At 43.0% G+C, this 144,179-nt stretch overlaps 4 protein-coding genes, 1 long non-coding RNA gene and 2 pseudogenes across 5 annotated transcripts; 4 read left to right on the forward strand and 3 right to left on the reverse strand.

Moving 5' to 3' along the window:
- Positions 1-20,092: 20,092 nt before the first annotated feature.
- Positions 20,093-22,810, reverse strand: LOC145862641 (cytokine-like protein 1). Its single transcript, XM_082967656.1, has 5 exons — positions 22,581-22,810; positions 21,859-21,967; positions 21,725-21,769; positions 21,204-21,350; positions 20,093-20,888 (listed from the first exon to the last, which is right to left on the reverse strand). The coding sequence occupies exons 2-5, from the start codon at positions 21,895-21,897 to the stop codon at positions 20,784-20,786; spliced, it is 336 nt and encodes a 111-aa protein (XP_082823782.1). The 5' UTR covers positions 21,898-21,967; positions 22,581-22,810; the 3' UTR covers positions 20,093-20,783.
- Positions 22,811-28,515: 5,705 nt separating this feature from the next.
- Positions 28,516-33,425, forward strand: LOC106583592 (uncharacterized). The gene is made up of 5 exons (XR_001323564.3): positions 28,516-30,982; positions 31,111-31,199; positions 32,513-32,639; positions 32,942-33,018; positions 33,163-33,425. It is a non-coding gene; the product is annotated as an uncharacterized LOC106583592 (long non-coding RNA).
- Positions 33,426-66,375: 32,950 nt separating this feature from the next.
- Positions 66,376-74,205, reverse strand: LOC106583583 (limbin). The gene is made up of 8 exons (XM_082967508.1): positions 74,199-74,205; positions 73,797-73,990; positions 73,546-73,602; positions 73,083-73,310; positions 70,077-70,142; positions 67,866-68,005; positions 66,839-67,172; positions 66,376-66,444 (listed from the first exon to the last, which is right to left on the reverse strand). Exons 1-8 carry the CDS (start codon positions 74,203-74,205, stop codon positions 66,376-66,378), a joined length of 1,095 nt encoding a protein of 364 aa, XP_082823634.1.
- Positions 74,206-75,046: 841 nt separating this feature from the next.
- Positions 75,047-92,149, forward strand: LOC106583582 (uncharacterized; annotated as a pseudogene).
- A 5,083-nt stretch (positions 92,150-97,232) lies between these two features.
- Positions 97,233-103,040, reverse strand: LOC123729656 (stonustoxin subunit beta-like; annotated as a pseudogene).
- Positions 103,041-109,761: 6,721 nt separating this feature from the next.
- Positions 109,762-116,171, forward strand: LOC106583588 (major intrinsically disordered Notch2-binding receptor 1). The gene is made up of 4 exons (XM_082967800.1): positions 109,762-111,903; positions 112,226-112,234; positions 113,477-113,683; positions 114,085-116,171. Exons 1-4 carry the CDS (start codon positions 109,771-109,773, stop codon positions 114,277-114,279), a joined length of 2,544 nt encoding a protein of 847 aa, XP_082823926.1. The 5' UTR covers positions 109,762-109,770; the 3' UTR covers positions 114,280-116,171.
- Positions 116,172-120,014: 3,843 nt separating this feature from the next.
- LOC106583587 (rac GTPase-activating protein 1) lies at positions 120,015-134,237 on the forward strand. The gene is made up of 17 exons (XM_014167949.3): positions 120,015-120,191; positions 120,547-120,634; positions 121,128-121,330; positions 121,580-121,740; positions 121,976-122,045; positions 122,231-122,284; positions 122,468-122,545; positions 123,187-123,307; positions 123,455-123,600; positions 124,008-124,175; positions 124,385-124,483; positions 124,675-124,873; positions 124,969-125,074; positions 125,360-125,495; positions 127,185-127,308; positions 127,675-127,780; positions 132,543-134,237. Exons 2-17 carry the CDS (start codon positions 120,550-120,552, stop codon positions 132,616-132,618), a joined length of 1,932 nt encoding a protein of 643 aa, XP_014023424.1. The 5' UTR covers positions 120,015-120,191; positions 120,547-120,549; the 3' UTR covers positions 132,619-134,237.
- The last annotated feature ends 9,942 nt before the right edge of the window (positions 134,238-144,179 follow it).

Genomic DNA, 144,179 nt, shown 5'->3' on the forward strand with positions numbered 1-144,179 from the left:
TGATTTAACAAATCACCTAATCACCTATAGCCCTTGATTAGTTGAATCAGGTTAGTTTTGGCCTGTGTAAGTGGAACAAAAGTGCGCAGGCCCATGAGTCCCCCACGAGAGTCCTATAGACATGCATCATTTATGGCATGATTTTAGGGACACAACTTGCATTTTACAAAGGTTGTTAATGTAAACGTCAATAGTCCTGTTCAGGCCACTTCACAGAATTCATGTAATGTGCATGTTCACCGACGTAGCCCTATGTGTAGTGCGTATGCCCATTGGGAAAGATAAATAATATTGTTCAATAGATATATAATTTAGTCATGATTTAAATAGTAACATAACGTGGTATTTTTATTCTTTACGCAAATATAATCAAACAAGACAATACGTTAAATATAAGGACAATAAGCCTACATACAATTGTTTGCGCATTTTAAAGCACGGTATGCTCTTGTTACCTGTGTGAAGTCTGTGCAAACCAACGCCATTTTTCCGGGCATAGGATTTTCAAGTAAACTTTTTTCAATTGTGTTTACACCTCCCGTTAAGTTGAGTTTATTTGAACATCTTTAAAATGTTATTGTAGCCTAACCTTGTAGTAAAATGTATGGATTGTGTACACTGTACCTGCATAATTAGGCCTACTATGTAAATATAGTCTACAAGGTAATACCTACTACTACATTACATTGCATTTCATTTTCATTGTTGAGAAAAATGAATCAACTGGTAGCAAATTAAGGCTGATCCTTAGAAATAGATGGCGAATTCGGACGTTTGAACGGGTCTCCAGAACGCATATATATGCCTTCCTCGGAAAGCATGGAGAAGTAAACATTTGCAGCAGTAACTTCTTGTGTATTTTATTACTATTTTCTTATTATTCATATTTCTTATTTTTAACTCTGCATCGTTGGGAAGGGCTCGTAGTCTACACCTGTTGAATTCGGTGCATTTGACAAATACAATTTGATTTGAATTGAATAGTAATAAAGAAAGGCCACATGCATTATGTCTGGTGCGCAGAACTCAGACTGAATACACCTTCAAGACACTTCCCGATGTGCAGTCAAAATACTTTAGCCATAAAGTAATGGAATTTGAAAATTAAATTCCCTCCATTTATATAAAAAAAAACATCTTAAAAAGAAGTGGGCATTATTTTAAAACTGTGATATAGGTTACAGTTATTAGAGTTGTAACCTATATTTGACTGTAACCTTAGATAGCGAAGTTTGCCCATTTCTTGTAATGAACCTTCAGTCAAGATCACGCCTAGATATGCACTATCAGACATTATGCATCAGACAAAAGTATCTTCAGATGAAAGAGAAAAAAATAACACTCGGGTGAGAAGAGGTTCAGATTGATGGTGTTTTCTAAGGCAGCATTAGTGTGCTTGTTGCACCCTCGACAACTACTATGATTATTATTATTTGACCATGCTGGTCATTTATGAACATTTTAACATCTTGACCATGTTCTGTTATAATATCCACCCTGCACAGCCAGAAGAGGACTGGCCACCCCTCATAGCCTGGTTCCTCTCTAGGTTTCTTCCTAGGTTTTTGGCCTTTCTAGGGAGTTTTTCCTAGGGAGTTTTTCCTAGCCACCGTGCTTCTTTCACATGCTTTGCTTGCTGTTTGGGGTTTTAGGCTGGGTTTCTGTACAGCACTTTGAGAATATCAGCTGATGTACGAAGGGCTATATAAAAATAAATTTGCTTTGAAATTTGATACTAGATTACTAGATTAGAGTAGTGCCTACTTTACTTTCTGTTTTGTTGGTATATGACTTCTGGTATCCACTAGAGGTCAGGAGTGTCCTTTGTGTCATGACTTCTGGCATCCACTAGGTGTCAGGAGTTTCCTCTGTGTTATGACTGGGATGAATGGAAGGAGAATAAATGAGGACAGATGTTGCATAATCTTCTACTAAACCAAATTATGAAACTCAAATAAACCAAATGATGATGCTCTCTAAAACACGGAAATGTCCTTCAAGTAATTCTAAAGCAGTCTCTATAAGACATACTAACATAATGTTCCATGAATGCTATAGCATTCATAAAGCATTACACACTGGTGGTAATATGCATTGTAAAACATGCCAGAAGTATTTATAATAGCTCATGGCTCCTTATGAACCTATATAAATATTTATAATAGCTCATGGCTCCTTATGAACCTATATAAATGTATAAATGGCAATAATGCATTCATAAGGCGTTACAAAATGTCTCATAGAAACAGTTACCCTAACATTCTCTAAATTCTCTGAAAATGTTGAATAATATATTTTCATGCATAGGTGCACAACTCAGGCCCTGCGTCCTGCTGGTTTTAATTGATCTCACCCAGTGAACAGTCTACTGTTCAACCCTGACCAACTTCCACCTACTCTGATTAACTGACCAAATCTGATCAACCCTGACATACTCTGAATTACTCTGACCAACTCTGAATTACTCTGACCAACTCTGATTAACTCTGATCAACTGACCAACTCTGATTAACTCTGACAAAATCTGATCAACTCTGGCATACTCTGAATTACTCTGACCAACTCTGATTAACTCTGACCAAATCTGATAAACTCTGACCTACTTTGAATTACTCTGATCAACTCTGACCAACACTGACCTACTCTGATCAACTCTGATCCCATACACATAACCCAACAGACTATTTTTTTATCAAGTGTCAACTCTCACCATCCTGGACATTCTTCTGTGCAGATCAAATGTACTTGTGCTGACAGGAAATCCACTATTGCAGGACTGATGGGCCCATATCCACAAAGCTTCTCAGAGAAGAAAATTGGTCCTAAGTTCTAAGAGATTCCAACTCTTATAGATAAAAATAAAACCTATGCATGAAGCCTCATTAGTCATAAGAGTCGCACCAAGTTGACAGGTATGTATTTAGGACACCTCATGAGCTGTCCTAACCAGTTAAGGGTTACCAGCAGGTGTCTTGATAATAGAAAAATGCAGCAAGTCAGGGGTTCTTGCCAGAGTGCGAATTACACCATGACATTCGTGGGTCTCTATTGATTTTTTTTATGGGCCTAATTATAAAGACGTCATTTAAACTGTAAAAATGAATTAACTTTAAATGTGCTATGAATTCAACCAGTCAAGATATTTTCATCTCACTTCAAAAAGAAAGCTACCTGTGCATGTTCGTTTTTGTATGGATGCCAATGAGTGTTGAATTTGGTCAACCAAGAAATTAATGGCTTATTTGCTACGTGACATTTATTTGACTGATTTTAAGTTTCGTAATGCCTAAATTGTAAGTGTACTGATAAAAGTAGGACACGTGACATCCCGGCAACTTTGAGAAAAAACACTTTATATCGGAGTTTTTTCGAGATGGCTATGCATATTCATGGCATGAGGCTAGTAGCATAGCCATTGAATACAGGGGGTTGACGTCAACAACCTTCATCGAATATTAAAAAAGGATTACAATAATTAAATGTATCCAGCAATCCAACGAAAGGATAGGTTGGAGCTAGACAGCCCACCTGTCACGTATTCTCTTAGGAGCAGGAAAGGAGCAGAGTCAGATGCAGGAGACTGAGGTCCGGTAGATCAAAAGTTTATTTCCACCGTAGACAATAAGGCGTCCGAAAAAAGCACAGGGTGCGCATAACACCCAAAATAGGAGAATCGTACGGAAACGTTTAACGCACGGGGCGCAGCCCGGCAAACACCGTACAGAACAGTAACACGCTTAATATTAATGCCAGCGCTAACTAACACCCGTCCTCTAGCGACAGATAGACAATCCCGCACAAGAATCCCAACTGAAAATGCACACTAAATAACCCCCCACTAATTACAGACACAAAACAGGTGCGGGATAGACAGACAAAACCAAAAGACACAGAAACAATGATCGGTGGCAGCTAATAGGCCGGCGATGACGACCGCCGGGCGCCGCCCGACCGAGGAGGGGCGCCACCTTCGTTAGATACTGTGACACCACCATGCCGCTTTGTGGACAAAGACTCCCATTGATATGGTGCATTCAAGACAACTGGGAACTCTGAAGAATACAAAATAAAATATTAATGTCAGTGATCTTCAAGTCGGGAAGTCGGAGCTCTAGAAAGAGGCCCGAGTTCCTGAGTTGTATTTCCGAGTTGGATGACTGTTCAAAAAAGAAATTCCCCAGTCGAAGCTCGTTTTTTCCCCAAGTTCCCAGTGGTTTTGAACATGGCATTAGGACGGAGAGACATGTATCTTGTCAGTATATCCATAATCTTTGTGTGCAGTCACATTTACTCTGGTTGTCTAAACTTTAGACAAAATGTAATCATCAACAGTTTATAATATTGGGTTGCGACTCAATTGTCATTGTCAAATTTGGGTCCCCAGGTAAAACTAGTTGAGAACCACTAGTCTATGCTATATAGTTCACAGCTGGCGATGCCTCATTGTGATTGCCATTGTTGCAAATTGGGGAATAACCAATGAGCTTCATCACTATCTTTCCTTTGGATTACCTCAAACTGTCGTGATTACCAGCTGAGATAAACTTTTAGTTTGTCTGGGCAGTGTCTTGTCATCCTAAAACCTACTCTGAGATGAGAGGTTTTTGTTGTCTTAAAACAGGATTCCTAACACCTTTTCTGAGGTGCTTTGTGGATATGGGACCAGGCCACCAATCAGTGCGCCCAATGTTCTAACATCCAACCTTGATATATAAATGGAAAAACAAGGCCTGTAACAATAAGGTTAAATCATGATAATCACACTGAATAAATAAAGTAAGTTGATTAAAGCTGAAACTAGGCTGCAAGGTCAGATAGTATACATGCTTCAGTTGTTATCAAGCGGTTAGAACTGTCAGTTCTTTAGTTTTTTGATAAAGAGCACAACCTTGCCCATGTAAAGTTAGGTTATGTAAAGTATGCAGTTAGAGAATTTGTCCACAAGCCAATACAATGCTATAACTGTAAAGGATTTGGAAATGTTGCAAATGTTTGCAGATGGAACGAGTGTATTGAAAATCGAAGTGAAGGTCAGTGTTGCAACTGTGGTGGGGAATACGATCCAGACTTATTTTATTTTTATTGAACTAGGCAAGTCAGTTATGAACAAATTCTTATTTTACAATGATGGCCTACCCCCAGCCAAACCCTCCCCGAACCCGGACAACGCTGGGCCAATTGTGCACTGCCCTATGGGACTCCCAATCACGGCCGGTTGTGATACAGCCCGGGATCAAACCAGGGTCTGTAGTGACGCCTCAAGCACTGAGATGCACACAATGCAAATAGTCCGGGTAGCCATTTGATTACCTGTTCAGGAGTCTTATGGCTTGGGGGTAAAAACTGTTGAGAAGGAGTTTTGTCCTAGACTTGGTACTCCGGTACCGCTTGCCATGCGGTAGTAGAGAGAACAGTCTATGACTGGGGTGCTGGGGTCTTTGACAATTTTTAGGGCCTTCCTCTGACACCGCCTGGTGTAGAGGTCCTGGATGGCAGGCAGCTTAGCCCCAGTGATGTACTGGGCCGTACGCACTACCCTCTGTAATGCCTTGCGGTCAGAGGCCAGCAATTGCTGTACCAGGCAGTGATGCAACCAGTCAGGATGCTCTCGATGTTGCAGCTGTAGAACCTTTTGAGGATCTCAGGACCCATGCCAAATCTTTTTAGTTTCCTGAGGGGGAATAGGCTTTGTTGTGCCCTCTTCACGACTGTGTTGGTGTGTTTGGATCATTCTAGTTTGTTGATGATGTGGACACCTGCTCCACTACAGCCCCGTCGATGAGAATGGATGCGTGCTCGGTCCTCCTTTTCCTGTAGTCCACAATCATCTTCTTAGTCTTGGTTACGTTGAGGGATGGGTTGTTGTTCTGGCACCACCCGGCCAGGTCTCTGACCTCCTCCTTATAGGCTGTCTCGTCGTTGTCGGTGATCAGGCCCACCACTGTTGTGTTGTCTGCAAACTTAATGATGGTGTTGGAGTCGTGCCTGGCTATCCAGTCGTGGGTGAAAAGGCAGTACAGGAGGGGACTGAGCACGCACCCCTGGGGAGCTCCAGTGTTGAGGATCAGCGTGGCAGATGTGTTGCTACCTACCCTACCACCTGGGGGCGGCCCGTTAGGAAGTCCAGGATCCAGTTGCATAGGGAGGTGTTTAGTCAAAGGATCCTTAGCTTAGTGATGAGCTTTGAGGGTACTATGGTGTTGAACGCTGAGCTGTAGTCAATGAATAGCATTCTCACATAAGTGTTCCTTTTGTCCAGGTGGGAAAGGGCAGTGTGGAGTGCAATAGAGATTGCATCATCTGTGGATCTGTTTGGGCGGTATGCAAATTGGAGTGGGTCTAGGGTTTCTGGAATAATGGTGTTGATGTGAGCCATCACCAACCTTTCAAAGCACTTCATGGCTACGACGTGAGTGCTACGGGTCTGTAGTAATTTAGGCAGATTGCCTTTGTGTTCTTGGGCATAGGGACTATGGTGGTCTGCTTGAAACATGTTGGTATTACAGACTCAATCAGGGACAGGTTGAAAATGTCAGTGAAGACACCTGCCAGTTGGTCAGCACATGCCCGGAGCACACGTCCTGGTAATCCGTCTGGCCCCACAGGCTTGTGTATGTTGACCTGTTTAAAGGTCTTACTCACATCGGCTACAGAGAGCGTGATCACACAGTCGTCCGGAACAGCTGATGCTCTCATGCATGCCTCAGTGTCGCTTGCCTCGAAGCGAGCATAGAAGTGATTTAGCTCGTCTGGTAGGCTTGTGTCACTGGGCAGCTCGCGGCTGTGCTTCCCTTTGTAGTCTGTAATCATTTGCAAGCCCTGCCACATAAGACGAGCGTCGGAGCCGGTGTAGTATGATTCAATCTTAGCCCTGTATTGACGCTTTGCCTGTTTGATGGTTCGTCGCAGGGCATAGCAGGATTTCTTGTAAGCTTCCGGGTTAGAGTCCCACACCTTGAAAGCGGCAGCTCTACCCTTTAGCTCAGTGCGAATGTTGCCTGTAATCCATGGCTTCTGGTTGGGGTATGTACGTATAGTCACTGTGGGGACGACGTCCTCGATGCACTTATTGATAAAGCCAGTGACTGATGTGGTGCACTCCTCAATGCCATCGGAAGAATCCCGGAACATGTTCCAGTCTGTAATAGCAAAACAGTCCTGTAGTTTAGCATCTGCTTCATCTGACCACTTTTTTATAGACCGAGTCACTGGTCCTTCCTGCTTTAATTTTTGCTTGTAAGCAGGAATCAGGAGGATAGAGTTGTGGTTAGATTTACCAAATGGAGGGTGAGGGAGAGCTTTGTACGTGTCTCTGTGTGTGGAGAACAGGTGATCTAGATTTTTTTCCCTCTGGTTGCACATTTAACATGTTGATAGAAATTTGGTAGAACTGATTTAAGTTTCCCTGCATTAAAGTCTCCGGCCACTAGGGGGTGCCACCTCTGCGTGAGTGGTTTCCTGTTTGCTTATTTCCTTATACAGCTGACTGAGTGCGGTCTTAGTGCCAGCATCTGTCTGTGGTGGTAAATAAACAGCCATCAATAGTATAGCTGAAAACTCTTTAGGCAAGTAGTGTGGCCTGCAATTTATCACAATATACTCTACTTCAGGCGAGCAAAATCTAGAGACTTCTTTAGATTTCGTGCACCAGCTGTTGTTTACAAATATGCACAGATCCCCCCCCCCCCCCCCCCCCCTTGTCTTACCGGAGTGCGCTGTTCTATCTTGCCGGTGCAGCGTATATTCCGCTAGCTAAATATCCATGTCGTCATTCAGCCACGATTCCGTGAAACATAGGATATTACAGTTTTTGATGTCCCGTTGGTAGGATATTCGTGATCGTACCTCATCTAGTTTATTGTCCAATGATTGCACATTGGTAAGTAGTATTGACGGTAACGGCAGCTTTCCCACTCGCCTTCTCCGGGTCCTAACGAGGCATCCGGCTCTTTGTCCTCTGTACCTGCATCGCTTCCTCTTGCAAATAACGGGGATGTCGGCCCTGTTGGGTGTTTGGAGAACGTCCTGTGCGTCCTCCTTGTTGTAGAAAAAATCTTTGTCTAATCCAAGGTGAGTGATTGCTGTCCTGATATCCAGATGCTCTTTTTTTGCCGTAAGATACGGTTGCAGAAACATTATGTACAAAATAAGTTATAAATAACGCAAAAAACACATAATAGCACAATTGGTTGGGCGCCCATAAAACTGCTGCCATTTCTTCCTGCGCCATTTCTCCTGTGTTGCAAAAGTAAGGGTGGGTCATAGGATCTCCCACGTGGAGACAAGCTAAATAATTGTAAAAGTTGTGAAAAAGGTGGATATGTTAAAAAAAAGTGGATATTGTGGATTGTATTGCAACGGTTATTAATTATACTGCTCAAGTGTCAAAGAAATCCCCAAAATTGGAAATCATTGTGGCTGCGGCAGTAAAGTTTTTGGGCCTGAAAGAATTCACAGCGGGAGACCTGCAGGGGGTGCTAGGCTCATGAGCCTGTGTAGGGAGCACATTGGACTTTTGGTTAGTGTTTTTTGTTTTTGGTAGTTAGAATGAATTCATTCACCCAAAATATGTTTTGTTTTGGGGTTATTTTACTACCCCGTACAGTAGGTGGCGGCAATACACTTTATCAGTGTAGTCTGCCAATAAACCTCAAAGGAGAAGTGGTTAGAACCCCTTGCCTTTTGGCAGATCCATTTGTGGTTTCAGGGTGGGTGAGAAAGGAGTTGGGTGTAGTTGAATCTGTGAAGGTAACCTGTAGTGGACTTGTGATATTTGTTTGTGTTACTTCTGACCAGAGGGAGAAGGTGTGACACGCAACTTGGGTCAAGATCTGTTTCTTTCTTTGCTCTTAGGAACAGGGCACCATTGAAAGGAGTGATTTCTAGAGTAGCGTTAGGTGTGGTGGTGGAGCAATTGAAGTAGAAAATTCCTGGTGTTTGTGATGCCCGGCGTTTAGTGTGACGGAGACCCAGTGGGGAGCGGGGTGAAACAGAGGAGTCATTGTCAGTCCTTTTGAGTCACTCTCCACCAGACAAAGTCATGTTAGGATGTATCAGTTATCCTGTTAGAGGTTTTGTGGAGAATCCACTACGCTGTTTCAGGTGCAACATTTATGGTCATGTTACAGCAATGTGTAGGAGAGAGATTCCAAGATGTGGGAAGTGTGCAGGAGGGCATGGGACAGAGAATTGTGTAGTTTCAGTGGATAAAGTTGTGTGTCAATTGTAAGGGTGCTCATGTTGCTGGGGATCTGAAGTGTCCAGTCCGAGAGAGGCAGATTGAAGTGGCCAGAGTCAGAGTAGTTAAGAGGGTGTCGTATGCTGAGGCAGTGAAGAAAGTGGCGGAGGAGGGGTCAAGGGTGAGGGATCCTGAGAGGAAACCAGTGAGTAGTAGATTTGTGCCAATACAGAGGGATAGGGTAACGAGTGAGTTATGCTTCAGTAAGGTTGGCTTCTTAGCATTCATAGCAATGGTTGTCAACTTGTACCACAGAAATGGAAAGTAAATAGATGTTGTGGTGGCGGCTGCAGAGAAGTATTTGGGTATATGAGATTTGACTTCAGAAGAGTTCCAGGGTGTGTTGAGGGGTGATGTCCCATCCTCCCACCCTCCCAGGCCGTTGGCATGGTGCAGGAGCAGATAGGGTCAAAGTACCTGGATGTATGAGATTTTACTACAGAAGAGTTAATTGGGTAGTATTTATATTTTTTATGAAATAGTGGTATATAGGAGTAGGGCTAGTTGGTGGTGCAACTGTTTATTTTAGAATCAGGAATATTGAAGAGAATTTAATGTAGGTAGGCTGTGCCTGGCTTCACACTTTAGTACAGTAGGTTGTGTATACACCTTTAAGTTGGATGCAATCCACCAAACCAATCCCGAAGAAGAAGAATAAGAACAGTTTAGTGGTTAGAACAGTGTAGTTCTGACTGATTCCACATCATCCATCCCCCATTTGGAATAGTGAAAAGAATGGGCACCTCCTCTAATGGCCTTTTGTTAAATAATTGTTTTAACTTGTGTTAAAAGCTGCATAAAAATGTTGCAAAGTGCGCAAACTACGTAATACCAATGACAAGAGGGGCAAAGCCTTTATCAGACATGGAATGTAATTAGGAGTTCTGCTCAACTCGAAGAGGGTGGAATACAATGAAACACAAATCTATTTGTGGCCAAATTTGTCAGAGGTATAATTACGATTGCTTGCCAGTCAGTTAGAACATTTAAAGGGAAATATTTTCTTACGTGAACTAATGAGGCAGTATTTGTTTTAAGACACTAACGTTGTAAATGTGATGGAAAATTGCCTGAAACCCTCATAAATAAAAGCATTAAAACGCACATAAATACTGCTTCAGCAAGCCCTTAATATAAACAACAAGTGTCTGATCTTTCTTTTACAGGCCAATTTAATTCAGCAAACCAGAGAATGGTTTCTGCCACCCTTTGGCAAAATTACTGAGCTTTACAACGTGGCACATGCATTGTTTTAGTGCAATGTCACAGAACATAATCTGACCCCCTGACCCCCCAATGCGTGAGTGTTTGTTTGCTTTTTTGCATAATGACACGCAATAAACGTTGGATAAGGCAAATATGTTACCCTGTAATGATTATCAATCAGCATTGCAATTATGCTATATTAATAGGAGGGGATTGGACCTCCAAACAAGCCACATGCTGACGGTTAAAGAGGAATTATCTTTTTAACAAGGTTGCATGTTTCCCTAATGAAACTTAATTTCATTCTATTACGATGAATATTACAAACCTAACATTTTCAGCCAATGCCTCTCCAAACACAAACCATCTGAAATAACTGGAATAACTGGAAACAAAAGGGCATTACTGTAGTGGCATACAAAAACATTTGCAAACATTGTTGTCAAACATAAACAGTGATAACCAAACTCAACACATTTCTTCTCAAACAGCATGGTCAGAAAAGGGTTGCCCTCCTACGCTTGTGCAGCAACAGAGCATACACTACACAGGACAATTAGACTCAGCTGAATAGGTCAGGGGGTGATTCTATACATTTATACCTATCCCACCCTGATTAGGGTTCCTTGAGAAACATTGGCCAACAATTTGGTTCCCACCCTGTCACATAGATGAAACAGAACGTCATAGTGAACGAGAGGCAGATGATGTACAAATGATAAGAGGAAAAGGTAGGAAACGTGTACTTTTGTATTTTTCGTCTTTGTTTTGTATATATTTCCATTTATTTTCAATCTGTTTTCCATTTGAAATTAAATATACTTTCCGGTAACCCACCTCACTCAATGTGACACGCATCCGCTATTTTTTAGACCTTATAGCCAGATCCTCCATCAGAAGCTAGCCAGCTAATTAGCTACTAGCCACTTAACCATTGTTAGCCACTGCTAGCGGCCTTTCTTTCTGCATAGACACCAGACGTTTTTTTTAGCCTGGATAATACTTGCCAGCATTGGACTGTTTTCTCTGCTACAACGCCGGATTCCTGCTGTCTGGACCATTTGTCGACACGGCGCCCCGCCGTACCACCACTCCATCTGCTGTGCCCTCAACCGGCCTTTGCCGGACGTTGGAGCAGACTCTTCTACTTACCCCGGACTGCTACTTTAAACGCTGTGTCTCACGTATGCTAGCGTAGTAACGACAATCCCGCGGCTTCCCTGTTACATCTATTGCTGTTCACTGGACCCTATGATCACTTGGCTACATAGCTGATGCCTGCTGGACTGTTCTTTAATCACGGTACTCCATTTTGTTTATTTTTTGTTTATCTGTCAGCCCCAACTCAGGCCCTGTCTGTAGTTAACCGACCCTCTCTGCCCATTCATCGACATTTTACCTGTTGTCTTAGCTGATTAGCTGTTGTTGTCTTACCCGTTGTTGTCTTAGCTAGCTCTCCCAATCAACACCTGTGATTGCTTTATGCCTCGCTTTATGTCTCTCTCAAATGTCAATATGCCTTGCACACTGTTGTTTAGGATAGTTATTATTGTCTTAGTTTACTGCGGAGCCCCTAGTCCCACTCAACATGCCTCAGATACCTCCTTTGTCCCACCTCCCACACGTGATGACCTCACCCAGCATAACTAGCCCTCCAGAGATGCAACCTCTCTTATCATCACTCGGTGCCTGGGTTTACCTCCACTGTACCCGTACCCCACTATTCCCCTATCTGTACATTATGCCCTGAATCTATTCTACCAAGCCCAGAAATCTGATCGTTTTATTCTCTGTGCCCATCGCACTAGACGACCAGTTATGATAGCCATCCTACTCCTCCTCTGTTCCTCGGGTGATGTGGAGGTGAACCCAGGCCCTGCGTGTCCCCAGGCTCTCTCATGTAGAGGTCGACCGATTATGATTTTTCAACGCCGATACCAATGCCGATTATTGGAGGACCAAAAAAGCCGGTACCGATTAATCGGCTGATTTTTTTTTTTTTTTTTTTGCTTGTATTTATTTATTTGTAATAATGACAATTACAACAATACTGAATGAACACTTATTTTAACTTAATATAATACATCAATAAAATCAATTTAGCCTCAAATAAATCATGAAACATGTTCAATTTGGTTTAAATAATGCAAAAACAAAGTGTTGGAGAAGAAAGTAAAAGTGCAATATGTGCCATGTAAAAAAGCTAACGTTTAAGTTCCTTGCTCAGAACATGAGAACATATGAAAGCTGGTGGTTCCTTTTAACACGAGTCTTCAATATTCCCAGTTAAGAAGTTTTAGGTTGTAGTTATTATAGGACTATTTCTCTCTATACGATTTGTACTTCATATACCTTTGACTATTGGATGTTCTTATAGGCACTTTAGTATTGCCAGTGTAGCAATATAGCTTCCGTCCCTCTCCTCGCTCCTACCTGGGCTCGAACCAGGAACACATCGACAACAGCCACCCTCGAAGCAGCGTTACCCATGTAGAGGAAGGGAAAAAACTACTCCAAGTCTCAGAGCGAGTGATGTTTGAAACGCTATTAGCTCGCACCTGGCCAACTAGCTAGCCATTTCATATCAGTTACACCAGCCTAATCTTGGGAGCTGACAGGCTTGAAGTCATAAACAGCGCAATGCATAGCGAAGGGCTGCTGGCAAAACGCACGAAAGTGCTATTTTTAATGAATGCTTACGAGCCTGCTGGTGCCTACCATCGCTCAGTCAGACTGCTCTATCAAATCATAGACTTAATTATAACACACAGAAACACGAGCCTTAGGTCATTAATATGGTCGAATCTGGAAACTATCATCTCGAAAATGTTATTCCTGCTACATTGCACAACCTTCAGTGTTATGTCATAATTACATAGAATTCTGGCAAATAAGTTCGCAACGAGTCAGGCGGCCCAAACTGTTGCATATACCCTGACTGCGTGCAATGAACGTAAAATGACACAATTTCACCTGGTTAATATTACCTGCTAACCTGGATTTCTTTTAGCTAAATATACAGGTTTAAAAATATATACTTCTGTGTATTGATTTTAAGAAAGGCATTGATGTTTATGGTTAGGTACAGTTGTGCAACGATTGTGCTTTTTTCGCAAATGCGCTTTTGTTAAATCATCCCCATTTGGCGAAGTCGGCTGTCTTTGTTAGGAAGAAATAGTCTTCACAGTTCGCAACGAGCCAGGCGGCCCAAACTGCTGCATATACCGTGACTCTGTTTGCAAGAGAAGTGACACATTTTCCCTAGTTAAAAGAAATTCATGTTAGCAGGCAATATTAACTAAATATGCAGGTTTAAAAATATATACTTGTGTATTGATTTTAAGAAAGGCATTGATGTTTATGGTTGGAGCAACGTGTACCTAGGCGATTATATGCAATGCAGGACAGGCTAGATAAACTAGTAATATCATCAACCATGTGTAGTTAACTACAGTTACATATTTACATTTTAGTCATTTAGCAGACACTCTTATCCAGAGCGACTTACAGTAGTGAATGCATACATTTCATATATTTTATTTTTTCGTACTGGCCCCCCGTGGGATCGAACTACAGGGAAGGCCAAATGACTGCCTCGCCTGGTTTCTCAAATGACTGCCTCGCCTGGTTCACCAACAACTTCTCAGACAGTTCACTGTGTCAAATCGGATGGCCTGTTGTCCGGACCTCTGGCAGTCTCTGTGGGGGTACCACAGGGTTCAATTCTCAGTGATTATGATTGATAGATTTTTTTTATAAGATAAGTTTAATGCTAGCTAGCAACTTACCTTAGCTTCTTACTGCATTTGCGTAACCTCATGGAGTGCAATGTAAAGCAGGTGGTTAGAGCATTGGACTACTTAACCGTAAGGTTGCAAGATTGAATCCATGAGCTGACAAGGTAAAAATCTGTCGTTCTGCACCTGAACAAGGTAGTTAACCCACCGTTCCTTGGCCGTCATTGAAAATAAGAATGTGTTCTTAACTGACTTGCCTAGTTAAATAAAGGTCCAAAAAATAAAAAAATAAAATAAAAAATCGGCCAAATCGGCGTCCAAAAATACCGATTTCCGATTGTTATGAAAACTTGAAATCGGCCCTAATTAATCGGCCATTCCGATTAATCGGTTGACCTCTACTCTCATGTGTTGACTTCTGTAACCGAAAAAGCCTTTGTTTCATGCATGTTAACATCAGAAGCCTCCTCCCTAAGTCTGTTTTACTCACTGCTTTAGCACACTCCGCCAACCCTGATGTCCTTGCCATATCTGAATCCTGGCTAAGGAAGGCCACCAAAATTTTGGAGATTTCCATCCCCAACTACAACATTTTCCGTCAAGATAGAACTGCCAAAATGGGGAGGAGTTGCAATTTACTGCAGAGATAGCCTGCAAAGTTCTGTCATACTTTCCTGGTCTATGCCCAAACAGTTTGAGCTTCTAATTTTAAAAATGAATCTCTCCAGAAATAAGTCTCTCACTGCCACCTGTTATAGACCCCCCTCAGCTCCCAGCTGTGCCCTGGACACCATATATGAATTGATTGCACCCCATCTATCTTCAGAGTTCGTCCTGCTAGGTGACCTAAACTGGGATATGCTTAACACCCCGGAAGTCCTACAATCTAAGCTAGATGCCCTCAATCTCACACAAATTATCAAGGAACCCACCAGGTACAACCCTAAATCCGTAAACATGGGCACCCTTATAGATATTATCCTGACCAACTTGCCCTCCAAATACACCTCTGCTGTTTTCAATCAGGATCTCAGCGATCACTGCCTCATTGCCTGCATCCGCTATGGGTCCGCGGTCAAAAGACCACCCCTCATCACTGTCAAATGCTCCCTAAAACACTTCAGCAAGCAGGTCTTTCTAATCAACCTGGCTCGGGTATCCTGGAAGGATATTGACCTCATCCCGTCAGTTGAGGATGCCTGGTCGTTCTTTAAAAGTAATTTCCTCACCATCTTAAATAAGCATGCCCCTTTCAAAAAATGTAGAACTAAGAACAGATATAGCCCTTGGTTCACTCCAGACCTGACTGCCCTCGACCAGCACAAAAACATCCTGTGGCGTACTGCACTAGCATCGAATAGTCCACGCGATATGCAACTTTTCAGGGAAATCAGGAACCAATACACGCAGTCAGTCTGGAAAGCAAATGCTAGCTCTTCAAACAGATATTTGCATCCTGTAGCTCTAACTCCAAAAAGTTTTGGGACACTGTAAAGTCCATGGAGAATAAGAGCACCTCCTCCCAGCTGCCCACTGCACTGAGGCTAGGTAACAATATCACCGCTGATAAATCCACGATAATTTATCATTTCAATAAGCATTTCTCTATGGCTGGCCATGCTTTCCTCCTGGCTACCCCAACCCCGGCCAACAGTTCCGCTCCCCCCGCAGCTACTTGCCCAAGTCTCCCCAGCTTCTCCTTCACCCAAATCCAGATAGCAAATGTTCTGAAAGAGCTGCAAAACCTGGACCCGTACAAATCAGCTGGGCTAGACAATCTGGACCCTCTCTTTCTAAAATGATCCGCCATTGTTGCAACCCCTATTACCAGTCTGTTCAACCTCTCTTTCGTATCATCCGAGATCCCTAAAGATTGGAAAGCTGCCGCAGTCATCCCACTCTTCAAAGGGGGTGACACTCTAGACCCAAACTGTTATAGACCTATATCCATCCTGCCCTGCCTTTCTAAAGTCTTCGAAAGCCAAGTTAATAAACAGATCACAGACCATTTCGAATCCCACCGTACCTTCTCCTCTGTGCAATCTGGTTTCCGAGCTGGTCACGGGTGCACCTCAGCCACGCTCAAGGTAGTAAATGATATCATAACTGCCATCGATAAAAGACAGTACTGTGCAGCCATCTTTATCGACCTGGCCAAGGCTTTCGACTCTGTCAATCACCATATCCTCATCGGCAGACTCAACAACCTTGGTTTCTCAAATGACTGCCTCGCCTGGTTCACCAACAACTTCTCAGACAGAGTTCAGTGTGTCAAATCGGAGGGCCTGTTGTCCGGACCTCTGGCAGTCTCTGTGGGGGTACCACAGGGTTCAATTCTCAGGCCAACTCTTTTCTCTGTATATATCAACGATGTCGCTCTTGCTGCAGGGGATTTCCTGATCCACCTCTACGCAAACGACATCATTCTGTATACATCTGGCCCTTCTTTGGACACTGTGTTAACTAACCTCCAAACAAGCTTCAATGCCATACAACACTCCTTCTGTGGCCTCCAACTGCTCTAAAACGCTAGTAAAACCAAATACATGCTTTTCAACCGTTCGCTGACCGCACCCGCCCGCCCGACTAGCATCACTACTCTGGACGGTTCTGTTCTAACTTAGAATATGTGGACAAGTACAAATACCGAGGTGTCTGGCTAGACTGTAAACTCTCCTTCCAGACTCATATTAAACATCTCCAATCCAAAATTAAATCTAGAATTGTCTTCCTATTTCGTAACAAAGCCTGCTTCACTCATGCCGCCAAACATACCCTTGTAAAACTGACTATCCTACCGATCCTCGACTTCGTTGATGTCATTTACAAAATAGCTTCCAACACTCTACTCAGCAAACTGGATGCAGTCTATCACAGTGCCATCCGTTTTGTCACCAAAGCCCCATATACCACCCACCACTGCGACTTGTATGCTCTAGTCGGCTGGCCCTCGCTACATATTCGTCACCAGACCCACTGACGCACTGGCTCCAGGTCATTTATAAGTCTATGCTAGGTAAAGCTCCGCCATATCTCCGCTCACTGGTCACGATAACAACACCCACCAGTAGCATGCACTCCACCAGGTATATCTCACTGGTCATCCCCAAAGCCAATACCTCCTTTGGCCGCCTTTCCTTCCAGTTCTCTGCTGCCAATGACTGGAACGAATTGCTGAAGCTGGAGACTTATATTTCCCTCACTAACTTTAAACAGCAGCTATCTGAGCAGCTAACCGATCGCTGCAGCTGTACATAGCCCATCTGTAAATAGCCCACCCAATCTACCTACCTACCTACCTACCTACCTCATCCCCATATTGTTTTTATTTACTTTTCTGCTCTTTTGCACACCAGTATTTCTACTTGCACATCATCTATCACTCCAGTGTTAATTTGCTAAACTGTAATTACTTCATTATTAGGGCCTATTTATTGCCACCTCACACCATTTGCACACAATATATAGACTTTCTTTTTTTCTCTATTGTGTTATTGACTGTATGCTTGTTTATTCTATGTGTCATTCTGTGTTTTTTTTTGTCATTTAGCAGACACTCTTATCCAAAGCAACTTACAGTAGTGAATGCATACTTTTTTTTTTCTCCCCCCCGTGGGAATCGAACCCACAACCCTGGCATTGCAAACACCATGCTCTACCAACTGAGCCACACGGGACTGTGTTGTTGTTTGTGCCGCTTTGCTTTGCTTTATCTTGGCCAGGTCGCAGTTGTAAATGAGAACTTGTTCTCAACAAGCTTACCTGGTTAAATAAATTTTTTTTTTTTTTTTTTTTTTTATAAAATAAAAAAACTTTCAAATATTCTAAGCCAGACCAGATAAACAAAACAGCCATCTATCTTGCCACAACCTAGTCCAACCATCTTATCCCAAGACCCAACTTTGGGTCCCCATCACTAGGCAAACAGTAATTTTAGCAAATACCTAATCTGCAAAGGGATTTGTGGTTAGACTTTACTTAAGTTTTTTTCTGTAAAGTACAAGTAACACTGTAATTACTTTGTCAAATACTGTAATACTTCAGCTTCCCAACAGAGAGCGGCACTTAATCAAATATTTTGTATATCTTGGAAAGTCATTGCAGTTGTAAAACAGTGGGTGTCTTGTATTTGAAGTATGTATTTCTCTATGTGTGGATTATAATAATATCTATAGTTCCCCATCTTCTCTTTTAACAGTGCAGCTTGATTCTTCCTATATACTTATTTTACTCCCTCTCACCCAGCAAACACCAAATAGATAATTAAAGGTAGACTCAGCTATATGAGATAGATGCAGAAAGTAAATTGGGGCAATTTCGGCCAGGCTCAACTTCTCCGCTATGTTGGTGCCGTCTACCTTGCAGCGCGATGAGCATATGCACATGCGCAGATACTGTGTGAGAGCGAAGTCCTGCATCTCACTCATGTCAATATCTTCTCGTGGCAACGTTATTTCGCTGAGTCTACCTATAATGCTTTCCGATTTCTACAGCTGCACTAGATGGAGGATCCTTGACACATACTGTATCTTAGGGGAGGCCTCCTGCCAAATCCCGAGAAAAGATATCTAGTGGATTCAAAACCTTGTGATGAGTAAGATTGATATCTTGTAAAGTATCAATTAAGTCGAAAAGTATTATACATTTTTCCCAGTTTGCCTTTGGAACACATGTAATATAAAATTGGTCCAGAATATACAGCGGAAATTGGAAACAGCTGACAAGCAATATCAGTTCACTCTCATAGTGGTTATAATAAGTACCATCTAACAGTTTGTTCCTACACTAAACCTATTCATGTGTGTTACCCATTTATCTAAAAATGTATTGGTATTAGATTTTTAGTAAGGACACTGTGAGAAAGTCATTTATATGTTTAAAATGTTACTTAATTGACCTTTCTCACCTGTGTCAGACATATGTAAGGCACAATCCATTCTGAGGGACTCCCAGCATCCCTTGTTTGATGAATATACAGTATATTGCTTCCCTTAGAGTGAAGATACAGGCTCCCCAAGTTCAAAACAAATAGGTCTAAACTCTCCTTCATGCCAGCTGCTATCAGCTTTCTCAATAAACTGTATTAATACGGTTAGCTGTGTACATATTGTTGCATGTGTTGTTTTGGTGTATATTTATTGTCATGTACTCTGTGCTAAATTAATAGCCCCCTGGGGATAACAAAGAGTACTCTACAACAGATCTCAAAGGGGTGTGGAAACACAATCACCTAGATTAACAGGCTAGCAAGACAGAGGATGAGCAAGAGAATATGGTTTGTATGTTACAAAGAAAGTAGAAAAATATTGCACCAATATTTCAGTAAAGCAGTATAATAGCTTATAAGATAGAGTTCATCATTTGGTGGTTTCTGTTCAACAAATGTTGTGTGTTTAAGCAGATAGTATCACAACACCACCAACGTTTATTGGTGAAGTGTTCATCTCATGGTCTTGGCACACAATGTCTAGTCTGGGACATCATTTCGATAAACAGGGTAAGGGTCTTGGAACACAATGTCTCGGTCTGGGCCTTGGTCATGGACAAGAGCATGGTTTTTGTAGTCAAGATTCACCACTGAGTACCATCTCTTATCAGAGTATTTTAACTAACTAGGAGTGACAACTCAGAAGTGCAGGAAACTACATTTTTCCATATGGAAGCCAGGTGTGTTTTCCCCCCCATTTTAACTGTCTTGGTCTGATTATACAGTATGGGTCTCTAGAGTCTTGACTTCATCTCTGCGAGAAACATTACGTTTGTCTGAATCCTAACAGTCTGAGAAACATTGTCCGATTGGCAAAACAACCAATATTTACAGGCAAGCACAACAGGTAAAGTTGAGACATGCTAGCGAATGGTTGCAATCAATTGAAATTGCGCTTGCTACTCACACAACACATTTGAAAGCTCACGAGCATAAAAAAAGTTGTTTTATTACATGCATATAACTAATACACATATGTATAGCCTACTGCACCAATTACAAGAAAATGCAATCATGATTAAGTATAGCCTACATCTGAACAAGATACATTACTAGAGTTTAGGTTAAAGACTAGGCCTAGTCATACAATCAGCATGAGGTAATCAATCTTTTCTCAGGGAAGTACGAGTTGGGACCTCAGTATGTATGAAGAGTTATGGAAACATACAAGATATTTGGATAAATAAGGCATGCCTTTCGAACGTGGTAGGTGGTAGGTAAGCAGCAGTAAGTGAGGCACACAAACATTTTGGTTTATTCTGGTAAAAGGTTTTCATCAGAATAGCTGGTATTCAGCTAATTTCCTGTGGAAAGTTCTCCATTTGAAATGTAACCACAGTCACATGCCATCTAACATGAGACCTCACTTGGACAAAAAACTCAAATCTTCAGGCTTACAGGTTAGAAATTAAACTATGTCGGCATGTTTTTTTAGCTACAGTTGTGTGTGATGCTATGTATGTATGTATGTATGTATGTATGTATGTATGTATGTATGTATGTGTGTGTGTGTGTGTGTGTGTGTGTGAAACAGAGTTTAAATGCCCTCACAATTATATTCCTGCGTGTGTGTAAGTGTGTGTGTGTGTGTGTTTGTCTCTGTCTCAGGATGGGCTCATCTCTTCTCTTCCACCAGCAGCTGGAGCCTGTCCTCTCTGTAGTGAGGGGTACTCTGGCCAGTCTCAATGGCCTCACAGTCATCTGTAAAATACACTAGGTCCTGTGGGGAGGTCAAACAGTCACACTAAGGCATACACGACATCTCCAACTGCAGAATGCGATTGCACGGCTGACTGAAATGTCGACAGATAATAAACTACAGAAGCAATTATCAGAAATGCTCCAACTCACATGGTCATTGTCGTTATATAACGGTTGGCAAGACAGCACAAACAGACCTGGAACCAGGCTAGTTATTCCCTGCACCACATCCAGAGTAGGCTATGACAGACCTATTTTTTTTTCTTAAAAAATTAATTATTCTGGCTATGAGAGACAGCATGGTTCATTCCTCTGCAGAGCTGAGCAGACATACCCGATAACAGATTCTGTTGATGATTCTGTACAGGTTGGTGACTTTCAGCTTCAACAACACGATCCTGGGTCGCTCTCTGCAGTACTGCGTAGGAAGGTTCTCCATGACATAGAGGAAGTCACGGAGCTTTGTATTGATGCACGAATTCTATAGGGAAATAATAATGGTATTGTAAATCCTATAGCTCAATGGATATTATACTATTTTGAATGAAAAGGTTTCACATAAACAGGTTCAGTTACTGGGGTACAACAATGTTTTTATATGAATTTAAATCAATTGTCAAGATATGTTTTTAAGCTTTATATTGGCATCCAACAACATTATGGAATGTATGCATCTTCTAGTCTACGTCAAACGTAGGTATTGCATCACCAACTCATTACAGCTGCTGCAACATAACCCAATGAGACATCAAATCAGATGCAGGTTCACTCTGTCAACTTTATGTTAAATACTGACGTTTGAGAATCAACCTTTTGTTCACATCAATAGGATGGTGTTGTACTATAACAACTCACTTGCACATCCAGAAACATCTTGGGCAGAATCTCAACGCACGTTTTCTGCAACAGAAAAAGTTAAAATTAGAAAACATTTGGTTACGTTAGAAAACGGTTTAATCAAATCAATAATGTAATTTGGAATAGCTCACCGTGCGATGATAATTGTATAGTTTTTCCAAAAGGCCCATTATTTCCTTGCTCAAGCCGAGCACTCGGGAATAGCATGTCGGTGGTGCACAGTCAGCCAACCAAATAAAACTGAAGAAACACAACAAAAGTGTGAGTCTCATCTTTCAGCCGTTGTTGCGTCGGTCAAAACAGGCTTATTATGTTTAGGCAACTAGGCAAGAGCTTTACAACACGAGTGTGCTTCGCCCAGCACCATTGCAGATTATAGTTGGACCGAAAAAAAAAAAGTGATGATGACGTCGAAGAAAAATATTTCACTCTCCTATGCATTTTGGAAACAAGTATGGAATATGATACGCCGTTTGGGTCTTTGCGTGTCAAAAAAGATACACGTCAAATAACACTATTTGATGCGCAACAAAGTGCATCATCCCATTTTGTAACAATCTACAAGTCACAATCAAAATGTATTAATGCATATTTTGTTAACCATCGCCCGCAAAATGATTTTGTTCACCCACACCAGAAGCGATTAGGACATGTAGGTTGAAATATCAATACAAAATGAACCAATTATATTAATTTGGAGACAGGTCGAAAAAGCATTAAACATGTATGGTAATTTAGCTAGCTACTTTGCTGTTGCAAGCTAATTTGTCCTGTGATATAACCATTGGGTTGTTATTTACAAGGTCCTCTACTCCGACAATTAATCCACAGATGAGAAAGGAATTCGGTTTACCGTTTTATCGATCTCTCTCCTTCCTCAGGTTTCTTCTTATTTTGGATTTAATATAGCTGTTGGCAACCAACTTTATAGCATTGCTACAACCTACCTAACGCCATACCGGACTCGCGAAAATGTATTTTGTCCTCCAACACCACACTCGATCACGGCATGAAGGTTGAAATATCAAACCGAGGTAAAAACAGTTTCAGGTTGGATATTCGCCTGTAGTTTTCCTTGTAACACGGAACCCATACCGGCTGAACGCATGCGCCATCGTGCATACATTTATTTTGTCTCCCACACCAAACGCGATCACGACACGCAGGTTAAAATATCAAAACAAACTCTGAACCAATTATATTGATTTGGGGACAGGTCGAAAAGCAGTAAACATTTATGGCAATTTAGCTAGCTAGCTTGCACTTGCTAGCTAATTTGTCCTATTTAGCTAGCTTGCTGTTGTTGAAAGTTGCCAATCGCAATATAAAGTCAAGAGAAGAAAAAGCCTGGAAGGAAGAGAGATTTGTATTTATTTATTTCTTTATTTTTATATCACCTTTATTTAACCAGGTAGGCAAGTTGAGAACAAGTTCTAATTTACAACAGAGAGAACTGGAAGGAGAGGCGGCCAAAGGAGGAATTGGCTTTGGGGGTGACAAGTGAGATATACCTGCTGGAACGCGTGCTACGGGTGGGTGCAGCTATGGTGACCAGCGAGCAGAGATAAGGCGGGACTTTACCTAGCAGGTGTAACAGTGTAGGTTCCGTCCCTCTCTTCGCCTCAACCCGGGCTCGAACCAGGGACCCTTGCACACATCAACAACTGACACCCCACGAAGCATCGTTACCCATCGCGCCACAAAAGCCGCGGCCCTTGCAACACAAGGGGAAACCCTACTTCAGGTCTCAGAGCGAGTGACGTCACTGATTGAAATGCTATTAGCGCGCACCAACGCTAACTAACTAGCCATTTCACATCGGTTACACTCACCCCCCCTTTGACCTCCTCCTTTTCCGCAGCAACCAATGATCCGGGTCAACAGCATCAATGTAACAGTGTAGGTTCCGTCCCTCTCTTCGCCCCAACCTGGGCTCGAACCAGGGACCCTTGCACACATCAACAACTGACACCCCACGAAGCATCGTTACCCATCGCGCCACAAAAGCCGCGGCCCTTGCAACGCAAGGGGAAACCCTACTTCAGGTCTCAGAGCGAGTGACGTCACTGATTGAAATGCTATTAGCGCGCACCACCGCTAACTAACTAGCCATTTCACATCGGTTACACAGGGTCTTGTAGATGACCTGGAGCCAGTAGGTTTGGCGACGAGTATGAAGCGAGGGCCAGCCAACGAGAGCGTACAGGTCGCAGTGGTGGGTAGTATATGGGGCTTTGGTGACAAAATGGATGGCACTGTGATAGACTGCATCCAATTTGTTGAGTAGGGTGTTGGAGGCTATTTTGTAAATGACATCGCCAAAGTCTAGATGACTAGAAACGATTCAGTTGACCGTTTTATGTGTGGATTAATTGGCGGAGTAGAGGACCTTGTGCATTTCAGGTAAATAACAACTCAATGTTTATATCCCAGGACAAATTAGCTAGCAACAGCAAGCTAGCTAAATAGGACAAATTAGCAAGCAAGTGCAAGCTAACTAGCTAAATTGCCATAAATGTTTAATGCTTTTCGAAATTAATATAATTGGTTCATTTTGTATTGATATTTCAACCTGCATGTCCTAATCGCTTCTGGTGTGGGTGAACAAAATCATTTTGCGGGCGATGGTTAATAAAATATGCATTAATACATTTTGATTGTGACGTGTGGATTGTTACAAAATGGGATGATGCACTTTGTTGCGCATCAAATAGTGTTATTTGACGTGTATCTTTTTTGACACGCAAAGACCCAAACGGCGTATCATATTCCATACACTTGTTTCCAAAATGCATAGGAGAGTGAAATATTTTTCTTCGACGTCATCATCACTTTTTTTTTTTCGGTCCAACTATAATCTGCAATGGTGCTGGGCGAAGCACACTCGTGTTGTAAAGCTCTTGCCTAGTTGCCTAAACATAATAAGCCTGTTTTGACCGACGCAACAACGGCTGAAAGATGAGACTCACACTTTTGTTGTGTTTCTTCAGTTTTATTTGGTTGGCTGACTGTGCACCACCGACATGCTATTCCCGAGTGCTCGGCTTGAGCAAGGAAATAATGGGCCTTTTGGAAAAACTATACAATTATCATCGCACGGTGAGCTATTCCAAATTACATTATTGATTTGATTAAACCGTTTTCTAATGTAACCAAATGTTTTCTAATTTTAACTTTTTCTGTTGCAGAAAACGTGCGTTGAGTTTCTGTTTGTTTTGATATTTAACCTGCGTGTCGTGATCGCGTTTGGTGTGGTGGGACAAAATAAATCTATACACGATGGCACAGCCGATTTGGGTTCCGTGTTAGGTGCATTACTGCCACTGACCTCGTTCGCCTTTCAGTCACCCACATGGGAATAACCAATGAGGAGATGGCACGTGGGTACCTGCTTCTATAAACCAATGAGGAGGTGGGAGAGGCACGACTTGCAGTGCGATTTGCGTCACAAATAGAACTGACTTCTATTTTAGCTCTTGGCAACCAGATGCTCGTTGACGCACACAAGCAGTGTGGGTGCAATAATTGAATAATATAGATTTCAAAATGTATTTTGCAACGCGACACGAGCGATGTTGTCAGCCTGTTACGTCCACCAACAGCAGTTAGGGACCGTCAACATAGTGACAAATCTGATTCTTCCAATTTCTCTTTAACCATTACTCCTAAAACTTTCAAAACGGGTTGTAGCTAACCCGATGGCATAGACACACATTGCACACACTTTTTTATTTTTGTCGATTTACATTTCACACTAATTTAAATTATTTATTTACATTTTTGAATTTCAATAGCTCTTTGGTCATATGACCTACTGACTTCAAACAAGGTTCAGAATGTCCGCTGACTACCCTTCTATATTGCACAATCAATCAATTCAATTTATTTATAAAGCCCTTCTTACATCAGCTGATGTCACAAAGTGCTGTACAGAAACCCATTCTAAAACCCCAAACAGCAAGCAATGCAGGTGTAGAAGCACGGTAAAACTCCCTAGAAAGGCCGGAACCTAGGAAGAAACCTAGAGAGGAACCAGGCTATGAGGGGTGGCCAGTCCTCTTCTGGCTGTGCCGGGTGGAGATTATAACAGAACATGGCCAAGATGTTCAAAAGTTCATAGATGACCAGCAGGGTCAAATAATAATAATCACAGTGGTTGTCGAGGGTGCAACTTGTCAGCACCTCAGGAGTAAATGTCAGTTGGCTTTTCATAGCCGATCATTCAGAGTATCTCTACCGCTCCTGCAGTCTCTAGAGAGTTGAAAACAGCAGGTCTGGGACAGGTAGCACGTCCGGTGAACAGGTCAGGGTTCCATAGCCGCAGGCAGAACAGTTGAAACTGGAGCAGGAGCACGGCCAGGTGGACTGGGGACAGCAAGGAGTCATGAGGCCAGGTAGTCCTGAGGCATGGTCCTAGGGCTCAGGTCCTCCGAGAGAGATAAAGAAAGAAAGAAAGAAAGAAAGAGAAGAAAGAAAGAAAGAAAGAAAGAAAGAAAGAAAGAAAGAAAGAAAGAAAGAAAGAAAGAAAGAAAGAGAGAGAATTAGAGAGAGCATACTTAAATTCACACAGGACACCGGATAAGACAGGATAAATACTCCAGATATAACAGACTGACCCTAGCCCCCTGACACATAAAATATTGCAGCATAAATACTGGAGACTGAGACAAGAGGGGTCGGGAGACACTGTGGCCCCGTCCGACGAAACCCCCGGACAGGGACAAACAGGCAGGATATAACCTCACCCACTTCGCCAAAGCTCAGCCCCCACACCACTAGAGGGATATCTTCAACCACCAACTTACCATCCTGAGACAAGGCCGAGTATAGCCCACAAAGATCTCCGCCACGGCACGGGCGGGGGCAAAACGGACTGGAAGATCACATCAGTGACTCAACCCACTCAAGTGAATCACCCCTCCTAGGGACAGCATGGAATAGTACCAGTAAGCCAGTGACTCAGCCCCTGTAATAGGTTTAGAGTCAGAGAATCCCAGTGGAGAGAGGGGAACTGGCCAGGCAGAGACAGCAATGGCAGTTCTTTGCTCCAGTACCTTTTCGTTCACCTTCACACTCCTGGGCCAGACTACACTCAATCATAGGACCTACTGAAGAGATGAGTCTTCAATAAAGACTTAAAGGTTGTGACCGAGTCTGCGTCTCTCACATGGGTAGGTAGGCCATTCCATAAAAATGGAGCTCTATAGGAGAAAGCCCTGCCTCCAGCTGTTTGCTTAGAAATTCTAGGGACAGTAAGGAGGCCTGCGTCTTGTGACCGTAGCGTACGTGCACACCCTTTAGTTTGTCCATTTTCATCTGAAATTATTTTACATACATTTTTTGAACTTTCAAATTTCAATAGCTCCTTGGTCATGTGACCAACTGACTTCAAACAAGGTTCAGAATGTCCACTCAGTGGGCCTACACATTGCACAACCTTTAGTTTGTCCATTTTCATCTCAGAAGATTTTAAATTAAGTTTTCAAACTTTCAAATTTGAATAGCTCCTTGGTCAAAAATTCATACAGTATGAAGGATGAACATAGAAGTACATTAGATGTGCACTTAACCAAGTCTAAGGACATGTAATATCATTTTGTAGTTAAAACCTGTTGGGGCTAGGGGGCAGTATTTTCACGGCCGGATAAAAAAATGTACCCGATTTAAACTGGTTACTACTCTTGCCCAGAAACGAGAATATGCATATAATTAATATATTTGGATAAAAAACACTCTAAAGTTTCTAAAACTGTTTGAATGGTGTCTGTGAGTGTAACAGAACTCATATGGCAGGCCAAAACCTGAGAAGATTCCATACAGGAAGTGCCCTGTCTGACAATTTGTTGTCCTTCTGTTGCATCTCTATCAAAAATACAGCATCTGTGCTGTAAAGTGACACTTTCTAAGGCTTCCATTGGCTCTCTAAAGCCGCCAGAAAGTGGAATGGGGTGTCTGCTGTCTCTGGGCAAAGAACAGCAGCAGAGTTTGTGAGTGGTCAGCCTGCGGACAGTGAGACTGAGATGCGCATTCACGAGACTACTCAATTTTTTTCTTTCTGCCTTTGAATGAATACAACGTTGCCCGGTTGGAATATTATCGCTATTTTACGAGAAAAATAGCATAAATATTGATTTTAAACAGCGTTTGACATGCTTCTAAGTACGGTAATGGAATATTTTGACATTTTTTGCCACGAAATGCGCTCGCGCGTTACCCTTCAGATAGTGACCTGAATGCACGAACAAAACGGCGGTATTTGGATATAACTATGGATTATTTGGAACCAAACCAACATTTGTTATTGAAGTAGAAGTCCTGGGAGTGCATTCTGACGAAGAACAGCAAAGGTAATCAAACTTTTCTAATAGTAAATCGGAGTTTGGTGAGTACCACACTTGGTGGGTGTCAAAATAGCTAGCCTGTGATGGCCGGGCTATCTACACAGAATATTGCAAAATGTGCTTTCACCGAAAACCTATTTTAAAATCGGACATAGCGAGTGCATAAAGGAGTTCTGTATCTATAATTCTTAAAATAATTGTTATGTTTTTTGTGAATGTTTATCGTGAGTAATTTAGTAAATTCACCGGAAGTGTTCGGTGGGAATGCTAGTCACATGCTAGTCACATGCTAATGTAAAAAGCTGTTTTTTGATATAAATATGAACTTGATTGAACAAAACATGCATGTATTGTATAACATAATGTCCTAGGATTGTCATCTGATGAAGATCATCAAAGGTTAGTGCTGCATTTAGCTGTGCTTTGGGTTTATGTGACATTATATGCTAGCTTGAAAAATGGGTGTCTGATTATTTCTGGTTGGGTACTCTGCTGACATAATCTAATGTTTTGCTTTCGTTGTAAAGCCTTTTTGAAATCGGACAGTGTGGTTAGATTAACGAGAGTCTCGTCTTTAAAATGGTGTAAAATAGTCATATGTTTGAGAAATTGAAGTAATAGCATTTCTAAGGTATTTGAATATCGCGCCACGGGATTACACTGGCTGTTGAGTAGGTGGGACGCAAGCGTCCTACTGCCCCAGAGAGGTTAAGGAGAAGTGTATCTTTAAAATGGTGTAAAATAGTCGTGTGTTTGAGAAATTGAAATTATGATATTTTTGCTGTTTTGTATTTCGCGCCATGCTATTTCACTGGCTGTTGAATAGTGTGGGACGGTCACGTCCCACCTAGGCCAGAGAATTTAACAAACTATAGTTTTGGCAAGTCGGTTAGGACATCTACTTTGGTCATGACAGAAGTAATATTTCCAAAAAGTTGTTTACAGACAGTTTATTTCACTTATCACAATTCCAGTGTGTCAGAAGTTTACATACACTAAGTTGACTGTGCCTTTAAACAGCTTGGAAAATTCCAGAAAATGATGTAATGGCTTTACAAGCTTCTGATAGGCTAATTGACATAATTTGAGTCAATTGGAGGTGTACCTGTGGATGTATTTCAAGGCCTACCTTCAAACTCACTGCCTCTTTGCTTGACATCATGGGAAAATCAAAAGAAATCAGCCAAGACCTCAGAAGAAAAATTGTAGACCTCCACAAATCTGGTTCATCCTTGAGAGCAATTTCCAAATGTCTAAAGGTACCACGTTCATCTGTACAAACAAGTATAAACACCATGGGACCACGCAACCGTCATACCGCTCAGGAAGGAGACACGTTCTGTCTCCTAGAGATGAACGTACTTTCGTGTGAAAAGTGCAATCAATCCCAGAACAACAGCAAAGGACCTTGTGAAGATGCTGGAGGAAAGAGGTACAAAAGTATCTATATCCACAGTAAAACAAGTCCTATATTGACATAACCTGAAAGGCCGCTCAGCAAGGAAGAAGCCACTGCTTCAACCGCCATAAAAAAGCCAGACTACGGTTTGCAACTGCACATGGGGACAGAGATCGTACTTTTTGGAGAAATGTCCTTTGGTCTGATGAAACAAAAATAGAACTGTTTGGCCATAATGACCATCGTTATGTTTGTAGGAAAAAGGGGGAGGCTTGCAAGCTGAAGAACACCATCCCAACCGTGAAGCACAGGGTGGCAGCATTGTTGTGGGGGTGCTTTGCTGCTAGAGGGACTGGTGCACTTCACAAAATAGATGGCATCATGAGGTAGGAAAATGATGTGGTTATATTGAAGCAACATCTCAAGAAATCAGTCAGGAAGTTAAAGCTTGGTCGCAAACTGGTCTTCCAAATGGACAATGACCACAAGCATACTTCCAAAGTTGTGGCAAAATGGCTTAAGGACAACAAAGTCAAGGTATTGGAGAGGCCATCACAAAGCCCTCACCTCAATCCCGTATAACATTTGTGGGCAGAACTGAAAAAGCGTGTGCGAGCAAGGAAGCCTACAAACCTGACTTAGTTACACCAGCTCTGTCAGGAGGAATGGGCCAAAATTCACCCAACTTATTGTGGGAAGCTTGTGGAAGGCTACCCAAAACATTTGACCCAAGTTAAACAATTTAAAGGCAATGCTACCAAATTCTAATTGAGTGCATGTAAACTGCTGACCCACTGGGAATGTGATGAAAGAAATAAAAGCTGAAATAAATAATTCTCTCTACTATTATTCTGACATTTCACATTCTTAAAGTAAAGTGGTGATCCTAACAGACCTAAGACAGGGAATTTTTACTCGTATGAAATGTCAGGAATTGAGAAAAACTGAGTTTAAATGTATTTGGCTAAGGTGTATGTAAACTTCCGACTTCAACTGTATGTGACAATTACCCATTAAATTGCATGTAGCCAGAATATATTAGACAAATAAAAACAAAGGCAAAATGTAATTACGTTTGTTTTAAGTCTTGATAAACAATCCTTCTAACTAACCAATATTCTCTGAAATGTCTATGTATTTTAGTTTATGCTAATTATTTGTATAATGTTCTTCACATTCAAAGCATTTGTGGTTTTACTTTCTTTCCTTATACAGACAATCAAATGGTACTTTCAAGCAACCACAAAAAGCTGTGGTCACGGGACAAAGATTTACATCCTAAATCATTACTCAGCCCAAGTCATTCTAAATGGAGAAAGAAGTTAAGTGTGCAAGCAATGTCTGCCCACAGTACTAGTACAATCTGTTAGTGTAATTTTAAAGGATTAACTATTCATACATTTTTGGGGGGCTTAGTGGCAAGCATGTAAAATTATTTATTTCAGGTGAACTTCAGCAACTACAATGCTGTCATGAGTTTCTTGAATGTGAACCAGAACCACATCCAGGTTCATTGTGAGTAAAATCCTTTTTCCAAAATTGATTTAGGTACATTTTTGTGAAGAGGTATGAGGGTTGTGATATGGGTCGTTTAATAGTAAAATCATTTAAGGGATCAATACATTTCTATATTGTTTCCCCAGTATCTGCATGAACCATCAGGCCAAGTGTTTTTGGTTGACCCTGCTGGACAGAAAGAGGAGGAATCGGAACACGCTGCATTCAAATTCAGGTCTTAGTTATTCTATTGTGCTGGATCTAATACATATTAGCATTTTACATACATTCATAAGTGTAATACTTTTTTATGACATACTGTGAAAAACTCTCTTGGCTGCTGGCTCTGTCACTTTCAGACATGTGCAGAGCAGACTGAAAGGTGAAGGGAAGCTCTTGACTTGAACCACAGGGGTTCTCTGTAAAGAGAGAGTAATCCAAAAGGCACAGACACACCCCTTGACTTTCAATTGGCACCCTTGACCTGTATGTATTCTCTCCTGATTGGCTCTGTGGTGCTTAGTCAATGGGAACTTCGTTGCCGGCCCCATCATAAAGTTTTTACACTGTCTGGCAGTCTGACTAAAGTATCAGAGGTATGAGGAGATACATCCTCCTTTGTATTTATGGGAACAAATATTTCCTAACACTTTGGATCCTATTCTTGGACAGTTAGAAGACACAATGCGTCAATGCACATTTTTTTTTTTTTACTAATTACTGTCCATGAGTAACCTCAACCTGTGAGTGTTTTGGCCAATAAAGTGCCAACTCAATTCTACCACTGACTAGTCTCTCATGCCCCTATGAACGGGGACACAGGGCAATAGTTTTTCATCTAAACCAGCCCTTTTTTACTGGAGTACACTAACCCCTAATTGGGGCTCTTTTCTTGACACACAGTAGCAGTTTACCAGATAAGAAGTCAAGAAGATCAAAAAGTTGATTGTTGTAAGGGTGTATTACGTCCTCTGCTTGCCCCATTGTCATATCCATTCTGGATTCTGAGTGGTAAAATCATAGCTGAAAAATACCTCTATGTATGTGTATGCTGTATGTGGGAATGTCTTTTGTCCGTCCTGCATGTAGTGTTGGTACATGGAATATTCCTCAACTACATATACCATAAATTGCTATTGCAAATAGAAGTATTATGTTCAACAACTGACATTTTCAGATATTATTTTGATAAACATACTTTGGTGCTTACAATTATTTCTCTATTGTCTTAGACTTGGTGGGCACTGTCATCTGTGATCTTTGTGATATGACTTTAAGCACGTACTGATGAAACTGTCACGTAATTTTTCTTCAAGTCTACAAACGCTCTACATTTATTCACTCTGTGCTAGGGTTGAATCCTATATGCTACTTTTATTATTGTCCTGTAAATGGTTCAGTGCCTATAATTTAGGCTGTTTGTAGAATGGGACATAAAGGAAATTACCGCTATTAGATTATAGTGATAAGGAAAACAGCATACAATTTTGGCCTTTGTATTCATTTGCCTATAACTAATCAGAATTCCATTATGTTTATATAAAAAAGAGAATACTTCAAAATGAGAAGATCCTGCCATGGAAAAGACAACTGGGTGGACATAAAGTGGAAAGGAGGGGAAATAACTCACACCATGCAGCAGGACACCTTCAGCTGCGTGGTCTTTGTAATGCAGGTTTGATAGTTATATTTTCAATAATGAATCGTTTGCTGTTATGTGACAATTAGGTCAAAGACTCTATTTGATTTTTTGGTGTAGATGGCCAAGGAAGTTGCACAGAACTTCCACAACATCCCCTCCCAAATTGATATAGAATCTTCACAAAAACATACAGAGCAACTGCGAAAAGAAATGGCTGAGGATATACTAAAAATGTCTGATGTGTAATGACATTTAATTCAAAGTAAATGTAAATTCTTTATTTTTATGTAGTTGTGTGGGACAGCCATATGTTCAGTTCATGCCTATGATTTCAGAGTTCAACAAAGCCAACAACTGCTTCATGTGTGCTGATAAAGATAAAGAACCTGGATGTGGCCCAAAGACTGAATGGGTTAGTAACTTTATTTAACATGTTTATAATCTTTTGACAACAGTGACGGCATGTAAGACAATTTATGATATAACACAATGGATGGCTAATTCGACATACTGCATTGATATTATTTATAACGTGTTACGCTTTGTTTTGTTTTAGATTGAATGTTTTGCATGCCAACGGTGGTTCCATGTGCTGTGCCTAAGAATGAAGACAAAAGAGTTCAACAGAGTAAAGAACACAAACTGGAAGTGCAGTCTTTGTTGTTGAAAATGTATGCTATACCCCATCCACACTGAAGAGGTTCTGACATGTACATCAACCAGGAATAAAGAGAAAGTTAACACTGTGAAATGTTTCATACTTATTTGAAGTAAAGTGTCACTTGACATGTTGGAAAAGATTAAAGGTCTACAATTTCTGTTTAATTTGTCAATATTCAATTTTTATTCATTGATTTTCTGGCCATCATTACTGTGGTTACATGTTCAGTATATGTATTAACCAGCAAACCCACTGCAGCCTACCTTACTAGCTCACTCTCCATCCCTGCTTTGGACAATTAATAACACGACTCTCGTACTTTGCCCTTTTCCTTTAAGGTTGATATTAATGATAAAAATAGATATTATCTGTCTCTCTCCTATTGTGTACCGCTGTTAAATACTGTAGAAAAATAAAAAACAAGGAAAATAAGTACTTATAACTACCAATTATTATAGATAAATATTAAAGAAAAGGGTAAACAACACTGGACTGAACCCCCTAATTGTCAAACTAATAAACTCAGCAAAAAAGAAACACCCTTTCACTGTCAACTGCGTTTATTTTCAGCAAACTTAACATGTGTAAATATTTGTATGAACATAAGATTCAACAACTGAGACATAAACTGAACAAGTTCCACAGACATGTGACTAACAGAAATGAAATAATGTGTCCCTGAACAAAGGGGGGGGGTCAAAATCAAAAGTAACAGTCGGTATCTGGTGTGGTCACCAGCTGCATTAAGTACTGCAGTGCATCTCCTCCTCACCAGATTTGCCAGTTCTTGCTGTGAGATGTTACCCCACTCTTCCACCAAGGCACCTGCAAGTTCCCGGACATTTCTGGGGGGAATGGGCCTAGCCCTCACCCTCCGATCCAACAGGTCCCAGACGTGCTCAATGGGATTGAGATCCGGGCTCTTCGCTGGCCATGGTAGAACACTGACATTCCTGTCTTGCAGGAAATCACACACAGAACGAGCAGTATGGCTGGTAGCATTGTCATGCTGGAGGGTCATGTCAGAATGAGCCTGCAGGAAGAGTACCACATGAGGGAGGAGGATGTCTTCCCTGTAACGCACAGCGTTGAGATTGCCTGCAATGACAACAAGCTCAGTCCGATGATGCTGTGATACACCGCCCCAGACCATGACGGACCACCTCCAAATCGATTCAGCTCCAAAGTACAGGCCTCTGTGTAACGCTCATTCCTTTGACGATAAACGCGAATCCGACCATCACCCCTGGTGAGACAAAACCACGACTCGTCAGTGAAGAGCACTTTTTTCCAGTCCTGTCTGGTCAAGTGACAGTGGGTTTGTGCCCATAGGCGACGTTGTTGCCAGTGATGTCTGGTGAGGACCTGCCTTACAACAGGCCTACAAGCCCTCAGCCAGCTTCTCTCAGCCTATTGCGGACAGTCTGAGCACTGATGGAGGGATTGTGCGTTCCGGGTGTAACTCGGGCAGTTGTTGCCATCCTTTACCTGTCCCACAGTTGTGATGTACCGATCCTGTGCAGGTGTTGTTACACGTGGTCTGCCACTGCGAGGACGATCAGCTGTCCGTCCTGTCTCCCTGTAGCGCTGTCTTAGGTGTCTCACAGTACGGACATTGCAATTTATTGCCCTGGCCACATCTGCAGTTCTCATGCCTCCTTGCAGCATGCCTTAAGCACGTTCACGCAGATAAGCAGGGACCCTGGGCGTCTTTCTTTTGGTGTTTTTCAGAGACAGTAGAAAGGCCTATTTAGTGTGCTAAGTTTTCATATCTGTGACCTTAATTGCCTACCGTCTGTAAGCTGTTAGTGTCTTTACGACACAGGTGCATGTTCATGAATTGTTTATGGTTCATTGAACAAGCATGGGAAACAGTGTTCAAACCCTTTACAATGAAGATCTGTGAAGTTACTTGGATTTTTGCTAACTATCTTTGAAAGATAGGGTCCTGAAAAAGGGACATTTCTTTTTTTGCTGAGTTTATTAATGTACAACAATATAGAAGATACATGACTAGATGTTATGCAATATGTGTGTATATCCACTGCACGCTTCTTAGGTGTGTAATTGACATGACCAAGGAGCTATTGAAAGTTAAAACTATGAAAAATGTACGTTACACCGTGTGATTTTACAGTACACAAATAAGAGTTGCACACTCTATATAAAGCTAGTCTGTGGACATTCTACATTTTGTTTGAGTCCAGTAGGTCATATGACCAAGGAGCTATTGAAGTTTTACATTTAGAAAAATGTATGTAAAAACGTGGGAGATGAAAATGGACAAACTGAAGGTTGTGCAATATAGAAGGTTAGTCAATGGATATTATGCACCTTGTTTGAAGTCAGTAGGTCACATGACCAATGAGCTTTTGAAATTAGAAACTTTGAAAAACGTATGTAAAATCGAGTGAGATGAAAATGGACAAACCAAAGGGTGTGCAATATAGAAGGGTAGTCAGTGGACATTCTGAACCTTGTTTGAGTCAAGTAGGTCACATGACCAAGGAGCTATTGAAATGTAAAATCGAATGTAAAAAAAGTTTGTACTTTGTTTACGCTCCCTAATTAATTCAACTAGGAATACAAAAAGCGCTCACATTTCCACATGTTTATTTGCTTTGGAAGCGAATTCATGTCCAAATCGTGAAAATAAAACATGTGCAATGTTGTGCGCAATTTTTCCAACACTTATTTGTAGTCTGTGGCTCAAGTGGTTTGAAAGCTATTGTTGTTTGAAGGCACGAATATCCAACTTGAAACTGTCTTTACCTCGTTAAATATCAAACTCTGAACCAATTATATTAATTTGGGGACAGGTCGAAAAGCATTAAACATTTATGGCAATTTAGCTAGCTAGCTTGCAGTTGCTAGTTAATTTGTCATATTTAGCTAACTAGCTAGCTGTCGCTAGCTAATTTGGCCAGGGATATAAACATTGAGTTGTTATTTCACCTGAAATGCAGAAGGTCCTCTACTCCTACAATTAATCCACACATAAAACGGTCAACCGAATCGTTTCAAGTAATTTCTCCTTCTTCCACGCTTCTTTATCTTCTTTGGACTTTATATGACGATTGGCAACTAACTTTCATAATAAGGTGCATTACCATAAGTGACCTCAGTTCATCTTTCAATCACCCACATGGGTATATGCTTCTAAAAACCAATGAGGAGATGGGAGAGGCAGGACATGCTCTTGACAACGCAGACGCTCGTTGGCGCTCGCGAACAGTGTGGGTACAATGATTGAATAACATGTATGTGTAAATTTATTTTGCAACACTCGTGCACGCGACGCGTCTGGTTTGGGCATGGTGTTATGCTAAGGACACACCGACAGTCATTGCATTACATATCCAGATGATGCTGCGAACAATTTTGCACAATGATGCTGTCGATATGTTCGAAGCGTAACATGCTGACCACACCACTTGCGCAGTGAGCGTTGCAAAATACATTTACACATACTTGTTATTCAATCATTGCACCCACATTGCTTGCGAGCGTCTGTGTGGCCAGGCACTAAAATAGAAATTGGTTCTATGTGAAGTTCTCCCATCTCCTCATTGGTTTTTAGGAGCATATTCCCACCTGGGTGATTGAAAGATGAACTTAGGTCCACACTCTGTTCGGTTACAGTAATGCTGTAAAGTTGGTTGCCAACAGCCATATCAAGTCCAAAGAAGTAAAATAAGCCTGAAGGAAGGAGAGATGACGAGAAACGAATTCGGTTTACCGTTTCAGGACCTTGTGCATTTCAGGTAAAATAACAACCCAATGTTTATATTACAAAGACAAATTAGCTAGCAACAGCAAGCTAGCTAGCTTAATTGCCATAAATGGTTCATGCTTTTTGACCTGTCCCCAAATTAATCTAATTGGTTCAGAGTTTGTTTTGATATTTCAACCTGCGTTTTTGGATCGCTTCTGGTGTAGGAGAACAAAATCAACTAGCGCGCGATGCGCATGCGGACGCACGTGTGCATGTGGTTTGGTCAGCATGTAAGGCACTGCATCTCAGTGCTGGAGGCGTCACTACAGACCCTGGTTCGATTGCAGGCTGTATCACTGAGTCCCATAGGGCGGCGTACAATTGGCCCTGCGTTGTTAGGGTTTGCGCCATTTTAAACAAGAATTTGTTCTTAACTGACTTGCCTAGTTAAATAAAGGTTAAATATATATATATATTTTAAATGTATTGATAGTTATAACACATTGGTTGAAATGTGTTAAAAAAATATATTTTGGAACTGGCCAAAAACGGAGCTATAAGATGACTGCACTGTTGCAGATGTTTAACATACAATTGACAAGAACACAAAAATAATGTTTTTGATAAAAATGTTATTAATTTATCATAATTGCATTCATAAAATGTGTTAAAATATTGATAATGGTGAATACATAAGTATTTAACAAGAAGTGCAACTCATTTGTTCTAATAAAAACTACCTGCCTAAAGACAAAGCCTGCAACTATCTGGCTATTTTACATTACTTGCTGACTATTTCAACCAAATTATTATAAATCATTCTGTTCATTTTTATCATACCATCAGTGAGTAACATACTGGTGGGACATTTAAAACCACATAGCAGAATCTAACAGGGCCCCCCCCACCCAGGTCCCAGATCTGTTTATGCTGTTTTAGCCATTGTCATCTGTAATGACTTATTTGTTTCTTGTCACACCAAACAGATCTGGGACCAGGCTTGGGATACAGTTTAGGACCAGTAGGAATCTTCTGTACCCAGAATTGATCCTATGACCAATTTTTAGAAGACCAACCCGGACCAGAAACTCAGGGTTGGTCACCTAAAACCACCAACAAACTCAGGGTTGGTCCGTGGGGGCCACCGACCCATTCTTCAGATTAAGGAAGTACCTCTTCTTCGTCTTCCTGTTGGTGGCTCCTGTGGTGCTCTGGGGCTTCAGCGGGGTGCGGAACACAAACACCCTCTCCCCCGTAGTGGGGATGTCCAGTACTACTGCATCGTTCCCCAGGCCAGAGGGAGGGTTCTGCTGCAGTAGTAGAGTCAAACAGTTTCACTGTCCACCTCTACTCCTCCTCCCACTGAAATGAGAACAGAGTCTTGGAGCTGTTCCGAGGTTGTGGTTTGGCTCATTCCAGTCGCAACTGGTTTGGGAGTGGGTTGTTGTGGAGTGGGTCGAAGAACTCCCTCCCTCCCCTTTTCCTGGACCAACACTTGAATGACGTCCCTGGGAGCCTTAGCTCTGGGTTTGAGGAACAGCCTCTCCAGCAGGCTCTGCCGCTTCTCCTGAAACCTGGAAAATGAAGATCATGACATTTCCTTAGGATTTCTGAAGCACCTACAGTGCATTCAGAAAGTATTCAGACCCCTTCACTTTTTCCACAATTTGTTACATTACAGCCTTATTCTAAAATGGATTAAATAACAAATTTTACTCCTCAATCTACACACAATACCCCATAATTACAAAACTAAAACAGGTTTTTAGAAATGTTTGCAAACTTATATAAAAAAACTGAAATACCTTATTTACATAAGTATTCAGAACCTTTGCTATGAGACTCGAAATTGAGCTCAGGTGCATCCTGTTTCCATTGACCATCCTTGAGATGTTTCTACAACTACAACTTGATTGGAGTCCACCTGTGGTAAATTCAATTGATTGGACATGATTTGGAAAGGTCCCACAGTTGGCAGTGCATGTCAGAGCAAAAACCAAGCCATGAGGTCAAAGGAATTGACCGTAGAGCTCTGAGACAGGATTATGTCGAGGCACAGATCTGGGGAGGTTACCAAAGCATTTCTGCAGTATTGAAGGTCCCCAAGAACACAGTGGCCTCCATCATTCTTAAATGGAAGAAGTTTGGAACCACCAAGACCCTTCCTAGAGCTGGCCGCCCAGCTAAACTGCACAATCAGGGGAGAAGGGCCTTCGTCAGCGAGGTGACCAAGAACCCGATGGTCACTGACAGAGCTCCAGAGTTCCTCTGTGGAGATGGGAGAACCTTCCAGAAAGACAACCATCTCTGCAGCACTCCACCAATCATGCCTTTATGGTAGAGTGGCCAGATGGAAGCCACTCCTCAGTAAAAGGCACATGATAGCTCGCCAGGAGTTTGCCAAAAGGCACCTAAAGGACTTTCAGACCAGGAGTGGCTTCAGGACAAGTCTCTGAATGTCCTTGAGTGGCCCAGCCAGAGCCTGGACTTTAACCCGATCCAACATCTCTGGAGAGACCTGAAAATAGCTGTGCAGCGACGCTCCCCATCCAAGCTGAATGAACTTGGAATCTGCAGAGAAAAATAGGAGAAACTCCCCAAATACAGGTGTGCCAAGGTTGTAGTGTCATAACCAAGAAGACTCAAGGCTGTAATCACTACCAAAGTTATTTCAACAAAGTACTGAGTAAAGGGTCTGAATACTTATGTAAATGTATTATTTTGCAAGAATTAAAAACAAAACTGTTTTGATTTGTCATTATGAGGTATTGTGTGTAGATTGATAAGAAAACCCCCCAATTTATTCAATTTTAGAATGAGGCTGTAATGTAACAAAATGTGGAAAAAGTCAAGGGGTCTGAATACTTTGTGAATGCACTGTAATTAGCACACATACCCATAGGTTCTAATTGTCTCTACCAAGTTATTTCCTAGTAATTAGCACACTTAGGGTTCCAAAATTGGGTTCACAAAGGCTTTTGTTCTTTTTTAGTGGGACCAAAATGGATGTACCACTATGTTGCTATGCTTTATTTATTTAAATTCACACAGACCCACCTGTCCTCATTAAGATTGCATTGATAAGTTTAAGAGGGAGATAGAGAGAGAGACACAGCTGCATGTGAGCTCCTGCATTTTTCAGCATGTTTTTACAAAAATATAGATTTGGAGTTAGATAAATTTGGATTTTTTAGCAGGGACATATACATGATGCTACCCTCCATAGCATAACCTTCACTCCAGATCAAAACTACAAATTGATTTTGGACAAAATTACCTGGAAGGTTTCCTACTACCAAGGATTCCTTTTTCCAAGCTATACAGCGAGTGCTCTGGCAAACAAACAGCAGAGACCTGAGGACACCATCCAACCTGGAACTGAGTGAGTAATGTTTGGTCTGATGCTATTTTTAAAGCCAAGAAAAAAATCTAATAAATACATTACAATGATATATTTTATTTTATGGGGACTGAATGCTAAAGCTGCAAAGCTTGCTAGGACAGAACAGATACAACTTCAATTAGCACAGAGGTGTGAAGTAAGAGGTGTCAAAGCCTTTGAGCCCAACAATTGCAGGAGTCAAGGCCTTTTGAAGCCACCTTCCGCTGTTCAGAGACCATCCACTGGTATTTTCTACAAGAAATCTGCCTCCAGAAAAAAGCTTCTCCCAAGTGGGTGTGACACCTACTCCTGTTGCCTGCTGCACTGCTGCTTGGATTCCACCTGGCGAGCTGTTCACCGTCTGCCCTGGCCTGTCTCCCCCTGTCTGGTACAGGTACCCTTGCCACAGTCCACCCTCTCTCCCGAGCTTTCGCTTACCTCCAGCACACACGCACTGTTGGGGCGAGTGACTCTGAACTTACAATGGCTAGCCCAAAGTCGTTATATTTTCTTGTAACTTATGCTATTTGCCTCTTGACTCCTGCATGCTTTGTTGACTATGAACTTTCTTGTTCACCCAACCGTGGGACAGACTGTTTGTTCTCACACTTGGGTCTCTGACTCTCTATTGGTTACACGGGCTCTTGGCCTCCCATCCTATTCTAACCACCTCTCGGCAGCTTTGTATTCATGTTACCTGATGAAATTGCTGTAGAATATGATCTTGTTGCTATCTAATGCACATTCAATGTCATAAATCAACACTGCAGAGCTCTCCCTGTCATATGCAGTGCAATGATTGTATTACTTCTGATGATATCTGGAAATGTGCATGTACACTCTGGCCCATCTACTGTTGCTAGCCCCAATTCTGACTTGTGCTCTGATATCTGCTTCACTGATTTCTGCTCTCTTAAAAGCCTGGGTATTCTGCACGTTAACACTAGAAGCGTATTACCTAAAATGTATCAATTGAAAGTGTGGGTTCACAGCTCCAATCCAGATGTTTTGGTCATTACTGAGACGTGGTTAAGGAAGAGTGTTATGAATACTGATGTTAACCTTTCTGGTTATAACCTTTTTCGGCATAACAGATATTCCAAAGGGGGTGGAATGGCTCGGTTGTCTTCACCAAGTCTGTCCCCAAACAATTTGATTTGCTGGTTTTAAGCAGTAAACCTTCAAATAGCTCTTTGTTGACTGTTGCTGGGTGTTACTGTCCTTCATTAGCACTGGCCTGTACCCTACCTGCCCTAAGCTCTCTCCTGGCCCCTTACACTAAGTCTCAAATTGTCCTGCTAGGTGACCTAAACTGGGACATGCTTAAACCACATGACCAAGTTTTAAAGCAATGGAACTCCCTAAATCTTTCTCAGATTATTACCAATCCCACAAGGTTTGACTCCAAACACCCAGAAAAGGCTACTCTCCTCGATGTTATCCTCACAAATAATCCTGATAGGTATGAGTCTGGTGTTTCCTGTAATGACCTTAGTGATCACTGTTTTACAGCCTGTGTTCGTAATGACTGCTCAGTGAAACGATCTGTCCTGATTTGTCATAGACGCTTGCTAAAAAACTTTAATGAGCAAGCCTTCCTTCATGACCTGGCCTCTGTAAATTGATATAGAATCAGCTTGATCCCCTCTGTCGAAGATGCTTGGACCTTCTTTTTTGATATTTTCAGTGGTATTGTTAACAAACATGCCCACATTAGGAATAGAGAATTAGAAACAGGTTCAAACCCTGGTTCGACCGTAATCTTGCAGAGTTACTCCACCTCAAGAATTACATTTGGCGAAAGGCTTGGCACACGCATACTCAGGCTGACTGGCTCTCATTCAGGCAAATGAGAAATAAGTGCACTCAGGCTATCCGGAAGGCCAAAGTTTAAGAGAGGGTCTCTCTCTATGGGTCTAACCCCAAGAAGTTCTGGAAAACGGTTAAAGACCTGGAGAAGGAACCCTCTTCCTCACAGCTGCCCATGTCCCTTAATGTTGATGATGTGGTTGTTACTGACAAGGAGCACATGGCTGAGCACTTTAATCACCACTTCATTAAGTCAAGATTCCTATTTGACTCAGCCATGCCTCCTTGCCCGTCCAACATTTCCTCATTTCCCTCCCCTTCTAATGCGACTAGCCCCGATGCTCCTCCCCCTCTTTTTCCCCTGCCCCGCTACAAAGTTTCTCCCCAAAAAAAACATATGGGTCAGATGGTTTAGAGAATATCTCTGACCTTTTTAACTTGTCGCTCCTCTCTGGGAAGGCAGCCACGGTTCATCCTTTATTTAAAGGGGGAGATCAAGCTGATCCTAACTGTATAGGCCAATTTCTATTTTGCCCTGTTTATCAAAAGTGTTGGAAAAACTTCAATAATCAACTGACTGGCTTTCTTGATGTCTATAGGATTCTCTCTGGTATGCAATCTGGTTTTTGCTCAGGTTATGGATGTGTCACTGCAACCTTAAAGGTCCTCAATGATGTCACCATTGCCCTTGATTCTAAGCAATGTTGTGCTGCTATTTTTATTGATTTTGCCAAAGATTTGATATGGTAGACCATTCCATTCTTGTGGGCCGGCTAAGGAGTATTGGTGACTCTGGCCTGGTTTGCTAACTACCTCTCTCAAAGAGTGCAGTATATAATGACAGAACATCTGCTGTTTCAGCCACTGCCTGTCACCAAGGGAGTACCCCAAGGCTCGATCCTAGGCCCCAAGCTCTTTTCAATTTACATCAACAACATAGCTCAGGCAGTAGTACGCTCTCTTATCCATTTATATGCAGATGATACAGTCTTATACTCAGCTGGCCCCTCCCCGGATTTTGTGTTAAACGCTCCACAACAAAGCTTTCTTCGTGTACAACAAGCTTTCTCTGCCCTTAACCTTGTTCTAAACACCTCCAAAACAAAGGTCATGTGGTTTGGTAAGAATAATGCCTCTTTCCCCACAGGTGTGATTACTACCGCTGAGGGTTTAGAACTTGATGTAGTCACCTCATACAAGTACTAGACAGTACACTGTCCTTCTCTTAGCACATATCAAAGCTGCAGACTAAAGTTAAATCTATACTTGTTTTCCTCTATTGTAATCGCTCCTCTTTCACCCCAGCTGCCAAACTAACCCTGATTCAGATGATCATCCTACCCATGCTAGATTACGGAGACATAATTTATAGATTGGCAGGTAAGGGACCTCTCGAGCGGCTAGAAGTTCTTTACCATTCGGCCATCAGATTTGCCACCAATGCTCCTTATAGGACACATCACTGCACTCTATACTCCTCTGTAAACTGGTCATCTCTGTATACCCTTTCACAAGACCCACTGGTTGAAGCTTATTTAAAAAATCTTCTTAGGCCTCACTCCTCCCTACCTATCAGCCCTCATCCTCCACATACAACACCTGTTCAGCCAGTCACATTCTGTTAAAGGTCCCCAAAGCACACACATCCCTGGTTCGCTCATCTTTTCAGTTTACTGCAGCTAGTGACTGGAAAGAGCTGGGAAAAAACACTCAAACTGGGCAGTTTTATCTCAATCTCTTCATTCAAAGACGCAATCATGGACACTCTTACTGACAGCTGTGGCTGCTTCATGTGATGTATTGCTGTCTCTACCTTCTTGCTCTTTGTGCTGTTGTCTGCACCCAACAATGTTTGTACCATATTTTATGCTGCTACCATATTGTGTTAGTACCATATTGTTGTCATGCTGTGTTGCTACCATGGTGTGCTGTCCTGTGTTGCTGCCATGCTGCGTTTTTGTCTTAGGTTTCTCTTTATGTAGTGTTGTGGTGTCTCTTTTGTTGTGATGTGTGTTTTGTCCTATATCTTACTTTTTTTTAAATCCCAGCCCCCGTCCCAGCAGGAGGCCTTTTGCCTTTTGGTAGGCCGTCATTGTAAATAAGAATTTGTTCTTAACTGACATGACTAGTTAAATAAAGGTTAAATAAAAAATCTAAATGGTCAATATTCTGAGATTATGAGAATTTAATTGGGGCCTTAGATAAAGTGTATCCACACTGGAAATAAAAGCTCCAGAAGAAAATTGAGAGGATCTTTGTCTTGCACTCACTGGTTTCAGTCCTGGTCCGTTGCGTGGGCTGAAAAATTCCTCCCCACCATATCCTCCCTCAGTCTGACAAGCAGAGATTTACCTGCTCCCCCTGGCCACCTGAGAAAACAGCCCAGAATGGAGAAGGAAATTAACTCTCTAGCTATATCAAGAATACATCTACAATGCATCACATTTCCATTGATGCATGTTGTATGAGGGCCAGGGTAACTAAGCAGATGGAGATGGATATTATGCTACTTAAGTTAACCTTCTCATGAACTTCCCTGAATAGACAGGCCAAGTCCCAGGCCAGGCATCCTCAAACAAAGAGCATTATTCACATAAACAACAGAGTCCAAACAGAATGTTGGCCAGGCCAGACAGGACGTTGACAAAAGTGTTCCATGCTCCTAGCCAATGTATCATAGGCAGATGGGAACGTATGATGCACAGAAGTAGTATTCTTTCCTCCTCAGTGAGATCCCATTGATTGGTTTCACTACTTCGACAGTGCTGTAAAATTGGGAGAATAACCAAACTTTTGCAGATAGGTCTTTTCGCTGGTTCAGTCAAACGTTCTCATGTGTACAGAAATGCTAGCACCCCCCTGTATGATCAATAAAGTCTTAGCTTGCTACTAGATCCCTAAATGAATACTGAAATGTTGAACCATTTCTTTGTAGTTTCTTTGAAATACTAGTCTTTGTGGCAGGCAATTTTTTGACAGGTAGCTAGTTACAATGGCAAAAAGGGGCCATATTAAAATTCCGTTGATAGGAGCCAAAATACATGATTCAACTGACATGATGAATGTGTCTTATAAGCCTTGAAGATGTGAAACAATCTGCATTCAGCGTTTACTGACAAGTAACACATTGTGCTGGTGTGATTCACTGACAGACACAAGCCTAAACATATGGTGCACGGTCATAAACTGCTCCAAGAGTTCTATTCTCTAGTGCAGTGGTTCCCAAACTTTTTATTGTCCCGTACCCCTTCAAACATTCAACCTCCAGCTTTGTACTCCCTCTAGCACCAGGGTCAGCGCACTCTCAAATATTGTTTTTGCCATCATTGTAAGCCTGCCACACACACACATTATTCAATACATTTATTAAACATAAGAATGAGTGTGAGTTTTGTCACAGTGACAAAGAGCTCTTATAGGACCAGGGAACAAATAATAATATAATAATAATCAACAATTCTGCTCTTTATTTAGCCATCTTACATATAAAACCTTATTTGTTAAGGAGAAGTTTATCTAAAGTCCCATGCATAACACTTGTATTTTCATCAACATTTATGATGAGTATTTCTATAAATTGATGTGGCTCTCTGCAAAATCACTGGAAGTTTTGGAGGCAAAACATTACTAAATGCGCCAATGTAAACTGAGATTTTTGGATATAAATATGAACTTTATCGAACAAAACATACATGTATTGTGTAACATGAAGTCCTATGAGTGTCATCTGATGAAGATCATCAAAGGTTAGTGATTCATTTTATCTCTATTTCTGCTTTTTGTGACTCCTCTCTTTGGCTGGAAAAATGGCTGTGTTTTTCTGTGACTAGTTGCTGACCTAACATAATCGTTTGGTGTGCTTTCGTAGTAAAGCCTTTTTGAAATCGGACACTGTGGTGGGATTATCAACAAGTTTATCTTTAAAATGGTGTAAAATACTTGTATGTTTGAGGAATTTTAATTATGAGATTTCTGTTGTTTGAATTTGGCACCCTGCACTTTCACTGGCTGTTGTCATATCGAGCCCGTTACCAGGATTCCAGCCATAAGAAGTTAACTTCTTATGGCTGGATGGCAGTATTGAGTGGCTTGGATGAATAAGGTGCCCAGAGTAAACTGCCTGCAACTCAGGCCCAGAAGCTAAGATATGCATATTATTAGTAGATTTGGATAGAAAACTCTGAAGTTTCTAAAACTGTCTGAATGATGTCTGTGAGTATAACAGAACTCATATGGCAGGCAAAAACCTGAGAAAAATCCAACCAGGAAGTGGGAAATCTGAGGTTTGTAGTTATTCAAGTCTTGGCCTATCCAATATACAGTGTCTGTGGGGTCATATTGCACTTCCCAAGGCTTCCACTAGATGTCAACAGTCTTTAGAACCTTGTTTGAGGCTTCTACTGTGAAGTGGGGGAGAATAAGAGCTGATTGAGTGAGGGGTCTGCCAGCAGGGCATGAGCTTCAGTCATGCGCGCACCCGCGAGAGGTAGCTGAGTTCCATTACATTTCTAAAGACAAAAGAATTCTCCGGTTGAAACCTTACTGAAGATTTATGATAAAAACATCCTAAAGATTGATTCTATACATCGTTTGACGTTTCTACGAACTGTAATGGAATTTTTTGAGTTTTCGTCTGGCCTGCGCGTCGTGAATTTGGATTTGTGAAATGAAGCCGCGAACAAAAAGGTGGTATTTGGACATTTGGATGGACTTTATCGAACAAAACAAACATTTATTGTGGAACTGGGATTCCTGGGAGTGCATTCTGATGAAGATCATCAAAGGTAAGTGAATATTTATAATGCTATTTCTGACTTCTGTTGACTCCAACATGGCAGATATATGTATGGCTTGTTTTTGTGTCTGAGCGCCGTACTCAAATTATTGCATGATGTGCTTTTTCGGTAAAGCTTTTTTGAAATCATGGGCTCCTCGTGATTGAAGGAACCAGATCCATCTACTAGGTTTGGAGGCATGTATTTGTCATCCCACTGGTCGGAGCTCGGAATCGGTCCGTACCTCACCATTTGTTGCGTCATCGATCTCTCTAGAGTCCTGGTGATTAGACCTCTCACACACGGAATCAAACAGCAACCACACATCAACACACTCATACAGGTGAAAGCGGCCCACAACACGGTGATCATAACATTTTTCCATTTTCCAAGCATACTATCAAACCACCCAGTCAGTGAGGTATCCACCCCAGAGTTCTCCGCTAGCTCGTTAGCCAATGTGGTTAAACCGGCCAGGGCCTTGGTCACTGATCCATCTGGAGCTGTATTATTAGGAATAAACGTACAACAATGAACCCCTATCATTCTACATACCCCGCCCTTTTCTGCAAATAACATATTGAGAGCCAGCCTATTTTGCCAGGTCATGAGGGAGGTGGCGGATAATTGGTCAGAGATCCCCTTTACTGAATCCCCGGTTTCATTCATGAATCTCTGTTGATTTATAATAGATGTAATTAATCCAATCGACATTTTATTTATTATCAACCACCAAAAGAACGTAGTGGTAAAGCCTTCACCTATTTGATTCATAGCTTTGTATTCATCTGGAACTCCCCTCCTGGCCTACTCCCATCCTGGTCAAAACTCCTCCTGTGCCTACTTTGGCCTCCTATAACGGGCCTCTGATGACTAACTCGAACTGGTTGGACCAATAACACCGGGGCGCAAGTTCCTAACCACCCTTTTGGTAGTGTCTGTCTTATGCGTCCTTTGCTGGTACAAGCACACCATACATCAGTTATAGGTGCTGTGAGGTTAAGAATTTTCTCATGTGCTTCCAAACCTAAGTCAGTCACATTAACTATTGCCTTACAGCCATTAAAATCACCTAAGTTCTTGGTGCCATTCTTGTATCTATAACACTGGTACTCACCAGGAGTTAAAGTGAACCGAGGTGGGTTGGCCGAGTACTTCAATGTGGCCAACCCAATCCCTGTACAGTTGTCTGTTTTCCTAGGGAATTGTTTAATGTTTACCTTAAATCCTACAACTTGACCTTCTTTGACTCCTATTCTATAAGTCACTCGTCCTTGATGGTCAGTGTGTTATATAGTGTATCTTTTACTTCTTATCAATGACAACAGCGTCGTATAATTAGTACCGGAAGGTGGTGGATCTGAATGTATGTCACAATTGTTGTCTTCGTCTTCTGACGATAATGCGAAATCGTCATCAGAAAATGTGGACCAATACGCAGCAGGTACGTGAATGCTCATCTTGATTTTTAATTCATCTCAAAAATGAACATACAAAATAACAAAACACAAAAAACGAACACTCGACAAATAAACAGTCTGGTAAGGCACAAGGCTATACACAGAATAATCACCCACCAATCACACATACAAACACACCCTAATATATGGGACTCTCAATCAAAGGCAGATAGACAACACCTGCCTTCAACTGAGAGTCCCAACCCCAATCAACCAAACATAGAAACACACAACCTAGACTAACCATAGAATTAACTAAACATAAACCAAAACCCGGAAATACTAAATCAAACACCCTTTACACAAACACACCACCCCGAACCACATAAAACAAATACCCCCTGCCACGCCCTGACCAAACTACAAAACAATTAACCTTATATACTGGCCAGGACGTGACAGTACCCCCCCCCTTAAAGGTGCTACCCCAGAAGCACCTTAACAAAAAATAACCCCAAGCAACACCAACAAAAAGTCCCCTTTTCTAAAGGGAGGGAAGGGAGGGTGGCTGCCGTCAACGACGGCACTGTGCTACACCCCCCCTCCCCAACCCACCTATTTCTGGAGGTGGCTCTGGTTCCGGCCGTTCCAGGCTGTCGGGCCACTCTGGCATCGCCGAGGGGCAGTCGGGCCAGTCTGGCATCGCCGGGGGGCAGTCTGGGCAGTCTGGCAATTCGGGACAGTCTGGGCAGTCTGGCAATTCGGGACAGTCTGGGCAGTCTGGCAATTCGGGACAGTCTGGGCAGTCTGGCAATTCGGGACAGTCTGGGCAGTCTGGCAATTCGGGACAGTCTGGGCAGTCTGGCAATTCGGGACAGTCTGGGCAGTCTGGCAATTCGGGACAGTCTGGGCAGTCTGGCAATTCGGGACAGTCTGGCCACTCCGGCAGTTCAGGGCAGTCTGGCCACTCCGGCAGTTCAGGGCAGTCTGGCCACTCCGGCAGTTCAGGGCAGTCTGGCCACTCCGGCAGTTCAGGGCAGTCTGGCCACTCCGGCAGTTCAGGGCAGTCTGGCCACTCCGGCAGTTCAGGGCAGTCTGGCCACTCCGGCAGTTCAGGGCAGTCTGGCCACTCCGGCAGTTCAGCGCAGTCTGGCCACTCCGGCAGTTCAGCGCAGTCTGGCCACTCCGGCAGTTCAGCGCAGTCTGGCCACTCCGGCAGTTCAGCGCAGTCTGGCCACTCCGGCAGTTCAGCGCAGTCTGGCCACTCCGGCAGTTCAGCGCAGTCTGGCCACTCCGGCAGTTCAGCGCAGTCTGACCACTCCGGCAGTTCAGCGCAGTCTGACCACTCCGGCAGTTCAGCGCAGTCTGACCACTCTGGCGACTGTTGACTGGCGGGCAGCTCTGACGACTGTTGACTGGCGGGCAGCTCTGACGACTGTTGACTGGCGGGCAGCTCTGACGACTGTTGACTGGCGGGCAGCTCTGACGACTGTTGACTGGCGGGCAGCTCTGACGACTGTTGACTGGCGGGCAGCTCTGACGATGACTGTTGACTGGCGGGCAGCTCTGACGATGACTGTTGACTGGCGGGCAGCTCTGACGATGACTGTTGACTGGCGGGCAGCTCTGACGATGACTGTTGACTGGCGGGCAGCTCTGACGATGACTGTTGACTGGCGGGCAGCTCTGATGATGACTGTTGACTGGCGGGCAGCTCTGACGATGACTGTTGACTGGCGGGCAGCTCTGATGATGACTGTTGACTGGCGGGCAGCTCTGATGATGACTGTTGACCTGCGGGCAGCTCTGATGAAGACTGTTGACTGGCGGGCAGCTCTGATGAAGACTGTTGACTGGCGAGGCTGGGTTGACGCACTTGTAGCCTGGTGCGTGGTGCTGGTACTGGGCTTACCAGATTATGTACACGCACCTCCAGGCTAGTGCGGGGAGCGGGAACAGGACGAGTCGGACTGGGTTGACGCACTTCCGGGTCCGCACGAGAGACAGGAGCTGGAAACCCAGGGCTATGGAGGCGCACAGCCGGTCTAAATCTTACCTCCTGCACAACCCGCCTTGGCTGGATGGAACTAGTAGCCCTGTACGAGCGGGGTGCTCGTACAGTGCAGACTGGGCTGTGCAGGGGCCTGATGGTAGCCGTGCGTAGAGCGGGAGTTGGGTAGCCTGGTCCTCGGAGGCGTACCGGCGACCAGATGCGCTGCGCAGGCATCCTCCTACCAGGCTGGATGCCCGCTCTAGCACGGCACCTGCGAGGGGCTGGAATAACGCGCACCGGACTGTGCGTGCGTATGGGTGAGATAGTGCTCTCCTCAGCGAAACATAGCGCTCTCCACCCCATACGCTCCTCCATATAACCACGAGTAGCTGGCTTCCGGCTCTTCTTACGCCTAGCCAAACTACCCGTGTGCCCCCCCAAAAAAATTTCTTGGGGGTGCCTCTCGTGCTTCTCCTTCAGCGCGTACTTGGCCTCGTACCACCGCCTCTCTGCCTTGGCTGCCTCAATTTCCCACTGCGGGCGTCGATAATCCCCAGCCTGGTGCCAAGGTCCGGCCCCGTCCAGAACTTCCTCCCAAGTCCACTTCTCCCGCCAGTCCAACTCGAACTCCGTCTGCTCCTTCCTCTGCTGCTTGGTCCTTTGGTGGTGGGTGATTCTGTCACAATTGTTGTCTTCGTCTTCTGACGATAATGCGAAATCGTCATCAGAAAATGTGGACCAATACGCAGCAGGTACGTGAATGCTCATCTTGATTTTTAATTCATCTCAAAAATGAACATACAAAATAACAAAACACAAAAAACGAACACTCGACAAATAAACAGTCTGGTAAGGCACAAGGCTATACACAGAATAATCACCCACCAATCACACATACAAACACACCCTAATATATGGGACTCTCAATCAAAGGCAGATAGACAACACCTGCCTTCAACTGAGAGTCCCAACCCCAATCAACCAAACATAGAAACACACAACCTAGACTAACCATAGAATTAACTAAACATAAACCAAAACCCGGAAATACTAAATCAAACACCCTTTACACAAACACACCACCCCGAACCACATAAAACAAATACCCCCTGCCACGCCCTGACCAAACTACAAAACAATTAACCTTATATACTGGCCAGGACGTGACAATGTATCAGAAAGATTACCTAGACTATGATGCAGCTCAGAGTCCCTAATATTCCCAAAAACCACCAACCCTCTCCTGCCCTTAGTCAGTTTGCTAGGTACCACCCCATACTCACACTTCTAGGAGCACACACAGTGATGAAAGGTCGGGATAGAGGATCTTCGTTAAGGAGGTAACCCCCGAACCCTGTTGGTACTCAGTTCTTCTCCTAACTCTGTGTATGATCAGCAGTGCTTGTATGTGTTCCTACCTTTTTGCAGTGGGTAACGTAGACCCAGGTAGCTCTCTCAGCTATTCTAACGGCAAAGACGGTGGTTAACAGAACCTGGTATGGGCCTTCCCAACGGGGCTGCTTCCAGCCTTTTCTCCTCAGGGACTGGATCCACACCCAGTCTCCTGGTTGGATTGAGTGAATCACCTTCTTCTGTAATTCACCTGTTGGACACAAAATCTTGGACATACGGGTATGGTTAACAAACAATCTTCTCATGTGTTCTGCTAGTATATCTTCAACTTCTATGTCTGCCTGTTCTGGTCTCCCTAACTCTGGCATTCTATATGGTCTACCTGATTAGCTAAAACTTAATCCATTATTTAAAGAAATAGATCCTAGTAAACCAACTCTAGGGATAATATCTGGACCTAATACACTGCTCAAAAAAATAAAGGGAACACTTAAACAACACAATGTAACTCCAAGTCAATCACACTTCTGTGAAATCAAACTGTCCACTTAGGAAGCAACACTGATTGACAATACATTTCACATGCTGTTGTGCAAAAGGAATAGACAACAGGTGGAAATTATAGGCAATTAGCAAGACACCCCCAATAAAGGAGTGGTTCTGCAGGTGGGGACCACAGACCACTTCTCAGTTCCTATGCTTCCTGGCTGATGTTTTGGTCACTTTTGAATGCTGGTGGTGCTTTCACTCTAGTGGTAGCATGAGACGGAGTCTACAACCCACACAAGTGGCTCAGGTAGTGCAGCTCATCCAGGATGGCACATCAATGCGAGCTGTGGCAAGAAGGTTTGCTGTGTCGTCAGCGTAGTGTCCAGAGCATGGAGGCGCTACTAGGAGACAGGCCAGTACATCAGGAGACGTGAAGGAGGCCATAGGAGGGCAACAACCCAGCAGCAGTACCGCTACCTCCACCTTTGTGCAAGGAGGAGCAGGAGGAGCACTGCCAGAGCCCTGCAAAATGACCTCCAGCAGGCCACAAATGTGCATGTGTCTGCTCAAACGGTCAGAAACAGACTCCATGAGGGTGGTATGAGGGCCCGACGTCCACAGGTGGGGGTATGCTTACAGCCCAACACCGTGCAGGACGTTTGGCATTTGCCAGAGAACACCAAGATTGGCAAATTCGCCACTGGCGCCCTGTGCTCTTCACAGATGAAAGCAGGTTCACACTGAGCACGTGAGAGACGTGACAGAGTCTGGAGATGCCGTGGAGAACGTTCTGCTGCCTGCAACATCCTCCAGCATGACCGGTTTGGCGCTGGGTCAGTCATGGTGTGGGGTGGCATTTCTTTGGGGGGCCGCACAGCCCTCCATGTGCTCGCCAGAGGTAGCCTGACTGCCATTAGGTACCGAGATGAGATCCTCAGACCCCTTGTGAGACCATATGCTGGTGCGGTTGGCCCTGGGTTCCTCCTAATGCAAGACAATGCTAGACCTCATGTGGCTGGAGTGTGTCAGCAGTTCCTGCAAGAGGAAGGCATTGATGCTGTGGACTGGCCCGCCCGTTCCCCAGACCTGAATCCAATTGAGCACATCTGGGACATCATGTCTCGCTCCATCCACCAACACCACGTTGCACCACAGACTGTCCAGGAGTTGGCGGATGCTTTAGTCCAGGCCTGGGAGGAGATCCCTCAGGAGACCATCCGCCACCTCATCAGGAGCATGCCCAGGCGTTGTAGGGAGGTCATACAGGCATGTGGAGGCCACACACACTACTGAGCCTCATTTTGACTTGTTTTAAGGACATTACATCAAAGTTGGATCAGCCTGTAGTGTGGTTTTCCACTTTAATTTTGAATGTGACTCCAAATCCAGACCTCCATGGGTTGATAAATTGGATTTCCATTGATTATTTGTGTGATTTTGTTGTCAGCACATTCAACTATGTAAAGAAAAAGTATTTAATAAGATTATTTCTTTCATTCAGATCTAGGATGTGTTGTTTAAGTGTTCCCTTTATTTTTTTGAGCAGTATATTTTAGCTACCATAATCGTGTCTGCCAAGTAAGTTGGGAATGCTTCCACCCATTTTAATATATTTATCTATTATTGTTAAACACCACTTCTTTCCCTCACTTCGGGATAGTTCAATGAAGTCCATTTCCAATTGTTGGAATGGATATTCTACCTTGGGGGTATTCCCACAGTGGTGCTTTCTGTTTATCTTGATGATTATTATGTGCACAAATAACACATCTGGAACATTAAAAAAAAAGTTATTTGTAATCACGTATGCTACGAAGTGCTTCTTAAGTTTCCCTGCATTAAAGTCACCGGCCACCAGGAGTGCCGCCTCTGGGTGAGCATTTTCCTGTTTGCTTATGGTGGAATACAGCTCATTGAGTGCGGTTTTAGTGCCAACTTCGGTCTGTGGTGGTATGTAGACCGCTATGAAAAATACAGATGAAAACTCTCTAGGTAGATAATGTGGTCTACAGCTTATCATGAGATACTCTAACTCAGGCGAGCAAAACTTTGAGACTTCCTTAGATATCGTGCACCAGCTGTTGTTTACTTAAATGCATAGGCCCCCGCCCCGCGTCTTACCAGAGGCTGCTGTTCTGTCTTGCCTATAGAGTGTATAACACGTCAGCTGTATGTTCTTAATGTCGTTCTGCAAAGACTCGGTGAAACTCGGTGAATCTGACACTATTTTGTATTCTTCTGGCCCTTCTTTGGACACTGTGTTAACTAACCTCCAGACGAGCTTCAATGCCATAAAACTCTCCTTCCGTGGCCTCCAATTGCTCTTAAATGCAAGTAAAACTAAATGCATGCTCTTCAATCGATCGCTGCCCTCACCTACCCGCCCCTGCCCGCCTCTCCTCTTTTGCAACAAAGCATCCTTCACTCATGCTGCCAAACATACCCTCGTAATAGTGACTATCCTACCCATCCTTGACTTCGGCGATGTCATTTACAAAATAGCCTACAACACTCTACTCAGCAAATTGGATGCAGTCTATCACAATGCCATTTTGTCACCAAAGCCCCATATACTACCCACCACTGCAACCTGTATGCTCTCGTTGGTTGGCCCTCGCTTCATATTCGTTGGCTGGCCCCTGCCTTTTCTCAGCTCACTGGTCACCATAGCAGCACGCACCCGTAGCACGCGCTCCAGCAGGTATATCTCACTGGTCACCCCCAAAGCCAATTCCTCCTTTGGCCTCCTTTCCTTCCTGTTCTCTGCTACCAATGACTGGAACGAACTGCAAAAATCACTGAAGCTGGAGACTCATATCTCACTAACTTTAAGTACCAGCTGTCAGAGGAGCTCACAGATCACTGCACCTGTACATTGCCCATCTGTAAATAGCCCATCCAACTACCTCATCCCCCATACTGTTATTTATTTCATTTATTTTGCTGCTTTGCACCCCAGTATCTCTACCTGCACACTCATCTTCTGCACATCTATCACTCCAATGTTTAATTGCTATATTGTAATTATTTCGCCACTATGGCCTATTTATTGCCTTACCTCCCTTATCCTACCTCATTTGCACACACTGTATATAGACTTTTTCTATTGTATTATTGACTGCATGTTTATTTATTCCATGTGTAACTCTTTTCGGTCATAAGAGACGGTAGCAGCAACATTATGTACAAAACAAGTTCAGAACGAGAAAAAACAAACAAAATATCATGATATAGAGTGTTGGTTGAGCATGATATAGAGTGTTGGTTGAGAACCGATAAGACGGCAGCCCTACCCTCCGGCGCCATCATACATGATTTCATAATTGAAATGCATTCCATTTTGTTCTGGATTTGGGCACTGTGAAAAAAAACCTGGTGGCATGTTTGGTGGGGTAAGTGTGTGTTTCAGAGCTGTGTGTAAGTTGACTATGCAAATAATTTGGAATTTAACACAACAATATTTCTTATAAAAATAAGAAGTGACACAGTCAGTCTCTCCTCAACTCTTAGCCAAGAGAGACTGGAATGCATAGTATTTATATCAACCCTCTGATTTAAAATGAAGAGCAAGATGTGCCACTCTGTTCTGGGCCAGCTGCAGCTTAATTAGGTCTTTCCTTGCAGCACTCGACCACGCTACTGGACAATAATCAAGATAAGACTAAACTAGAGCTGGCAGGATTTACTTTTTGGAGTGTGGTGTCAGAAAGCAGAGGGAGCAGCGTTCCCTCTAAGCTGCACATGGAACTGCCGCACAGAAGTATTATCAGCCCACACAGAGAAGCACGAGATTGAACTTCACTCAACTTTCTAGAGTTAACACGATCAACGTTTCCCTTTACTGTAGGAATTGTGGTCGAATCAACACAATATTAGCCACTTTCAATGTAACATACCGAAACAAAGTGATCTATGCATGACTTACTATGCAAAACTAGCTATGCACGTCAGGCTATGCACGCCAGCAGGAGCCTGGGGGTAGCCCCATGCAAAAGATTTTGTTGTAGGCAGAAGGCATCGGAGTATGATTCTATTGCATTGACATGCATGACTCAGCCCGTACTCTACACAGACCGGTGCAGCATCACCAATCAGAGCTGCAGTAGACCTATATGCAAATAGACAATTGACATATATGGATCTGTGCCATTCCCTTTGAACTGGACTGTTTTACAGCATGAGTAGATGCACTTCTTTTGAGATCAAAACGAGAGCTACATGTAGCCATGTATGCACATTTGTTCATATCCTTTGCTAGTTAGTGAGTTAATAGCCCAGTTATAGATCATTTGTAGTCAGAAATGGGGGAGCGATTGCACATTTACACGAAAGTAAGATTAAGCACACATGGTGTTGAGTATAGAGTGGTCTCAGTTGAGTAACTGTGGCCTAATCACTTAACCTAACTAACTAATTTCCTAACTTTAGCTAAACCCCTTCATTCTCTGACGTCTCCAACATCTCTCTCTAGGTCCTGGAGGAGATGCGTAGTGAGCGGGAGGTAGAGCTCCAGAACCAGACAGACGGCCTGGCCGTGCAGATGGCCGCCCTCCACTATCAGAAGGCTGAGAGGAGGACCAGGGTCCTGGAGACCTCCAGAGCTCTGCTTAGCGTCCAGAGCATGCTTACTGAGGAGCTACACGCCAGCAGGAGCCTGGGGGTAGCCCCATAGCCCAGTGCATCCAGAACCACTGTCTGGTAGGTAGGACACTGCTGGGGCATGTAGGATGCTTTGGCATGCACTGTCCTTCCCTGTGGCCTTCCCTGTGGCTCAGTTGGTAGAGCATGATGTTTGCAACGCCAGCATGGTGTGTGCAACGCCAGGGTTGTGGGTTTGATTCCCACGGGGGGCCAGTACAAAAAAAATGCATGAAATGAAATTAAATGTATGCATTCACTACTGTAAGTCGCTCTGGATAAGAGCGTCTGCCAAATGACTAAAATGTAAATGTAAAATGTCTGTAGGCCGATTCACACTTTAGTGATGAAAGATTACATCAATGGCTAAATTTGATCAAACCCGCCAGAACAATTTGGTCACACGACACACACACACACAGGATACATAAGATATCCTCAATGAATTAAGTTGTTATGAATCCATTGACCCATTTGGCTGTGACTACAGGGTTTGGAAGAAGCTGAGCTCCAACTCCAGAGAGAACATGCAGAGTTGGCGAGTCTGGTCTGGACCAACCAGACCGACCCAACACAGACCACCCAAAGACCGAGACCACTCTGATCATGAAGAGGAGGAGGAAGAGGAAGGGAGGTTGTTTCACATAGAGCGTCACAGTCGCAAGGCCACTATCCTTCACGAGGCGCTATAGAAGTGTGATCAGGTCACCGGTTAGCAGGCAGAGAGGTGGGCTTTACTCACTGTGGACCAAGGACGTATCCAAAATAACACCCTGTTCCGTATATAATAACACCCTGTTCCCTACATAGTATCCTACGAGGCGCCGAACAAAAATGGTGCACTATATAGAGTGCCATTACAGATGCAGACCAAGTATGCCTTACGTCTGATCTGAACATAGGGCTTTACAAAGGCTTGATCACTTTGTTTGCATTAAAATGTGGCTCTACTGTAATAGTAACACAAGACAGTAGCTTTTTCTATTTACATTTTGTTATTATGTTATTTTGACCTGGTGCTTTGACAGGCTCTAAGCTGTCAACAATGCACATCTCAAAAAGGAGTGTGCAGTTATCCATATAGCAACTTCTCTCCCACTCCTATCCTCCATCCTTTCATCCATCCATCCCTCCATCCCATCTCTTCCAGGCTACAAGAGGCCAACGCCAGGAGTCAGGCTATGGAGGATCTCAAGGAGCTGCTGTAGCTGAAGAGACTCTACACAAACTGTGACCAGGTGATATAGCCATCATAAAATTGTGATTCTCCGATTGCTTTTTAGTCCAGGAGCAAGCTTAATCTGGGTCTGAGACACCCACTCTATTTGTTGGCAGTTGTAAAGAGCAGGTCTTTTCCCTTCATCCCTCTTTTCTCTCCATTCCCCCCAGGATCTGGAGTTTGCGGCCAGGCTAGTGAGGCAGAGCCAGGTCTCCACTGAGGTTCTCCTAAAGGCTCTCCACCTTCTCCTCCCAACCCTCCCTGAGTCAAAGCTGCTCTCCCTCATCGATGTCCTCTGCCCCAAGCAACTTGTCCTTCCCGCTTCCGCAGAGGAGGAGAGCACAGGGTAAGAACTAGCAATAGTTGTAGTCTTATTGGTCATGGATTGGAATGTTTTTGTTTAAAGGCAGAGTGTGCAATATTACATCATCAACAGAGCAGGGCGACTCACTGCTTACAGACATCAACAGACTTCAAGACTGCTCCTATTGCCTCTTCCCAATTTACGCCCTCCCTGATGAACCGCTAATATTGCCATTGGAAGATTTGAACTTTGTTGTTGTTGATGTCTGTAATCAGAAATTTGCCCTACTTTGTATGATTAGTAAGATAGTGCCGACATATATGGCAGCTCTGCTTCTAGCTCCAAAGCAACTTTGCAGTATTTTTTTGTGTGTTATTTCTTACATTATTAGGCCAGAATTTTTTTTGTGTTATTACATACAGCCAGAAATAACTTTTGGATATCAGAGCGGCGGTAATTCACCAGAATTACGACCAGGAATACAACTTTCCCGAATTGGATCCTTTGTTCGTACCCCCCAGGGAAATTGATCTTATTCCAGTGGCTGCTTCAAAACACTGCCGGCGGAGAAGAGGTGGACTTCTAGTCCGACTCAGGAGGTGTGCACACCATCCACTGCTTCCGAGTATATTACTCGCTTATGTTCAAATAATAAAGTAGACGATCTCAGGGCGAGGATCTCCTTCCAGAGTGACATCAGGGATTGTAACATACTCTGTTTCACCGAAACATGGCTCTCTCGGGATATACTGTCCCTGTCCATATAGCCAGCTGAGTTCTCAGTACACCGCTTAGACAGGAATAAAGAACTCTCTGGGAATAAGACAGGCAACAGCGCCTCTTCAACCTCAGGAGCCTGAAGAAATGTGGCTTGGCCCCTAAAACCCTCAAACTTTTACAGATGCACAATTGAGAGCATCCTGTCGGGCTGTATCACCGCCTGGTACGGCAACTGCACTGCCCACATCCGCAGGGCTCTCCAGAGGGTGGTGCGGTCTGCCCAACGCATCACAGGGGGTAAACTACCTGCCCTCCAGGACACCTACAGCACACGATGTCACAGGAAGGCCAAAAAGATCATCAAGGACAACAATCACCCGAGCCACGGCCTGTTCACCCCGCTATCATCCAGAAGGCGAGGTCAGTACATGTTAATCAAAGCTCGGACTGAGAGACTGAAAAACAGCTTCTGTCTCAAGGCCATCAGACTGTTAAGTAACCATCACTAGCCGGCTTCCACCCGGTTACATAACCCTCCCTCCACCTTAGAGGCTGCTGCCCTATATATGTAGACTTGGTATCACTGGCCACTTTAATAATGTTTAAATAATGTTTACATACTGCTTTACTCATCTCATATGTATATACTGTATCCTATTCTGCTCTATTTTAGTTAATGCCACTCCGATATTGCTCAATATAATATTTATATATTTCTTAATTCCATTATTTTAGGGCTGTGAAATGCTACTGTTGGAGTTAGGAACACAAGCATTTCGCTACACCTGCAATAACATCTTCTAAATATGTATATGTGACCAAAACAATTTGATTTCATTTGATGTCATATTGATGATTCTACCTTTAAGCTCTGAGACACAACCTCTCTGCCTGGCCATTGAAAACTCAGTTTAAACTTTAATCAAGTATTGAGAATAGTGTATATCACGTCCTGGGTGTCTAACGCCAATTTGAACTCTCCACTTGCATCCAGTAAGTGAAGTCATACATAAGCTCACTATTTAGCAAGCTCCAAAATAGCAATCCCACTAGAGCAGGTATTTCCAAACTGGGGTGTACCCCCAGCGGTACGTGCAATGCCGTTGGGGGTACACCAAATAAAAATGTGATTCACGTTTAAAAATATATATATGTTTGTTTAAACCAAAAAAACAAAATCCTCACATTTTCAAACGAGGCTATACATTTGGGTGAGTTTTTTTTCTCGCCTGAGAAGCCTCATTTCACTGCCAGAAATAAAATTAAACCATCAGCGAAATAACCACAATGTCAAATACAGTTTGCCAAGTCAAATAATTAACATCCAATTACATTAAGCGTTACTCTCTCGCAGGAAACCTTCAATCTTGTGGAGACATTTAGAAATGAACCGTGTCCATTTGAAAAATAAGTCATGGGAGTTTTTTGAGCGAGAATAAAGACGACTTTCGAGTAGTAAGACATGTATAAAAGCAACAGATACCATTAATAAGAAGGGGCTAGAAGCGTCTTAATCAATCAATCAAATGTATTTATAAAGCCCTTCTTACATCAGCTGATGTCACAAAGTGCTGTACAGAAACCCAGCCTAAAACCCCAAACAGCAAGCAATGCAGGTGTAGAAGCATGGTGGCTAGGAAAAACTCCCTAGAAAGGCCGGAACCTAGGAAGAAACCTAGAGAGGAACCAGGCTATGAGGGGTGGCCAATCGTCTTCTGGCTGTGCCGAGTGGAGATTATAACAGAACATGGCCAAGATGTTCAAATGTTCATAGATGACCCGCAGGGTCAGATAATAATAATCACAGTGGCTGTAGAGGGTGCAACAGGTCAGCACCTCAGGAGTAAATGTCAGTTGGCTTTTCATAGCCGATCATGCAGAGTATCTCTACCGCACCTGCTGTCTCTAGAAAGTTGAAAACAGCAGGTCTGGGACAAGGTAGCATGTCCGGTGAACAGGTCAGGGTTCCATAGCTGCAGGCAGGACAGTTGGAACTGGAGCAGTAGCATGACCAGGTGGACTGGGGACAGCAAGGAGTCATCAGGCCAGGTAGTCCTGAGGTATGGTCCTAGGGCTCAGGTCCTCCGAGAGAAAGAAAGAGAGAGAGAATTAGAGAGAGCATACTTAAATTCACACAGGACACCGGATAAGACAGGAGAAATACTTCAGACATAACAGACTGACCCTAGCCCCCTGACACAAACTATTGCAGCATAAATACTGGAGGCTGGGACAATGCTGGCCAAAAAAACTATTCAGATAATGCCTTCATCAAACAACACTGTTTCACGACGCATCAGTGACATGGCAGGAGATGTTTTGAAGCAATTACTGCTTCGCATACAAGGCAGTGAATTATATGCATTACAGCTGGATGAGTAAACAGACGTGGTCAGCCTGGCACAGCTCCTGCTATATGTCCATTACATTTATGGGGGGTCAATTAAGGAAGACATCCTCATCTGCAAACCACTGGAAACCATGACAACATTAGAGGATATTTTTAAGTACGAAACAGCTTTGTGATATCAAATGGACTTTGGTGGTCAAGATGTGTTGATATCTGTACTGATGGAGCAAAAGCCATGACTGGGAGACATAGTGGAGTGGTAATGCGCGTGCGAGCAGTTGCTCCCGACGCTACTTGGGTACACTGCAGCATCCACCAAGAGGCTCTTGCTGCCAAGGGAATGCCTGACAGCTTGAAAGACTTTTTGGACACTACAGTGAAAATGGTTAACTTTGTTAAAGCAAGGCCCCTGAACTCTCGTGTATTTTCTGCATTACTCACTGATATGGGCAGCGACCTTGTAATGCTTTTACAACATACAGAAGTGCGCTGGTTATCAAGGGGCAAAGTATTGTCACGTTTTATTGAATTGAGAGACGAGCTTAAAGTTTTCTTTACTTACCATAATTTTCACTTGTCTGACCACTTGCATGATGATGAGTTTCTCACACGACTGACCTATCTGGGTGATTTTTTTAAAACTCCTGAATGATTTGAATCTAGGATTACAGGGACTCTTCGCAACTATATTCAATGTGTGGGACAAAATTTAGGCTATGATTAAGAAGTTGGAGCTCTTTTCTGTCTGCATTATTAAGACAGACTCTTTCCAATACAACCCAACATTGCAGAGTTATGTGCATCCTTTCAAGCACACCCTTCTCATTAACCTGTGGTGAGTTATTGATCAAGGAATTTATATGTTTAAAGTAATGACTAAAAAATTCCACCCTGAAACGTATAAGACTATGTGAAATGTATTAGAATTATAAGACTATAATCCAATAATGTATATGTGAGACAAGTTAAGGGTGAGAAATGTATGGTTGAGAAAACAAAGGACAATTGAACTACACATGACCTGGTTGTAACTCTGAAAACCTACGACAGGAAAGAGGCCCTTTCCAAGGCCCCTCTAATCTTGGGAGGAGAGACACGGCTAGAAACTGCCAGGCTGGTAGAAAAGTGATAAACTGTGGGTGGGTGTGTGTGTGTGTGTGTGTGTGGGGGGGGTGGGGGGGGGTGGGGGGGGGGGGGGGGTTAGAAAATGACTGTGAATGCATTTTTGACTTCAGAACTCTCGTGAATAAAGAATAACAAACCTTTTTCAGAATCTGAGACTTTGCCTAATTATTATTAAACCCAGGGTCTTACAAACATCGGGAATTGGTCAAAGATTAAATGATTGTTTAGTTATCATCATTGGGATTGAAAATTCTCGTGATGACTTGGTCCTTCGAGCCGGATCTCAATACCTGCCTCTGTCGTCCCAAGGAACTGCTGAAAACCGTGCACGGGTGGATCAGCGATCCGTAAGATTAAGACCTGACCTCTGAAATTGGGGGTCTACTTCAGGCCAGTGGTGAAGTGGTACACGACAGAGGCAGTGATGAGATCCAACCTACATTGAATTCTCAGCTGCAAGGATAAGGTCAGTGGTCTTTATTCACGGATTTTGGGGAAAAGTACCTGGGCTACATTCAGAGAATTTTTTTTAATGGATTCTTGTGTAGTTTAGGCATTGATCTCTAATAACCGAAGGGTGTTTATATCTGGTGACCTATCTTTAGAATTTTGTGAAGAGAAAAGTTTTAAAGGTAACGAAGTGTTCTGTGCAAATGGAAGATAGGAATTGGGTATAGAGCCAACCTGTAACGGCCGTCATAGGAAGTGGACCAAAATGCAGCGGGTACGTGAATGCTCATATTTATTTTATGACGAACATTACACAAAAACAACAGAACGAAAAAACTAACGACAGCTAGACAGTCTTGCAGGCTAAACATAACAATGCAAAAACAACCTCCCACAGTTCCCACAACAAACACACCCCTATACATAGGACCTTCAAATCAGAGGCAACGAGGAACAGCTGCCTCCAATTGAAGGCCCAATCCCAATTAACTAAACATAGAACTAAACACCCTAGATCTAACATAGAAATACACAACATAGAACCTAACCAAAAACCCCGGACAAATCTAAACAAACACCCCTCTACAAAACACATATACCAACAAACCCCGAACCACATAAAACAAACACCCCCTGCCACGTCCTGACCAAACAATAATAACAAATAACCCCTTTACTGGTCAGGACATGACACAACCAGGAGGAAGGGGAGTCCGTAATGACCCTAGGTATCTGTGGCCACTACCAATGTAAACTAGCTAATGTTGAGACCTAAAACGTAAAATTGGTTGATATACATTGGCCGGAAATCGTAAATTAGAAGGCGAAATATAATAATACAATTATAAGAGAGTAGGTCAGAGACGTAATTGTATAAATATAGATCGTCTGTCTAAATACGTTTTGGAGGGGAAAGTCGAGGTCTTCCAGAGGCGCATAAATAGGTCTGATTATCCCGTAAAGGAGGGAAACCTAAAATAGGGTGTGTGAGATACAAGATATTTGTCCGATCAAAAATAACCTCTATAGATAAAGTTTCAAGGAAGTAAAAGCACACACATAGGAGGTAGAGATACATACAAAAATAATTATTTCAGATTTTCTAAAGCACACACATAGATTGTGAAATTTAAGTATAAGAATAGTAAGAACACACACATAGATTGGGAGAGTAAGCATAATAACAAGGAAAACAATTAATAACCATGGGAGGTAAATCCTCAAAAGAGGTTCCGGAATTAACCAGAGATGAGAGATATATGGAGTCTAAGGATAAATATCAAGACTATTTCAAGGACAGCTTATCAAGACTGTTTCAGGGACAGCTTTTTTCCATCTACGTAACATTGCAAGACTCAGAAACTTTCTGTCCAAAAATGATGCAGAAAAATGTATCCATGCTTTTGTTACTACTAGGTTGAACTATCGCAATGCCCTACTTTCCGGCTACCCGGATAAAGCACTAAATAAACTTCAGTTAGTGCTAAATACAGCTGCTAGAATCCTGACTAGAACCAAAAAATGTGATCATATTTCTCCAGTGCTAGCCTCCCTACACTGGCTTCCTGTTAAGGCAAGGGCTGACTTCAAGGTTTTACTGCTAACCTACAAAGCATTACATAGGCTTGCTCCTACCTATCTTTCCGATTTGGTCCTGCCGTACATACCTACACGTACGCTACGGTCACAAGACACAGGCCTCCTGTTTGTCCCTAGAATTTCTAAGCAAACAGCTGGAGGCAGGGCTTTCTCCTATAGAGCTCCATTTTTATGGAATGGTCTGCCTACCCATGTGAGAGACGCAGACTAGGTCTCAACCTTTAAGTCTTTACTGAAGACTCATCTCTTCAGTAGGTCCTATGATTGAGTGTAGTCTGGCCCAGGAGTGTGAAGGTGAACGGAAAGGCTCTGGAGCAACGAACCGCCCTTGCTGTCTCTGCCTGGCCGGTTCCCCTCTCTCCACTGGGATTCTCTGCCTCTAACCCTATTACAGGGGCTGAGTCACTGGCTTACTGGTGTTCTTCCATGCCATCCCTAGCAGGGGTGCGTCACTTGAGTGGGTTGAGTCACTGACGTAGTCTTCCTGTCTGGGTTGGTGCCCCCTTGAGTTGTGCCGTGGCGGAGATCTTTGTGGGCTATTCTCGGCCTTGTCTCAGGATGGTAAGTTGGTGGTTGAAGTTATCCCTCTAGTGGTGTGGGGGCTGTGCTTTGGAAAAGTGGGTGGGGTTATATCCTGCCTGTTTGTCCCTGTCCAGGGGTATCATCGGATGGGTCCACAGTGTCTCCTGACCCCTCCTGTCTCAGCCTCCAGTATTTATGCTGCAGTAGTTTATGTGTAGGGGGGCTAGGGTCAGTCTGTTATATCTGGATTATTTCTCCTATCTTATCCGGTGTCCTGTGTGAATTTAAGTATGCTCTCTCTAATTCTCTCTTTCTCTCTTTCTCTCTCTCGGAGGACCTGAGCCCTAGGACCATGCCTCAGGACTACCTGGCATGACGACTCCTTTCTGTCCCCAGTCCACCTGGCCGTGCTGCTGCTCCAGTTTCAACTGCTCTGCCCGTGGCTATGGAACCCTGACCTGTTCACCGGACGTGCTACCTGTTCCAGACCTGCTGTTTTCAACTCCCTAGACAGCAGGTGTGGTAGAGATACTCTGAATGATCGGCTATGAAAAGCCAACTCACATTTATTCCTGTGGTGCTGACCTGTTGCACCCTCGACAACCACTGATTATTATCATCTGACCCTGCGGGTCATCTATGAACATTTGAACATCTTGGCCATGTTCTGTTATAATCTACACCCGGCACAGCCAGAAGAGGACTTGCCACCCCTCATAGCCTGGTTCCTCTCTAGGTTTCTTCCTAGGGACTTTTTCCTAGTCACCGTGCTTCTACACCTGCATTGCTTGCTGTTTGGGGTTTTAGGCTGTGTTCCTGTACAGCACTTTGTGACATCAGCTGATGTAAGAACGTCTTTATAAATACATTTGATTGATTGAAGAGATGCCATGAAATGAGAAGAGGCACAACTAGTTTTTCCTTTTCACAGTATTTCCCCGAGCCGGAAACAACATTCAGGGACACACACACAACAAAACATTTCTAAAAACTATAGCCACAACCTGAACATGTCCTATTTGAATGCTTTTTCTTTTGCCCGTTTCAAAGCGTTTCCGTCTGTTTGTTCCTACTGAACGTAAACCAGATGTAGGCTCTGGCTCACTAGCTTATCTGGTAGGTGAAGTAGTCATGCAGGAGACTCCTGGCCAAGGTCTTCTCCAGCTCGCCCATCCTGGTGGCTTCCTCGTGTTCCTCGGAGAAGATCTTGTGCAGCTCTACTCTACTCTCCTCCACTCCACAATGTGCCTCTGGACCTTGGCAGATTACTCCTCATGCCTCGCCAGCAGGGTGTGCTGGAGCTTCTCCAGGAGGGCACTGCATTGGAGGAGCTCCTGGAGAATCAACCAGAATCAACCAGACCTGGGTCAAATATAAGTGTGAAATACTTTATTTAGCCTGTCTAAATATAAATATATTTTTTGTGCCATGGAGAACTACTCAGTGTGCAGGTTTTTGCTCCAGTCCACACCTGCTTCAAATAATCACCTAACCATTGTCTTCAGCATTATTAGCTGAATCAGGGGGGGGGGGGGGGGGGGGGTTAACACAATGCTGGTGCAAAGGCCTGCACACCCACACTCTCCAGGAACAGTGTTAGCCAAGCCAGCCCTAGACTAGGTGGTTGGTTCTCCATCTGTGCCCGTAGGAGCCATTTCTGGCCTGTTTAACCAATTTGTTGTGCACAAGTCACATTGAGCTCCCACATTGAGCCCCTACAGACAGTACCTGTTGGCCGGCGTGCTGAAACAGCACCTCTGCCCGGGCCTTCTCCTGGGCCTCCCTGCAGTGCTCCGCCTCCATCTGCTCCCGGGTCTCCAGTTTACACTGGGCTGCCAGGTGCTCCTCCTTCAGCTTGCCCATCAGCTGGCTGTGAAGCACACTCAGGAGGCGCTGCTCAGCCTGCTGGGACATGTGATTCTGGGAGTGCAGCGCAGCCAGCAGGGTGGCGATCACGTCCTTGTACATCTGAACATGGCTGCTCTCCAGGCTGGAGGTAGCCCCCAGCAGGCTGTATGACCACCTTATAACGTCTAAGCATCCTGACATAATGATGCTGACTAAATTTCAGCTACTTCAGTCTAGTCAGAATAGAAATATATCATATAAGCCTTGAGTATAAGACACAATTGTAATGAACACGAGGGGAGACAGAGAGCTGGTTTCAAGCGCAGGGCGCAGCAGGTGTTTATTACAAAGGACCACAGGAGGAGGCAGGTAGCTGGGTCCAGGGGCAGGCAGGTCATACACAGGGGTCCAAAAGGACAACAGTACAGGCAGGGAAAAGGCTAGTAACGTAGTCTGGGTGATCAGGCAATAGGTAGATAACAGGAAATCCGATAGGCTAAAGTACAGGCAGGGAATAGGCAAAAGGTGTCGTTAGTGAGGCAGGCAAAAATTATCATACACGGGAGGAGTAAATCATGGGGAAAAACAGAGCTACGATAGACGTGTGTCACAAAACAAACAATACCTCACATGGGGTACAAAGAACTGAACTAAATAGTGTGTGATAATGACACAGGTGTGTGAACAAGTGATTAGAATTCAGGTGATTGGGATCTGGAGAGTGAGCTGTGTTCAGGGGATCTATGAGTTTGAGAGTGTGAGCTGGAAAGTGGGCTGGAAAGTGAGCTGCGTTCAGGGGATCTACGTGTTTGAGAGTATGAGTTGAAAGCAGACGTTACAACAATAAAAAGGCTCATATATGCTTATGACAAGTAATAAAGCATTATATCTGTTGGTGTAGCCATACTTCTCCAGAGCTTGATACATGTTCTGGGGGTCTTCCAGCACCATAATGTCCACCATCTTGTCCTCGAATGCCGCCTCTTTCTTGGCCGTCTCGCTCATGTTGCACACTGCATACTCAGGGTCTGAATCACCTTGCTTTTTCTATGGGAAAGACAGACATACAGAGAAATAGTCACACTCTTTCAAAAATATAAAAAAATAAAAAAATAAATAAAGAATCCTTAAATCAACCAACAAGAGGGAAAAAAAGGCGTCACTCTAAATATTTCAAATAAAGGACAAAAGAGAGTGCATTTTTTTCAACACATTGGTTTCATTGGGTTTTATCCCGGCTGTGGGCCGAGTCCCACATTTGTTCTGCTGGATTTCCTACTCCATTGCTGTCACTGTCAAACAGCCAAAATGGTACTGACAAGCAGCAATGGAGTTGGCAAAACAGCACAATAAATCTGGGACTCAGGCTAGCTAATAGTCGTGAGGTAATAGTCATAACAGCCTACCCTTCACTGCGGAGAGGTTTTCCTGGCTCTGGCACATATCAGGTTCATGGCTAGAAATCCTAGGAACAGCAGCAACAAGGATAGGAAGAATCCCCCAGCAAACCCAGCAAAGTGGACACCGTGATTGGGGTCAATCTGAAAGTAGGTCATATGAGATATTTACATCATATTCTCTTATGGACATGCATTCCGCCTCGCCAATATCCAATGGTAGTGCCTGGCGCGAAATACAAAAAAACTTAAAAATGCTATAATTTCAATTTCTCAAACATATGACTATTTTACACCATTTGAAAGATAAGACTCTCCTTTATCTAACCACATTGTCCGATTTCAAAAAGGCTTTACAGTGAAAGCAAAACATTAGATTATGTCAGGAGAGTAACCAGCCAGAAATAATCACACACCCATTTTTCAAGCTAGCATATATGTCACAAAAACCAAAACCACAGCTAAATGCAGCACTAACCTTTGATGATCTTCATCAGATGACACTCCTAGGACATTATGTTATACAATACATGCATGTTTTGTTCAATCAAGTTCATATTTATATCAAAAAACAGCTTTTTACATTAGCATGTTTTGTTCAGAACTAGCATACCCACCGAAAACTTCCGGTGAATTTACTAAATTACTCACGATAAACATTCACAAAAAACATAACAATTATTTGAAGAATTATAGATACAGAACTCCTTTATGCAATCGTGGTGTCCGATTTTAAAATAGCTTTTCGGTGAAAGCACATTTTGCAATATTCTGAGTAGATAGCCCGGCCATCACGGCTAGCTATTTTGACACCCACCAAGTTTAGCACTCACCAAACTCAGATTTACTATAAGAAAAATTGGATTACCTTTGCTGTTCTTCGTCAGAATGCACTCCCAGGACTTCTACAAAAAATGTTGTTTTGGTTCCAAATAATCCATAGTTATATCCAAATAGCTCCGTTTTGTTCGTGCATTCAGGTAACTATCCAAAGGGTGACGCGCCGGCGCGTTTCGTGACAAAAAAATTCAAAATATTCCATTACCGTACTTCGAAGCATGTCAAACGCTGTTTAAAATCAATTTTTATGCAATTTTTCTCGTAAAATAGCGATAAAATTCCAACCGGCGACGACGTATTCGTTCAAAGAGAGAAAGAAAAACATGGAGTCGTCACATGCACGCGCGCACCAGTGTCATTGTTCTCAGAAGGACCACTCTCCAAAACCCCTGCTGTTTTTCGCCCAGAGACTGCAGAGCTATCATTCCATGTTCTGGCGCCTTCCTAGAGCCAATGAGAGCCTTAGAAAATGTCACGTTACAGCAGAGATCCTGTATTTTTCATAGAGAGGCTACAGAAGGCCAAGAAATGGTCAGACAGGGCACTTCCCATATAGAATCTTCTCAGGTTTTGGCCTGCCATATGAGTTGTGTTATACTCACAGACACCATTCAAACAGTTTTATAAACTTCAGAGTGTTTTCTATCCAAATCTACTAATTATATGTATATTCTAGTTTCTGGGCAGGAGTAATAACCAAATTAAATCGGGTACGTTTTTTATCCGGCCGTGAAAATACTGCCCCCTATCCCAAACAGGATATTCAATATAGAGAAGGAAATTAGTATCAGGGTCATGGCCAAACCTGTGACTTGATAACTGTGATAAAACGTCTGTAATGTGAGGCAGGCTACTGTATTGAAAAGTCCATACTAAGTTACCTTGTCCATGGAGTTCACCCTTAGTGTTAAATTAGCCACCACTGGACCAAACATATTGACGTCATTCTGTGGAGCGAGAACAGTTAAAGTTACCCTGAAATAATGCCTATCAGAGGAGGATGGTGGGTGGAGCTATAGGAGAACAAGTTCATTGTAAAGACTGGAATGGAATTAATGGAATGGTATCAAACACACCAAACACATGGAATCCACGTTCGACCCTGTTCCATTAATTCCATTCCAGCCATTACAATGAGCCTGTCCTCCGATAGCTCTTCCCACCAGCCTCCTCTGATGCCTATGTACAGTAATGTAAAGTGTTTCAGATGACGAGAGGCAAAAAGAGCAAGTTAAATATGAAAATATAAGTGTGAGTACAGTACCAGTGAGGCATTGGAGAACGTTAGGAAGGCTGACAGGTCCCGAATTTCACTCCTGACCATTGATGAGGCAGTATACGTCGCAACATACTGAGACCCAGCTGTAGAAACACAACCAAACCAATGTAAAATCCATATCATAATCATTCTCACAATGGTCATGTTTGATAGTTCAAGTGGAGCCTGAGGTCCTGTTCAGCGGGACACACTAGCAGAACCTTTTGAAACAGAAAACAAAAATGAACCTAATCTGTTATTAGACAGCTTCAGGTAGTACCTAACCATTCATAATCTGTTATTAGACAGGTTCAGGTAGGACCTAACCATTCATAATCTGTTATTAGACAGGTTCAGGTAGTACCGACCATTCAATCAAATATATAATAAAAATGTACTCTTCTTGCATTTTACGGCTACCTAACACGACCTGTGTGACAGACAGACTGAGGAGAGACAGATTTCTCATGACTTACAGTACCAGTTAAATGTTTGGACACACCTACTCATTCTAGAGTTTTTCTTAATTTTTTACTATTTTCTACATTGTAGAATAATATTGAAGACATCAAAATTATGAAATAACACATATAGAAACATGTAGAAGCGGAAAAAAAGTGTTAAACAAATCTAAATATATTTTATATTTGAGATTCTTCAAAGTAACCACCCTTTGCCTTGATGACAGCTTTGCACACTCTTGGCATTCTCTCAACCAGCTATGAGTTAGTCACCTGGAATGCATTTGAATTAACATGTGTGTGTTGTTAAAAGTTCATTTGTGGAATTTATTTCCTTCTTAATGCATTTGAGACAATCAGTTGTGTTGTGACAAGGTAGGGGTGGTATACAGAAAATGCATTTTAGACATTTGGCAAAAGACCAAGTCCATATTTTGGCAGGAACAGCTCAAATAAGTAAAGAGAAATGACAGTCCATCATTACTTTAAGGCATGAAAGTCAGTTAATCTGGAAAATGTCAAAAACTTTGAAAGTTTCTTCATAGGCAATCGCAAAAACCATCAAGCGCTATGATGAAACTGGCTTTCATGAGGACCGCCACAGGAAAGGAATTCCCAGAGCTACCTCTGCTGCAGAGGATAAGTTCATTAGAGTTACCTGCACCTCAGATTGCAGCCCAAATACATTCTTCAAAGTTCAAGTAACAGACACATCTCAACATTAACTGTTCAGAGGACACTTCGTGAATCAGGCCTTCACGGTCAAATTGTTGCAAAGAAACCAACACTACTAAAGGACACCAATAAGAAGAAGAGACTTGCATGGGCCTAGAAACACAAGCAATGGACATTAGACCGGTGGAAATCTGTCCTTTGGGCTCATGAGTCCAAATTTGACATTTTTGGTTCCAACCGCTGTGTGTTTGTGAGACGCAGAGTAAGTGAACGGATGATCTCTGCATGTGTGGTTCCCACCGTGAAGCATGGAGGAGGAGGTGGGATGGTGTGGGGGTGCTTTGTGGTGACACTGTCTGTGGTTTAATTAGAATTCAAGGAAAACTTAACCAGCATGGTTACCACAGCATTCTGCAGCGATAAGCCATCCCATCTGGTTTGAGCTCAGTGGCACTATCAGTTGTTTTTCAGCAGGACAATGACCCAAAACACACCTCCAGGCTGTGTAAGGGGTATTTGACCAAGAAGGAGCGTGATGAGTGCTGCATCAGATGACCTGGCCTCGACAATCCCCTGACCTCAACCCAATTGAGATGGTTTTGGATAAGTTGGACCGCAGAGTGAAGGAAATAATAAATAAAAATCAGCCAACAAGTGCTAAGCATATGTGGGAACTCCTTCAAAACTGTTGGAAAAGCATTCCTCATTTTTATATTTTTATTATTTCAACATTATTTAACCAGGTTGGCCAGCTGAGAACAAGTTCTCATTTACAACTGCGACCTGGCCAAGACAAAGCAAAGCAGTGCGACATAAAACAACAACACTGAGTTACACATGGGATAAACAAACGTACAGTCAATAACACAACAGAAAAATCTGTATACAGTGTGTGCAAATGAAGTAAGGAGGTAAGGCAATAAATAGGCCAATAGTGGAGAAGTAATTACAATTTATCAGTTTACACTGGAGTGATATATGTGTTGATGAGGATGTGCAAGTAGAAATACTGGTGTGCAAAAGAGCAGAAAAACAAAAACAAATATGGGGATGAGGTAGGTAGTTGGTTGGATGGGCTATTTACAGATGGGCTGCGTACAGTTGCAGAGATCGGTAAGCTATTCTGACAGCTGACGCTTAAAGTTAGTGAGGGAGATATAAGTCTCCAACTTCAGTGATTTTTGCAATTCGTTCCAGTCATTGGCAGCAGATAACTGGAAGGAAACGTGGCCAAAGGAAGTGTTGGCTTTGGGGATGACCAGTAAAATATACCTGCTGGAGCGCGTGCTACGAGTGGCTGTTGCTATGGTGACCAGTGAGTAATATTGAAGCTGATTGAGAGAATGCCAAGAGTGGGCAAAACTGTCATCAAGGCAAAGGGTGGCTATTTGAAGAATCTCAAATATAAAATATATTTTGATTTGTTTAACACTTCTTTGGTTACTACATGATTCCATATGTGTTATTTCATAGTTTTGATGTCTTCACTATTATTCTACAATGTAGAAAATTGTAAAAAATAAAGAAAAACTTTTGACTGGTACTTCGATGATGAAGGTCTGGAAGCCTTTCTCCACCACCATCCCCCCACTCTGCAGGGGTGCTATCCCAGATACGGAGTCCCTGATGGCCAGCTTGGACAGGTTGGTGCCCCCCGGAGGCCCAATGTTGTGGATGAGGAGGAAGATCGTCAGATGGGGGAACTCAGTCCCCGCCTCCACCTGTGTCCCAAAGGATCATATAGATAATAGTGCAATGGGAAATATGAGGACATGAGAGAGCGAGAGATTATATATATTTAGTGTTGAGGACATGATATGATAGCTGTGAAGCCTTCCACTTTGACTACAAATGTCGCATGGGCACACGTATAGACTACCAGATATCTGGTCAACATCAACGGTAACAAGCAATAAGCAAAAGAAGCCTGTCCGTTACACAGTCAAGAGGACTTACCTGGGCAAATTTGTGAAATGTGAGTCCAAACACTGATGGCTGTGCATCACTCTGAACCTGAAAGAAAATACAAAAGTAGACGCTACATGTTTTTTTTTGCTTCACGAAACCATGTATGGAAAATTGCATCATTATTTTCCATTAGAATTTTTTTACCACAACCCCTGGGGCTGTGTGTGTGTGTATGTGTGTGTGTATGTATCTATGTGTGTGTGTACTTGTGTGTGTATTTATGCAATGTGCATGCTTACGTGAGGCAGAGTGTGACCAGTGATGTATCTGGTGAGGCTTCTCTTGCGGCTCTGGGCTCTACGCTGTATGATGTTAGCCTGGTGGCTTATGGAGGCATAGAGGGACTGTCCCCAGGGGCCTGCTGCTGGGGCCAAAGAACAAAGAGGACCCTCTTCAGCACAGAAAGCCAAGGGACCACATTGCCCTTGTTGTCCTGTGAAGGACCATTAGTTAACATATAGTAGCGTACAGTGACAGTACACATCTGATGACCCAATGGGTTTGAACATATGTAACAGCTTAATCATTGGCTACTTACAGCTGAGTGTCACTTTGGATGTTATGCCCTTATCGCTACCCTAGGGATAATACCTGATTAAAATGTACCTGATAAAAATTGGGCTGAGTAGATAATAACAAACCATTCATCTTCTTCAAAATCGGCTCTGCTGATTTTCCAGCAGGGTCGTGATGAAATGGTCTGGGAGTGTGCTGATGAGGGGGGGAACTTAGTTAAAAACTAAACAAAAACCGGTCAACTACTGCATCTCAGGCAGACGGATGTAAAACCCTTCGTTGAGCATGGAATAGGACAGGCACAGAAATAAAGGAATTGCACTCACTCTATGTCGACCACTTCCAAATGGGTTCTGTAAAGTTCCCCATGAAAGTAGGGAGCTACAGAACGCGGGATGTTTATCGTTGCTGTCCCCCAGGATAGCGGTATGGCATGGAGTTTCATGATGAGTTACATTGTAGAACCCATACAAATTAAAAGGGAGGTGTTGTAGACATTGTATCCGAAATATATGCCTATATTCTAGTTGAAAACAGAGGAAAATAGAGAATACAGTGACTTCCATGAAGAAATGTTCCTGAAGAATTAGTTTGTGTCCTAAAACTTTCACTACTTCCGAAATCCGTTACATCTTGCATCCTCCTGCTACTGTGAACGAAAGTCGCACATACAACGTGAACATTGTAATTGTTCTCTAATAACACGACATTGTGTAATAATATATCAAAAAATGTGTCAAGGAAAATAGACAAAAAACAGTAGTCTAAAGTTTGTCCACTGTAAAAACACTGGTCATGGAAGTTGGTCATCCAAACTTCCTTGAAGACTTCCCCAAAAACTATGAAGAAAATGACAAGCTCCACCCCTAAACGTGCGTATCATCAAATCTGTTCAATGATTGGTTGAATACACCATCTGTGAAACACCGACTGTTAATCAAAAAAAAAGTTACTTTGTAACCTTGGTGCCTTAGTATATTGTTGTTTTGTTATTTGCTGTGTCATACCTCAAGTTATTACTTTCTCTACCATAAAAATATTTTAGAAGTAACTTTTAGGGTTGTTTTCTGTAGCGCAATGCTGTGCGATTTTTATCCATGATCAGTTTGAGTTGTTGTCCTGATTCATTCTTTCAGACATAGCCTAAAATCTTTTTTTTCTGGAGAAATGCGCGTTTTTCGGCTATTTTCTTCCATTGCACCAGGGAATTATCCCAAAAATGAACGACCAGGATATGATTACTGAATGCTCCAATGACGTCTTGGTTCCGTTTGCCGAATATTTGCACATATGTACAGGATATGTGTGCGGGGGTTTTCTGGAATCATAGCAGCAGCCCTTCTGTATGTGTTTTACCTAAAGCCTATGCTTCTAACTCGACAAGTAAGTTTGTAAAGGTGATTATTATTAGTTTGTGTCATAGCACGTTGGTTGAAATGGCCAAATACTGCACTGAGAATACTAACAGCAATATTCAATAACAGTGCAGTCATAAGCGCACTATTTGGCAAACATCAATGTAATATTAGCACTATTTCAACCAATGCGTTGCAACTGTTTAACAACGTAAAGTCTGGAGTCGTCCTTTTGAATACACCCGGTAAAAATCTATCGTTCTGCCCCTGAACAAGGCACTTAAAATCTAATTGTATTGGTCACATACGCATGTTTAGCAGATGTTATAGCGGGTGCAGCGAAATGCTACCTACCCACTGTTCTCTGGGCGCTGAAGACGTGGATGTTGATTGAGGCAGCCCTCCGCACCTCTCAGATTCAGAGGGCTTGGGTTTAATGCGAAGACACATTTCAGTTGTATACATTCAGTTGATCAACTGACTAGGTATCCCCTTTCCATATTCATATAATCTATGCACTGATAGTTGAACTGTCTTCCTTTCCACCAGGACTATGATGCCAGAAGACTGTTTGAGGGAGACGACCGGGATAGGGAGAACAACCAAAGTGACTGTGTCAGCAAGAAGAGATTGAGATAAACGTCAGCTTCAAATGAGAACAAGTGTTTGTTGTTTAAAAAAACGAAACCATAACATACAGTATGTGTAAATAAAAGCTGATTTGGCTTTCATTGACTTTCCATAACAATTCACTGTGTTAATTAATTTACCAGGAAAAGAAGAAGCCACCCATGAACAGCGATGTGGCTGCTTTTGCATCACGGGCAAAGGTGGTGTACCCCATCAACCAGAAATACAGAGTAAGATCCTTTATTTAACTAGGCAAGTCAGTAAAGAACAAATTCTTATTTTATAATGACGGCCTACCCGGACAACGCTGGGCCAATTGTGCGCCGCCCTATGGGATTCCCGAACCTGGCTGGTTGTGATACAGCTTGGGATCAAACCAGGGTCTGTAGTGAGGCCTCTAGCACTGAGATGCAGTGCCTTAGACCGCTATGCCACTTGGGATATCTGTTTATGTTACAGACTTCATACCACAGAAGCTATAAAAGGTTCTAACCAAATCTATCCAGATTGTAACCCTAATTGGAATGTAAGTTTGCCTTCATTCCAAGATCATGGGATGGGGTTCAAGGGATAGTTCAGCACAAATACATATTTCAATATTTCTTCCCTTTCCTTGAAAGCAGTCTATGGCTGAACTTTTCATTTTAAGACCGCATTAAATAGGACTGAATACATCTGGCAAACTTTGACTTTGATGCGAACTGTCCCTTTAATGTCAATTCCCAACGACAGCCCTTAGCGGATGGAGCCTCCATCCCATCGCTGCACGAGCACTCCAAGCTTCCCATCCTCCCCAACGGAGTGTCCTCATCTGACTCTAGCGGAGTCACTGAGCCATGACCAGGACAGATAGATATTCAGTTAAAGGAATAATTCAGAGAAATTACATATTAAGATGTGTGTTTTCTTACCTTGAAATCAGTCTACACTCTTAGAAAAAAGGGATCAAAAAAGGTTATTTGGCTATCCATATGCGAGAACCCTTTTGGGTTCCATGTACATCCCTCTGTTGAAAGGTTTCTACATGGAACCCAAAAGGGTTACTCAAAGGTTTCTCCCATGGGGTGTTTAAGAGTGTATAGACAATCCTCACTTTAATGTAGATAAAGTATCCCTTGGACTGGATCATCAAAGTTGTAGCTGTGTATGATGATGTCATATTTCTGAGTACCTTTAATGCATTCTACTGTAAGTACAAGCTGTGTTTCTAGTGTAGCTGTTATCATTGTAGATTTGAGTGCAGGATCTGCCTATACTGTCTGGCTCTGCAGGAACGTGCAGCAACACTGTTCACAGGTCCTGGAGGAGAAATGTGTGCTGGGTGACCTCTTTCTTTCATCACACACTTGCAAACAATTTATAATGCTAACTGTTCATAATGCATTGACTGACTGGTCTGTTGTGACAAAGCTCTTAAAAGAAAAGGAGAAAAAAAGCAAGAATGGACTCTACCTACATGTGTATTTATCCTACTGTTTTACCAAACTAAGCCAAATATTCATAATGTGTTATGAATGCACTTATGCCTATTATATCCCCATATAGCATTATAGGACATGATATAAGCTTTTTTTTGTGCATTTCTATCGATAATACTTGCTATGCAATGTCAAATCAAATAAAAATGTATTTGTCACATGTGCCGAATACAACAGGTAGACCTTACAGGGAAATGCTTACTTACAAGCCCTTAACCAACAATGCAGTTTTAAGAAAATACATAAAAAAGTAAGAGATAAAAATAACAAATAATTGAAGAGCAGCAGTAAAATAACAATAGTGGGGCTAAAAACGGGGTACTAGTACAGAGTAAATGTGCGGGGGCACCGGTGTCGAGGTAATTGAGGTAATATGTAAATGTAGATAGAGTTATTAAAGTGACTATGCGTAGATAATAACAGAGAGTAGCAGCAGGGTAGAAGGGGGGGGGGGGGGGGCAATGCAAATAGTCTTCGTAGCCATTTGATTAGATGTTCAGGAGTCTTATGGCTTGGGGGTAGAAGCTGTTTAGAAGCCTCTTGGACCTAGACTTGGTGCTCCGGTACCGCTTGCCGTGCGGTAGCAGAGATAACAGTCTTTGACTAGGGTGGCTGGAGTCTTTGACAATTTTTAGGGCCTTCCCATGACACCGCCTGGTATAGAGGTCCTGGTTGGCAGGAAGCTTGGCACCAGTGATGTACTGGGCCGTACGCATTACCCTCTGTAGTGGCTTGCGGTCGGAGGCCGAGCAGTTGCCATTCCAGGCAGTAATGCAACCCGTCAGGATGCTCTCGATGGTGAAGCTGCAAAACCTTTTGAGGAGGACCCATGCCAAATCTTTTCAGTCTTCTGTGGGGGAATAGGTTTTGTCGTGCACTCTTCATGACTGTCTTGGTGTGCTTGGACCATGTCAGTTTGTTGGTGATGGGAATGCCAAGGAACTTGAAGTTTCAACCTGCACCACTACAGCCCCGTCGATGAGAATGGGGGGGGGGTGCTCGAAGTCCAGGATCTAGTTGCAGAGGGAGGTGTTTAATCCCAGGGTCCTTAGCGTAGTTTTTATTTAACTAGGCAAGTCAGTTAAGAACAAATTCTTATTTACAATGACGGCCTACCAGGGAACAGTGGGTTAACTGCCTTGTTCAGGGGCAGAAGGACAGATTTTTACCTTCTCAGCTTGGGCATTCGGTCCAGCAACCTTTCGGTTATTGGCCCAATGTTCTAACCACTAGGCTACCTGCCGCCCCTGCCAAGCTTTGAGGGCACTATGGTGTTGAACGCTGAGCTGTAGTCAATGAATAGCATTCTCACAGTTGTTCCTTTTGTCCAGGTGGGAAAGGGCAGTGTGGAGTGCAATAGAGATTGCATCATCTGTGGATCTGTTGGGGCAGTATGCAAATTGGAGTGGGTCTAGGGTTTCTGGGATAATGATGTTGATGTGAGCCATGACCATCCTTTCAAATCATTTCATGGCTACAGACGTGAGCGCTACGGGTCTGTAGTCATTTAGGCAGGTTACCTTAGTGTTCTTGGGCACAGGGACTATGGTGGTCTGCTTCAGACATGTTGGTATTACAGACTCAGACAGAGAGAGGTTGAAAATGTCAGTGAAGACACTTGCCAGTTGGTCAGCACATGCTCAGAGTACACTGCCTGGTAATCCGCCTGGCCCTGCGGCCTTGTGAATGTTGACCTGTTTAAAGGTCTTGCTCACATCAGCTGCGGAGAACATGATCACACAGTCGTCTGGAACAGCTGATGCTCTCATGCATGTTTCAGTGTTACTTGCCTTGAAGCGAGCATAGAAGTTATTTAGCTCGTCTGGTAGGCTCGGGTCACTGAGCATGTGTCAAATGTTGGTGGGTCAAAATCTCAAGACGATATCTCCCTTACTTCTCCTGTTTCCTTGTGGTAGCTCTTTCTCTAAATTATCAGAATTATACTCATCGGACGGTTTCCAAGATAAAAAGGATTCAGATTTTTACATCAATGTCTTCTCCTGCAGGAAAGGGTAGGAAGGAATCTCTGTCAAAATCTTGATATACTGTGGCAAGAAAAAGTATGTGAACCCTTTGGAATTACCTGGATTTTTGCATAAATTGGTCATCAAATTTGATCTGATCTTCATCTAAGTCACAACAATAGACAAATATAGTGTGCTTAAACTAATAACACACAAATGATTGTATTTTTCTTGTCTATATTGAATACATAATTTAAACATTCACAGTGTAGGTTGGGAAAAGTATATGAACCCCTAGGCTAATGACTTCTCCAAAAGCTAATTGGAGTCAGGAGTCAGCTAACCTGGAGTCAAATCAATGAGACCAGATTGGAGATGTTGGTTAGAGCTGCCTTGCCCTATAAAACACATTCACAAAATTTGAGTTTTCTATTCCCAAGAAACATTGCCTGATGTGAACCATGCCTCGAACAAAAGAGATCTCAGAAGACCTAAGATTAAGACTTGTTTACTTGCATAAAGCTGGAAATTGTTACAAAAGTATCTCTCAAAGCCTTGATGTTCATCAGTCCACGGTAAGACAAATTGTCTATAAATTGAGAAAGTTCAGCACTGTTGCTACTCTCCCTAGGAGTGGCCCTCCTGCAAAGATGACTGCAAGAGAACAGCGCAGAATGCTCATTGAGGTTAAGAAGAATCCTAGAGTGTCAGCTAAAGACTTACAGAAATCTCAGGAATGTGCTAACATCTCTGTTGACGAGTCTACGATACGTAAAATACTAAACAAGAATGGTGTTCATAGGAGGACACCACGGAAGAAGCCACTGCTGTCCAAGAAAAACCTTTCTGCACGTCTGATGTGCACCTGGATGTTCCACAGTGCTACTGGCTAAATATTCTGTGGACAGATGAAACTGCAGTTGTTGTTTTGAAGGAACACCTTGTGTTGAGAAAAAAATGCACAGCACACCAACATCAAAACCTCATCCCAACTGTAAAGTATGGTGGAGGGAGCATCATGGTTTGGGGCTGCTTTACTGCCTCAGGGCCTGGACAGCTTGCTATCCTTGACAGAAACATGAATTCTCAAGTTCATCAAGATATTTTGCAGGAGAATGTTAGGCTATCTGCCAATTTAAGCTCAACAGAAGTTGGGTGAAGCAACAGAATGGCTTCAACAGTAGAAAATACACCTGTAGTGGCCCTGTCAGAGTCCTGACCTCAACCTGATTGAGATGCTGTTGCATGACCTCAAGAGAGCAGTTCACACCAGACATCCCAAGAATATTGCTGAACTGAAACAGTTTTGTAAAGAGGAATGGTCCAAAATTCCTCCTGGTCGTTGTGCAGGTCTAATCTGCAACTACAGAAAACGTTTGGTTGAGGTTATTGCTGCCAAAGGAGGGTTCACATACTTTTCCCAGCCTGCACTGTGAATGTTTACACAATGTGTTAAATGAAGACATGAAAACATATAAAACGTTGTTTGTGTGTTATTAGTTTAAGCAGACTGTCTATTGTTGTGACCTAGATGAAGATCAGATCAAGTTTTATGACCAATTTATGTAGAAATCCAGGTATTTCCCAAGGGTTCACGTACTTCTTGCCACTGTATGTTTACATTCTGAAATAAGGATTGTCTCTTTAGTGATATTTCTCTCTTGTCATTGTAGGAACTGGATGCATTGAAGAAAGAACTGTCAACCAGGCTATTTGCCTTAGAGTAACAAAGATCTAAGTTCAGACACTTGTAGTCTGGAGGAGACGCAAAAGAACCCAGAAAGACCTATTGGAGCGCGGCCTTCAAATGGTACCCAAGTAGACTAGCACAATCAAACCTTTCAACACGCATAGTATGTAATTCACATTATACAAATTGAAACTGTCACATCTGTCGTTAGGAATGGACCAAGGCGCAGCGGGTTGCGTGCTCATCATTGTTATTTATTAGTGAACACGAAAAAAAACACGACAGTAGAACAGTCTTGCAGGCTATACTAAAAGCAATGCAAAAACTACCCACAAAACCCAAACCAAACACACACCTAATTATAGGACTCTCAATCAGAGGCAACTAGAAACACCTGCCTCCAATTGAGAGTCCAACACCCAAACCTAAACATAGAAAACTAAACTAGACAGAACGTAGAAATACATACAAAAACACAAAACCTCTGCCACATCCTGACCAAAACTAATACAATTACTCCCTCTGCTGGTCAGGACGTGACAGTACCCCCCCCCCCCCCCCCCCCCCACCTAAAGGTGCAGACCCCGACTGTACCTAAAAGAAAAGACAAAAACCCCCAAACAACAAAAAAAATATCCCCCTAAACTAAAGGGAGGGAAGGGAGGGTGGCTGCCGTCCACGACAGCACTGTGCTACACCCCCCCTCCCCAACCCACCTATATAGGAGGCGGCTCAGGTGCGGGACGTGGACCTCGCTCCACCGTCTGCGTCGCCCACTTAGGTGGCGCCGATGGCTGCGCCGGACAGGCGGGCCACTCGGGCTGGGCCGGAGGACAGGCGGGCCACTCGGGCTGGGCCGGAGGACAGGCGGGCCACTCGGGCGGCCCCAGACTGGCGAGGCTGGGCTGACGCACTAGATTCCTGATACGTGGGGCTGGTACAGGACGTGCCAGCCTGGAGACACGCACCTCAAGGCTAGTGCGTGTAGCAGGAAACGCTGGATCGTAGAGGCGCACTTGCGGTCTCGAGCGCAGGGTTGGCATCACCCCTTCAGGCTCGATGCCCACTCTCCCCTGGCACATGCGGGGCGCTGGTACTGCGCATACCGGCCTGAAAATACCAGGCCTCACCACAGCACCTACCCCAAAGCACGGGACCTGTCCAGTCTGTCTCTGTCCAAAAAGGGTACGGGGAGCTGGCCTGGGTCTCCAATCTCGCTCCACCAAAGAGCCCTTGTGCCCCCCCCAAAAACAATTGGGGCTGCCTCTCGGGCTCCCTTACCCGCCGTTTTCCCCAGTCCTCGCCAGAATTCCTCCGCTGCTTGGTCCTGGTATGGTGGGTAGTTCTGTCACATTTGTCATCAGGAATGGACCAAGGCGCAGCGGGTTGCGTGCTCATCATTGTTATTTATTACTGAACATGAAAAAACACGACAGTACAACAGTCTTGCAGGCTATACTAAAAGCAATGCAAAAACAACTACCCACAAAACCCAAACCAAACACACACCTAATTATAGGACTCTCAATCAGAGGCAACTAGAAACACCTGCCTCCAATTGAGAGTCCAACACCCAAGCCTAAACATAGAAAACTAAACTAGACAGAACATAGAAATACATACAAAAACACAAACCCTCTGCCACATCCTGACCAAAACTAATACAATTACTCCCTCTGCTGGTCAGGACGTGACAGAAACGCCAAATCTGAACCATATTTCTTGCTCAGGCAAGTACGACGTGATTTAAAATGGGGGGAATTAAGTTTATGGGGAAACTTTTAAAAATACATCTTAAAGTTTGTGGGAATTTTTTTCAGAAAAATATCTTAAAGTTTGGTGGGAAACTGTAAGTACTGTATGTGTCGCTCCACAGACAAAGGGCTTTAGCAAACAGGTGGAGGCCTTCTGCCAGAGACTGCTGGGCAGGTCCAGTATTCTCCCTAGAAATGAGGCCCAGGATGTTATCCACACCCTCATCCACTGTCTCCTATTGGTGGAAAACCAGTTGACTGAGACTCAGGCCGCAGACATGAAGGTGAGATACTGTAAGAATGAGTCAAAATAAGGGAGAGACATCATCTCTACTCAATACATTCTATCTGGACGTTCTGTAACGTTGCAGTCTTCTGTATAGGCCCCAGGTTTCACTCATCATGGGTCGTATTCATTAGGTACCAAACTGAAGAAAATGGACTGAAACAAGGAGGGATAACCTGGACTTGATCAATAAGAACCACTTGTTTTTGCTTTCCATTATAAAACATTTTGCTACAGTGTGCCTTAATGAATACATCCCTGTTTTTAATACTGTTTGTTTGACCCGCTCTAGGTATGGCATGCACGTATCCAGTATTATAGGCTTCTCAGATCTAGCTACACAAGTCAATTTAAATTTGATCAAATTTATTCATAAAGTCTTTTTTACATCAGCAGTTGTCACAAAGTGCTTATACTGTAACCCGAACTAGACCCCAAAGACATTGCAAAAACAAAAGCAATGCCAAGGCGGTAAGGCTTGTTTCTAGATCCATATCTCTCTTCCCACCGGCTCTCCCAGAGGATACAGGAGAAGCTGCTGTGGTGGGAGGAGCTGAAGGGTGTGCTGTGGGCCTAGCAGGCCCTGCTCCGGCAGGAGGCATCCCTCAGACAGGGCCTAGTGGCCCGAGGACTAGAGCAGCTGAACAGTGACGGACACCTGACCTTTGCCACCATGGAGAAGACCCTGGCCGAGCTGCAAGCTGCCCTGACCGATGGGCTCCAGCACTGCAGTGAAGGTGACTCATGACGCAGACACAGATGCATACTCGCAGGAGCATGCGCACACACAAACACAAACACACACACGTTTTTTGTTCATCTGTAAGTGCACTGCTAACCGTGGGATTCCTGACACATTATTGTTCCCGTGGGCCACCAACTCCAAATAGCCAACCGGTGAAGCAACGAAACTGGTGTGTGTTTTTAACAAAAGAGTGTAGTAGATTACCATTCTAGTTCATGTGAAATCAGTGCCCAGAGGGTAGAATTTGGAACATAGTGTCATAATGACGTCTTTGCAACCAGTTATGCCCACTGGGAAGTTGTGTAATTCTGTAATACCCTGCTGGACGTCCCTCCTGAGGAATATGGTGGCAATCTTTCAGTATTATGTGGCCTAGTTCCTCATCTTAAATGAACTGGTGTCTTAAAATAGCCTATTTTACGGCCTCTTCTCCATTGCTAACAAGATTGAATCAAATAAATGTATGGAAGTCTCAAGTGATTAGTCACCAATGCAAACCAAAATAAAATATAATTGTATAGTAATACAGTTTTGACATAGGGAAAGGGGGATACCTAGTCAGTTGTTCAACTGAATGTATCTCCCACATTTAACCCAACCCCTCTGAATCAGAGAGGTGCGGGGGCTGCCTTAATCGACATCCACGGCACCTAGGAAACAGTGCTTTGCTCAGGGGTAGAACAAAAGATTTTTACCTTGTCAGCTCTGGGATTCGATCCAGCTACCTTCCGGTTACTGGCCCAATGTTCTTCTAACCACTAGGCTACCTGCCGCCCCTTCATAAGTACATTTGTAGTAATGAAATGTACTACTCGACTATAAATGGTAAGTGCATAATGATACACAGAAGAATGAAGTGAATTGTGTTAAACTGGTCATATTCTGTGCCGAATCAGCAACTTAGTGTAGTAGCATTGTGATCAAAACTACATGTAACTTCATTTTTGATACAGAATGCAGGGGTAAAGACCAAGGAGCTTGAGTATGAAAATTGCAAGAAGATCGACTCCAAGAAGAAGAAGCTCTTGAGGAGTCAAGCAAAGGAGAGAAGCCGTGTCTTGGATTCTGCACAGACTCACAGTGACCCACAGGAATTTGTGAAGGTCAATATCTCTCTTTTAGTAGGCTCATTTGTTCCGTCATGTGTCCAGCGCCACAACAATAGTAGTAGTAAACTACTTTTCACGTTGATCTATTCAATCACTTCACTATAAAGTCTACTTTGGATGAGTGCCACCTCTGTGTAAGTCTATAACAGTTATCCAGTCTCATTACATTACATTGTTAATTGCTCCTGATAGCTGCATGCTCCAGGTTTAACAGTTACATTTTCCTCTCCAGTTGTATCAAGAGCAGGTAGCCAGTGGTTAGAGTGTTGGGCCAGTAACTGTAAAGGTTGCTAGATTGAATCCCTGAGCAGACAAGGTAAAAATCTGTTGTTCTGCCCCTGAACAAGGCAGTTAACCCACTGTTCCTAGGCTGTCATTGTAAATAAGAATTTGTTCTTAACTGACTTGCCTAGTTAAATAAAAAAATATTCTGAAACAGCAGAACAGTGCAGTGACTTGGAGCTGCAGCAGAGTGGCAGAGGCAGTCTGGGGTCTTTGGAGGGTAGGTTGTCATTAATGGTACCCTACATGATCAAAAGTATGGGGACATCTGCTCAGTTGAACATCTCCTTCCAATATCATGGGCATTAATATGGAGTTAATCCCCCCTTTGCTGCTATAACAGCCTCCACTCTTATGGGAAGGCTTTCCACTAGATGTAGGAACATCGCTGTGGGGACTTACTTCCATTCAGCCACAAGCGCATTAGTGAGGTTGGGCACTGATGTTGGCGATTAGGCCTGGCTCGCAGTCGGTGTTCCAATTCATCACAAACCTGTTTTATGGGGTTGAGGCCATAGCTCTGTGCAGGCCAGTGAAGTTCTTCCACACCGATCTTGACAAACCATTTCTGTATGGACCTTGCTTTGTGCACAGGGCATTGTCATGCGGAAACAGGAAAGGACCTTCCACAAAGTTAGTAGCACAGAATTGTTTAGATGCTGTAGCATTAAGATTTCCCTTCACTGGAACTAAGGGGCCTAGCTCAAACCATGTAAAACAGCCCCAGACCATTATTCCTCCACCAAACTTTATAGTTGGCACTATGGATTGGGGCAGGTAGCGTTCTAATGGCATCCGGCAGACCCAGATTTGTCCTTCGGACTGACAGATCGTGAAGCTTGATTCATCACTCCAGTCCAATGGCGGTGAGCTTTACACCACTCCAGCCGATGCTTAGCATTGCGCATTGTGATCTTAGGCTTGTTTGCAGCTGGTCGGCCATGGAAACCCATTTTATGATGCTCCCGACTAATAGTTCTTGTGCTGTTGTTGCTTCCAGAGGCAGTTTGGAACTCGGTAGTGAGTGTTGCAACCGAGGACAGATGGTTTTTACGCACTTCAGCACTCGGCGGTCCTGTTCTGTGAGCTTGTGTGGCCTACCACATTGTGGCTGAGCGTTGTTGCGCTTAGACATTTCCACTTCACAGTAACAGCACTTACAGTTGACTGGGGGCAGCTCTAGCACAGCAGAAATTTGCTGAACTGACTTGTTGGAAAGGTAGCATCCTATGACGGTGCCACGTTGAAAGTCACTGAGCTCTTCAGGAAGGCCATTCTACTGACAATGTTTGTCTAGGGAGATTGCATGTGTTGTGACTTTACTTTCATTAATCTGTTATTTATCTAATCAACTAACTTTTTAATTGTTACCCGATTAAATTAATCATGTAACAATTAACTCATTCGAATTTGGAGCACCATGAGAGCAGTTCTTTAAAGACTCTAAAGGTCTTATCACATCCATAAACAGTCAACTTATTAATCATAACCTTGTATCATATCATCATTCTGAACAGTATCTGCAAAAACCTGTATCTGCAAAAACCCGAGCCTTACTTATGATTCAGTACTACACAAATTGGTTTAATTATTTATTTACTAGCTAACTAAATGGTAACACAGGATAAACATACACACTTAATACATTAGAAACAGGTCACTAGTGGACTGACACAATATGGCAGCTTGTTACAAAAGAGGGGGGCAGAGAGGGACAGAGACATAGTACTTTGGTACGTTTAGAAACTACTCTCACAGTAATCATATACTTTGCACACGAACCACCGCCCATTTGGAGTAAGAAATCATGAATGTATTTACATGTAAATGCCTTGGTTCTTCGTGTATTTCTGTCGGAACCAGGCCGCCTTGGAAATGGAGTTCAGCCTCTGCTGTCGTCCGGTATCCGGTGACAGAGTTTATTCTACTTCCATTCGCTCTGGAAGATGCTTATTTGAAGATAGGCTAGCCAGCCGTGTCGATGGTTCTCAGGGTGATGAGAATAACATACTAAGGTGATTTGAGAAGAGTAGTAGAATGGTCCCACTTAAATTTGCTTCTCTAGATACTTTACTTAAGACAGCTAATCAGCAGTACCAGTGATTGTCCGGGAGGTGACTTTATCGTCTCTACCTCGCGTTGAGATTGAGTTCGAACCACTTTGGATGTGAGCTGCAGCTCCACGTCTTTCTAGTCTGATATGTTTATTCTTAACCCATTTTTTTATACAGTTCATTCAAAAGGGCGGTTCCGTCAGGCTGACACACTCTCTGACCTCACTCAAGGGGGCGGTGAATACTTACTTGAACAAAGTTATAGAAACAATTTCCTCTTATAGTTTCTAAAATCACATCCCTCTCTTAACAAAAACACTCATCATTTTTCATATTTCATGCTCAATGCATCAGAAGGACACTTCACACTTATAGTGTGTATACTTTTCAAGTTACAGTATATCCTTTATAACATTTTTAATGACATCACAAAATAACAACCGAAATGACATTATTATTATTCTTTAGATCGCCTCTGACCATTCCCCACAACGTGTTAGAGTTTTGGCGGGAAAAGTGTCTGAAACAAAGGCACATTCCTGTGGTGATCATTGGAGAGGGAGATAGGTGAATGTTCTGTCCTTGATTTACAACAGGGTGTGAGCTGTCAACTCCCACCAGTTCCCTTCTCCCCCCTCTGTGGGTGAGAGAGGGTCTGCTGGAAGTAATTTGTTGCCAAGCTGATCTGACCTATTTGGATCCTTACAGGACAGTCATGACACATGGCTGGCTGTGTGTTCGATTTTATACAACTGTCAGCAACGGGTATGGCTGAAATAACCAAATCCACTAATTTGAAGGAATGTCCACATACTTTTGTATATATAGTATATTTCATGTAGCACCCACCTAACGTCACAATATGACAACATGACATCATAGTCGCAACACAATCAGAACGATTGGGAACTATTTCGCGCTGGGAAGATTTTTACATGACACCACCCAACCTATTGTGTGTGTTTTGTACTGTTTACTTCATTCTACCTGGTCAAAGAGGTTGAGGAGTCCCCTCGTTTTTGTCTATTGATATATCCTAGCCAATAGCCCCAAGCAGTCAGCATTCGCCTTGTAGCACTGGTCTTTCTTATTTCTCATGGTATATCACCCATGCTTTTGTATCTCCAGAGGCATCATGCCAGACCAGGATCAGAGGCTATGGTTGGATCAAGACGGTGACCTGGCTGCACTGCTGCAGCAGGCAGAGGCCAATGCCAAACGGCAACTGGAGGGCCTACGGGCTCAGCTGGAACAAGATGGACAGGTAGGAATTCTTCCAGACCTAGAAATGTAATGAATAGAGCTGACTCAATTTCTTATTTTACCTGACAGACATCCTTTCTGCTCAATACATTTCTATCTGGACGTTCTGTAACGTTACAGTCTACTGAACAGGCCCCAGGTTTATCTCATCATGGGTCGTATTCATTAGGTACCAAACTGAAGAAAACGGAGTGAAACATGGAGAGAATACCTGGACCAATAAGAACCACATGTTTTTGCTTTCCATTATAAAAAGTCCTTCCTCAGACACCTAGATGAACAGCAGTTGAAGATCCTCAGAGGCATGGTGGTCAGACAGAGGTACGTGCTGAATGTATTATTATTTTTTAAATTTAACTAGACAAGTCAGTTAAGAACAAATTCTTATTTACAATGATGGCCTACCCTGGTGACGCTGGGCCAACCTTGCGCCGTCCAATCACAGCTAGATGTGATACAGCCTGAATTCGAACCAGGGACTGTAGTTTGAAACTGAGATGCAGTGCCTTAGACCACTGCACCACTCGGGAGGCCACAGGTGAACCAGGGAGCCACATCAATCCATGCTTTTGCCTGGCAGGTGTGCCAAAGTATATAATAGAATATTCATCATTGACAACTTAATAGATTTAATACAATATGTTTAAGTGTGTTTAATGTACATTATATGATTCAGTGTCTTTGAAATCAATGACAAGATATGCATGTGGACATATTGACCTATCACTATCCTGTTCTATTCTATCCCAGCCACGAGGGGATGTTGATCGAGAATAAACAGTAATTACTGCTGGCTGCGGTGCAGAAGCACTTTTGGCCAGACACTTCTGCCTGAGGGTCCTGAAGGAGATGAGGCTGTCCAAGCTCAAGGTGCTGTCTCAGAGTGACTTCAGGTCCCTACTGGCTCTAGTGAACCAGACCCAGGCAACAGTCAGCCCAACAAAGACCAAAGCTCAGCATCAGGTCCAGTAACACTTCCACTTACAACAATAATAAACTATACTGAACAAAAATATAAACAAAAATGTAAATTGTTGGTCCCATTTTCCATACGCGTATTTCTCTCAAATTTTCTGCACAAATTTGTCTACATCCCTTTTAGTGAGTATTTCTCCTTTGCCAAGATAATCCATCCACCTGACAGGTGTGGCATATGAAGAAGCTGATTAAACAGCATGATCATTACACAGGTGCTAGAGACAATAAAATGGCCACTGTAAAATGTGCAGTTTCGTTACACAACACAATGCCACAGATGTCTCAAGTTTTGAGGGAATGTGCAATTGGCATGCTGACTATAGGAATGTCCACCTGAGCTGTTGCCAGAGAATTGAATGTTCATTTCCCTACCATAAGCCGCCTCCAACGTTGTTTTAGAGAATTTGGCAGGTTGTCCAACCATCCTCACATCCACAGACCACTTGTAACCACACCATCCCAGGACCTCCACATCTGGCTTCTTCACCTGCGGGATCGTCTGAGACAAGCCACCCCGCCAGCTGATGAAACTGAGGAGTATTTCTGTCTGTATTAAAAATGTACTGATTGGCTGGGCCTGGCTCCCCAGCGAGTTGGCTCCACAGGCCCACCCATGGCTGCGCCCCTGCCTAGTCATGTGATATCCATAGATTAGGGCCTAATGCATTTATTTCAATTGACTGATTTCCTTATATGAACTGTAACTTAGTAAAATCGTTGAAATTGTTCCATCTTGCGTTTACATTTTTGTTCCATTTATTTCTTACAACAATACGACCTTCAAAAGCATAAGGAGATGAAGACGTTAGTTTTGTCCAGAGTTTCTCAAGCCATTCCCAGGCGGTGCACATTTCTGTTCCAGCGCAAACATGTCTAATTGCCTAGCCCTTGATTAGTTGAATTACGTGTGTTAGTGGACACTCTAAGATCCCCCTAGGAACTAATTGACAAACTGCTTTAGAGGCATTCACTGAGTATACAAAACATTAAGAACACCTGCTATTTCCATGACATAGATTGACCAGGTGAATCCAGGTGTAAGCTATGACTCTATATTGATATCACTTGTTAAATCCACTTCAATCAGTGTAAATGAAGGGAAGGAGACAGGTTAAATAAGGGTTTTTAAGTCTTGAGACAATTGAAACATGGATTGTGTATGTGTGCCGTTCAGAGGGTGAATGGGCAAGACAAAATATTTAAGTGCTTTTGAACAGGGTATGGTAGTAGGTGCCAGGCGCAACAATTTGTGTCAAGAACTGCAACGCTGCTGGGTTTTTCACGCTCAACAGTTTCCCGTGTGTATCAAGAATGGTCCAACACCCAAAGGACATCCAGCCAACTAGACACAACTGTGGGAAGCATTGGCGTTACCATGGACCAGCATCCTACTGGAATGCTTTCGACACCTTGTAGACACCATGCCCCGACTAACTGAGTCTCTTTTCAGGGCAAAAGGGGGGGGTGCAATTCAATATTAGGAAGATGTTCCTAATGTTCGCTATACTCCGTCCAACTATGGCTCTGTTTGAGACTGTCAAGTTGTCCCTGTCACCTTGTCACTGTGCTCTGTCACTCACCTCCCTATGTCTCCATCTCTCCTTCCAACAGGATCTCAGTGCTAGAATCGCCAAGACGCACCTGGGACCGGAGACGCAGCTAATTGGCCATCGTTTTCAGCAGGTAACTGGAGACGGAGTTCCTGCAGGCCAACGTCCAGCTGCTGGTGGGACACGCCCTCAGCCAGAGCCTCTGGCAGCAGATGGATCAGGACCCTCCCAGTTCCCCGCCCCAACCTGACCACAGCAGGAAGGTACCAGATCCTCTGACCTCATCCAGAAACAACCCCTCGGCCACTGTTTCCTAAACTCGGTCCTGGGGACCCCAAGGTGTACACGTTTTGGTTTTTGCCCTAGCACTACACAACCCATTCAAATAATCAAAGTTTGATGATGAGATGATGATGTGCGTCTATATCTCGCTGGGTTTTTGTAGAATCACTTTGTGACATCTGCTGATGTAAAAAGGGCTTTATAAAAAACATTTGATTGATTCATTTAGTTAATTATTTGAATCAGCTGTGTAGTATTAGGGCAAAAAACAAAATGCACACCCCTTAGGGTCCCCAGGGCCGAGTTTGGGAAATGCTGCCCTAGTCCCTACCCCCTAGGCCAGACAAGGGAAAACTACGGCCCATGTGATCATTTTGGATTAAAGTTGAATGACTAAAACCAGCTAGAAATGAGAAGTGACCTAGGCCTATATGTGTTTTCATAACCACCCATTTTGCCATAGATGGGATATGTGACCTATTCTCATTGTTTATGCTTTGTGTATGTGTAGAGCCAGCTGTCGGTGGTGGCCTCAGAGTGTATATGTGACCAGGGATTCGCTTAGTGCTCTGGTCACCAGTTACTACTCTCAGATCCAAGGCATCACCAAGGGCCTTCAGCAGCAGCACTCTAACAGGGCCAGAGATGAGATCTAGATTATATTATAAACTGGGTGGTTCGAGCCCTGAATGCTGATTGGCTGACAGCCATGGTATGTCAGACCGTATACCACAGGTATGACAAAACATGTATTTTTACTGCTCTAATTACGTTGGTAACCAGTTTATAATAGCAATAATGCACTTCGGGGGTTTGTGGTATATGGCAAATATACCACGGCTAAGGGCTACACACAATACCCCATAATGACAAAGCAAAAACAGTTTTTTAGAATTATTTGCAAATTTATAAACAAATAAAAAATTATATTACAGTTACATAAGTATTCTGACCCTTTACCCAGTCCTTTGTTGAAGCACCTTTGGCAGCGATTACAGCCTCGAGTCTTCTTGGGTATGATGGCTATATTTGGGGAGTTTCTCCCAATCTTCTCTGCAGATCCTCTCAAGCTCTGTCAGGTTGGATGGGGAGCATCCCTGCACAGCTATTTTCAGGTCTCTCCAGAGATGTTTGATCGGGTTCAAGTCCAGGCTCTGGCTGGGCCACTCAAGGACATTCAAAAACTTGTCCCGAAGCCACTCCTGCGTTGTCTTGGCTGTGTGCTTAGAGTCGTTGTCCGGTTGAAAGGTGAACTTTCGCCCCAGTCTGAGCTCGCTCTGGAGCAGATTTTCATCAACGATCTCCATTCATCTTTGCCTCGATCCTAACTAGTCTCCCAGTCTCTGCCGCTGAAAAACATCCCCACAGCATGATGCTGCCACCACCATACTTCACCGTAGGAATTGTGCTAGATTTCCTCTAGACGTGACACCTGGCATTCAGGCCAAAGAGGTCAATCTTGGTTTCATCAGACCAGAGAATCTTGTTTCTCAAGGTCTGAGTGACTTTAGGTGCCTTTTGGCAAAATCCAAGCAGGCTGTCATGTGCCTTTTACTGAGGAGTGTCTCCTGTCTGGCCACTCTACCATAAAGGCCTGATTGGTGGAGTGCTGCAGAGATGGTTGTCCTTCTGGAAGATTCTCCCATCTCCACAGATGAACTCTGGAGCTCTGTCAGAGTGACCATCGGGTTCTTGGTCACCTCCCTGACAAACCCCCTTCTCCCCCAACCGCTCAGTTTGGCCGAGGCTGCCAGCTCTAGGAAGAGTCTTGGTGGTTACAAACTTCTTCCATTTAAGAATGATGGAGGCCACTGTGTTCTTGGGGACCTTCAATGATGCAGGCATTTTTTGGTACCCTTCCCCAGATCTGTGCCTTGACACAAACCTGTCTCAGAGCTCTACGGACAATTCCTTCGACCTCATGGCTTGGTTTTTGCTCTGATGTGCACTGTCAACTGTGGGACCTTATATAGACACGTGTGTCTTTCCAAATCATGTCCAATCAGTTGATTTTACCACAGGTGGACTCCAATCAAGTTGTTGAAACATCTCAAGGATGATCAATGGAAACAGGATGTTCCTGAGCTCAATTTCAAAGTCTCATAGCAGAGGGTCTGAATACTTATGTAAATAAGGTATTTCTGTTTTACATTTTTTTATACATTTGCAAACATTTCTAAAAACCTGTTTTCGCTTTGTCATTATGGGGTATTATGTGTAGATTGCTGAGGATGTTTTTTATTTAATCAATTTTAGACTAAGGCTGTAAAGAAACAAAATGTGGAAAAAGTCAAGGTGTCTTATCTTATTGCTTAATTCTACTCTACTCTATTTGAGTTGAATGGGGGCGTTTCATGCAGACAGAGTAAGCGCACTGTCTGTAAGGGCTAAATCCTAACTGGAGATACTATGGCCTTTTCTCAATTGCATAATCCTTGCGTCCTTTCTCCTTGTTGCCTTCTCAAAACTCAATGGATGAAAAAGCCAGAGGTCCCTCCCCTCTGACCGTCTCTTACAATTGGTTTTGAGAAGGAGACGAGGAGCGAGGAAGCAAGGAGTATGCAATTGAGAAAAGGCCACTGTATGCATAACTCAAAATGTAATGTAACTCACGCGTCTTCGATTGATTGAATTTGGGCCTAAATTAATATGGCTGTCACTGTCACAAAGGGGTGGAAACAATGAGAGAGCAGCTCTCAGATTAACAAGGCCCTGCTGAAGGAGCTGGTCAACTGGGGGAGAAAGCCCATGTCCACTGAGTTTCACCAGAGGTACTGTTTCTCTACTAATCAATTGCTGTTAACATATTTTATTCCTTCGTATTCTCTCTTATGTCTTGGCATGCCAACAAACAAACATGAGCTGGCTACATTTTAAGCATGTGCTGATTAAATACTGTATGTACAGACCTGGATTCAAATAGTATTTGTTAAATACTCTGAGTGTTTGTTTGATTGAGCCTGCCTGGGATGGGCAGGGTTTGCACTTTTCGGAGTATTCCCATTGGTTCCATTGCAGCCAGGCAACCTCAATCAAGTGCAGCTAAAGTTCACATAAAAAAGCTAAATAAAACAAATATTACTTGAATCCAGGTCTGATACTGTGAATATATTATACAGAGAAAGGCTCACTCTTTTTCATTGTACACTACAAACAATACTTGTATAGAGTTGAACTGCAGAAGAAGAGGATGTTGGAACAGTATGACTTGGAGCTGGAAGTTGCGTGTGAAACTTTGAGAGCAGGAAGTTATCCCAGCAAAAAAACATGGAGAAATTCAAAGGACAGTTACAGGTAAGAACCACTCTATACAACCTGAATGACATTGTGGTTCTTGATTATGATCATTTAGATGTGAAAGCAGAGAATGTTCATAAGAGTTGGCAAACATTTTATTTGAAGAATGATATATAGTTTACTAATGGTTAACAAACTATTTATGAAAAAAACAGTAAATTAGCAGCCTTACCAACAGTTGCATAATGCATTTTTGTGTTTGCTCCATCAGGAGGCAGAAGAGGTCTTTATAGCTAAACTGTCTGCCTTAGCCCGGATCCCACTATCCTGCAAAGAGCTTGACACTGAAGATGACATCATAGGCAAGGACTTACAGCATGCTATACTACACTACACTGCACTATAAAAGTAGAAGCTACCACACAGTTTTCTTCTTTATTTTATGATACTGTTTGTGAGTACTAATTGCATTATCAATGTCACATTTTTACAGAGGAGGAGAGTCCGACATTGAATCCAACATTCTGGAAGAGGCGGGAGCGTGAAACTCTGCTCACCAATCCAACACTAGACAATTGGAACACAACAATGTTTAATTAATACCTGAAAGTGTAGCTCTGTGATGGGGGGGGGGGGGTTGTACCTTGGCATTTTCGCTGTTTTCACGTGTAATATAACCCTTTTTAAACCTCTTTATGTAAAATCTTTTTTTTAATCATCCCAAATGTAATGCTGTCATTTTCTGGTGCATGTAAATAAAACAGAAAAAAATAACTGTATATTACTTGATCTGTATCACTGCATATACACTGAACACAAATATAAATGTAAAGTGTTGGTCCTGTGTTTCATGAGCTGAAATAAAAGATCCCAGAAATATTTCATATGCACAAAAAAGCTTATTTCTCTCAAATGTGTGCACAAATGTATTTACACTCGTTAGTGAGCATTTTTCCTTTGCAAAGATATTCCATCCGTCTGACAGGTGTGGCATATCAATAAGCTGATTGAACAGCATGATCATTACACAGGTGCACCTTGTGCTGGGGACAATAAAAGGCCACTCTAAAAGGTGCAGTTTTGTCACACAACACAATGCCACAAAAGTTTTGAGGGAGCTTGCAACTGCCAGGCTGACTGCAGAAATGTCCACCAGAGCTGTTGCCAGAGAATTGAATGTTGATTTCTCTAACATAAGCCACCTCCAACTTCGTTTTAGAGAATTTGGCAGTATGTCCACATATAACCACACCAGCCCAGGACCTCCACATCCGGCTTCTTCACCTGTGGGATCAATCTGAGACCAGCCACCCGGACTGGGTTTGCACAAACTGTCAGAAACCATCTCAGGGAAGCTCATCTCCGTGCTCGTCGTCATCACCAGGGTCTTGACCTGACTGCAGTTCGGCATCGTAACCGACTTCAGTGGGCAAATGCTCCCTTTCAATGACCAATGGCATGCTGGAGAATTGTACACTTCAAAGAAGAATCCTGGTTTCAACTGTACCAAGCAGATGGCAGATAGCGTGTATGGCGTCGTGTGAGCGAGCGGTTTGCTGATGTCAACATTGTGAACAGAGTGGCCCATGATGGCGGTAGGGTTATGGTATGGGCATGCATAAACTACGGACAACGAACCCAAGTCCATTTTATTGATGGCAATTTGAATGCACAGAGATACTGTGATGAGATCCTGAGGCACATTGTCGTGCCATTCATCACCTCATGTTTCAGCATGTTATTGCACGGCCCCATGTCGCAAGGATGTGTACATAATTTCTGGAAGCAGAACATTTTCCAGTTTTTCCATGGCCTGCATACTCACCAGACATGTCACCCATTGAGCATGTTTGGGATGCTCTGGATCGACGAGTACGACAGAGTTCTCCAGTTCCCGCCAATGTCCAGCAACTTTGTACAGCCATTGAAGAGGAGTGGAACAACATTTCACAGGACACAATCAACAGCCTGATCTATGCGATGGAGATATGCCATGCTGCATGAGGCAAATGGTGGTCACACCAGATACTGACTGGTTTTCTGATCCTCAGATTTTTTGCATTTGTGCAGATGGTTAGTCTCTTTATTGTGGTCTAGGGGTTAGTAAGACTGAAATATACACTTTTTCATAATCAACCAACCTATTTAATAATCAACCATCAAGTGCTTACTTTGACATAGGTGACCAAAATACAATGAGAGCAGTCAACTGCAATCTAATGTGACTTCACAGTTACTTCACACGAATTGCATGCACTATAGTCACAGCACCACTAAGGGATCCAGAGTGTCAAAGTCACGAGGACAGACGTCTAATAGCAGTATGTCTATGCATTTCACTGGTTACATTTCTTCAGCCCCATCCCAAAACAATCAAATTACAGACTGCCCCTTTAAGTATAGTTCTGTACTATTGAGGGTGTTGTGACATTATTACCCAGTATCTACACTGAAGACAAAATCACTTGAATAAATAGGTCTACAGGAAAACATAATAAAGCATCACGATTGCATGGGGATTGACACTACTATCAGGTTACAAAGCTCAGCAGTAGTGTTGCTTTCAAAAAGCCTGAACCCAGGATAAAGGGACTGAGTGAATGTGGTCTGGACTCTGTGGAGGAGGGTCATTGTGTCAGAGACACTGTAGAAGGACAGAGTACCTGCCTTGTGATCCAGGTACACTCCTACTCTGGAGAACTGAGGGCGTGATACTTTAGTCACAATATTATTGTGTCTGAAACTATAACTACCACTAGAGTAATATAAGGATCCAGGATTTGTCATTGTTTCCGAAATTTACTGTCATCAATTTACTGTCATCACCTGCTATTCCGTGCATCCGGCAAAGGCGGAGGTGTTGCTAACATTTACGATAGCAAATTTCAATTTACAAAAAAAAAAACAATGATGTTTTCGTCTTTTGAGCTTCTAGTCATGAAATCTATGCAGCCTACTCACTCACTTTTTATAGCTACTGTTTACAGGCCTCCTGGGCCATATGCAGTGTTCCTCACTGAGTTCCCTGAATTCCTATCGGATCTTGTAGTCATAGCAGATAATATTCTAATTTTTTGGTGACTTTAACATTCACATGGAAAAGTCCACAGACCCACTCCAAAAGGCTTTCGGAGCCATCATCGACTCAGTGGGTTTTGTCCAACATGTCTCTGGACCTACTCACTGCCACAGTCATACTCTGGACCTAGTTTTGTCCCACGGAATAAATGTTGTGGATCTTAATGTTTTTCCTCATAATCCTGGATTATCGGACCACCATTTTATTGCGTTTGCAATCGCAACAAATAATCTGCTCAGACCCCAACCAAGGAGCATTAAAAGTCGTGCTATAAATTCTCAGACAACCCAAAGATTCCTTGATGCCCTTCCAGACTCCCTCTGCCTACCCAAGGACGTCAGAGGACAAAAATCAGTTAACCACCTAACCGAGGAACTCAATTTAACCTTGCGCAATACCCTAGATGCAGTAGCACCCCTAAAAATTAACAACATCTGTCATAAGAAACTAGCTCCCTGGTATACAGAAAATACACGAGCTCTGAAGCAAGCTTCCAGAAAATTGGAACGGAAGTGGCGCCACACCAAACTGGAAGTCTTCCGACTAGCTTGGAAAGACAGTACCGTGCAGTATCGAAGAGCCCTCAATGCTGCTCGATCATCCTATTTTTCCAACTTAATTGAGGAAAATAAGAACAATCCGAAATTTCTTTTTGATACTGTCGCAAAGCTAACTAAAAAGCAGACTTCGCAAATGGAGGATGGCTTTCACTTCAGCAGTAATAAATTTATGAACTTCTTTGAGGAAAAGATCATGATCATTAGAAAGCAAATTACGGACTCCTCTTTAAATCTGGGTATTCCTCCAAAGCTCCATTGTCCTGAGTCTACACAACTCTGCCAGGACCTAGGATCAAGGGAGATACTAAAGTGTTTTAGTACTATATCTCTTGACACAATGATGAAAATAATCATGGCCTCCAAACCCTCAAGCTGCATACTGGACCCTATTCCAACTAAACTACTGAAAGAGCTGCTTCCTGTGCTTGGCCCTCCTATGTTGAACATAATAAACGGCTCTCTATCCACCGGATGTGTACCAAGCTCATTAAAAGTGGCAGTAATAAAGCCTCTCTTGAAAAAGCCGAATCTTGATCCAGAAATTATAAAAAACTATCGGCCTATATCGAATCTTCCATTCCTCTCAAAAATTTTAGAAAAAGCTGTTGCACAGCAACTCACTGCCTTCCTGAAGACAAACAATGTATACGAAACGCTTCAGTCTGGTTTTAGACCCCATCATAGCACTGAGACTGCACTTGTGAAGGTGGTAAATGACCTTTTAATGACGTCAGACCGAGGCTCTGCATCTGTCCTCGTGCTCCTAGATCTTAGTGCCGCTTTTGATACCATCGATCACCACATTCTTTTGGAGAGATTGGAAACCCAAATTGGTCTACATGGACAAGTTCTGGCCTGGTTTAAGTCTTATCTGTCGGAAAGATATCAGTTTGTCTCTGTGAATGGTTTGTCCTCTGACAAATCAATTGTAAATTTCGGTGTTCCTCAAGGTTCCGTTTTAGGACCACTATTGTTTTCACTATATATTTTACCTCTTGGGGATGTCATTCGAAAACATAATGTTAAATTTCACTGCTATGCGGACGACACACAGCTGTACATTTCAATGAAACATGGTGAAGCCCCAAAATTGCCCTCGCTAGAAGCCTGTGTTTCAGACATAAAGAAGTGGATGGCTGCAAACTTTCTACTTTTAAACTCGGACAAAACAGAGATGCTTGTTCTAGGTCCCAAGAAACAAAGAGATCTTCTGTTGAATCTGACAATTAATCTGGATGGTTGTACAGTCGTCTCAAATAAAACTGTGAAGGACCTCGGCGTTACTCTGGACCCTGATCTCTCTTTTGAAGAACATATCAAGACTGTTTCAAGGACAGCTTTTTTCCATCTACGTAACATTGCAAAAATCAGAAACTTTCTGTCCAACAATGACGCAGAAAAATTAATCCATGCTTTTGTTACTTCTAGGCTGGACTACTGCAATGCTCTACTTTCCGGCTATCCGGATAAAGCACTAAACAAACTTCAGTTAGTGCTAAATACGGCTGCTAGAATCCTGACTAGAACCAAAAAAAATTGATCATATTACTCCAGTGCTAGCCTCCCTACACTGGCTTCCTGTTAAGGCAAGGGCTGATTTCAAGGTTTTACTGCTAACCTACAAAGCATTACATGGGCTTGCTCCTACCTATCTTTCCGATTTGGTCCTGCTGTACATACCTACACGTACGCTACGGTCACAAGACGCAGGCCTCCTAATTGTCCCTAGAATTTCTAAGCAAACGGCTGGAGGTAGGGCTTTCTCCTATAGAGCTCCATTTTTATGGAATGGTCTACCTACCAATCTCAACCTTTAAGTCTTTACTGGAGACTTATCTCTTCAGTAGGTCCTATGATTAAGTATAGTCTGGCCCAGGAGTGTGAAGGTGAATGGAAAGGCTGGAGCAACGAACCACCCTTGCTGTCTCTGCCTTGCCGGTTCCCCTCTTTCCACTGGGATTCTCTGCCTCTAACCCTTTTACAGGGGCTGAGTCACTGGCTTACTGGTGTTCTTCCATGCCGTCCATGGGAGGGGTGCGTCACTTGAGTGGGTTGAGTCACTGACGTGGTCTTCATGTCTGGGTTGGCGCCCCCCCTTGGGTTGTGCCATGGTGGAGATCGTTGTGGGCTATACTCGGCCTTGTCTTAGGACGGTAAGTTGGTGGTTGGAGACATCCCTCTAGTGGTGTAGGGGCTGTGCTTTGGCAAAGTGGGTGGGGTTATATCCTGCCTGTTTGGCCCTGTCCGGGGGTATCATCGGATGGGGCCACAGTGTCTTCTGATCCCTCCTGTCTCAGCCTCCAGTATTTATGCTGCAGTAGTGTATGTGTCGGGGGGCTAGGGTCAGTCTGTTACATCTGGAGTATTTCTCTTGTCTTATCCGGTGTCCTGTGTGAATTTAAATATGCTCTCTCTAATTCTCTCTTTCTCTCTTTCTGTCTTTCTCTCGGAGGACCTGAGCCCTAGGACCATGCCTCAGGACTACCTGGTATGATGACTCCTTGCTGTCCCCAGTCCACCTGGCCGTGCTGCTGCTCCAGTTTCAACTGTTCTGCCTGCGGCTATGGAACCCTGACCTGTTCACCGGACGTGCTTGTTGCACCCTCGACAACTACTATGATTATTATTATTTGACCATGTTGGTCATTTATGAACATTTTAACATCTTGACCATGTTCTGTTATAATATCCACCCTGCACAGCCAGAAGAGGACTGGCCACCCCTCATAGCCTGGTTCCTTTCTAGGTTTCTTCCTAGGTTTTTGGCCTTTCTAGGGAGTTTTTCCTAGGGAGTTTTTCCTAGCCACCGTGCTTCTTTCACATGCATTGCTTGCTGTTTGGGGTTTTAGGCTGGGTTTCTGTACAGCACTTTGAGATATCAGCTGATGTACGAAGGGCTATATAAATAAATTTGATTTGATTTGATATTCTGATGATGTCTTTAGATAAGACGGCTGTATAAATCTGCCCTTCACTCCTCTCCACCTCCCAGTAACACCCTCCAGGCAGACCCTCTCTACACAGAACCTGGAAAAAGCTGGTGAATCTGTCTGCATGGAAAGGATGGAATTGGTTTAATTCTGTATTTGTCAACTTTCTGTTCCCCTCAGACAAAGCGAGGTATGTGTGTGCTGTGTTTGGGTCCAATGTGAGCTGACATGAATCTAGAAAAAGAGCAGAGACCAATGAGAGGAGTTAGAGTATCTGACTTAACTTATTGTTCTATCTACCCTCTTTGATTATAGATCAAATCAGAGCGATACCAAGAGTCAGATACTGTGTCTAACTAGTATTTGGCTATATATTTCTATCTTATGGTTTATGAGGAGTGTCAATAAAAAGAGATTAAGTTACTTCAAGATAAAGACACTCACATTATAAGAACTGTTCTCTGGTCTTTGGCTTTGGAGGCAGTAGAACATCCACTGTATTCACTGCAGACACAAACACATTCACAGAGAGAATGCTATGATCATATTACACATATGTAAAGCAATGGCTATAAGACCTCATTGGTCTAAAGTGTTTCACAATTTGTTTTAGTATTATTTTCAACCCACCTCTATAGGATATATCCTTTAATGAATCCTTGTAGTTTATTTTTCGGCTCAGCAACAGCCTCAGTCACATCTTCAATGTGAAAGAGGATGGATGTAACGGTTGTCTTCATGAATGGACCAAGGCGCAGCAGGTATGTGAATACTCATGGTTATTTTATTACCAAAAAAAGAGTAAAGCATCCACTTGAAAAAACAATGACGGTGACAACAGTAGCAGTTTTACAGGCTATACACGCAGTGTAAAAACAACTACCCACAAACCCAAGTGACAAACATACTCCTACATATATGACTCCCAATCAGGAACAACGATCCCCAGCTGTTCCTGATTAGGAGCCACAAGACCAACACAGAACACAAGACTGCCACGTCCTGACCCCAAAACTACAACAACAGCTCCATCTGCTGGTCAGGACGTGACAATGGACAACGATGCTGGGTAAGTCTGAAGATATACTGGGGCTGGAGAGAGACTGATAACTCTAGAGAGAGAGAGGGAGAGGGAGAAAAAAACTCAATCTGGCAGCTGCTGGTCTCCTGCCATTGTCCTTGAGAGAGTTTCTCACAGAATGGACAGTAAAGTATCTATTCTATTCTTTCCATATCACCTGTATCAAGGCATTCTAGTTACCTGGAGGAAATGGATGTGATCCCCTGTGTTTGAGAGCTGCTCCAGCTCAGCGCTTCTCCACCTCAGCTATCTCCTGCTCCAGTTGCTCCAGGTGTCCCTCAGCACAATTTCTCTTGGACTCTGATCAGATCCTTCACCTCAAAGCGCCTTCTCTCAATGGAGTGGATCAGATCAGTAAATATCCTCTCACTGTCCTCCACTGCTGCCTGTACAGAGCGTTGTTAGGACAGAGAGAGAGAGAGAAGACCCCACTGACCCCTATTGGCCCCACTGTTAACTGGGCGCCAATAGGACCCTGTTCCCCACATTGGGGCTCAACGGGATTGGAGAGTGGCTCTCTCATCGGCTGACTGGAGGAGAGAAGTGGAAATGTCTCCTCTGATCAATAATACTCATCTTGAGAGATTTCACAGCCTGTTGGAGCTCCTTCAGCACATTTACTCTCTCCTGGACTCTCTGCTGGATCTTCTGCTGACTCATGTCCAGGTACCTCAGTGGACAGCAGTCTTCATCGAGATATCACAATATTTGATAAATAGTTCAATAGTATAGTAAAGTGATTTAAGGCCCATAGAGGGTAGGGATTCAAATGTTATGGAAGTTCCTTAAAAAATATATATTATCTCTGTTAATAGTTGAATGATTATTGTTTGTACAGTACATGTATCAGGGAGCTTAGACTGACTTTTGGATAGGATTAGGGTGTCACCTGCTCGTCAAACATCTCATTTTAAAATCATGGGCATTCATATGGTGTTGGTCTCTCCTTTGTTGCTATAACAGCTTCCACTCTTCTGGCAAGGCTTTCCACTAGATGTTGGAACATTGCTGCAGGGACTTGCTTTCATTCAGCCACAAGAGCATTAGTGAGGTCAGGCACTGATGTTGGGTGATTAGGCCTGGCTCGCAGTCTGCGTTCCAATTCATCCCAAAGGTGTTCGATGGGGTTGAGGTCAGAGATCTTTGCAGGCCATTCAAGTTCTTCCACACCGATCTCGACAAACCATTTCTGTATGGACTGCTTTGTGCACGGGAGCATAGTCATGCTGAAACAGGAAAGGGCCTTCCCCAAACTGTTGCCACAAAGTTGGAAGCATAGAATTGTCTAGAATGTCATTTTATGCTGTAGCGTTAAGATATCCATCCACTGGAACTAAGGGGCCTAGCCCGAACCTTGAAAAACAGCTCCAGACCATTATTCCTCCTCCACCAAACTTTATAGTTGTTACTACGGATTAGGGCAGGTAGAGTTCTCCTGGCATCTGTCAAACCCAGATTAGTCTGTTGGACTACCAGAGAACACGTTTCCACTGCTCCAGAGTCCAATGGTGTCGAGCTTTACACCACTCCAGCCAACGCTTGGCATTGCGCATGGTGATCTTAGGCTTGTGTGCAGCTGCTCGGCCATGGAAACCCATTTCATGAAGCTCCCAATGAACAGTTATTGTGCTGACGTTGCTTCCAGAAGCAATTTGGAACTCGGTAGTGAGTGTTGCAACCGAGGACATACAATATTTACACGCTACGCGCTTCAGCACTCAGCGGTCCCGTTCTGTGAGATTGTGTGGCCTACCATTTCGCGGATTGACCATTTGTTGTTGCTCCTAGAAGCTTCCACTTCACAATAACAGCACTTACAGTTTTTTTGCCTTACAGAAATTTGCTATACTGTTTGGTTGGAAAGGTGGCATCCTTTGACGGTGCCACGTTCAAAGTCACCTTACCTGTTTCTCAGTCCTCTCTGCTGCAGCTGACACTGCATCATTATTTATGCTGCAGTAGTTTATGTTTATGTGTCGGGGGGCTAGGGTCAGTCTGTTATATCTGGAGCATTTCTCCAGTGTCCTGTGTGAATTTAAGTATGCTCTCTCTAATTCTTTCTTTCTCTCTCGGGGGACCTGAGCCCTAGGACCATGCCTCAGGACTACCTGGCATGATGACTCCTTGCTGTCCCCAGTCTACCTGGCCGTGCTGCTGCTCCAGTTTCAACTGTTCTGCCTGCGGCTATGGAACCCTGACCTGTTCACCGGACGTGCTACCTGTCCCAGACCTGCTGTTTTCAACTCTCTAGAGACAGCAGGAGCGTTATAGATACTCTCAATGATCGGCTATGAAAAGCCAACTGACATTTACTCCTGTGGTACTGACCTGTTGCACCCTCGACAACTACTGTGATTATTATTATTTGACCATCATTTATGAACATTTGAACATCTTGGCCATGTTCTGTTATAATCTCCACCCGGCACAGCCAGAAGAGGACTGGCCACCCCTCATAGCCTGATTCCTCTCTAGGTTTCTTCCTAGGTTTTGGCCTTTCTAGGGAGTTCTTCCTAGCCACAGTGGTTCTACACCTGCATTGCTTGCTGTTTGGGGTTTTAGGCTGGGTTTCTGTACAGCACTTTGAGATATCAGCTGATGTAAGAAGGGCTATATAAATACATTTGATTTGATTTGATCATGGCCTTTATGTTCATCCATTGTACAAATATAACAAACCCACTGCTGATCGGTACGGCAGTAAATATCCAGCAGTTTGTCATGACGAGAGAAGATCTTCTCCTGTTGATGTGCGGTGGCTTTGACCAGATTGTGTTTCTTTAGTCCAGGAATATCACAGTGAGGCTGGAGGTGAGTCTCACAGTAGTCACCAGACATACCAGACAGGACATGAGGGCTTTCTGCTTTCTGGTCCCAGTGCAGAAATCACATGCCACATCTCAGGTCCAGCATAGTACAGAGCAGGAGAAGCCTGAAGTCCTGTCTTCTTCAGTTTTTCCACCACCTCAGCCAAAATGTTATTTTTCCTCAGAGCAGACCTTGGATTGAAGGTCTGTGTGCAATTGTCATCATCCTGATCTCAGCAGCCTTCAATACAGCTCCTACAGTAACTGTGTCCACAGTGAATTGTAACCAGCTCATTCAATAGATCCAGACAGACAGAACAACAGAACTGGTCCTGGTCCAGCAGAACTCTCTGTTGTGCCATTTGGACTGTTGTTGTTCACTCTCACACAGACAGACAACTCAGCGACTCAGATCAGTTTTATTTTCTCAGAAACTGAAGAAAGTTTGTAGGAGGTACTTCTTGTCTTCTTCTTGTAACTTTCCGATGCATTGCTGCCTTTCACAGGTTGGCGTAGGTATTATACATTTATATATCTCATATTCCAGCCTCACACCACTAAGTGCAGACCAGTGGTACAGAGAAAAGACAAAAGCTGTCAAGCTATTTCGCACTGCCGGTCATAATGAACCCAAGAGAGTTTCTAGTGAAATTGTAGCCAGCTCACAGTACAATTCCCTCCTATTCTCTTTATACCACCTGCATTATAGCAGGACATGCTGTACAGACTCCACCTCCCAACATTTCTCACACTTCCCATCTGGATGTTTCCCTACTAAAGCTAACCCACCTCCCAATCCACAATGACCTAACCTCAGCCTTGTTAACAGGAACCCCATCTCCTTTCACTCCCCAGGTACCCACTGACCTTCCTCACAGAGTTCTGGATAGAGAAAAACAATCCTCCGTTCTCCTTTCTCTCCCACTCACGTTACCACTTCTGAATCATCCCCTTTGCTATGATGCGCTTACATTCCATTCTCCCTAACGGGACCACCACATCTACCTCCTCCCTCTTCAGAGCTGCCTTAGCTTTCTTATCTGCTGCTTCATTTCCCCCTAACCCCTACATGGGCTGGGACTCACAGAAAACATACCTTACTCATCCTTTCTGCCCCACCCCATAAAGTGCCAACAGTAGCTCGATTAACAAATCTTTGGACGTGCCCTAGACTTCCATTCGCTCAGTACAACCAGGAGAGTGGCAGACTCTGAACACAAAATTACCCTGTCAGGCCCCACTTCTTCCACCCACTACAGAGCCCATATTTGTGATAGCATTTAATCAGAAAAGACTGAAAGTCCATCAGACAGCTGCTTACCCTGGTGTATCTGAAACTGGGAAACATGTATCCCAAACCCTGCTCTCTCACTACCTGGGACCCCACGCCCACTGTAAATGAGCCTCAACCACCCCAGAAGAATCTCCAAACTCCTCAGCCTGCATTTCATCCAAAGTTGTCATGTCAACATCCATCATGTCAACATCCCCCTCTTTCAGACCCCCCATTCCTGCATTTGGGTCACACACTAGGGGGACTTCCTGGTTCTGAGAGAGATCGAGATAGAGAGAGATTTTGTGGAGTGGCACATTTTTCTAACTCTAACTCTGTATTGCCCACTATGCACCACCACACCATCCTTGCAAGGAAATCTGGGCAAACTGTAAAGGCTCTTAGCTGATTCTGGTGGATGAATTGTAATGTCGGCTCACAATGTGTAACTCACTAGGACTGACATCTAATAAAGCAGTTGGTGGCTGACTTGACTGGAGTATCTACATGTAAACTTACTAGAAAACTCAATGATAATAGAACTGTAAATTAAAGTCATCCATTACAATACAGTAATTACCTTGTAGCAGTGGTTAGAGATAGTTTATAGTTCTTTACTATTGAGGGTGTTGCAACATTATTTCACAGTATCTATATGTGAAATTACTCAATAACACCATGGTAAGATATCTGTTGGAGAGAGATCTGTTGGACAGAGCTCATTGTGGCCTTGTGTCCCAAAGAGATGAAGAGAGGATTATTAACTATTAAGTTAATTACACAGTATGATGAAGAGAGGATTATTACCTATTAAGTGAATTACACAGTATGATGAAGAGAGGATTATTAAATATTAAGTTAATTACACAGTGTGATGAAAGACGATAATTAACTATTAAGTAAATGACACAGTATGATGAAGAGACGATTATTAACTATTAAGGTAATTACACAGTTTGATGAAGAGATGGTTGTTAACTATTAAGGTAATTACACAGTATATTATAATTTTCTTCAAACATTGTACAAACAATTGCCAGAAATTACCTGCTACTATCATGTTATTTCTAGGCAAAAACATCATAATTTATGTACTGTAGAATAAAATCTTATATAAAAGCGCTTTCCTGTACCATCCACTCATTTTATGGATCGAAAGGGATTCCATCCTCGGTATATAATAGATTTATTCCTATATGGCTGACGGGTGAAACTGACAGAGATGTAGAAGCTGAAAGCTTTCCTCTCCTCTCAGTCTAATGGGGTTTTAAGTATTGGCCTTTATGGATACTAATGTTTGCTAATGATGACAGATCCACGAGGAGAACTGGCTGGTGTGTGTGTCTCTGTGTGTCTCTCTCTGTGTGTGTGTGTGTGTGTGTGTGTGTGTGTGTGTGTGTGTGTGTGTGTGTGTGTGTGTGTGTGTGTGTGTGTGTGTGTGTGTGTGTGTGCGTGCGTGCGTGCGTGCGTGCGTGCGTGCGTGCGTGTGTGTGTCTGTGATCAGGTCGTCCACGCCAAGCTAGATGTTGTTGAGGAGTCTGAATTATGAAATCATACATTTTTAATCTGTTTTCTCCTTTACACACTCAAACACACTTTTGTCATCTGACAGCCTAAAAGAAACACTCCCACACTCCATCACACACAGAGATATATTGTGCCAACCTTTATTTTAGGCTAGTGTATGATTAATATGATTAGCCTACATGTAGCCTCTAGTTTGTGTTGACATTTCAGGTGTCATAAAGCTATTCTATTCGGGGAGATCATACTTAGTTGAATGGTTGCTTTTTTGAGGCTCCTCTGGGGACTTAGGGACTAGTGAGAGGATGACCTGGTTTCTAATTTTCTACTCTCAGCCTGGTCTGTAGATACCCGTTTTAACAGAGCTCATCCAGGCAGATGAGAATTAACTGTGCAGTGCATTGGATCTTTCTTTCCAAAGGAATATTGTCCTTTTATTAATCTGCAGACAATATGCTACCTGAGGTCGTTTTGCGATTCTCAAAGCCAGTGCTGTTATTCTAACGGAGGTGCTGCTGTTGAAATTCAACTATTCTCTGCCCAGAGATAACAGGTAGGCTAGCTAAGTCTCCTACTTTGTGTAACTGTTATTTAAAACCTGACTGTTGATCAAATATTGTTTCTAAATAGGCTAGCCTACTTTAAAGGCTTTTCAACATTTTCAACAAGCACAAGTGAAGATTATTTCATGTTCTCATGGGATGCATTATTAATTGACACAGACTGGATTGACTCCATGACTGTTTTTGATTCTGCTCTCCCAATTGCTAAACTTTTAGTGCTTCTGAGATGACTTAAAAACGACTACATTTTCAAATTAATGTATGTCATATGTGCTATTATATTTGTTTATTAAGATGTCTTTTAAAACTATGCTATTTAAGTTTGGCTTTTCATTTAGCCTACATTTTTTTTCTGGTTCATTTCGAGTTAACTGGTGTACAGTATATTATAGGCTATGCAGCATCTCCTCGTCATATCATCTGGTCAGTTATTTTAAGGCTCAAATTAAGGTCACCTGCTGTAAAGTGTGACTCTCAGTGAGATAGATAATTTTACATCACTGACGTAAAACACCAGGGTCCACATATTTTTGGTTTGAATTAAATAAAATTGCAAGAGGGTGTATGCTTCATTAATTAGCTATAGATTGTGATTTCTTGTTATTTTGATACATGATAAATAATATTCTACTAATAAGTTCTTTAGGCTAGCTGTAACGGCTGTCATATAGAGGGGACCAAGGCGCAGCATGTTGAGTGCTCATAATTACTGTTTATTAAACTCAGAACACTAAAGAAAATAACAAAGAGAAAACGATCAGCCAACAGTTCTGTCAGGTACTGAAGACTACACAGAACACAACTAAACAGAATACAACTGCCCACCAACACAATAGAAAAAAACCCAACTTAAATATGATCTCCAATTAGAGACAACGCGAACCAGCTGCCTCTAATTGGAGATCATCCCAAAAAAACTCCAACATAGAAATAGAAAACTAGAACTAAACATAGAAATAGAAAACATAGAAAACCACCCAAAACACCCCCTGTCACGCCCTGACCTACTCTACTATAGAAAATTACATCTAACTAGGGTCAGGACGTGACACTAGCACACACTTTAAACTCCAGAGGTTTTACTCTGGCTCAGTGGTATTCAAGTGGTAATAAATTAGTGGTAATAAATGAGTGGTATTTATCCTATGAGTTATTTCCAACCACTTTGATTGTTCTCACATCTCCTGTTGATTTTATTGTTGATATGAAGGTGATATTGGCTCATGGCCAGCCTGCAACAGGAGTATCCCCTGGTCCTGCTGGGTATTCTGGAGGAGCTGTCCGCTATGCGCCACTGGCTCTCCTTCCAGGACCTGTGTCGAATGGTCAGCACCCGCTTCGACCTGCAGCACCTCACAGAGCTTAGGAGCCTGCTGTTCTCCGCAGCTTGCCGCGACCCCTGTTTCCCTGCCACCCTCTTCAGAGACAGGGTCACCCCCAAGGGACTGGGGACATCCCCAATAGGCGTGGCAGCTGACATCGTCACTATATTCAACCTCATTCAAATGACGGGTGGGGCTCCCGATGAGGCCCAGGCTGCTCAGCCAATAAAAGCAAAGCCCACCCCTCACATCGACCAATCCCCAGAGCCCTCTTTGCAAAGCTCTTTGCCCATCACTGACGAAGTGAGATTCTCCAGATGTGATAGGGTGCGCACACTTTCAGACTCTCAGACCATCTCAGGCCCCATCGACTCAAGCTTGCTCTGGCCCAAATCAAATTATTCGTTCCGCAAGCGCGCCAGTCTCCCTCCCGATCCCCTCTCTCTTGTCTCCTCATCCCCTCCGAGCCGTGCCAGGGCTGTGTCTTTCGACTGGCGCCACAACACCCCACTGTTCGCTAGCAGCGGCAGCATCCCAGGCATGCAGAGCATCTATCTCCCCCTGGAGACGGACAGCGAGTCCTCCAAGGATTCCCTGAGCGGAGACTCGGCACCCAGAGATCCCGGATCAGAGCCGGGATCAGAGCCGGGATCACAGGCGGGATCACAGCCGGGATCGGAGCGGCATTCCTGCGTGAAGAAGAGAGACATCTTCAAGAAGGACTTCCACAACCAGTCGCAACTTGTTCCCCAGGTGACCATCAGTACTGAGTCTCAGACTCCAAGAGGAGGAGTAGGCCGAAGAGGGAGGCAGGAACTTTTTTCCAACCGCAGCTTTGAACTGCTATCCAACCCGTATCCTTCCCCCACTGTTGGTCGGTCTTCGCCGGAGCGCCGGGCCAAGCATGAAAGCCTGGACGACCTCCAGGACTCCACGTACTTTGGCCCAGGGGATACTATTCAAGAATGGTCCCCCCTCCACCTCCAACCCCCTAGGGCCCAGAGGCCAGGGTGGGCCGACAAGAGCCTGAGTCTGGATGACAGGGTGGTGGGCTTAGCGGGGGTGGGTTTGGATGGCTCCGAGGGCTCTCTTCAGGTGAGACTCACTCCCAGCCCCACCACAAACAACATTGGTGGGGGGTTGTCCCCTCCAAAGGGATGGGAGGGGAACACCATTCCCGCACTTGGAGGAGGGGGGTTGACGGCCTGCAGCAGGGGCACCCAGACCGACACCATGCCGGACCCCCGGCGCCTGCGGAGCCTGGTGCACGCCGACCGGCTGTCCTTCATGACCTCGATGGATGACCCTGACATGATGGGCGAGGATGACATCAGCGCCATCTTCCGCTTCCTGGACGACATGAGCATGTGCGGCTCCACGGGGGTCCTCCACCCCCACGACGTGGGCCCCTCGGCAGCCCAGGACACCCCAGAGGCACGGCGCGGCCGCCTGGGCCAGCTCCAGAAGCTCTTTCACTCCCTGGATGGCAGCGATGATGGTGGCCTCAAGGCCAGCGTATGTAAACTCCTCCTGAGAATGGGTCAGATCGAGCGACGCCTGGAGTCGCTGTCCGAGGTCAAGGCTGAGATCTCCCAAGTTCTCTCCTTCCTCCAGCGACTGGATGAGAAGATACAAGAGCAGGCCATTAGAGGGGGAGGAGGGAGTGGAGGTAGGTGGCTGGGACCGCCCAGCGGTGGTGGGTCTTCCCTGGGTAGCTTGAGCCATTCGCTCACTCCTGGGTCTGGTGGCTCCTCAGAACCCCAGCCCCTGTCTGTGTCTGGGCATTCGTTTGGCAGCCTGGACTGGAACCAGTGGGGCAGCAGCCAAGGGAAGACAGAGACAAACGGAGGTCTGAGCGAGACCGAAGGGGGGAAGAAAGGGGTGCTCTCTCGGCTGGCCTCCTCCAAGCCTGAGGAGAAAAGTGGCGTAGACTCCAAACGTCCGAGCGTCGTCTCCAACTCGTCTGCGCGGGATTGGACGGTGTCGTTCTCTAAAAGTAAAGATGGCAAGGCCCAGCCCGGGAAAAAACGGCAGGTGATGTACGACCTTCGCCAGTGCAACATTGTATGTCAGTGTGTGTTTGTGTGTGTGTTGGTATGCACGCATCAATTTGTTTGGAAATGTTTGGATTCGTTTGGGAGTAACTGAGTATGTGTGTGTTATTGAGTGTGATCATTTTGTTAAGTCGGGAGGTTAACTGTGTTTGCTGTAAAGCAGTCTCAGGGTCCAACCTGTTATCTGCTCTGTATTTTCGTGTGTTGGTGTTTGGGCCTAGCCTGGTAAAGGAGACTGGTTGCTATTTCTCACGTTTCATTTCACATTAAGTTATACAGAATGTGAGCTATTGTAAGATCAGTCAGGTTCAGTTGTGGAAAAAGTACTCAATTGTCATACTTGAGTAAAAGAGTAAAAGTAGAGATCCCTTAATAGAAAATGACTCAAGTAAAAGTGAGTCACCCAGTAAAATACTACTTCAGTAAAAGTCTAAAAGTATATGGTTTTAAATTGACTTAAAAAAGTAAAAAGTTAAAGTAAGTGCTAAAACAAAAATTCTGTATATTAAGCAAACCAGATGGCACAATTCTTGTTTTTTTTATTTACAGACAGCAATGGGCACACTCCAACACTCAGACATAATTTACAAACGCTGTATTACTAAGCCCGCCAGATAAGAGGCAGTAGGGATGACAATACATCATATTTATAGGTGTATCTATTGGACCATATTGTTGTCCTGCTTGAGCATTCGATATGTAACAAGTACTTCTGGGTGTCAGGGAAAATGTATGGAGTAAAAAGTACATATATTCTTTAGGAATGTAGTGGAGTAAAAGTAAAAGTAGCCAAAAATATAAATAGTAAAGTAAAGATACCCCAAAAAAACTACTTAATAGTATTTTATAACACTGGTCGGGTTTCACAAGGCTAGTTTGGACCTGTGTGTGTCAGAATAAGGAAATATAAGCTCTGTGGATTTTGGGGTTTTAGGCAGAGATGGGAAAAGACTAATACTCAAATCTAAAGCAGAACTTGAGTCAGACATGTAATTAGCTGGCCTGTTGGTCAGACTGTGGTTTAGGTGGTCAGTTGAATACATAGTCGATTAGTATAACCCATGGCTCTTTTACTTTCAATGCAGGGATGTCTTTCATCGTACACTCTTCGAAAAAAGGGTTCAGCTGTCCCCATAGGAGAACCCTTTTTGGTTCCAAGTAGAATCCTTTTGAGTTCCATGTAGAATCCTCTGTTCAAAGTGTTCTACATGGAGCCAAAAAGGGTTTTAACTGGAACCAAAAGGGTTCTAGCTGGAATCAATAAGGGTTCTTCAAATGGTTCTCCTATGGCGACAGCTGAACTCTTTTATGTTCTAAATAGCACTTTTTCTAAGACTGTAATCAGTAATTTTCAACTTAGGATAAGAAGGCAAGAGAAGGTCTGCTTGTGTGTATCCAGTTTGATCACGTTTATTCCAATATTACAACTTTTGTTTCTGCCTTTACATTTGCTCTATTGTTCTCTCTTCCTCCTTCTCATCCATTCGCATTCTCTCTTTCACATCTCTGACTCGCCCTCCATGCAGATGGACCAATCAAACAACTCCGCCCAGAGTCATAAGCTCCCCCCTCAGAAACACTCCCACCTGGTGGAGCCAGTGTTCAGTTCCTCTCTCTTGCGTCAGAAGGGTGGCGGGTTGACCAATCCTGGGTTGTCCTCTGGGCTGCCCTGTGACCCCAGATTGGCTGGGGGGAGAGGAGGAGCCCCGATCTGGACCGTGGAGGACAGAGAGGCCAGAATGTCCCCTCTGGAACTGCAGGTACATTAGGACCTTATTGGCCTTTTGGTGACACTTTCCTTTAATTAAACCACAGACCACATTTAAACTGCTTGCCGGCCGTATCTAGCCCATGGGCCCCCAGTTTTATTCAACAGACTGAAAACAGATGTTATTCAGTCAGGGTCATTATGAGATGATGCTTATAACTGCATCATAATGCATTCGGTAAAGTTTCACAGAGCTTTCTCCTAAAATGATATAAACCAGGATTAGTCATTGAATCTTTAGAAAACATATATTCAGAAAATGTATATTCACTGGGATTCAAATGGAACTCCCAGTGAATAAGACTGTTAACGAAGAAACTCGAACAGTTATCTATCTGACTGTCTAACATCTGGCTTGATAGAGTGGTGGCGACCTTATGTTTTGTCTCGTAGGCCCAGGAGTCTCTAAACCCCAATAATCTGGAGTTTTGGATGGAGGACATCTACACGCCAGGTTACGACACACTACTGAGGCGCAAAGAGGCTGACCAGCGCAGAGCCAAAGCCTGCAAGCTGGGGGCGCTCATCTTCACAGCCATTACAATAGTCCTTGTCATCGTCATCCCCATCGCCACAATGAGCTCCTGAGGCTCTGATTGGATATCAGACAGGAAACCACCAAACAAAGACTGACTTGATTGGTTGATTAGTGATGATGAGATGCAGGGATTCTGAAGTCTGAATGCAGTGTTTATCTTATATATATAACAATTTTTTTTTCATATAACGATGTAGGGGACTAGTATGCCCTACATATACCATGCTTTTGCACCACTTCTCTCAGGAGAGAGTAATAACAAAAGACAAAGCTAAACTAATGCAAACTCTTTGTGAATCCCCATGTTATCACAGTCAGTTACGCCCTTGAGTGCTATTTTGGCCTTATCCTTTTGCCCGCAAACCCTACAGGGCTCATTTCTTTCAAGCACAACTGAAAAAATTCTCAATTGTAAAAAGCACAGCATTTGTGTGGGTCTACTGTCTGACTTTGAATGCCTTTGTTTCTCATTAAGCAGTATGGTGCAGTAAGTTATGTTGAATAAAACAACTTTTGTTTTCATAGTGGTTTTTCAAGAGTGTAAAATCTGGGATTTCCGCTATTTTCCGCTGGCTAAGGCAATGTATTTGTTTCATGAGATATGCCACCCCTGTTTGCAGGGCCGGACCTTGCTGTTCTGTGCCCTAGGCAAGACCAAAAAATGCCATCCCCCAAAACTAGAATAGTGCCAGTAAGCAAAATCACATTGAAAAGACATCTAAAATATGTATTTTCCAGACATAGAAGTTAGGTTCAATTTAGGTCTGAAGGAAAGGTGAAGATATGTATTTTCCATACGTTTAAAATACATATTTTCCAGGACGTTGAAAAGGCATATTTTCCGGACGTTGACAAATACATATTTTCCTGATGTTGAAGTAAGGTTTATTTTCGGTTCTACTGAAAGTTGAAAATACTTATTTTCCGGATGTTGAAAATACGTATTTTTAGGATATGTTATTTGTTAACATGACAGTACATTTGTTTTAGGTTATGCTATTTGATCGGAGAAACCTGAATGATGTTAAAAGTGTCTTAGGTTAGGCTATTTGACTGAAGAAACCTGCATGATGTAAAAAGTGTCCTTGTCAATAAATTGTCATATATTTTATCACCAGCCTGTAGGCTACAGAAAAGGCAACGTGCTCTTTCTACCATATCCAATATCTGCTACACAGGGGTGCAACTTTCACTGGGGACGGGGGGGACATGCCTCCCCCACATTCTGAAATTGCATTTTTGTTCCCCACAGTTTTACCATTGGAATGTGATATAAAACTAGGCAACGGTGTGCTTTAGGACCATGCGGATGCCTCCGAGCGGTCGGGTAGGCTGTTTGGAGTGTTTATTCGACTGGATAAAAACAATACAATAATTATAATTTTGGCCCCCCCACTTCTAAAACCAAAGTTGCGCCCCTGCTACTACATGATTTATGTTTTACATTGGTGGAGCACTGCAGCAATGCGTCTCTCCAACAGAACCCCGGAGAGGCATGCTGGGTATGGACAAGCAAAATATTTTGCGCCGCTGCCTTTGACAAAGTGGGCACTGCTTATCACAGAACGGTATCAATGTTCACCTAAAAAGCCCATATGCTACTGGTTGAAAGAAATTGCCATTGTTTTGGGGCCAGATTATGTGAGGCTTTATGTGTTGTTGTTGGAGGTGCATCTTGGTCAGTTAGCTCAGAAAATGCCGCCCTCATCAGTCTGCCGCCATAGGCGGACGTCCAATCCTGCCCAATGAGCGGGCCTGGACGTGCCTGTTTGTTTAGTTGTTGTTGATGTTTTGGTTCTTGGGGATATGGAAAAAGGATTCCTCTGCTGCCAGGAACCACTTTGTGAATAGGGGATTCACTGTGTAATCTAATTTGTGTGATACCACTCTACCATGTTACTGTATGTACACACACACGCACGCACATCACATTAATAAAATCAAGGCCTGTATAATACACACAGCCAAAGTTCCTATGACGTGATTGCCAGGGAACCTCACCCACCCACACACGCAGAATGTTGAGAGCATTGCTTCCTCTTAAGTGGATGTGTGTCGACGAAGTGGTCCCCTCGAGTCTAGTTGCAGATCCATTACCGTTGTTGTGTTGGAGCCACAGGAAAGCTGTTGTGCTCAGCACAACGCTGCCAGTCTGTGGGGATTCAGTAATAGTAATGACCTGAAACTTCTCCACACCCTTGGATCCCAAACGTATCAATGAGACCCATCTAAAGCTTTTGGGTCTTTTCCTGTGACCCACTAAATACAGACAAGCTAGATCCCGATTTTAAGGAACAACACAAAAGGGGTTTCCTGCAGTCAACCATCTTTGCTCATACCGGATGCACATCAAAAGCGTTATTAGGAGCCTTGTACACAACGCAGTTTTTGTTTTGCGTTAAACAATAGACTTGATGTTTTGTTACAACGAAAGGCAGAACACATTGCCCTTTCCTGCAGTAAAATGACCAAATTGCCTTCTAGAGCCCTCATGGTGGAATGTTATTAATATTTTCAGTGCTTAAAAATCTCTTAAGTATCTGACCCCTTTTTGTCAATTTTCGCCTAAAATGACATACCCAAATCTAACTGCCTGTAGCTCAGGACCTGAAGCAAGGATATGCAAATTCTTGATACCATTTGAAAGGAAACACTTTGAAGTTTGCGCAAATGTAAAATTAATGTAGGATAATATAACACATTAGATTTGGTAAAAGATAATACAAAGAAAAAAAAGATGCATCTTTTTAAAAATGTTTCCATCATCTTTGAAATTAAAGAGAAAGGCCACAATGTATTATTCCAGTTTAGGCGCCATTTAGATTTTGGCCATTAGATGGCAGCAGTGGACACGCAAAGTTTTAGACTGATCCAATGAACCATTGCATTTCTGTTCAAATTGTTGATTCAAGTCTGCCCAAAGGTGCCAAATTGGTTTATTGATACATTTTCAAGTTCATAACTGTGCATTCTCATCAAACAATAGCTTGGTATTCTTTCACTGTAATACTGTAAATTAGACAGTGCAGTTAGATTAACACAAATTTAAGCTTTCTGCCCATATCAGATATGTCTATGTCCTGGGAAATGTTCTTGTTACTTAGAACCTCATACTAATCACATTAGCTGCACGTTAGCTCAACGTCCTGAGGTTGGGACCGATCCTGTAGAGGTTAACTTGTAAATCGGGAGGTGCCAGAACAAAAAGTGAGCGTGAGAGATGGTTGAACTCGGGAGCTCTGAGGTCCTGGATCGCATGAGAAATAAAGCCATGCATGTATATCGTCACATTTATGTAGTGGCATTGAGCAGTAGAGTAGAGGCACTTACAGAAGTTGCACACAAGGGGAACATTGTTTAGTAGCCTAGGGTCTGGGAAAAATGTCCTTTTATAAATGCATTTCATGCAATTCTACGTAATTTTACATGACAGGAGGCTTTGGCAGAATATTTTTTCATACTGCACAAATGATCGAAATGACAGGCTACTTTGACACTAACAAACTGAGAATCTGAGATCAATAAAAATGACCTTGTTTTGAATACATCAATAGCCTAGGCCTAGGTGTGTGGAGACATATTGGCTACAATATGATAAGGAAACTATAGTCCTTAAAATGCTCTCCAGTTTCACTGACTCACCCAATGATGAGCAGCTCTCTCGCTGGTGATAGCCGATGCGCTGGTGCCAAAAGCCTATCTTACTCTTGTTTTACTTTGTACACCAATATTTGGAAGTTGATCAAATATTTTGGTAGCCTACAGCAGGCTCATGTCTATCAGAGCAGAGAAAGGGAGAGAGAGATCATATAAAGTGATTCTCATTCTAGTTCTGTGAGAGACTCATGCGTGCTTCTCACACAGCCACTGCCAGGCGTTGGTCTCAAACATGCTGTAGGTTACAATGTTGCGCAAACCATAAGCCCAGGTCAGCCCAACTCTTAGAATATCAGGCCCAGGCTGAAAATCTACTTTTTCACACTGTGCTTTTCAGGGGGAAGGAGAATTAACGAAGAGGCAACTCGAATGAACTTTGATCTATTTTAATAGAATTTATACATGCCATGAGGTACCGGATACAGATAGGTTCTGGAGAAAAACAGAGATGTGCCGACCCTGTTCTGGCAGGATCCAGCTCAAGATAAGCACTTTCACAATTAAAAACATTATTTTTTTAAATATCAGATTCTGTGTCAAACAGTTTTGTTATACATTATTTCAGTCTTCTGTGATGTATATAAAGTGTAATATTGGAATGCAAATTCAACATGGAATATATCTACAGAGGTTAACCGTTTGTCTGTTACCCTCAATATTGTTATTCCTGAGTCTGATAGTGACGCTGACAGAGGAGATGAAGGCTTTTTCTCCTGTACCCTCTTTACTGTAAAATACTTGATCCAGCCACACTGTGTTACAGGTAGTTTCATGTTTCACTCTAATCAGTTTAACTCATGTGTGAACACATGCTTGTAGGTGGCGGGAAGCCCTATTAGCATCATACGTGTGGATAGTATGCATTAGAGTTGCAGGATTGGTCTGTGTTAAAGTGCTACAGTGGATGGAGTATTGTGTGTACAAAGAATGCGTACAGATTTAAGTGATGTAGGGCAGAAGGAGTGGTGCGTTTTAATAGAAATCTGTTGGTAAAACTCTTCACTGGCATGATAGGTGGTGGCTTATTTCCCAAAATGCCTTCTCTGGGTTGTTTGGTAATGCAAAGTTATTCCATATTCTCTTTCCATATCACAGTCTTTGTAAGACGGATGCCAAGCTTCCTAGAGAGGAATCTCACTAACTTCTCTAGTCAGTCCAAGACAAAGTAGACTGATTTGAGAGGAGAGAGAGAGTTCCGGCAGTTAATTGATGCTTGATTGGTGGAATATTTGCCGAGCCACGGAAAGGGGCCTCTAGCTGTTGTATAAATAATAGATATAGACAAAGAGTCAGTATTTTTGACTGACAAGTCCAATGATCTCAAATCAAGACTAATGGATCTACAGTAGTGGAAGAGCAATGTGAAACACAAAGAAGACAATTATGAGTGAGCGACGAGCATAGCAGAGTTAATGCTCGTGGTGTGTGTACAGGTGTGTTTGCCTATTTGTATGTCGTCCTATTTTTTACAAACACATACAATTTTGATCCAAATGTGTTTGTATGTTAGCGTGTGTCCGCAAGTGAGTGAGTGTCTGTCCTCCTCATTATATGGCACAGTAAGGCTGATGCAGGGCCCAGATACACCAGCATGGTTTGATTAATGATGCTGTGGGGTATGTCCCATGTGTGACAGACAAACTAAAGGAGAACAGGCAGCAGTGTCAAGACCTGATAATTCACAGACACTCCACCCTATATCTCGTTGGTGTCTTACACCCCAGAGCCTTGAAGAATGTAACATGGAACATTTCTCTCTAATGCATTCTCTCTTTTTTTCTACCAACACTGGTTACAAGGTAGTTATATGTTCCCTATTCCAGGGTTTCCCGAACTCAGTCCTGGGGACCTTCCTGGGTGCACATTTGTTTTTTTTGCTCTAGCACTACACAGCTGATTCAAGTAACCAACTCATCATTAAGCTTTGATGATTTGAATCAGCTGTGTAGTGCTAGGGCAAAAAACAATACGTGCTCCCAGGGGCCCCCAGGAGCGAGTTTGGGAAAACCTGCCCTATTCGAATGTATTTAGCCTCTCGTTGTAAGCGTAGTTACACTCCAACTCTCATGGTGGCGATAATGCCCAAATAGCTGCCATCTGCATAGTCAGAAAACCCACCCGAAGAAACGCCTTCTTTCTCGGCGCCTGGATTTTGAAACGCTTGGAAAAGTTGGACCAGACAGGTGTGGTAGCTTGCGTTGCTAGAGACAACATAACCCACTTATTGTCACGATTTACAATAGATGTTGCCTTTGATAGCAGCTGGAAACATCCGCCGTGGGACACTGTTCCAGGAAGGACCAAAGTCCGTAACTATCTGCTCTATTTTGTTTTCAATATATTTGTATTTTTTATTAAAGTTAGCAAACGTTAGCTAGCTATAGTAACTAATACCATGCTTGGTTTCTAAAAAGTGGAGGTGAGTCCGTTTCAATCTGTTTTGCTAACTTTGGCAGCTAGGCTAGCTATCTATTATTTATAATCTTGCTAACGTTATAACTACCTACCAAATAAATAAAGTCGGAGAGAAAAAGCTATTCTAGAAACAGAGTTTCTAAAACATACTGTACTGTCTTTGCTAGAAAATCTTTGAAGTCCCCTGCTGGGTTTCTGTCACGTGACCGTTCCCCCCATGTCCTTTTGTCACCTTGCATTATCAGGACATGGAATCGACAGTGCTGAACCTGCACAACCATTTCCAGAATCTGTGTGCATGCTCCGATATTCTCAATGAGGGCCTCGAACCACGTAAGTGACCAGTGGAGCATGCTTTTGGTGGATTGTTGAATCAGTGCCCATGCCATTGCATATCAGAGATGGCAGGTTTTCAGCAGACCAGAAACTCGCAGGTTGTTGCTGGTTGAAAACCCATGTGTAATGACATTGAACGATTAACTAGCAACTGGAGGTTCGCTGGAGTGAGTATTCCAGGTGCCCTTGCACAAGACACTTAATGACCCCAAAATTGAAAGGGGGGTGGAGGTAGGTTTGAAAAACGCTAACTCATCTAAAATGGATAACAAAATGACTTATTGCTCATTCACTTAGACAAGGCGGAACCCTTGCCCATCTTTGTAGCCACCTACCTGAAAGAATGTTGGCATCATTGCCCCCCCCCCCTTCACCCCTCACCAGAAAAACCATAGGGGAGATTGACTTCAAAAGAGTACATTTGGTCTGAATGAGATAAAAGCAGATCTTCAACCAATAACCATCCCCTTGGCCTTATTTCTTTGATCAGAGTTCATCCAAATGGCTCTGAACTTCGAGGACTGCAGGAGGAAGTGGCTGCAGTGGGAGGAGGAACTGGGAGCCTGCAAGGAGGTGCTGACCAAAACAGAGACTGAGAGGGGGGCTCTGGAGATAAAGCTGAAGCACGCACGCAACCAGGTGGACGTGGAGATCAGACGGCGCCAGCGGGCAGAGGCAGAATACGAGAAACTGGTTGGTAAACAGTTTATAAGACTGCTACAGTACATGTCGCAGGTGATTCTACGTCAGAATTGTACATGTGGTGGTGGCTTCTATTGCGTTATGCTGCTCATTTGTGATGTTTATTGTCAAAAAGAGGACAAAGTTTGAAGAAATCTATGGTTAGGTTAATTAGTTATGAGTTGGTAAGAAATTCACAAAACCACACACTGTTTGGGTAGCTATGACATTGTGGGGTAATTTCCTGATCTCTGTGTGTAGGAGCGTCAGATCCAGCTGATCCGAGATATGCTGGTGGCGGAGAGCTCCAGCAGCAGCCTCCACCTGAGTGAGGAGCAGCGCTCTGCCCTGGCCTTCCTCAACGCCCACTCCCAGGCTGCTCAGGCTGCCAAGAACAACACCAACCTCAACACCAGCCACAAGTACTATACACCCCTTTACTAGGCCCTCATCAGCCGTGTCTGGCCTGCGTTCATTGGAGCACCCAACGGAAAATGTTTTGAAATGCAAAACAAAAATATGTTTCTTTTAGGACGTAATTAGATATGCCTACCCTGTTTCGGAACATTTGATTCAGTTTTGTGTTTAGTGAATATGACCCAGATTGTTCAGGTTCAGAACAGGGTTCGTAACCAAGCCTCCCGTCATGTCTTTCAGGTTAACCACCATAGATGAATCTGCTTCCTTGTTGTCAGACATTAGCTATGACAAAACAGATGATTCTCTGGTTAGTATTGCGTTTTACATTTTCACCTTGTCCCCAAGGGAACATTTGTCTTGAACATCATAGTGACACATCACAAAAATACATGAAAACAATATGCCAAAATAGAAAAAGTGACAAACAGATAAAGCCACACTAATAGTACCTATATAAACTATTGGGTTGTCATCGCTCTATATTTCCTGTAGGATTGGGACTCTTCTGTGATGAGGACAGTGCGACTGAGAAAACTGCAGAAAAGGGTGAGTGGAGAGTTACTGTTTAGTTTATAGCTTGACAGATCCTCAATGGAAATGTACGTACATTTTTTGTTATCATTTTATATCTAAAGTGTCTGTAGTCAAGGATAGTGTGGGAATGTAGTGCTACAATGCTCAGTCGTTTGGAAGTATTGTTAGCTCAGTCATTCCTATTTGTTTCCACAGCGTTCCTCCAGAACCCTTGCTGAGCCTCCCCAGCAGGTGGTGAAGAAACCCCGCTCCACTGGCCGTACTTCCGAGAGGGTACATACATTCAGTCTGAAACTGCAATCCTAGAAGTTGTTTGTGTGACTTCAAAATGAGGGGTATTGAACAAAATAAATTAATAAGTGATTGGATCTTCTCTAACCAATCGACGTTGATAACGTCATCATGTAGGCTGGCTCCGACCCAAAGAATCGGTTTCTGGAACCAATCAGAACAGTCAGAATGTGTTCGCATTCTAGACATATTTTATTTATTCTTATTTAACCAGGTAAGTTGACTGAACATTCTCATTTACAGCAACGACCTAGGGAATAGTTATAGGGGCGAGGAGCGGGGGATGAATAAGCCAATTGTAAGCTGGGGTTGATTTGATAAATCCAGAAGAGTAATATACTTGTTGAACATACAGTAGCTATAGCCATTGTGGGTTTTCATGGTCATCACTCACTGCTAAGTTTGTCAAGGTCCCAACATCGGTGTAAAGCTATTCTGCTACAGGGTTTTTGATGTTAGCATGCGCGCGCATCACTCAAACGTTTGCGTGTAAACAAAACATTGCTCTGTAGACCTTTATCAGTTGCTTCAAATTGTTTAAAACAAAATTATGCTTCTGTTTTGCTTTCTCCTTTTTCAGCATTATTTCATGTGACTCAAGTTTTATATATGTATTATTACAGGTGAACGAGTCCATAGTTACCAAGACCACCATCACAGTGCCCGTCAATGGAGGTCCGGTAGAGGCCGTGTCCACCATGGAGACAGTGTCTGGCTACTGGACAGGCAGCAGGAAGAGGATCGGTGAGACGGCACTAACAAGCCTACAGTACCTTATTCTTGACAGCCATGTTCAGATGCGCATAATGTATCAAGATTTAAAATTTGAAGAAAATTAGGTAGTTCTTCCAGTTTGAGGGGTAAAAACTTGACATTCTCTTGTTTTTCCAGCTGCTCAGGGCTGGGACACTACTTCTATTGACCAATCAGAGACAGCTAGCGAGGTTCCCAGCACCCCATGCAGTAATGCTCCGCCCCCAACCAAAACACCCAGAGCCAAAGTGGGGGCCCGAAAGCACGAGTTCCTTGCCAAAACGGTACACGTTCTGTTATTACTTTTGTTTGTAACACACTTTTGTCTGTAATACACTTGTTGTTTCGTGGGAATCTAATTTGCATAATAAAAACAATTCCCATCAAAATCCATCAGTTTAAGCTAGAGAGATATGTTTTTTTGCATTGGATGCATCTCAATCCACCGCATCTGCCTATGTCACACTTTCGCATCAGGTGACAGAGCTAGAGTGATGTTTGTCAGACCATGAAAATCGGTCTTCTCATGAAACGTCTTTAGCGTCCGAAAGGTTTGGCCTACAAACCTGTGTCACCAGCCTCTGTCTCTCCTGTCTGTCACCAGCCTCTGTCTGTCCCGTCCACTCTTCTACCCTCTGTCTGTCCCATTTGTCACTAGCCTCTGTCTGTCCCGTCCCCTCTCCTCACACAGGTGATCAGGTCAGAGTTCTGCGTGCCGTGTGGAAGGAAGACCAAGTTTGGGAAGCTCTACCTGAGGTGCCAGGACTGCAAGCTGGTGGCTCACCCAGAGTGCCGCGACCTCTGCACCCTGCCGTGTAACCCTATCTCTACAGGCAGCACCCCCATCAGGACCAGAGAGGTATTACACCTGGGGAGTTATATATTCTTAGATTGACAACACTTCATATTTGCAATGCTTATACAGCAATAACTAATAATGATTTTGTATTTATGATTCAGGGTCCTGGGTATGGTTAGATGGATTATGACTGATTTGTATCGCAACATATTTGTTTTGAATGCCTTCTCCAAATGTCCCATGCCATGAGTGTTTGTCTTGTGTTGCAGCCAAGCACCCTTGCAGACTACGCTCCCTCCTCCTCTCCCATGATCCCTGCCCTGGTGGTCCACTGTGTCAAGGAGATTGAGCACAGGGGTTTACACGAGGTGAGCAGCCATTTCAGCTCTTAAATGTTGGCACTTTAGCACATACAAAATTCACGTAACTTTTTTTTTTTTTTTTTTTTTACAAATGTTTAGTTTTTACCTTGATAATTTTAATTGAACTGATGTCATCGTTCCTATCCTGACTGCCAGTTAATATTCCATCCAATTCTTTCTCTCTCCCTCCCTGTCAGACGGGTCTGTACCGTGTGTCGGGCGAGGGGCGCACAGTGAAGGAGCTGAAGAAGAGCTTCCTGCGGGGGAGGACAGTGCCTGCCCTGGCCAAGGTGGAGGACATCCACTGTGTCACGGGCTTCCTCAAGGACTTCCTGAGAAACCTCCCGGAGCCCCTCCTCACCTTCCGCCTCAACCGCGACTTCATGGAGGCTGCAGGTCCGTCTTCAGCTGTTGGCTGACGCATTGGTTTCTTCACCTTGTAAGTAGTCTATGGAGCTCTTCTTATGTCACTCCTCTTGTCTTGCACACAGAAATCCAGGACAATGGCAATAGTCTGTCGATGATCTACCAGACCATCAGTGAGCTGCCCCATCCTAACAGAGACACTCTGGCCTATCTGTCCATCCACCTGCAGAGGTATGGCAGAGCTTCAATCCACCTCATAGTTACTCCATCAAACCGCCATTTAAAGCACAATCTGTAACTTGCAAAACCAGTCAAAAGTGGTGCCCCTGCCTGCACGTGTTTGTAAACTGTAGTGGTGGATGTTGGGCAATGTAACTGTCAATGTTATTTAAATTCTGTAGTAACTGCCCCCCATAATCAAAGACGAGTTTAAAAGCAAGTCCTGATTTCACAATGCACCGGAGGAGCTTGAACCTGACTTGAATCTCTCTGAAATGGTTGACGATGTTCTTTCAGGGTGGCCCAGTGTGTACTAGACACCAAGATGGACATCACCAATCTGGCAAGAGTGTTTGGACCCACCCTGGTGGGTCATGCCATCCCAGACCCAGACCCCATGACCATCCTGCACGACACCAGCAGACAACCACGGGTATGTAGAGAGCTATACAAATATATATTTAGACATACATATGTAAAATAATACTCAGACCATAAGCTGAATTTAAGTTATTTCTACATTATGTGGACACTTATTTATCAGCTGTCTAGTTGAACAGAATATTGTTATTATATTACAGTACCCTTTTGAATACGCAATAACAATGATTCTCTCCACACAGAAAAGTACTGCTCTTTCTACACAAGGCTATTCTTAACCTCTATGGGCTAGGTGGGACGCAAGCGTCCCACCCGTGGTGCACTCCATCAACAGCAGGTGCATTTCAAGAGCGGCAAATTTGAATCCAAATAAATGTCAAAATTCAAATTTTTCAAACATACAACTATTTTACACCCTTTGAAAGATAAACATCTCCTTAATCTAACCACGTTTTACGATTTCAAAAAGGTTTTACGGCGAAAGCATAAATTTAGAGTATGTTAGGACAGTACATTTACAAGAGTTGTGTGTAATGTTGTGCCAATTCAAAGACAGGCGTCACCAAAACCATAAAATCAGCTAAAATGATGCACTAACCTTTTACAATCTCCATCAGATGACACTCCTAGGACATTATGTTAGACAATGCATGCATTTTTAGTTCTATCAAGTTCATATTTATATCCAAAAACAGCGTTTTACTATGGCATTGATGTTGAGGAAATCGTTTCCCTCCAATAACCGGCAGTCAAGTCAGCAACACAAATTAAATAATTAAAATTAGAAAACATTGGTAAAATATTATATTGTCATTTAAAGAATTATAGATTTACATCTCTTGAACGCAATCAACTTGCCAGATTTAAAAATAACCTTACTGGGAAATCACACTTTGCAATAATCTGAGCACTGCGCCCAGAAAAATACGCGTTGCGATACAGACAAGCCGTCATGTTGGGGAGATCTAAAATCGAAAATACTATGTAAATAATCCATTACCTTTGATTCTCTTCATCAGATGTCACTTCCAGGTATCACAGGTCCATAACGAATGTAGTTTTGTTCAAAAAAGCTCATCATTTATGTCCAAAAATCTCCGTCTTGTTAGCACATGATCTAAGCCCGCCGGACTTCACTTCATGAACGAGGGGAAAAAATATATTTCCGTTCGTTCAAACATGTCAAACGTTGTATAGCATAAATCATTAGGGCCTTTTTTAACCAGAACATGAATAATATTCAAGGTGGACGAATGCATTCTCTTTTATAACGTATTGGAACGAGGGTACCCAACATGAACTCGCGCGCCAGGTGTCTAATGGGCCATCATCGTTCCAGATCTCCCTCCAGAAGACTCAAAACACTTTGTAAAGGCTGGTGACATCTAGTGGAAGCAATAGGAAGTGCCAAAATATTCCTCAGCCCCTGTGTTTTTCAATGGCATAGGTTTAAAGGTAATACAACACATCAGGTATCCACTTCCTGTCAGAAAATGTCTCAGGGTTTTGCCTGCCAAATGAGTTCTGTTATACTCACAGACACCATTCAAACAGTTTTAGAAACTTTAGAGTGTTTTCTATCCATATATAATAAGTATATGCATATTCTAGTTACTGGGTAGGATTAGTAACCAGATTAAATCGGGTACATTTTTTTATCCAGCCGTGCAAATACTGCCCCCTAGCCCTAACAGGTTAAGTGGTGAAAACAGTTTTGAGAGATTCCTATTGATGTACACAGGTGATGGAGTGCTTGTTGGACCTTCCTTATGAGTACTGGAGCCAGTTCACAGTGGAGCAGCACACCCATCCAGACAATGTGGTCAAAGACGATGCTAACTGCTACAACACTCCAGACCACAAAGGTAAGCAGCTTTGAGAACCCGTCTCTCCTGGCCTATAGACATACAGTAGTGTCAAAGAAGGTCTAAAATACCAAACATACAGTATCCTTTACCATTGCTATGTTAATAGTTTAAAAAGTTACTTCATTCAGTACATGGCATGCTCTTAGTTTCACTTTGGAGCTACAGTACAGTTTCACACTGGTGTGTGTGTGTGTGGGGGGGGGGGGGTGGGAGTTATAAAATGACTGTGTATGCATTTTTGTGTGTAATGCTTGAATGTGATGTGGAAATACGGGGTGGGCAATTTTCCAAAATGATTTCACAATATTGGCCAGTCTGAAATAATAATTTTCTCCTAAATATGTTAATTCTCTGACCACACAGTGAGCATGCTGGGACCAGTGACCACTCCAGAACACCAGATGACTAAAACGCCCTCCTCTAGCTCCCTGTCCCAGCGCATGAAACAGACTTTCTCCAGCACCACAATGTAAGTACCACACTCTAACCTTAGGGCACATCTCAAATGGCTCTAATGTGTTTAGGGCTGTCCCCGACAAAAAAGAAATCTTGGTCAACCGAGAGTCGTCTGGTCAAAATTTGAAAACTTGTATTTTTCCATATATAAACAAATCCTAATCAACTATATGCACTGAGCTTGTCTGATACTTTAAGTGCACTGTTTGATCAAACAGTGCACTTATAGTCACACTGCACTTCTAGTCCCAATAGTCACATGCATGACTAGAGGGAGTCCGACCGCAATTGATTTGATTGTGCCGGGCTGGACTAAGACTTGCAGCTCTGTGTTAAAACAAAATGACAGTGAGTGACTGTGTCTAGCATCCGTTGTCTCCCTCTCCCTTAACCCTGCTGCAGCGACCCTGCTGCAGCGACCACCACAGAACATCAACAGTGTTTATCGCTTTGTCTGTGTTGCTGAAGCTGCAACATAATTACAGTCATTTCTGACTGAAAAGTTATGTTACCGAAATCCCTCATTTGTTTAGGAAAAACATTCCCTATTCCCTCAACACTCTCTTTACGTAACACATATGCATCGCATGCACGTGACCAATAGGGCCTGAACTATATCATAATCGCATCAATAAATTGCTTATAACAAACTCTGAACACGTAGCACATGTGACAGCAAAATGGATGCAGAGGACGTGACAAATAAACTTGAAACTGGGCAATGTTTACTGCTTCCTCGGGAGGTAAAGGGGAAGTCAGATGTGTGGAATGAATTTGGCTAGTTGTGGAAAATACTGGAGATCAAGAAAAATAAGTTAAGAAGCAAGCTTTGAGTGCATATTATGTGTGCCGAACAGGTTCTGTGTAGATTACAATATATTTTTCTCACCATTTGTAACAATGAATGCAATTTCCAAAATTGAACTTTATTTATTTATTTACAGTGCCTTGCGAAAGTATTCGGCCCCCTTGAACTTTTCGAACTTTTGCCACATTTCAGGCTTCAAACATAAAGATATAAAACTGTAATTTTTTGTGAAGTATCAACAACAAGTGGGACACAATCATGAAGTGGAACGAAATTTATTGGATATTTCAAAAAAATTTAACAAATAAAAAACGGAAAAATTGGGCGTGCAAAATTATTCAGCCCCCTTAAGTTAATACTTTGTAGCGCCACCTTTTGCTGCGATTACAGCTGTAAGTCGCTTGGGGTATGTCTCTATCAGTTTTGCACATCGAGAGACTGAATTTTTTGCCCATTCCTCCTTGCAAAACAGCTCAAGCTCAGTGAGGTTGGATGGAGAGCGTTTGTGAACAGCAGTTTTCAGTTCTTTCCACAGATTCTCGATTGGATTCAGGTCTGGACTTTGACTTGGCCATTCTAACACCTGGATATGTTTATTTGTGAACCATTCCATTGTAGATTTTGCTTTATGTTTTGGATCATTGTCTTGTTGGAAGACAAATCTCCGACCCAGTCTCAGGTCTTTTACAGACTCCATCAGGTTTTCTTCCAGAATGGTCCTGTATTTGGCTCCATTCATCTTCCCATCAATTTTAACCATCTTCCCTGCCCCTGCTGAAGAAAAGCAGGCCCAAACCATGATGCTGCCACCACCATGTTTGACAGTGGGGATGGTGTGTTCAGGGTGATGAGCTGTGTTGCTTTTACGCCAAACATAACGTTTTGCATTGTTGCCAAAAAGTTTGATTTTTGGTTTCAACTGACCAGAGCACCTTCTTCCACATGTTTGGTGTGTCTCCCAGGTGGCTAGTGGCAAACTTTAAACAACACTTTTTATGGATATCTTTAAGAAATGGCTTTCTTCTTGCCACTCTTCCATAAAGGCCAGATTTGTGCAGTATACGACTGATTGTTGTCCTATGGACAGAGTCTCCCACCTCAGCTGTAGATCTCTGCAGTTCATCCAGAGTGATCATGGGCCTCTTGGCTGCATCTCTGATCAGTCTTCTCCTTGTATGAGCTGAAAGTTTAGAGGGACGGCCGGGTCTTCGTAGATTTGCAGTGGTCTGATACTCCTTCCATTTCAATATTATCGCTTGCACAGTGCTCCTTGGAATGTTTAAAGCTTGGGAAATCTTTTTGTATCCAAATCCGGCTTTAAACTTCTCCACAACAGTATCTCGGACCTGCCTGGTGTGTTCCTTGTTCTTCATGATGCTCTCCGCGCTTTAAAAGGACCTCTGAGACTATCACAGAGCAGGTGCATTTATACGGAGACTTGATTAGACACAGGTGGATTCTATTTATCATCATTAGTCATTTAGGTCAACATTGGATCATTCAGAGATCCTCACTGAACTTCTGGAGAGAGTTTGCTGCACTGAAAGTAAAGGGGCTGAATAATTTAGCACGGACAATTTTTCAGTTTTTTATTTGTTAAAAAAGTTTGAAATATCCAAAAAATTTCGTTCCACTTCATAATTGTGTCCCACTTGTTGTTGATTCTTCACAAAAATTACAGTTTTATATCTTTATGTTTGAAGCCTGAAATGTGGCAAAAGGTCGAAAAGTTCAAGGGGGCCAAATACTTTCGCAAGGCACTGTATTTATTTATTGTTTACGCTAATTATTCTTGGGTCGCTTATTTTAACTCAAATGCTTGATTGCATTTCAAATCATGAATGTCTCGTATGCTGTGTGATGACATGAACAAATAAATGATTGATTGATACAGTAGCCTATATAAGTATTGAAATATAGGCCTCAGTAAGTTATGGTATTAACCTGTTGAGGACAGACGTTCCGCTAGCGGAACCCCTAGCCAACAGCCAATGGCATCGCACGGCGCGAAATACAAAACCAACTAAAATACCACAATTCAATTTTCTTAAACAATCAACTATTTTACACCATTTTAAAGATAAGACTCTCGTTAATCTAACCACATTGTCCGATTTCAAAAAGGCTTTACAGCGAAAGCAAAACATTAGATTATGTTAGGAGAGTACATAGACACAAATAATCACACAGCCATTTTCCAAGCAAGCATATATGTCACAAAAACCAAAACCACAGCTAAATGCAGCACTAACCTTTGATGATCTTCATCAGATGACACTCCTAGGACATTATGTTATACAATACATGCATGTTTTGTTCAATCAAGTTCATATTTATATCAAAAAACAGCTTTTTACATTAGCATGTGATGTTCAGAACTAGCATACCCACCGAAAACTTCCGGTGAATTTACTAAATTACTCATGATAAACGTTGACAAAATACATAACAATTATTTTAAGAATTATAGATACAGAACTCCTTTATGCAATCGCTATGTCCGATTTTAAAATAGCTTTTCGGCGAAAGCACATTTTGCAATATTCTGAGTACATAGCTCGGCCATCAAGGCTAGCTATTCAGACCCGCCAACGTCGGGGCTCAGTAACCTCAGAATTACTGTTCTTCGTCAGAATGCACTCCCAGGACTTCTACTTCAACAACAAATGTTGTTTTGGTTCCAAATAATCCATAGTTATATCTAAATACCTCCGTTTTGTTTGTGCATTCAGGTCACTATCCGAAGGGTAACGCGCGAGCGCATTTCGTGACAAAAGAAATGTAAAAATATTCCATTACTGTACTTAGAAGCATGTCAAACGCTGTTTAAAATCAATTTTTATGCTATTTCTCTCGTAAAATAGCGATAATATTCCAACCGGGCAACGTTGTATTCATTCAAAGAGAGAAAGAAAAAAATGGAGAGTTCTCGTGAACGCGCATCTCCAGTCTCACTGTCCCCAGGCTGACCACTTACAAACTCTGCTCCTATACTTTGCCCAGAGACAGCAGACACCCCATTCCACTTTCTGGCGGCTTTAGAGAGCCAATGGAAGCCTTAGAAAGTGTCCCGTAACAGCACAGATGCTGTAATTTCGATAGAGATGTAACAGAAGGACAACACATTGTCAGACAGGGCACTTCCTGCATGGAATCTTCTCAGGTTTTGGCCTGCCATATGAGTTCTGTTATACTCACAGACACCATTCAAACAGTTTTAGAAACTTTAGAGTGTTTTCTATCCAAATCTACTAATTATATGCATATTCTAGTTTCTGGGCAGGAGTAGTAACCAGATTAAATCGGGTACGTTTTTATCCGGCCGTGAAAATACTGCCCCCTATTCCAAAGAAGTTAAGTTGGTTTCCTCTCTCCTCACTTTTCTTAGACAATTAAGACAAGGGCTGTTTTCTCATCTCCTAACTCCGCTGCTGCCTCCGCCACATTCTCAACACAGATATGCTGGTTAACTTTGCTATTATGCACATAGCAAAATGGTCTAGGAAAATGCACTGATGTTTCAGAACAAGAAAAATAGAAAGCACATTTATTATAAAATAATATTTTTGTTAGTGTTGCACCATTGTTCTTATGTAATATAACCATATACAATTTCAGTAGCACATGTCATAGAGTGATGGAATGTGCCACCCCCACGGCCTCCACAATGGATTAGTCCACTCAGACAGGCGCGAATCAGGCAGGTGTCTTGTACACCATGATTTTTTGTTGTTGTTGCTACTGCTCAACTAAGGAAATCTCGGTCAACCAACAGCCTATTGGCCAAACAATCGACCAGTCAACTAAATGGAGTCAGCCCTAAATGTGTTTATTGGGTGATAAATCTGCCTGAATGTATTTTTAATATTCTCGTTATCTTGGATTAGATCTGTTCTTAATTTGCTTAATCTGTGGTTATATCAGAGTGATGGAGTTTAATGTTTTTTATTCTTATATACATTTACAGATTTGGAAGCAAGAGCAAGGCATCCACTAGCTCAAGTCGCCAAGAAGGCTTCTTTGCCTCCCCTCAGCTGAAGTAATGGTAAAACCACGGTATTATGGTGAAAAAGTAACATTATTTTAAACTCTCTTTTTCTAAAGAACCAATAATGAGGTTATGTGGTCAAGGAACAAAACTGTTCATTTTTACATGGTCACTGTACATGGGAAACCACTGCAATGTCACAATGCTTTTTTACCATTTTATATCAAACATATTTTAATGTATTTTCTGTGCAATATTAGATTTTGCTTTAAACACTGTCATTCTTGTTAACATATCTACTACTGTAATATGGGAAACTACTGCCGTATATTTTATACCAATTTATATCAAACTTATTTTAAACTTTATTTTCTAACGAACTATGCAATATTTGATTTTGCTTTAAACACTAATGACTTGAAATAGCTTTATTTAATGTTAAACTAAAATCACTATTACACAATCACTTAGCCTAAAATATCAACATAAAAAGGATATTGAGGTTTGAATCTCTATATTTAATGGTATACCTTTGTATTTACGATAATTAATCAGTATGGTCTGATCTGTCTAATCATGGAAGAAAGAGTAACTGTTAGCCAGTGTGAAGTTGCTGCTACATCAAACCAAGGACCTTTGGTGATCTGACATGGGCTCAAATACTTTTATCAAATCTTTAAGTACTGTTATCATTTACTTTAGCCTGCCTGGAGTGCCAAATGGACAGGATTTGCAGTTTTGCCACTATTCTATTAGTTCCATTGTGCCAGGCAAGCTCAATCAAGCCTAGCTAAACTATTTGAAACCAGGTCTGGTATTGACCAGTATACATTACAGTACATAAAGTGTTGTGTAATGCATAAATTGATGATTAGGTCTATAAATGACGCATTGGTAGTGGTACTCTTTTATTCTGTGATTGTAATCACAGAGTCGGAGGGACACTAGCATTGGATTGGAACAGAAAAAAATGTATCATTTTTACAGTCCTATAAGCGTTAATGTGATCTGTATTTTGAAATACAATGATTGTTTTTCTTTATTGATGATTTAAGTAGTTTTTTTGTGGTAAAATAATCATGCTAACCTTATTAGATAACACATAAGAGGGGATTATGTAAACTTTCTAACCAAAGATGGCAAAGAACATCAGAATGTCCCTCAGGCTATTTCTGTAGAATTTGAAAAATGGTTGTAATTGTCCTGTTATTTATACACAATTCTCACAAAGAAATGTACAACTTGATGGGAAGGTGATGTAAAAAGAGTTGAAGATTTCAATACAATAACACTGAAGTGATTTCTCTTTCAGGTGTGTTTGTGTCATTCACAGAATACACCTTTTATTTGTCATTAGCTGAGTAGTTTCAAGGGGGTGCACCATTTGACACACCATCAAAATGCACTGTTTATACTATCTTTTAAGAAATGCAATTTGTTGATCATGTGAATATAAAGTTCGTACCAATTTTTTTTTTGAATGCTCAGTTTCTTGTTCATGAGGACAGGATTAAAGGGATATTTCACTCATCAATTTTTCCAATAGTTTCAGATCTAAAAAAAATTGTCTGAAGTTTACTTCGTCTCATTCTACCGGTTGTATAGATTCAGGCTATATCTCAATCCCAAATAAAAGGAAGAGATTGGTGCCCAATTATTTTCCTTTCAACTGTTGTACTGGCTTATTTTATCCTTACTAGCACATATTTTGAAGACTGCAACTATTTTTGAAGAAAGTTATTGGCTACTTGCAATGATCGGGATATGCAAAGTCTCATTAATGTGCACCACATCCCATTTGAAACCAATGTACTTCCGTCAGACCTCATGCGTAATCTATGCATGGCGTATTTCACATCTAGGATGTTTGGAGAATAAGAGAGAAGGAGTGATGGAGATGGAAGGGGGTGGAGAGAGAGTTTGGACCAGCAAATCACTTTATCTCCTCCAATTTGGTATCAAACACAGGCTGCTGCTACAGAGTGCCTGCTACTGCTGTGGTGCCCCATTAAAACAGAATGTATTGCTGCCTTAAGAGCAGCACACATGACATATTTTCTCCTCTCTCGCTCTCATTTGCACTTCTTATCCCTGGCTAGCTGTTTACGGTTAGAATTTTTTTCTCACTGGCTGCTGTCAGACAAGCTTGTCAGAGTGGCTCATTACAGGCCCAAATGGGCGGAGATATCACCATGCCTGCCTTGCCTACCTACCCATCAGCGCCTGCCACCCTGGCATAAATGCCTCTTGTCACCTGAGAGAATGCCTCAGACAGTTACAGTGAGGGAAAAAAGTATTTGATCCCCTGCTGATTTTGTACGTTTGCCCACTGACAAAGAAATGATCAGTCTATAATTTTAATGGTAGGTTTATTTGAACAGTGGGAGACAGAATAACAACAACAAAAAATCCAGAAAAACGCATGTCAAAAATGTTGTAAATTGATTTGCATTTTAATGAGGGAAATAAGTATTTGACCCCCTGGATTGTGTGATCCCCTTGTTTGCAATCCACATACATCAGGTGAAATAGAAGTATTGGTACCATGAGTGTGTTCAGAATTTGTTATTTTTATTTATTTATATATACATGAATATTGACCATGAAGATCACCATACTCCCATTGACTATAATCAGCGATCCTGCTTTCAGAAAACATTGCCTGCAGTACCTGGACGGCTGTGAACTTGAAATCCTCAATGACAGGGGCCAGTCATTCTCCCCTGATCCAAGTCTATGGAATACGCCTACACCTTGCCATCTACTGGACAGGTCATGTTGCTACTTCTACACTGTCAGTGAAACAGAGCTGAGTAAAATACATTAATAAAGGTAAATAAGATTTCAAAAATGATAGAGCCTTCATATAACTTGTAAGTAGTAAGTACATGCATTTATTTGACACTACTCAAAATAACAACTGACCACATATGTACAAAACATTAAGAACAGCTGCTCTTTCCATGCTCTTTAGACTGACCAGGTGAATCCAGGTAAAAGCAATGATCCCTTAATACTTGTTAAATCAACTTCAATCCGTGTAGATGAAGGGGAGGAGACAGGTTAAATAAGGACTTTCTGACAATTGAGACATGGATTGTGTATGTGTGCCATTCAGAGGGTGAATGGGCAAGACAAAATATTTAAGTGCCTTTGAACAGGGTATGGTTTTTGTATTTTGTAATTTTATGGATCCCCATTAGCTGCTGGCAAGGCAGCAGCTACTCTCATGAACTGCAACACTGCTGGGTTAACAATAAAAGGCCACTGTAAAATGTGCAGTTTTGTCACACAACACAATGCCACAGATGTCTCAAGTTTTGAGGGAGAGTGCAATTGGCATGCTGACTGCAGGAATGTCCTCCAGAGCTGTTGCCTGAGAATTGAATGTTAATTCCTCCGTCCAATAACACTTTAGAGAATTTGGCAGTACCTCCAACCGGCCTTACAACCGCAGACCACATGTAACCACGTCAGCCCAGGATCTCCACATCCGGCTTCTGCATCCGCGGGATTGTCTGAGACCAGCCACCCAGACAGCTGATGAAACTGAGGAGTATTTATTCTTCACCTGTGTTATCATCTGACTTGGGAGTAGTTACAATCATATCGTCCAATTATGTTTCAATTAGTATGCTGTCTGCAGGTTTAATGCTAAATTCATAATATATTAGCCAAACAAAGTATATATCTCTGTGTAGTGTTGGCTGTTCTCTAAAAAATAATTTGACATCCTGAATATAGTAAATCAAAGCTCTGGTAACATTTATGTCCTCTGGATTGGTTGGTGTTGTCTATACGCTTGTCATTAGGAGCCAATGGAAGCTAAAATCTTATCTAAATACGTTTGAAAGTGTTATTGAGGGAATAGCTAAACAAGGAAACCCAACACTTCTCAATAAGATCTATACAGAGCTCTACATCACAGAGGGTGGAAGTGGAGAGGGCAATAATGAAAATGAGGTGAGAGATTGTGTAACAGCTGTCTTCAAGAATGGACCAAGGCGCAGCGGGAATGTGGATACTCATATTTTTAATGAATCAGAGTAAAGCATCCACAGGAAAACCAATAATAACCACGACAGCAACAGTTTTACAGGCACACAAAACGCAGTGCAACCCACAACCCCAAAGAAAAACACACACTACTATATAGGACTCCCAATCAAAGGCAACTCAACACACCTGCCTTCAATTGGGAGTCCAATCACCAACACAACACTTAACACACAAAAACCCTGCCAGGTCCTGACCAAAACTAATACAATCGCTCCCTATCCTGGTTAGGACGTGACAGAACCCCCCCCCCCCCCCCCAAGGTGCAGACCCCGGAATGCACCGTACAAAAGAAAACACAAAAAAATCCCCAATACCCCAACAAAACCCATAAACAATAACCCCTAAACAATAAGGGAGGGAAGGGAGGGTGGCTGCCGTCAACGACGGCACTGTGCTACACCCTCCCTCCCCAACCCACCTATCCTGGAGGTGGCTCAGGTGCGGGACGTGGACCTCGCTAGCTGCGATAGCTGCGCCAGGCAGACGGGCCACTCGGGCTGACCCTGGCAGACGGACCACTCTGGCAGGACCGGAGGACAGGCGGGCCACTCGGGCTGGGCCGGAGGACAGGCGGGCCACTCGGGCTGGGCCGGAGGACAGACGGGGCACTCGGGCTGGGTCGGAGGACAGGCGGGCCACTCGGGCTGGGCCGGAGGACAGGCGGGCCACTCGGGCTGGGCCGGAGGACAGGCGGGCCACTCGGGCTGGGCCGGAGGACAGGAGGGCCACTCGGGCTGGGCCGGAGGACAGGCGGGGCACCCTGGTGTCCGCAATGGAAGTAAGTTGTTAAGCTTTATTGTGTTATCCTTGATGATTTTGTTAAATTCTATGTGGAGGCGTCACCAGCTGGATTTTACAAATTGTCAAATAAATTAAATCAATCAATCGATGCAATGGACAAGGCTTTACAGAGTAAGAATGGCTGGCTGGAGCTGTCCCTCCTCTTCCTTCTGGGCCTCTCACTGGAGTCCAATCAGACTCTCCTCTGCGGCCTTCTGACACGGACAAGAAGCCTCTCACTGACCAATAAGAGGATAGTCAAGTACATCAAGGAGAAGAGAGAAATACCCTCCTCAGAGAGATGCATTAATCTGTTCCACTGTCTGAATGAGCTGAATGACTATTCTCTGGAGAAGGAGATCCAACGCTACCTGAGTTCAGGACGTATTTCAGAAGCCAACATTTCCCCTGCTCAGTGGTCAGCTCTGGTCTTTGTCTTGCTGACTTCAGAAGAGGAGCTGGATGTGTTTGACCGGAAGAAATACTCCAGATCAGAGGAGGGTCTCTGGGGCTGCTGCCAGTGGTCACAGAGGAAGGCTTTGCTTCTCTACCCTCAGCTCTGAGGTCAAACCCCTCCCACCTGAGAGAGCTGGAACTGAGTCACAATCACCCAGGAGATTCAGGTTTGAAGCTGCTCTCTGGTGAACTGGAAGATCGACATTGTAGACTGCTGTCACTCAAGTATGTTGAGGGTTTGTGTCAATCAGGATTCATGTTAGACTCAGGACCAGTTTGTTGACAGTTTGTGTGTGCACTTGTATGTGAGTGCATAAGTGTGTATAAGTAAAGTGTGATGTCTGTAAGCTCACACTGGAACCAAACACAGCATACAGACAGCTCTCTCTGTCTGAGGAGAACAGAACAGTGAAATAGTTGAGAGAAGGGCAGCCCTATCCTGATCACCCAGAAATATTTCAGGACATCAATAAGGGATCAAAACTTTCACCTGGATCCACCTGGTCAGTCTATGTCATGGAAAGAGAAGGTGTTCCTAATGTTTTGTATACTCAGTGTATTTCCTCTAGCTATGTCTATGAATATTTACAGGTCTATGAATATTTACAGGTCTATGAATACGTATAGGCCTATATGTGTTTCTGTCTCTGAATTCCTGATTGTTTTTCCAATTTAGATGCAGCAAAGCCTTCCTCTGTGACCACTGGCAGCAGCCCCAGAGACCCTCCTCTGATCTGGAGTATTTCTTCCGGTCAAACACATCCAGCTCCTCTTCTGAAGTTAGCCTTCCCTGTAGCTCAGTTGGTAGAGCATGGTGTTTGCAACGCCAGAGTTGTGGGTTCGATTCCCACGGGGGGCCAGCACAGAAAAAACAAAATGTATGAAATGAAATGTATGCATTCACTACTGTAAGTCGCTCTGGATAAGAGCGTCTGCTAAATGACTAAAATGTAAATGTAAAATGTAAAAATGGACAAACACAAAAGTCTGGAAGGTTGTATATGGTGTATATTGTATCCTCCTTGTTGTAATAACAGTTATCGCTCAGCCTAAAGATGAACAGACTGGCCTTCATCTGAAATGTAATGTAACATGCCATTCACCCTTCCCCGGCTAGAAATTGTTGAATTTGTCAGTGTCATTTAGATTGATGTTTTTGTAACGTAGGCCATACCAGTGTTATTACATACTGGCCATGAACCAATCATCAGTAACCCTTGTGGCTCTGTGTAATCTGAGGGAAATATGTGTCTCTAATATGGTCATACATTTGGCAGGAGGTTAGGAAGTGCAGCCCAGTCTCTCTCTCTCTCTCTCTCTCTCTCTCTCTCTCTCTCTCTCTCTCTCTCTCTCTCTCTCTCTCTCTCCTCTCTCTCTCTCCTCTCTCTCTCTCTCTCTCTCTCTCTCTCCTCTCTCTCTCTCTCTCTCTCTCTCTCTCTCTCTCTCTCTCTCTCTCGGGGTGGCGTGGGAAAGAGAGGCAACGCAGGGCAGATCAGACACATTCCATATAGACACCCCTCTATCACTACCGCTGCTGGATAGTTATGTAACTAAACAACACGGTGAAAAATCTATTTGGTCAGCACACCTTTGTGTAGTTACAAATAATGGCCACTAGGGGGAAGTGTTGTACTATGTGAGTCATTATCTGTCATCTCATTGAGCCTAGCACGAACACATAATCTTTTCCTAGAGCACCATCTCATTTGGGATAAGTTCTCGATAGTTGCTGGTGGTTTAGAGGAAATACTATGTTCTTGTCTTGTCAAATGCATAGGTCTGTTTGAATTGAAAAAAGTATTCACACGGGTAGATGTAGCATGAGCAACATGAGTTGCTAATTTGCCAACTTTCCTCCAGGATAGAGCTACAGGGTGTGCAGGCTTTTTTCCCAGCCCTGCTTTAACACCCTTGGTTCTTCCAATCAGCAGCTCAACAGGACCTTTATTCAGTGAATTTGGAGAGTTAAGGTAGGAATGGAACAAAAGTCTGCACACTTATTCAAGAGGAGGGTTGGGAAGTAGGCAACCTCTTATGTACTGCATCTCAGAGTCAGATGACATATATTACATTGCTGTTGAACAATGTTGTCGCCCCCAGTCTCATTGATCTCAGATCGACCACACCAAATGCGCTACTGTTTTTCAGCCATGGCCTGCAAAGTCATCATTCACCGTTCTGCCGCCTTCTGAGAGCCTATGGGAGCGTTAGAAAATGTCACGTTATGCCAGAGATCCCCTGTTTTGGATAGAGATGATCAAGAAGGCCAAGAAATAGTCAGAGAGGGCGCTTCCTGTTTGGAATCTTCTCAGGTTTTGGCCTGCCAAATGAGTTCTGTTATACTCACAGACACCATTCAAACAGTTTTAGAAACTTTGGAGTGTTTTCTATCCAAAGCTAATAATTATATGCATATTCTAGTTTCTGGGCAGGAGTAATAATCAGATTAAATCGGGTACGTTTTTTTTCCGTCTGTGAAAATACTGCCTGGCCTGTCTGACAATTTCTTGCCCTTCTTGATTATCTCTATCCATTACAGAGGATCTCTGCTGTTACGTGACACTTCCTACGGCTCCCATGGGCTCTCAGAAGGCGGCAAAAAGCTGAATCGTGGCTTTGCAGGCTCTGGCTGAAAAAAAGTAGCGCGTTTGGGTAGTGGCTGGTTACAGTACTGTGAGACTCAGGCTCGTGCCCGCGTCGACCTCATGCTTTGTTTTCTTTTGTCTGTTTACCTAAACGCAGATTCCCGGTCGGAATATTATAACTTTTTTACGAGAAAAATGGCATAAAAATGGATTTTAAACAGCGGTTGACATGCTTCGAAGTACGGTAATGGAATATTTAGAAATTTTTTGTCACGAAATGCGCCATGCTCGTGACCCTTATTTACACTTCGGATAGTGTCTTGAACGCACGAACAAAACGCCGCTATTTGGATATAACGATGGATTATTTTGGACCAAACCAACATTTGTTATTGAAGTAGCAGTCCTGGGAGTGCATTCTGACGAAGAACATCAAAGGTAATCAAACTTTTGTAATAGTAAATCGGAGTTTGGTCAGGGCTAAACTTGGTGGGTGTCTAAATAGCTAGCCGTGATGGCTGGGCTATGTACTCAGAATATTGCAAAATGTGCTTTCACCGAAAAGCTATTTTAAAATCGGACATCGCGATTGCATAAAGGAGTTCTGTATCTATAATTCTTAAAATAATTGTTATGTTTTTTGTGAACGTTTATCGTGAGTAATTTAGTAAATTCACCAGAGGTTTGCGGGGGGTATGCTAGTTCTGAACGTCACATGCTAATGTAAAAAGCTGTTTTTTGATATAAATATGAACTTGATTGAACAAAACATGCATGTATTGTATAACATAATGTCCTAGGTGTGTCATCTGATGAAGATCATCAAAGGTTAGTGCTGCATTTAGCTGTCTTCTGGGTTTTTGTGACATTATATGCTAGCTTGAAAAATGGGTGTCTGATTATTTCTGGCTGGGTACTCTGCTGACATAATCTAATGTTTTGCTTTCGTTGTAAAGCCTTTTTTGAAATCGGACAGTGTGGTTAGATTAACGAGAGTCTTGTCTTTAAAATGGTGTAAAATAGTCATATGTTTGAGAAATTGAAGTAATAGCATTACTAAGGTATTTGAAAATGCGCCACGGGATTACACTGGCTGTTGCGTAGGTGGGACGATTTCGTCCCGCCTAGCCCAGAGAGGTTAAAATGGTGTAAAATAGTCATATGTTTGAAAAATTGAAGTTTTTGGATTTTTGAGGAATTTGTAATTCGCGCCTATCATTGGATATTAGAGCAGGTGTTCCGCTAGTGGAACGTCTAGATGTAATTAAGATTGCTTGACAATGATTGGAGAAGGCAGATGGCTGCATAAAAGGTAGTGGAAAAGATTAACCACACACAGGTTTCCATTTGCTTTTTACAGTTACTTGATAGTTACTGCAGTCTGCAGCATTTATGCCTATCTTTTTGTGTTAATCTATGCTAATGTTAGCATTGTGTGGCTATATTAAAGTACTAAAAGCCTGGGTTGTATTCATAAGGCATCAAATGGAAGAAAAAAGACTGAAACAGGATGCGACTAACTGGACTTGTCCAAAACATTTTAAAACATTTTCCAATGGGTTCCCCAATGGACACAACCCAGATCGCACTTGCAGGTATTCTTGTCCCAGAAGAGACTGTCAAGGTAAGAAAAACATTTGCAAAATATTAAACCTGTTTGTGAAGGGTCACAGAACATTGACTGGATGAAATCCAAAGGCTAGCAGTACAGATTAATTTACCACAAGATTTGGACAATTCAGTTCAAGACGGTGTAATAAATTGGTCTCCTCTCCAGCATAGGGTAATTTGTAAGTGCAAGCCATGAACCGATTGTTCAACAACTTTGGCATATAAATATGAACCCCAGGGATGCCATCATGCATACATGTCTGTCACGTCCTGACCAGTAAAAGGGGTTGTTTGTTATGGTAGTTTGGTCAGGGGGTGGCAGGGGGTGTTTGTTTAGTGTGTTTCGTTTTTTTGGGGTTAACCTCTCTGGGCTAGGCGGGACGAATTCGTCCCACCTACGTAACAGCCACTTGAAGCCTGTGGCGCGATTTTCAAAACCTTAAAAATCCTATTACTTCAATTTCTCAAACATATGACTATTTTACAGCTATTTAAAGACAAGACTCTCGTTAATCTCACCACACTGTCCGATTTCAAAAAGGCTTTACAACGAAAGCAAAACATTAGATTATGTCAGCAGAGTACCAAGCCAGAAATAATCAGACACCCATTTTTCAAGCTAGCATATAATGTCACAAAAACCCAGAAGACAGCTAAATGCAGCACTCACCTTTGATGATCTTCATCAGATGACAACCCTAGGACATTATGTTATACAATACATGCATGTTTTGTTCAATCAAGTTCATATTTATATAAAAAAACAGCTTTTTACATTAGCATGTGACATTTAGAACTAGCATACACCCCGAATTCGCTAACATTTTACTAAATTACTCACGATAAACGTTCACAAAAAGCATAACAATTCTTTTAAGAATTATAGATACAGACCTCCTCTATGCACTCGATATGTCCGATTTTAAAATAGCTTTTTGGTGAAAGCACATTTTGCAATATTCTAAGTACATAGCCCAGGCATCACGGGCTAGCTATTTAGACACCCGGCAAGTTTAGCACTCACCATAATCATATTTACTATTATAAAAGTTTGATTACCTTTTGTTGTCTTCGTCAGAATGCACTCCCAGGACTGCTACTTCAATAACAAATGTTGGTTTGGTCCAAAATAATCCATCGTTATATCCGAATAGCGGCGTTTTGTTCGTGCGTTCCAGACACTATGCGAAATGGTAAAGAAGGGTCGTGCGCATGGCGCAATTTGTGACAAAAAAATTCTAAATATTCCATTACCGTACTTCGAAGCATGTCAACCGCTGTTTAAAATCAATTTTTACGCCATTTTTCTCGTAGAAAAGCGATAATATTCCGACAGGGAATCTCCTTTACGGCAAACAGAGGAAAAAATCACAAAGGCGGGGGCTGTCGGGTCATGCGCCTAAGCCCAGAGTCCCTTGATCGGCCACTTGAGAAAGGCGATAATGTGTTTCAGCCTGGGGCTGGGATGACGACATTCAGGTTTTTCCCGGGCTCTGAGCGCCTATGGACGACGTAGGAAGTGTCACGTTAGAGCAGAGATCCTTAGTAAAAGATAGAGATGGAAACGAAGTTCAAGAAATGGTCAGACAGGCCACTTCCTGTAAAGGAATCTCTCAGGTTTTGACCTGCCATTTGAGTTCTGTTATACTCACAGACACCATTCAAACAGTTTTAGAAACTTTAGGGTGTTTTCTATCCATATGTAATAAGTGTATGCATATTCTAGTTACTGGGTAGGAGTGGTAACCAGATTAAATCGGGTATGTTTTTTATCCAGCCGTGTCAATACTGCCCCCTAGCCCTAACAGGTTATTAATGTTCTGTTAGTGTATTTCTATGTTCGTTCTAGGTTTTCTATTTCTATGTTTAGTTAATTGGGTTGACCTTCAATTGGAAGCAGCTGCTCCTCGTTGCTTCTAATTGAAGGTCCTATTTAAGAGGGGTGTTTTTTTTTCTATAGGATTGGTGGGTAGTTGTTTCCTGTTTAGTGTTTGTTGCACCTGACAGGACTGTTTCCGTCGATGTTTGTTATTTTTGTTTTGTGGTCAGTTTCCTTATAATAAAATAGAAGATGAGTATACACATTCCCGCTGCATTTTGGTCTACTACTTATTTGACCATGCTG

The sequence above is a fragment of the Salmo salar genome, chromosome 22 (assembly GCF_965601325.2).
Source record: "Salmo salar chromosome 22, fSalSal1, whole genome shotgun sequence".
Taxonomy (NCBI): Eukaryota; Metazoa; Chordata; class Actinopteri; order Salmoniformes; family Salmonidae; genus Salmo; species Salmo salar.

Bases quoted from the DNA above. Each gene is read 5' to 3' on its own strand.
- LOC145862641 (XM_082967656.1), bottom strand. From the start codon at position 21,897: ATGGGCCTTTTGGAAAAACTATACAATTATCATCGCACG. The intron at 21,351-21,724 runs GTGAGTTGTTAT...ATTTCCCTATAG, and splicing joins AGATGTTTCTGGATGTGCAA to AATTCGTGCATCAATACAAA. The intron at 20,889-21,203 runs GTATGTCTGCTC...ACCTCCCCACAG, and splicing joins TCAACAGAATCTGTTATCGG to GACCTAGTGTATTTTACAGA.
- LOC106583583 (XM_082967508.1), bottom strand. The intron at 70,143-73,082 runs TAATAGTGAAGA...CTCGCTCCACAG, and splicing joins CAATTTTCTACATTGTAGAA to AATGACGTCAATATGTTTGG. The intron at 66,445-66,838 runs GTACTGTCTGTA...TTGATTCTCCAG, and splicing joins TTCAGCACGCCGGCCAACAG to GAGCTCCTCCAATGCAGTGC.
- LOC106583588 (XM_082967800.1), top strand. From the start codon at position 109,771: ATGGCCAGCCTGCAACAGGAGTATCCCCTGGTCCTGCTGGGTATTCTG. The intron at 113,684-114,084 runs GTACATTAGGAC...TTTGTCTCGTAG, and splicing joins TGTCCCCTCTGGAACTGCAG to GCCCAGGAGTCTCTAAACCC.
- LOC106583587 (XM_014167949.3), top strand. From the start codon at position 120,550: ATGGAATCGACAGTGCTGAACCTGCACAACCATTTCCAGAATCTGTGT. The intron at 121,331-121,579 runs GTTGGTAAACAG...CTCTGTGTGTAG, and splicing joins AGGCAGAATACGAGAAACTG to GAGCGTCAGATCCAGCTGAT. The intron at 123,308-123,454 runs GTGAGACGGCAC...TTGTTTTTCCAG, and splicing joins AGGCAGCAGGAAGAGGATCG to CTGCTCAGGGCTGGGACACT.